This window comes from Schistocerca piceifrons, chromosome 2 (genome assembly GCF_021461385.2).
Source record: "Schistocerca piceifrons isolate TAMUIC-IGC-003096 chromosome 2, iqSchPice1.1, whole genome shotgun sequence".
Taxonomy (NCBI): domain Eukaryota; kingdom Metazoa; phylum Arthropoda; class Insecta; order Orthoptera; family Acrididae; genus Schistocerca; species Schistocerca piceifrons.
The window spans coordinates 881,335,907-881,480,085 of record NC_060139.1 but is presented as its reverse complement, the minus strand read 5'-3'; the positions used below and the strand labels follow the sequence as shown (position 1 = coordinate 881,480,085).

Genomic DNA, 144,179 nt, shown 5'->3' with positions numbered 1-144,179 from the left:
GCATATAGTATGTTCTCACATGGTATGTAATTCGAGAAGTCATTATCATAGGCAATCAACAGAAAAGGTCCAAGAACAGAGCCTTGGGGTATTCCTCTTTCTATAGGGAGTGTTTCTGACCTCTGCTTATTTGCATAGACAAGTTGTAACCTACTGCTTGGATAAGATTTGAATAGATGGAGTGTGTCATCTTCAATGCAACAGTATTTTAACTTTTTGACGAGTATGTCATGTGACACCGAGTCAAATGCTTTACTTAGGTCAATAAGTGTTCCAGACATTGATACCCTTTTTTCATACCCTTCATAAACATTGCTCACCAAAGCTTCTACTGCTTTTACAGTTGATAGGTGTGACCTGAAACCAAACTGTTGTTCATTTAAAATTTTGTTGGTTTCAAAATACCTGTATATCTGCCTATGCACACAATTTTCTACTAACTTGGATATGATTGGTACTATTGAAATGGGTCTGTAGTTATTTGAGAGGTTTCTTTCACCTTTTTTATACACAGGCAATGAAACTGTGAGCTTAAGACAGTTGGGGAATATTCCTTCATCAATTAGAACTGATGAATTCCATGGCATGCTCTATCATTAATGATATAAAAATACTTGCTATGACTGTCATTTCAGTTGTTCTGCCAGCTAATTCAGGCTGACCTTTATGAAACTTGACCTTTTTGGAGATGTTGAGATCTGGGTTTGTTTTTGGAATTCATCAGTTCTAATTGTATTCCACATGACATGCTAAAACAGTGTGGTTAGCTGTGTCTTACATATTCAACACGTTTGTATGCATCAAGCAGTGTAATAGAGAAGATGTGTATTTTGTTATTGAGATCTAACATTACACACTAATTACTGTAATCAATCTTTAGAATAAAATGCATGCAATATTAGCTCTTGCTCTTGCCCATACTCTTTTCAGGTGCTATAACTGGTGGTTGCCATCAGTGTTTTGTGTGTCAGATATCTTGAGGTTACAGCAATTGCCTGAATGTGCTACAGTAGTATGTAGTTTAATAAACAACTAACAGAGGGCAGTGCCAGTAATAAATAAGCTACAGTCATAGCGTAAGGTCTGACAATCCATTAAAATGGCATCCAAGCAACTATCACATCAGTATAGAGGACAATAGTGGAATTAACAACATTTACAAATGGCACTTCAAAATGTGTGGCACGAAAATTCAGTTAAACTTAGCTGTCTACACAGGCAGTCATCACTTCAGTCTAACATAACTCTTTATTTACAAGCCACAGAATATACATAACGAAATCATTTATACGTCATACCTTAGGAATCAGCATTAAGTGTGGCAACAGCATTTGGTTCCATGGTGTAATGGGTAGCACTCTGACTTTTGAATCCAGCAACCTGAGTTTGTCTCTCAGAGGGACCTTGCAATGAGTTTCACGAGGCTGTCTGTCTCATAACTATGTAAAACTCGCAGTGTCTGAGAAGCTGTAGTAAAACTGCTCAAAAAAGTTTTGCAGTATCTGTATATCTGCAAATGCATGTGAGGTTCAATTCAAGGGGAACAGGGAATGGAGGAATATGCCTTGGACTCTAAAAATGTTGCTGTAAAATAAAAACAAAACAATAACCAAAACTACAACAGTCCGTACAGCTGTAAATTCACAACGTTTGACAGGGTAATATCCAATACAATAGTGTTCCTCCAAGTCATGCATTGTAACACATTTATTTCCTCCTTGGCACACTGACAACGGGTTAGTTAAGATATTGCTATTCAAGCATGCCCCACTCTCCGAGAGTGGTCCTTCTGAGGAAGATTCCTGCAATGTTGCAATTCATGTTTCAACTTGTCCCAAGCATGCTTACTTAGATCCATGTCAGCAGATACCACAGGCTGTTTGATATGAGTGATTCCTTCTTCCTGGAAGAAGATGTTCATGAAGAGGGCACAGTGTGTTTATCCATGTCCCAGTACTTAATAGCCATTAAATTACTCTCAGAAACAATGATACCAGCCCTAAATATCACTGGACTGACCCCTCTCCCAGCTGCAACTATGTAACTAAATGCCAGAGACAGTCATTGGTACCTGTCCACCTGCATACTCTTCTACAATGATCGCAAGGTATCGGACAGATCTTGCACTTGTTGGTGAAGAGATCCTGATGTCCTGATCCAATTTGCATTCCAGGTCAGTCAAACTGGAGACAGTTGCAATATTGGCTGAATGAACACAGCTCTCCATTTTGCTTCAAAAAGAAGGCAGTGCCAAGTTTGGTTTTGAAGTATCCTGGACTTCAAACACTTCCACAAGAAACACTTGAGCATGTAGTTCATCTTCTATATTTGAGAAAACAATGAATTTGACACAAATGGTCTTCGCTGACTGTCACAAACAATTACAAATTCTGTAACTAGTTTCTAACAAGAAAAAATATCAACAACTAAATGCAAGTTCTTGGAACAACAGTCTTGGTTGAGGAAACAACACAAAGAAAGCTTCTATGGTCAAAGTTCATTCTCCGCTAGTTTGACTACCAAATGTTTAAACCCTCAACTTTTTGAACAGAGCTTGTTGGAACAGACTGACACGTAGTTATGATCTGTACAAGTTCACAGTTTCTACAGTCTTGCCAAATCAGTCTGACTGAATACCAACAGGCCCACAAGTACATTGCTGAGGTCCCTTGGCAGCAAACACAGCATACAGTCGAAGCAGTGCTGGATTTGAGGAGACTACTTCTCTTGGCTGGCTGCATCATGACTGCCATGATCAGTGTGGGTACGGTTGTAAATACCTGACTGGCTGCAACATGACATTGGTGGATGAAGCAAAAGGTATGCAGCAGGAGTGACCTCTCTCCCTGATTTACACTACCTGTGTGCTTTGGTCCAATGTAGGCAAAGGCCCTCTGCCAGTCACATTGCAAATGGCGGAGATGGAACATCTTGTAGTCACAGGGGCTGAGCTGGCAACCAACTTGACAACAGTGTGGTGTTGGCACCTGATGGCTTTTGTGACACGCCAGGTTTCATTCTCCTTGGGGTGCCTAAAAGCCATAATGTGTAGAGAGCATTTGTCAGCTGGAGAAGATACTGAATGTAGGTATACTGAATGTTATGTTTCTCATCACAGCAAATGAATGAAGTCACTGTGGTATATGCCAATTCATGGGCAACTTCCCATGATGCAACCATTCTTGCCATGAAGTGACAATTTGCACACCATCTAAGTTTGAAAAAAACCCTTCAAAACATATTCGCAGGCTACACCACATAACTGTCCCATTCATGATTGGAGAAACTGTGCTCTACTGAACTGCACTGAGAATACAGGTTTAATTTTACCCCCATTAAATAGGTATCTGTACATAGAAATTTCTTGTGGTAAAAAAGAGGACTAGAGGTTTCCAATAAAAGCATGAACTCTCAAAGTAATAAGGGTGATTGGTGTAGTAGCCACCGGAAAGATCGCGGGAGGCGCACATCGGCACGGCGCGTCACGGATGGTAGTTGCCGCAAGTAGAGTCCCGTCCACCAGAGGGCACGCGAGAATTCGGATGCGACCTCTGCCGGCGTAACAACAACAACAACAACAACAACAACAACTCAGGCAGCACAGGCCGTGCCCAGTCAGTTAACATCGGGCATGCATACGACACAGTCCCGGTCTACGCTAAGTGAAGTGCGACGTAAATGTGAACAGTGTTACTACAATGGGCATCTTCTTGAGCATTTTACATAGGGTGAACTCTTTAATATTATATGATTTTATTTTTCTTAAGTGGGTTACAGATTATAAGATAACAAAACGTAACCAATGAAAATGAAAGCCTAGCAATTACGTAACTTTACAATATTACGGAAAGGAGAGATTGCTAACCACTGAGCTGCAGACAGGCATAACAAAAAGGCTGTTGGACATCATAGATTTTGACCAAAGTCATCTTCAGCAAAGAAAACATACACATGCACACACACACATTCACACAAGCAAACATGCCTCATGCATACTTGATTGCTACTACTGGCAGCTCTGCCCACAAGGTTTTGGCTGAAAGCTATGATGTGTAACAGTATTTTCATTGAAGCTGTCTGCAACTCATTGAGTCATCTTTATGGTGAGTAGCAGCCAATCTTTTTCCTAATATTGTTGATTTTCAAACCAGAAGTTTCCATTGTTTAATTATGAAAGTTAGTTAGTTAGTTAGTTAGTTTTGTGTTCCATGGGTATTAGTTGCTAAATCTTACTGTTATGTGGAATAAGTCAGTTTCCAATTTTAATATACTTTCTGAGTGAAAAATTTGGCAACACACTGACTACTTAAAAGATTGTCTTAAGCTAAATTTAAATATTTTTTGTTTTTCAAATACTTTTTATAGCTGAATACCTCATGCTTTTATGTGACACTTGTTTTGAGTGATGGATAATGTAAGTCATTTATTCTTATAGTATTACATTTATGTATGTTACTGCTGTTTTTCCAATTTCAACTAAAAGGGAGGCTAAGTTCACTTGCATGGGTGATGGATCTGTCAGCACTAGTGTTTCCTCTGTTGACTACTACAGTTGGTCAAGGTTATCTGGCACCCACCTCATCTGGGGACAGGATGCTGAAAAGGTCCCATGGCTGGAACAAAAGTGGGCTCCAGGAGCAGACCTCACCAAGACTGTAATTGTTTATGGCAGTCAGTAGCACCTAGAATTTTACTTGCAATATGGAGTGGCCCAGCAGTCAGTAAATAGAGGGTGGAAACTGATGTTTATGGCCTTTGGAAAAAAATAATTGGCCAAACAGGATGAAGGACAGAAATCCTATGGTGAGCCAAATGCTGAGAGGACAACAGGTCTGAAGTAGGATGAAGAATGGAAAGCTGCAGCACATACAAGTGGCTGTGCAATTTTTCAGGCAAAGTTGACCCATCCTGAAGGGTGGAGCGGTATGATGTGAGAAACAACGTAAGAGCTTTCTCAAAGGGGGTACTGACTGCTGTGTTTGGAGAGTTGAGTTTTAAAAGCACAGACAAAACATTTGGCCAACCCATTAGAGGCTGAGTGGAAAGGGGCTGTGTGAATGATTTTGATACCACTAGATTCAGAGATGGTGGTATACTCTGAAGATGCACAGTGGGGGGTCACTGCTGGTGACGACCGTCTCTGGGAGCCACTCAATAGCAAAAAGGTGGGATAAGGTAACAATGGTTTGTCTGTTGAGTGTACTGGACCTTCAGGAAACACATATAAAACTGCTGCCTGCCTTGATGGAGGTCAGCTGAAAGTAGCCCAGGAAAGGCCCTTAAAGTCTACATGTAAATGAGAGCAAGGTGTGGACATATTTGGCCCATGAGAAGAAGCGACTTGGTGGAACATCTTGTTTACTTTGCCAGGTTGGATAAATCTCTACCATCATGATGATGGCACCATCCATTCTCCTCCAAGATACATTCTGGTGGGCAATTCACTTCATGAGAAGCATGCCCCAGTGCTCAATGTGAAGTAATGGCAAAGTATGCTGCTGGAGACTGGCTGGGATGATGACCTTGGTGTGACTATCATCTATTTGGATTAAGAGGACCCTGTTGAGTGTGGACAGCTCATAACAGTGATGCCAACACACCTGGACCTTGGGCTATTGAAGTTGTTGACAGTCATGAGGCCCACTGCAATGTCCTAGGTGGAGAATCTCGCTGAGTACTGGGTCCTTGGCAGTGTGACAAATGATGAATATGGGATCAAACAGCAGACTGGACACTGCTTCCTTGGTCATGGCTACTAGATGGTCACATGGCCACAACCGTGTGACTGGTCTAGGTGGACCCAGAGTGGCTGGTAATTTCTTCAGTTGCCGATGAGCGGGCTGTTTGGTGCGAGTCTAAAGAGACCACACAACTTATGTGACAGACAGGGAACTGAGGGCAGAAAAATATGGAAAAAAGAAATGGACAAAAAATGTACCAAAGCACTAGAGATGAAAAGGCACTGGGTGATAGCACTGAGGATGAAAATATATTGTGCAGAAGCACTGGGGATGGAAAAGTATCAAGCACAAGTGCTTGAGATAGAAGTGTGTTGTGCAAAAGCACTGGTGATATATTACTATGCTGAGTGCACTGAAAGGGAAATTGGAAGACATGTGCGAGGATGAGGCACCTAAAGGCGCAAAAAGTGTGTGTGTGATGTAGGAAGGGCCAGGGCCAGGTGGTGGTGAGGAGGTGCTGCACTGCATGTGGTATGGGAACTAGGAGAGGAATTATCACAATCTGGGTCAAAGTAAACGAAGATGTCGGTGCTGCTCCAGAGAAGGTACCCATGGTGGTGTAGGCTGGCGGCAGCAGATCTTGGAGTGACAGGAAGGGCAGCAGGAAGAGTCTGGTGTCATGATGCTGTTGACGGGGTCTGGTGTTGCACCAGCAGCAGGAAGTGACTCCACTGATGGCTGAAGGCAGTAGGCTCTGGCAGTGCACTGGGGGTGGTGATGAGATACTTATGGAGTCACCAAGATACTGGCCTTCTGTTCAGGTGGTGTGCCAAGGACAGGAATCTGGAGGAGAGCAACCTCCCAGGGTAGCTGACACCATGGGGACCATCACCAACAGTTCCAGATTCTGGAGGTTGCCCAATAAAGAGAAGATAGATGGTTACTCTACTGTTTAGACATACTGGAGCAAGCACAAAGTGCAAGACTGGTGACAAAAGCCAGTGTTCAACAAACAGGATGAAGATTGCACAACAAGAAGAAGCACAAAAGAAAATGTCCACTGTGTGCTAAGAAAGTGCAGAAAAGGTGAACTTTCACAAAGACCACATTGCCAACAGCTTTGAGAAGAAAATGAAAAAAAAGAAAAGAAGCACAAGAGCCACAAAAACATGCAAAAGCATTTCAACCTGGGATGGAAGCACACACATAAGCACTGATTCAGAAAAACAATAAACACCTTATCAGCTGAAATATCCACCTCAGGTGGTCCAAAAGTAAAGGTCCAGGTATAAAATGTTTTCAAGTTTATTTGAATTAAGAGAACACAAATTTCCTCCTTGAAAATGTGTTTTGAAACAGTGAACAAATTAAAGACTTTTGGTTTGAATACAAAATGCTACTTCCGGCAAAGGCCTGGTAACAGAGGAAACGAAGTTCTGAGTAAAATGTTCTTGGCACATGCAGTCAGAAAAAAACTGGAAGGGACCAAATTAGACAATTAGAAAAGTTTCTTAGTCCAGCAAAGCAGAATTCAAGACAATACTGAAATATTACAAGTCTGCTGGTTGGTAACTATGTCAGGGTTGAGTCATCTGGATGGCCACATGGCACGAGAAGCTTGGTTTGGATGGCAGTGGCAGCATAGCAACAACTCCAGAGTGAGCTCTTGACTGAAGAAATGCTTAAGTATTCAGTCCCACCTGGTCCAGGTAGCCCACTCAGAGTGAACTGCCTACTTAGGACCTGTGTGCAGGCCTAAGTAGGACCCTTGATACCAGGATACATACAGGCTTGCTTCCTGTAATATAGCCAACATAGGAAAGAGGTCCATGGGTTGAGCAACCTCTGTTGGCACTTTGGTCACTATCTGGTGGCCATGTGTCATGTGGCAGCCCTTAAGGACGATTGTAAGAAAGATAGCTGCCTGCGTAACTTGGATGTGATATGGATTGCAGACACTAAATGCTTAAGCCCATAATACTTCAACTGAACTGCACAACCAATTCAAATGCATTTGACAAGACCCAGAAAATATATATTGTCAGTATTTTATCACTTAATTTTTTTAATAATCTGAATTGTTTGAGAAATGGCGTGTTCTGTGAATATACCCTTTTTAAGTATCTGGATCAGATGTGTCACTTTTCTTGCTTACTCCGTTTTTCAATACCTTCGAAGAGGTATGCAATAATTTTGGTTTCTGTTGGTTTGGGTCTGACAATAAAACATTTCAGCCTGTCTGGAAATTCACCCTTCAATAGAGATGTGTTGTATATGTGACTGAAAACATTTCATACATAGGAAGAACAGAATATTAGCAACTTACTTGAGATACTACCAGCTTCAAGGGTGTTTTTGCTATTGAGGTAGTTAATGGAAGTGGGACTAAGGCATTCACCAGTTAAGCTGTAGTTGATAAAATTTATGCTACCTCTACCCATTCATTTCAAATCCAAGGCAGGAGCTCCTTCATATTGGACGACTTTAGGATAGAAAATCAGAAAGTGCTTTGGTTTAAAAATAATGTTGTAACAAAATTTATTCTCAATATTTTGTAGGAGAAGGAGAATGAAATATGTTTGAGCTATCTGTTAACTTACTTTTTCCCTATCATAGCACAGCTTCTTGTTCATTGACTACAGTGTTTAACAGGTACTGCTGCCACCTGTCAGCATCTAAGTGGGCATTCAGATTCTGCAGGCCTGGATACCAGATTTCTATTACACAAAAATAAGACTCAAAGTGCTGTAGGAATATGTTTAAGAAAGAGTTAAGTTTTCCATATAAGCTGTCTGATGTATAAATTTTCCTCCAGTGTTTTTCTTGCAATTTTTATCTAAAGACTGTGTTCAAGTCATTGTTTATGCTTCTGTGAATGAATACTATTCGTCTATGACACATACCAGAGAGGCTAGTAAATTTGATTGTTAACATTTGACCATCATGGTCAGATAAATCGTGAGCTACTTTTATTACAGATTAATCACTTCAGGTTGTTGGATCTGAAAACCAATTGGCAATGTCCTTCACTTGAAACAGGGGATTTTGCTCTAGCAAATAATCCAGTGTTGGACAACAACTCCTCCTATCTAACACAAAATCAACAAATATTCTCCAGTTAAACCTGCATAACCTTATCAAAACTCCTCTAGCTGTTTTATGAAACTTAAGACACTTCCTGCTGGTAATCTGTAAATTCTAACTACTGCAAGCTTTGTGTTTTCCAATGTACTATTGTGGAGCAGCATTCAAAGAGCTGTTCAAGGTGTTCATTAAATGGCAGGGCCTGAGACTGAACTCCACTTTTGGCATGTACAGCCCCATTTCTTGTTCCATGTCCTACAGTGGTATGACATTAGCTTGTATCAATTAAGATGAATCCATACAATTCAGTGGTTTTCATATAATATTCTGATATGCATATCAAATTGGACTTTACATCTATCCTTCAATTTTTTGAACACTGGGAAGAAAGATAAAAAATCTATTCACCAAGCAGCAGTAGCAGAAGAATACACATATAAAAATATTTAAATTTGAAAGCTTTCAGAGCATGTGGCTCCTTCTGGTATAAGAGTTTTAGAAAGAAACAGTTGTGAAGGAAAAGGACTGGTGAGGTTTGGAAAACAAGGAGAGTTCAGAAAAGTCATCCAAAGCCCCAGGTCAGGGGAGACTTACTGGATCGCATGAGATGGAAGTCTGGTAAGTCTCCTCTGACCTGGCATTCTTGGTGATTTTTCCAAACTCTCCCCATTTCTTAGATCTCACCAGCCCTTTTCCTTCACTCTCTTCCTTCCCCTTCAGTCTCCTGCCAGAAGATTTAAATACCTTTATATGTATATTCGTCTGCCAGATTTTTATCTTCCAATTACATTATATTCTCAAAAACTGATTCTTTTTGTTGAAATATTATGAAAGGATGGATTACTAGCTACTTGTCACACACAGGAGGTGCTGAGTTGCTGAAAGGCTTGATAAAAAGATTGCTAAACATTTAAGCTTTCAGACAAAAAGTTATTCTTCCAAAATATACTGAGTCAGGCCCCAGAACCCAGAGACAGTATACAGGGTGTAAAAAAGATGTACAGTGCAAATTGCAGGAGACATTCCTCACACATGGACAAAGAAATTAAGTTATACAAACATGGGTCTGTAAACAATTTGTTTCTGTGGTGAAGGTACTCATGACTCCAAAGTGTACCACACCACAATTGATAAGCCACATCTGAAACATCTTTAATGCAGCAGCTGTATGGGTTGGCAGTAGAAGCTATACTGAAGTCCGCCAGGAGCTGCAGCTGTCAACCCATGAGCATCATGCTCGTTAAAATACTGGAGCACTGAGCTATGGCAGACAGTTCTCTTCAGTGCATCGAGTAATATACAGTCTCCAGTTATCGCTGAGTCTACAAGCTACTGTGCTCTGTAGGCATTGTAGGCCAGCTCTGGACTCTACGTAGGCATCACTCAGAGGTACAGGGACAGGACTTTAATATTTTGGGGGATTTGTAATAATTTCAAACATCTAACTGTGCTGGACATTTTGCAAGAAGCAGTATCATAAGTTGCATATTTCTTCATATTCAATAAATATCATTTTATTACTAATTGTTGGGAATATTTTGGACTGTAGTTAACCTACAGGTACATCATCGTCCTGCATTCTCAACAGTTCCCATGTTAAAACTCATTTTCTCCAACTCATTAATCATGAGAAACACAAACAAAGAGAGCACACCAGCGTACCACATGCAACTCTTTCTCACAGGAAATGTTCAATATGCCCTCCGCGGGCATTGATATAAGCATCAACCTGTCATCGTACTGAATACCAGATGCGCTGATGTATCCCTGGAGTACTGCCTATAGTTTCACAGCCTACCATAATAATGGCACAGAGACTAACATCTTGTACTGGGGTTCCATACATAAGAGCTTTCAAATACCCCCACAAATAAAAGGCCAGTGGGTTTAGGTCCTGAGAGCATGGAGGGCAGGCAACTGGTCCATCTCTGTCTAGCCACCTGTTACCTAATTGTTATTTGTAGAAGCCAATGGATACGAACACTAAAATGAGGAGGTGGTCCATAATGCATTAGTACATTTTGTCAAACAGCTAAAGGCACATCTGCAAACTGGTAGAGCATTATACATGAAATTATGATTACTTTGTCCATTGAGCCTGGGTGGAATTCTGGCACAAACATTGACTGCTAATCTTTGTTGTTGACTTGCTTCAACAGTTGCTTGTGGATTGACATCTGCCCATACATCCCGTTTTTCGTTGAAATGATGCATCATCTGTGGACAGCACTGTTGCACTAAAATTAGGCTTGACACTTTGTTGAATAAACCATTCACAGAAGAGTACCTGTGTGGGAAAATCAGTTGCTGATAATGTCTGCTGGTGCTTTAAATGGTACAGATACAGTTGGTCCTTGTGTAACACTTGCCAGACAGTTATGTCATCAACATTCAGTGTTGCAGCTACATGTTTTGTACTGAAACTAGGCTCAATGTCAACTGCATGAAGAATTGCCACCTCCCCTTGACAGTGTCCTTGTCCTTCTAGACCTTCCATTGTTGTGAGTATCAGGCTTCAATGCTCCATGTTCCCGAAGGCTACGATCAGTGGCTTCAGATGTTTTACTCCCAGGGTACCTTCATCCTGGAAATCTCTCCTGGTGAAAATGTTGAGCATGAGCGCTACTGACGTCAGCTAATACCTACATCAGATGGCCACCTGCCATCTCTGTATTTGGGTACACTGCCACTGCACAAGCCATGTCTGTGATTGACTGTATGTAGTGACCCGTGTGCTTGCAACAGTCATACTAATCACTGTAGCAGTTGATGTTACCTGTAAATGTTCAATGATGTATATTGCATGGCAACAGGGACATGAAAAACAAAACACTGGCAGTGCACAATGTAAGCAGACTTCACCAAGAGTGCATGTTCCCCATGATTCTAACATTCTGTTCTTTTAAGTTTCCCATGATTAATGAGTTCACAAGGTGGAGAAAATGAGTTGTAACATGGAAACAAAATGTTTCGATGGTCAGACTGGACTCTTTGGCAATTAGTTGTGCAAATAGCTACTTATCAGAAGCATCCAGATGTTAACCCTTCTATATGCTGTGAAAAGAATGGTGATGCACAGGTCAACTCAATGTGTGAACATCTCTGTCCTCTCACTGATTTTTCAAGATCTGTAGCATTAACACAATCCATAGAACACTTTGTCCAGGACCTGTCATACAGCTCAAAGCATGACACAATTTATACATTAGTGTGAAGTGCATTCTCAGCAAGTGCCTGATGTCCTCCTCAATTTTGTAACCCAGGTAGGTCACCTTACTTGCCCTTCCTTCCCCCACTACTATTATTACATAATTTTCTTTTTGAAGATCCTTCACCATAGAGTTTAAATCACATGTGATTTGCTGAGACATGCACTAGACCTAAAAATAATAGTTACCTAGTAAGCACTTCTTAAAGAGCTCTATTCTAGGTGTCTGTCATTGTCCTCCTGTGTCTGCTGTGCAGCAATAGTATCTTTCTGGTCTTTTTAAAACTTTTCTTAGCAGACTTAACTTATGCCTTGTCCCTTGTGTTGTCACACTGCTTCTGAACTTCTTGAAGGATCTATAGTCTCCAAATAACTGAAGCTATTGGAGACAGCTAGACAGAAGCTGTAAGACTTGTATTATCTCCTGAATCTTTTCACTGTTCTGGACTGCATGACTGCAATCTAATCATCTGGTCTAGCCCTAGCATTTTAACTGCAAACTGCAGCTCTCAAAGCTGTCAATTCTTTTTGCATTACATCCAAATGAGATCAAAGTTTAAACATTAGCTGCCAGTACTGCATGTGGCATAGTCAACCACTGCATCTCCAGGCAACATATCACTGAACATAGTACCTTAGAGAGTGAGAGTGAGAGTGAAAGTGAAAGAGAGAGAGAGAGAGAGAGAGAGAGAGAGAGAGAGAGAGAGAGAGAGAGACCTCATATAATTCTGATCGAGGACACCTAGAGTTCCTGATGTCTAGCTTTGGTTTGGTTTGATCCCAGTAGTGATATTCCTAACTAGAATAGGATTACATGACGCAAAAGTGATTAATAATTTGTTTCTCAATCCAACTGTCTTTCATGAAATGATGTGGGCCCCATAATAAAAGACTTACCTGCCACTGATGGGGAATCGACAGCATTAAAGCATCACCACCATTAAGGATCAGCTAAGAAGAGAATAGACTAATTTAACAGAATTATAAATTCTAATTCAGTAACGCAATAAGGATAGAATTTACTAGATTAACAACTGGAAGAAGTTTACCAACAGCACACAGTAGATGACAAATTTATTTTCTTCCTTAAACCAGGTCACTAAAAAAAAAGTAGCTCTTCAGGTTATGATAATATTTCAATCAAGAACTAAAATCTTTTGATGACTTGTTAGCACATCCCTTGATTTATCTTAGCAATGAGTTCATGAGTCAAGATACATTTTCTGATAAGCTGAAGATTGCATTAGTAACACCTTTGTATAAAAGCAGAATCAAGAAAGTGACCTCTAATTATAGAGTAATTTTCCAATTTTCTAAGTTAAAAAATTTTTTCAAGTCAGTATTGTAGTTCACAAAAGAATACTGAACCACCTTTTTGAGAATTACCTTTTAACAACAGTTCTGTAAAGGCTTCCCTACTGAGAAACCAATTTACGATCTCATGATCACAGAGCTGGTAGAATTAAACAAGAAAAGTTACTGTATCTTGCCAAGCTTTTCAGCTGTAGATCAAAAAATTACACTAAGGAAACCAAAATGGTATGGCATTAAAGGTATCTTTTCACATAAATTGAGTCTTTTACCTAGGAACAGTGAACTAAGGGTCACTTTAACAAATGACCTCACAGGAATATGACTATATTTTGAAAAAGAAAAAATTAAATATGATGTACTGCATGGCTCAGTGTTTAGCCAATATCTATTTTTGACATACATAAATGACTTACCCAGGTCACTGGAGGCATCTACAAAAAGTGTGACATCTGTTGATGATGCAAGTTTACTGTTGTTGTTGTTGTTGTTGTTGTTGTTGTGGTCTTCAGTCCTGAGACTGTTTTGATGCAGCTCTCCATGCTACTCTATCCTGTGCAAGCTTCTTCATCTCCCAGAACCTACTGCAACCTACATCCTTCTGAATCTGTTTAGTGTATTCATCTCTTGGTCTCCCTCCATGATTTTTACCCTCCATGCTGCCCTCCAATATTAAATTGGTGATCCCTTGATGCCTTAGAACATGTCCTACCAACCAATTCCTTCTTCTAGTCAAGTTGTGCTACAAGTTCCTCTTCTTCTCAGTTCTATTCGGTACGTCCTCATTAGTTACATGATATACCCATATAATATTTAACATTCTTCTGTAGCACCACATTTCAAAAGCTTCCATTCTCTTTTTGTCTAAACTGTTTATCATGCGTGTTTCACTTCCATACATGGCTACACTCCATACAAGTACTTTCAGAAAAGACTTCCTGACACTTAAATCTATACTTGATGTTAACAGATTTCTCTTTTACTAAAATGATTTTTCTGCCATTTGCCTCAGAATATGCCCCACCAACCAATCCATTCTCCTAGTCAAGTTGTGCCACAAATTTCTCTTCTCTCCAATTCTATTCAATACCTCCTCATTAGTTATGTGATCTACCCATCTAATCTTCAGCATTCTTCTGTAGCACCATATTTTGAAAACTTCTAGTCTCTTCTTGTCTAAACTATTTATTGTTCACGTTTCACTTCCATACATAGCTACACTTCATACAAATACTTTCAGAAACGACTTCCAGACACTTAAATCTATACTCGATGTTAACAAATTTCTCTTCTTCAGAAACGCTTTCCTTGCCATTGACAGTCTACATTTTATATCCTCTCTACTTCGACCATCATCAGTTATTTTGCTCCCTAAACAGCAAAACTCATTTACTACTTTAAGCCTCTCATTTCCTAATCTAATTCCTGCAGTATCACCCGATTTAATTCGACTACATTCCATTATCCTCATTTTGCTTCTGTTGATGTTCATCTTGTATCCTCCTTTCAAGAGACTGTCCATTCCATTCAGCTGCTCTTCCAGGTCCTTTGCTGCCTCTGACAGAATTACAATGTCATAGGCGAACCTCAAAGTTTTTATTTCTTCTCCATGGATTTTAATTCCTGCTTCGAATTTTTCTTTTGTTTCCTTTACTGCTTGTTCAATACTGTTTACTGATAAGGGGCCCAAATAGATAATAATACATCATCATCATCATCATCATCATCGTCGTCGTCGTCATTGTTGTTGTTGTTGTTTGTCCATAATAAGTTTACAATCTTGGACATTGACAGATATTATGCTATAGATATTATGTTATAGATACAAAGATATTATGCTATAGATATAATTAGATACAAAGATATTATGCTATAGATATAATTAGTATATACAAGTAGCACATTATATACTGCTGTATAAATATTTACCACCATCAATGGTGTTGCAGAAGGTGTAATGAATATGGCCTAGACAAAGCACTACAGAAGAGCGACTGCTAAGTCAAAATTATTACTATGCTGTTAGAAGAGGTACACGCCTTGAAATACAAATATATCAATAACAATCAATGTGAGCATAAAACAAACAGTGATCTTGTAATTGATCGTGATACTAGAACCAGCGGTAACAAATATGTTACCAACTGTAAAAAATGTAGGAAAACCGCTAAAAGTGGTATAGCATGTGTAAAATGTGAAACAAAATTTCACTTTCGATGCGCAAAGGTGGACTGCTCATTGAAAGGAAATGAGAAATTTACAAAAACTTGGAAGTGTAATACATGTAGGCCTAACAATATACTAAGAAGGGTCACAAATAGCCCTCTAACAAATAGATTTGAAGTGCTCGATTTAGATAGTAATGATGATGCTCTTGAAGATCATACAGAACATTCTCAATCATCAAATGCTACAATAACTCTTCCTGAAAGCACTACCGCTTCTGAACTTCACCAAGGAGATCCAATTCCATGTGATACTGCTGTTCCTGTTCCGAAAACCATTAAACAAATTTCCCAAGAAGAGGTTAGCGTCCTGTACACAGAACCAAGCAATCAATGTAGGCCAGTAGACCACCTACAAAGGCAATGGCAGGCTGTTCCTGTCACAAAATGCGGTAGAGACTGTGTAAACTTTCCAGCTTTGGAAAACAGATTTAGTGTCCTTGAGCATGCTGATGCTACAGGAAAAAACATTAAAGTAGACTCAAAAGTCAAGATGCTTAACACAAGTAAGGTTAATAAAAGTGAAGTGAGTAATAGGTGTAGCAACAATATTACATCAACTGTCAAAAGAAGTAATAAAACCAAAAACCCCAAGAAGCAAGCCGCAATTGCAGACCTAGGCCTGTGAAAATACATTTATATGCAGACAGTCAAGGAAGGAAATTAAGATATATAGTTGAGAACAAGTCAAGCCACCATATCTCAGCCACAATAAAACCTAGTACAAAAATTTAAAGATGTTGTAGCAGGTTCTTCATCAGCAGAAGCTATGGAACTGGCAGTTTTTCTGGCTGGATCAAATGATGTAGTGAGAAATGAAGGAAAAGACTTCTTGTTATCATTAAAGAAGAAACTGCAGGAACTACAAAATACGAAAATCCTCATCTTTTCAATACCATGTCAGCATGATCTTCCATCCTGGTCTTGTGTGACTGTTGAAGTGAGAAGAGTAAATGAAGAAATGAAGAAAATTTGTAAATACTTTAAAAATGTCTGTTTTGTAAACATAACTAACTTAGGTACAAGATTCCACACAGCTCATGGTCTCCATCTGAATCAACTCAGAAAGAAGTATGTGAGTAATGAAATCATAAAAGTAGCCAATGAGTTATGCATAACAAAAATCGATAGTTCTGAGTCAATACCACTTAGATTAAGGGAAAACTCTTTTGTAGAGGTAGCAAAGAAGGGCTGAGACTAACAGGTTTGCCCAGATTCACACTGAATGGCCAGATTAAAGATAAGAATAATATAATAAATGTTGGCAACACTAGAGAGAAATATAGAAGTAATGACGATTGCCCCCATAAAAAAAAAATTACTCACCAACTTTGTCTCTCAAGATAGGTTACCTCAATATTGAAACTTTAAGTGGAAAACACATACTTTTAAACGAATTTGCTAATGAGAACTTATTTGATGCATTATGCTTAAGTGAGCACTGGTGTAAAGGAAATGAAAAATCTTTTCATGTACTAGAGGATTTCCACTTAGCAAACAGCTTTTGCAGAGAGCAGCATATTCATGGTTCAAAATGGCTCTGAGCACTATGGGAATCAACTGCTGAGGTCATTAGTCCCCTAGAACGTAGAACTAGTTAAACCTAACTAACCTAAGGACATCACAAACATCCATGCCCGAGGCAGGATTCGAACCTGCGACCATAGCGGTCTTGTGGTTCCAGACTGCAGCGCCTTTAACCGCACGGCCACTTCGACCGGCCAGCATATTCGTTGGGGTGTATCAATTTACATTAAGAAAGAATTAATAAATTGTAGTAACGAACTAGATCTAGGATTTCTGTGTAGTGAGATATATTTTGAAGCCACAGGTGTATATCTGTATCATTTAAAAATTGCTGTTGTATCTCTTTATAGATCACCAGACGGAAGTCCACTAATATTTTTAGAAAAACTTGAGACTTTACTATATTTCTTTCTTAGTCCTCAGTGGAAGAAATACAGTATAGTGATTGGTGGTGACATCAATGCCACATTTGATGTAAACAAAGATGTGCACACCGTAAATGAATTTAAAAACCTGTTAAAACAATTCAACTTCATTTTTACGAACTGCAAACCCACAAGACAGTCTGCTTGTCTCGACAACATACTTACAAATGTCAATAGTGTGTTACTGCCCTCAGATGTAGCTGTCTTCAATTTCTCAGACCATGACTCAATTTGGGTAAAGATAGGTACAGATAGGCCTAATATGGACTATAAGGAGTTTAAAGAACGTAAAATAGTCATCACAAGACCAATAACGCAAGAAAAATTGTGTGATTTCATGGTCTCACTCAGCAAATGTTTAACAATAATGCCCAGGGCTCTGCCAATACTTTGTCCGATAGATTTTTTTCATTCTTTCTTAAATATACTCGAGACCAACTGCCCTCAATACAAATATATAGTTAACCCTAAAAGTAACAGTAATAGACATAGGGATAAGAATCAATGGTATACCACTCAACTAGCCAATATGAAAAGGAGGAGGTTGTTGTATAGAGATTCTTACAGACTTCAGAAAACTGATGTGGCTAAACAAAGGTACTCAAGAGCACAAAGCCATGCAGGATTAGCCTAGCGGTCTAAGGCACTACAGTCACTGACTGTGTGGCTGGTCCCGGCGAAGGTTTGAGTCCTCCCTCAGGCATAGGTGTGTGTGTTAGTCCTAAGGATAATTTAGGTTAAGTAGTGTGTAAGCTTAGGGACTGATGACCTTATCAGTTAAGTCCCATAAGATTTCACACACACACAAGAGCACAAAAGGAATATAAGTATGCTTTAAATGAGGCCAAAAAACAACATAACCTAATCAGCATTGAGTCATCAAAAAATGAATGCAAAAAAGCATGGACTATAATAAATTCAGTGGCCAAAAGCAAGCAGAAAGCTGAGGTAGAAATTTCAGCAGATGAATTGAATAATTGCAGTATAAAATCTGTTAACCAAATTAGGGAAAGCATAGGGAGGCAGCAAGAAACTGTAGTTGATCTCATTAAATATCATAATGTAGACTATACCTTGAAAAATAAATTCCTTTTAACAGAGGTCACACCAGATGCTGTTTTAACTATTATAAATAATTTTAGGCCCTCTGATAGTGAAGATATATATGGTATTTCTTGTAAATGTTAAAAAAGATCATTGGGCACATAGTATATCCTTTTACTAAATGTATAAACAGATGTCTAATTGAAGGAGTATTCCCAGATGTATTAAAATTATCCAGAGCAGTGTCCATTTACAAGAAAGGAGAGAAAAATTGCCCACAGAGAAAAATTGCCCATCTAGCTATCGCCCAATATCTCTGACGCCTATTTTATCTAAAAATTTGAAATCCATCATTAACTTCCAGTTGTGTGATTATCTGACGTGTAATAACATTATTACTGCTGTACAATTTGGCTTTAGAAAGGGCAAATCCATAGCCCATACCATTGACTCCCTGATTAAAAAAGTGCTTAATGCTTATGAAGGAAAAAATTTTGCTCAGGCTACCTTTTGTGATCTTACAAGGCAACCTCCCCATCGCACCCCCCTCAGATTTAGTTACAAGTTGGCACAGTGGATAGGCCTTGAAAAACTGAACACAGATCAATCGAGAAAACAGGAAGAAATTGGATGGAACTATGAATAAAATAACTGAGTAGTCCATGCGAAAGATAGGCAACATGAAGGATATCTTGAGCTCAGAAGCGCCGTGGTCCCATAGTTAGCGTGAGCAGCTGCGAAACGAAAAGTCCTTGGTACAAGTAGTCCCTCGAATGAAAAATTTACTTTCTGTATTTTTGCAAAGTAATGATCTGTTCACTTTAATAAGTTCTGTGTCTGTGTTTTGCCACCGCACCGCAAAACCGTGCAATTAGCAGATGAAAGGACATGCCTCTCCAATGGGAACCAAAAACATTTGATCACAAGGTCATAGGTCAACCGATTCCTCCACAGGAAAACACGTCTGATATATTTTATACCACACTGGTGACGGCATGTGCGTCACATGACAAGAATATGTTGTCGAGCCACCTAACTTATACACTTGGCGAATGGGTAAAAATATTCTTCTACCTTGCCCGATGTAGGTTTTCTTGTGGATGTGACAATCACTCCCAAAAAAGTGATGAAAACATAATAGTTTGCCACATAAACTGAAAATAAAAAAATAAACTTTTCACTAGAGGGAAGACTTGAACTAAGGACCTCTCGTTCCGCAGCCGCTCATGCTAAACACAGGACCACAGTTCTCCTGGGCTCTCATAGTCCTTATTGTCGCATATGTTGCACATGGACTACTCAGTTTGTATACACTCCTGGAAATGGAAAAAGGAACACATTGACACCGGTGTGTCAGACCTACCATACTTGCTCCGGACACTGCGAGAGGGCTGTACAAGCAATGATCACACGCACGGCACAGCGGACACACCAGGAACCGCGGTGTTGGCCGTCGAATGGCGTTAGCTGCGCAGCATTTGTGCACCGCCGCCGTCAGTGTCAGCCAGTTTGCCGTGGCATACGGAGCTCCATCGCAGTCTTTAACACTGGTAGCATGCCGCGACAGCGTGGACGTGAACCGTATGTGCAGTTGACGGACTTTGAGCAAGGGCGTATAGTGGGCATGCGGGAGGCCGGGTGGACGTACCGCCGAATTGCTCAACACGTGGGGCGTGAGGTCTCCACAGTACATCGATGTTGTCGCCAGTGGTCGGCAGAAGGTGCACGTGCCCGTCGACCTGGGACTGGACCGCAGCGACGCACGGATGCACGCCAAGACTGTAGGATCCTACGCAGTGCCGTAGGGGACCCCACCGCCACTTCCCAGCAAATTAGGGACACTGTTGCTCCTGGGGTATCGGCGAGGACCATTCGCAACCGTCTCCATGAAGCTGGGCTACGGTCCCGCACACCGTTAGGCCGTCTTCCGCTCACGCCCCAACATCGTGCAGCCCGCCTCCAGTGGTGTTGCGACAGGCGTGAATGGAGGGACGAATGGAGACGTGTCGTCTTCAGCGATGAGAGTCGCTTCTGCCTTGGTGCCAATGATGGTCGCATGCATGTTTGGCGCCGTGCAGGTGAGCGCCACAATCAGGACTGCATACGACCGAGGCACACAGGGCCAACACCCGGCATCATGGTGTGGGGAGCGATCTCCTACACTGGCCGTACACCACTGGTGATCGTCGAGGGGACACTGAATAGTGCACGGTACATCCAAACCGTCATCGAACCCATCGTTCTACCATTCCTAGACCGGCAAGGGAACTTGCTGTTCCAACAGGACAATGCATGTCCGCATGTATCCCGTGCCACCCAACGTGCTCTAGAAGGTGTAAGTCAACTACCCTGGCCAGCAAGATCTCCGGATCTGTCCCCCATTGAGCATGTTTGGGACTGGATGAAGCGTCGTCTCACGCGGTCTGCACGTCCAGCACGAACGCTGGTCCAACTGAGGCGCCAGGTGGAAATGGCATGGCAAGCCGTTCCACAGGACTACATCCAGCATCTCTACGATCGTCTCCATGGGAGAATAGCAGCCTGCATTGCTGCGAAAGGTGGATACACACTGTACTAGTGCCGACATTGTGCATGCTCTGTTGCCTGTGTCTATGTGCCTGTGGTTCTGTCAGTGTGATCATGTGATGTACGAGGGTCAGTCAAAAAGTAATTCCTCCTATTTTTTTTTCTACGTTTAATTGTCAGAAAATTTAAATGCAATTACATAGGTTGAAAACCACAACATTGAGGATCATTTTGTCATTTTTCAATGTAATCTCCGCCCATCTCTACAGTTTTGGTCCATCTTTGAACAAGGGCATGTATCCCAGCACGGTAAAAATCACAGCTCTGCTTCCTAAGCCATTGACGCACGGATGTTTTGACGGCCTCCTCATCTTCAAAATGAATCCCACGATGAGCTTCTTTTAGTGGCCCGAACAGATGGAAGTCTGATGGTGCCAGGTCAGGGCTGTATGGGGGATGAGGCAAAACTTCCCATCCAATTTTGACAATCTCGTCAGAGGTGTGACGACTGGTGTGTGGTCTTGCATTGTCATGCAAAAGAAGAACATCTGCCATTGATTTTGTTGGGCGAACTCGCTGAAGACGTGCTTTAAGTTTTTTGAGGGTTGTGACGTATTGAACAGAATTTATTGTGCATCCCTGCTCCAAAAAATCAACCAGAATCACACCCTCTGTATCCCAGAAAACTGTTGCCATAACTTTCCCTGCCGATCGCACAGTTTTGAATTTTTTCTTCCTCGGCGAGCTTGTGTGATGCCACTCCATTGACTGCCTCTTTGATTCGGGTTCAAAAAAATGCACCCATGTTTCGTCCCCGGTCACAATTTTTTTCAGAAACTCATCTCCCTCCAAACGGAAGCGCTGCAAGTGTTGGGAGGCTATTGTTTTCCTTGCCTCTTTATTCTGATCGGTTAACATTCTTGGAACTCACCGTGCACAAACTTTTGAGTACCCCAATTGTTTAATAATCGTGATCACACTGCCTTTACTAAGAGAAATAATGCGACACACTTCATCTGCAGTCACCCGACGGTCACCACGAATGATGTCATCAACTTGCTGAATGTTGTGTGGAGTCACTGCACTCACCGGCCTGCCGCTCCGCTTTTCGTCAGTCAACGGTGTTTGCCCTTCAGCTTCCTTACAACGATGAACCCATCGTCTAACAGTGCTGACATCCACTGTCACAACACCATACACCTTCTTCAGTCTTTCATGAATGCGTATGGGCGTTTCACCTTCTGCATTCAAGAATTCAATCACACAACGCTGTCTCAAACGAACATCGATGTCGGCCATCTTACAAACTTCTGCTGTGCTGCCACCTGTTGACACAGAAAGTTACTACTGCAGTGGATTGCAGAAGAAGGTTTGAGGAATGGCGCCAAATTCAAATTTTTCACTTAACTTAATTTCTTTAAGTAGAAAAAAAATGGGAGGCATTACTTTTTGACCGACCCTCGTATCTGATTCCAGAAATGTGTCAATAAGGTTTCCCCTTCCTGGGACAATGAATTCATGGTGTTCTTATTTCAATTTCCAGGAGTGTATTTTGCTTATTTTTTCATAGTTCCATACAACTTGATCTGTGTTCAGTTTTTCAAGGCCTATCCACTGTGCCAACTTATAACTAAATCTGAGGGGGGTGCGATGGGGAGGTTCCCCTGTTAGCAAAGCCTTCGATTGTGTGGAGCATATTTCACTCCTCAACAAACTAGTTTATTATGGAATCACAAACAGTGAAGTTGACAACATTTTCGAATCTTTCCTCAGCAAAGTAAACAAATTATTTGTATTGGTAAACAGAGATCACAGCTAGCTGAAGTTAAGTGCAGTGTACCATAAGGCTCAGTATTAGGACCTCTGCTATCTATCCTAATGACAAACGATCTACCATCTTACATAAATGCTCGCTCTATTCTCTATGCAGATGATACCACTTTTTTCAATATCAGCTCAGTCATGGATATGCTCCAACCTGTGGCAGATGACACAATATCACAAGCATCAGTCTGGTTTCTTAATGAGAGTAAAACTCAAAAGATTGTATTTAGTTGAAGAGATCTGCCAGTAGCAGACTTCATGGATAGTGTTAAGTTCTTAGGTATTGTTATACATAGTAAATTGACTTGGGAGCCACATATTAAATACATTAGTGCAAGGCTGTCTAGAGAGGTGTATTTGTTAAGGAATTTAAAAAACCATGTACCTGTGGCCTATGTAAGATCGGCCTACTTTCCTTTTTTTTTTCAAATCATTATATCTTATGGCCTTTTAATATGGGGCAATAGCTCACACCTTCAGGACATTTTGGTACTTCAGAAGAAAGTAATTCAAATTATCACAAACAGTGATAAACTGCCCCACTGCAAACCACTGTTTATCAACTTAAAAATATTAACTATATCAATATAATGGAAGGAAACATTCCACGTGGGAAAAATTATATATAAAAACAAAGATGAGGTGACTTACCGAACAAAAGCGCTGGCAGGTCGATAGACACACAAACAAACACAAACATACACACAAAATTCAAGCTTTCGCAACAAACTGTTGCCTCATCAGGAAAGAGGGAAGGAGAGGGGAAGACGAAAGGAAGTGGGTTTTAAGGGAGAGGGTAAGGAGTCATTCCAATCCCGGGAACGGAAAGACTTACCTTAGGGGGAAAAAAGGACAGGTATATACTCGCACACACGCACATATCCATCCATCCTTCCCTCTTTCCTGATGAGGCAACAGTTTGTTGCGAAAGCTTGAATTTTGTGTGTATGTTTGTGTTTGTTTGTGTGTCTATCGACCTGCCAGCGCTTTTGTTCGGTAAGTCACCTCATCTTTGTTTTTATATATAAAAATATTAACTGTTATAAACATATATATTTACACTGTACTACTGCATATAAAGAGCAACTTATCAGAATGCCAGCGTAGAAGAGATGTACACTCTCATGGAACCAGAAATAGTAGCCACCTTGACACACCTTACTACAGATTATCCAAGTCACTGAACAGCCACGAAGTGGTGGGTATGAAGATGTTTATCAAACTGCCACTAGAATGGGTAGAAGCTCCATTTGATTTATTTAAAGACAAATTATTCAGTTGGTTAGCTGCAAATCCTTGCTACCCACTTCAGGAATTTTATGACTGTAAAATATCATAGTGGTATCGGTTTGGAGAGTACAGCATAATTTCTTTAACTGAGTAAACAAAAGACTGAGTTTTACTGGCAGAATGCTTTGAAGATGCAACAGATCTACTAAAGATACTGGCTACACTATGTTTGTCTGTCCTCTTTTGGAATACTGTGATGCAGTATGGGATGGTTACCAGATGGGATTAACAGAGTACATCAAGAAAGTGCAAAGAACAGCAGCACATTTTGTATTATCAAGAAATAGGGAAGAGATTGTCACTGCCACGATACAGGATTTGGAGTGCACATAATTAAAACAAGCATTTTTCACTGTGGCAGATTGTTCTCACCAAATTTCAATCACCAGCTTTCCCCTTTGAATCTGAAAACATTTTGTTGACACTAACCTACATAGGGAGAACTGATCATCATCATAAAATAAGGGAAATCAGAGCTCTGAAAGACATAGGTGTTAGTTTTTTCCGCAAACTGTTCGAGATTGGAATAATAGAGAATTATTGTGAAGGTGGTTCGATGAACCCTCTGCCAGGCACTTAGGTGTGATTTGCAGACTATCCATGTAGATGTATTGTAATTATGACTGCCTCATCATTATACTTAGTTCATCATTCTCTTTTACAAACATGAAAGTCTTTAAGGGCATACAGAGTACAGAGAGTCAGTAAATTATAATTTTTGAAGTAGTTCCTACAGGACTGGCATTTATTTATGTTGACAATTATCCTAACTGCTCTCTTCTGAAGCCTGAATATCCCATCCATGTAGACTATAGGGGGCTCATGCCAAACTTCAATCCCATTTTGCAAATGCATCTGAATTAACCCATAATAGACTTGTTTAAGAGTACGAGAATTTATTAAACCTGAGTGACTTTTCATTAAGTAAAGACTGCATCTAATCTTTTTACAGGTTTAGCTGATATGCTCTTTTCATGTAAGATGTTTGCCAATAACAATGCCTAAAAATTTATGTTTATCGGAGGTTTCAACTGCAGTCAGTCAGTCAGTATGAGACTGGTTAAAATTCGACAATAACTTCATTACAACAGCCTTGTCCTTATTCAGTGTAAGTTTATTCACTGTTAGATAATCTGTGATCAGTTCAGAGTTCTCTGTGTTGCTTTGTAATGTTAATTGGTCAGCATAGCGACAACTAATAAATGATGTATCATCAGCATAGTTCAGTAGCTTTATGTTTTGTGTCTGTGTTGTGTCATTAATATATTCAATAAATAAAAATGAACAAAGAACTCTAGGGTTGAGAGTTTTTTGCTGATCTTACTATAAACATTTTACTTTCATTCTTATAAAACACTTTAATACTCTGAACTCTATCTCAAATATAAGAACTCAAGATGTTAGTGCTTCTCCTCCAATTTGACTAACAGTACTGCACGATTCACATAATCAGAGGCATAATAAGTTCCAGTACTTTGTTTCCTTTATCCATTTCACTTATCAGTTCATGTATAGGAGTTATTACTGCTACAACTGTTGATCTCCCTTCTTGGAACATATGCTGTGAGTTGTTCAATAGGTTGTATTTACAGAGAAAGATTCCAGTTGGTCTAGGACTATTCTTTCAAGCAACTTGCCAAGTGTTGAAGTCAATCATATTAGCCCATAATTATTTACATCAGTGGTTACTCCCTTTTTATACAAAGGTCGTACATCAGTGATTTGTAAGAGTACAGGAGAGGTTGACTTAACAGGTACCACATGTAGAGATCAAAGGGCATATACTGGATGATACTCCTTAAATTCATGGTATCCAGATAGACATAACATTAAAGTTATGTACAAACATAAGAGAAATGTACATTAGGAATAATCAAATGAAGTTAAGACACTGACCGCAGATTCAGGAGGATGGAGGTGCATGCTCTGTCTAGCCCTGCCAATTTAGAAGAAGTAAAAGTAACTTCAACACAAATTACATACTCCTGTGTAGGTGTCAGAATGGAGTTTTATATTCTACTGCAAAAGCCTTTACCAGTTTACTGATAGCAATCAGGCAGCAAATTAAAGATCTTCAGATATTGAAAAGCAAAGTACAAGAGTATCTTACTAGCTAATGTTACAATTTATCAGAATATTTGGACTTGAGGAATGTAAATTAAGTGAATGTAAATTAAGTGACACATTAATGGTCATACATTGAAGAGCCAAAGAAACACTTACACCTGCCTAATATTGTGTAGGGCCCCCACGAGCATGCAGAAGTTCTGCAGCACAATGTGGCATATACTTGACTAATGTCTGAAGTAGTGCTGGAGCAAATTGACAACATGAATCCTGCAGGGCTGTTCATAAATCAGTAAGAGTATAAGGGGGTGGACATCCCTTCTGAATGGTACATTGCACGGCATCCCTGATATGATCAATATTGTTCATGTCTGGGGAGTTTGGTGGCCAGCAGAAGCCTTTAAACTCAGAAGAGTGTTCCTGGAGCCACCCTGAAGCAATTCTGGACATGTGGGGTGTCAGATTGTCTTGCTGAAATTGCCCAAGTCTGTCGGAATGCACAATGGACATGAATGAACGCAGGTGATCAGACATGATGCTTACTTACGTCACCTGTCAGAGTCTTATCTAGACGTCTCCGAGGTCCTGTATCAGTTCAACTGCACGCACCCCACACCATTACAGAGCCTCCACCAGCTTGAACAGCCCCCTGCTGGCATGCAGGGTCTATGGATTCATGAGGTTGTCTCCATACCCTTTACACATCCATCTGCTTGATACATTTCCGGTCATCAACAGTCCAATGTCAGTGTTGACAGGCTTGGGCGAGGTGTTATGCTTTGTGTTGTGTAGTCATCAAGTGTACACAAGTGTGTCTTCAGCTCTGAAAGCACATATCAATGATGTTTCATTGAATGATTCACACACTGACACTTGTTGGTGGCCTAGCATTGAAATCTGCAGCAATTTCCGGAAGGGTTGCACTTGTGTCTCTTGAACGATTCTCTCCAGTCATCATCAGTCTCATTCTTGCAGGATCTTTTTCCACCAACAGCGATGTTGGAGATTTGATGTTTTACTGGACTGCTGATATTCACAGTACACTCATGAAATGGTCATACAGGAAAATCCCCACTTCATCCCTATCTCGGAGGGGCTGTGTCTATTGCTCATGCACCAACTATAATACCACATTCAAATTCATTTAAATCTTGATAACCTGCCATTGTAGCAGCAGTAATTGATCTAACAACTCTGCCAGACATTTGCCTTATGTAAACGTTGCCAACCTCAGTGCCATATACTACTTGTTTACAAATCCCTGTATTTGAATGTGTGTGCCTGTACCACTTTCTTTGGCACTTCAGCGTGTTGCAAATATTTTTAACTTTTGACCACATATACAGTTGATTGAATTCTCTGAAATTAGCTAAGTTACGTAAATGCTAAGTATGAAGTACTATATATAAACAGCAGCTGAGTTGTCCAAGAGGAAGAGGTAGGTGCAGAGGACAATGGATGGTTGCAGTCCCCGTACTCAGCTGGTTAATGTTAATGTAATTTTAGTTTAGTGTGTACTTTCTGTTGGACAGGTTATAAGTGAGGTTTCTGTGTTACTTGCCATCTGAGAATTAGTCAAAGACATTTTAATGTCATGAGCATTTATTACAAATATCACAGTTGCAGTACGTATATTCTAGCAACTAATTTCAAACTGACTGACTCCATTCTCAAGCCTGACCTACTGAGGCTACACTAAAGTGCCTAATCTTAATGACAATCATCTAAAATTTGGAATATATGCACCACATAGTGTGGGTAGATAAATGTAACAATATACATGTGCTCACTATATAAGTCAGAAAAAAACTGATAGGGGTGGATGTTGGAAAGGGGGGAGAAGGTGAGTAGGCTGGGTAGGTGGTCACTTCCAATTGGATACAACACTTCTGCACTGACACATCCCAAGAGGTTAGGAGATGCTAGGATGATGTATGGGGCTGTATTACTTACATAATGAGTGTGTTATTGGTTGAGGTCTATATCACTTTGGGGGGGATTCCATCGAAGATCTACTGTGGACGTTTAGGTCAGCAAGAATCATGTAGGTAGAAAAGGCACTGTTTATGCGGATGAGGAAGTCATAGGGAATGGTGTGGGATATATATGGTGGCTCGGCTAACAGTTAAAGTTCTGAAGAAGAGGCAAGGCTAAGGTGTACAATGGAAGTATTGTACAAGGGCTGTACCTGAATGAGGATGTTCTTTTGGTGGCTGATTGTAACTCTGCATCTTGCCAGGTAAAGGGGAGTATCTTTACAGGGAGATTTGATGGTGTGATAGGGTTGGAGGAAGACTTCACTTCAAATGATGGTATGGACTTTGTTTTTGGCCTGGTTATGCATAAATAGAGGTTTATTTGTTTGGACAGAAAGTATGTCATGGAACAGGACGCTGTATTACTGTCATACCGTCGTAAGATTTTGGGAGTGGTCTGTGAGGGCAAGGACAAGAGAGGGTTTAAAGTAGTATGTCGAGGCAGTTAATGACAAAGTTGACTAGGTTGTGGGAATAGATGTGTTGGGTGCTTAAGTAGAATATGGAATGAACAGTGATGGGGATTTGTTTGCGGTAGCGTGGTCATTGGACCAGATGGGTGTTTTGGAGTACAAGTGTCATGAACCTTATAATATCTTGAACAATGGGAGGTGGAGAGAGTTCTTGGGATGAATAGGATTATTGATGGGTCAGATTGGTGCAATTACTTTTGATTTGGTAGGAGGGAGTTTGCCTTATCATTTAGGGACCTGCAGTGTTATCCACTGACTATACAGAAATGAGAAAGACAGTGTGGCCACCACTAAGGAAAACAAGCTTCCTGAGCACCACTCTCATGTTACGGCATAAATGATAAAAATAAAACTACATAGTTAAAAGTTGTTTGCGTATGTATGCATACATTTTTATTTTCATGTCAGTTTTTAATGTAAGTGCCTGTTTTCTTTTCTTTTTTTTTAAAAAAAAAAAAGAAAAGCATTGCTTGTTTTAAATGTGCATATTCAGTATAACAGCCATCAGGAAACACACCATTTATTTGTCGACTGATGACTTCAGGTGCTAAGTCCCATAGTGCTCAGAGCCATTTGAACCATTTATTTGTCTATATACAAATACATACATACTTACATACAAACATTAATCCTTGTTCCATAGATCATGAATACAACATTTCATAATGATTTTGAATGTGTCACTTTAACATAGGTTTCCTTTACACAAAAGAATTTTTTTTTTCAGTTACTACTTCATATCTAAGAATTCATCCATTGAGTAGAATGAGTTGTTATTCAGAGATTCTTTTAATTTGCTTTTAAATGTTGGTTGGCTGTCAGTGAGACTTTTCATACTATTTGGCAAATGACCAAACATTTTTGTGGCAGCATAATTCACCCCTATCTGTGCCAAAGTGAGATTTAATCCAGAATAGTGAATATCATCCTTTATTCTAGTGTTGTAGCTATGCAGTTCGCTGTTATTTTTGAATTGGAATGGGTTATTAATGACAAATTTCATAAGTGAATATATGTATTGCAGTGGTACTGTGAATATCCCAAGTTCCTTAAATAAATGTCTGCAAAGTGATCTTAGGTGGGCTCCAGCTATTATTCTGATTACACACTTTTTTGCAGTGAATACTTTCTCTCTTAATGACGAATTGCCCCAAAATATGGTGCCATATGAAAGCAGTGAATGAAAATAGGCATAGTAGGCTAATTTACTGATATGTTAATCACCAAAATTTGCAATAACCCTAATAGCATAAGTAGCTGAACCTAACCATTTCAGCAGATCATCGATGTGTTTCTTCCATTTCAGTTTCTCATCAATGTACACACCCAGAAATTTTGAGTATTCTACCTTAGCAACAGACTTCCATTCACAGTCTATATTTATCGACAGTGTTGTGCCATTTACTGTATAGAATTGTATAAACTGTGTTTTCTCAAAATTTAGTGAGAGTCCGTTTTCAGACAACCACTTAATAATTTTCTGAAAGACATTATTTGCAATTTCCTCAGCTGATGCTTGCTTCTTGGGTATGATTACTATACTTGTATCATCAGCAAAATGAACTAACTTTTCATCTTCATGAATACAGAGTGGCAAGTCATTAATATATATATTAAGAACAATAAGGGACCCAAGACTGAACCCTGTGGGACACCATTCTCGATGCCTCCCCAGTTAGAGGATTCTGCTGGTTTTTATAGACTATCTGTACTGTTAATTTCAACCTTTTGCATTCTTCCAGTTGAGTATGAATTAAACCATTTGTGCACTGTCCCACTCATGCCACAATACTTAAGCTTATCTAGAAGAATTTCATGATTCACACAATCCAAAGCCTTTGAGAGATCACAAAATATCCCAGTAGGTGATGTTTGGTTATTCATTGTATTTAATATTTGATCAGTAAAAGCACATATAGCATTTTCTGTTGAAAAGCCTTTCTGAAAACCAAAATGACATTTTGTTAGTACTTCATTTTTACAAATGTGATGCTACTCTTGAATATATTACTTTTTCAAGAATTTTGGATAATGCTGTCAGAAGTGAGGTTGGGCGATAGTTGTTAGCATCAGATCTACCCCCTTTTTTATGCAATGGTTTAGCAATAACATATTTCAGTCTATCTGGAAAAATTCCCTGTTTCAGTGAGCTACTACATATGTGGCTGAGAATCCTACTTATTTGTTGGGGACAAGTTTTTAGTACTCTGTTGGAAATGCCATCAATTCCATGTGAGCTTTTACTTTTGAGTGAATTTATTGTTTTCCTAATTTCAGTAGGAGAGATGGGTTGAAATTCAGTTTTATCAAATTGCGTAGGTACTGCCTCTTCCATATACAGCCTTACATTTTCTAATGAATAGCTGAAACCTATTTTCTCTACAACACTTAAAAAATGATTATTAAAAATGTTTTCTACTTATGACTTCTTGTTAACAAACTTTTCATTGTGTTTGATAGAAATACGGTCTTCCTGTGATCTTGGTTGCCCTGTTTCCTTTTTCACAATATTCCAAATTGTTTTAATTTTATTATCAGGTGTGCTAATCTCAGACATAATGCACTTCCTTCTGGACTTTTTAATAACTTTTCTTAACACAGTGGAGTAGTTTTTATAATGTTTCATTGTTTAGGGATCATTACTCCTCCTAGCTATAAGATACATTTCCCTTTTCTGTTTACAAGATATTTTTATCCCTTTAGTAAGCCATGGCTTTTTACATGGTTTCTTAGAATTATGTTTCGCTGTCTTCTTAGGGAAACTGTTTTCAAATATACTCACAAAGGTATCATGAAATAGGTTAAATTTTAAAATAGCATCATGTTCCCTGTGCACCTCATCCCAGTCTAACTGTTGCAAGCTTTCCCTAAAATTTTGAAGTGTTAAATCATTAATGGAATGCACTATTTTGGAGGACTGTTTTGCATTACTGTATGGAGCTATATCATATACTGTAACTTGCTGTGCATCATGATCAGACAGACCATTCTTAACAGGAAAAGTTTTTATTTGATTGAATTTATCTTGGTCTATGAAAATGTTATCTATCAGTGTGCTGCTTTCCTGTACCGCCCGAGTAGGAAAATCAATAACTGATGTCAATATAATAGAGGGAAACATTCCACGCAGGAAAAATATACCTAAAAACAAAGATGATGTGACTTACCATACGAAAGTGCTGGCAGGTCGATAGACACACAAACACACACAATCATACAATCATACACACAAAATTCAAGCTTTCACAACCCATGGTTGCTTCGTCAGGAAAGAGGGAAAGACGAAAGGGGTGTGTGTGTGTGTGTGTGTGTGTGTGTGTGTGTGTGTGTGTGTGTGTGTGTGTGTGTGTGTGTGTTGCGAAAGCTTGAATTTTGTGTGTATGATTGTGTTTGTTTGTGTGTCTATCGACCTGCCAGCGCTTTTGTATGGTAAGTCACATCATCTTTGTTTTTAGATATAATAACTGATGTCAAATTGAAAGAACCAAGTAATACTTCAAGGTCAAGCTTTCTATCTGACTGTTTCAGAAAATCTAAGTTGAAATCCCCACAAACAATAATTTGCTTTCATTTGTTAATTTGCTTTCCTTTGTCTAACAGGTAGCACAACAATGAATCCAAGTTTTTCAAAAATAGTTGAAAATTTCCCAATGGGGACCTGTACATGGCTACTATTATAAAAGTGCCTTTATTTAGTTTAAGCTCACATGCACATGCTTCTATGTGTTGCTCTACACAAAATTTTTTAGTTTCCAAATTTTTCACACTATGACTGATTTTAACATATATGGCAACTCCTCCTCTCTCCATAGAGTCTCTGCTTACATCTGCTGAAAGCTTATATCCACCTACATTTACCATTTTCACACATCTGCAGCACTTATAATTTGTGACATGGACATGTTGTACAGAAAAACTTACAGCAAGATACATTTTGTATCAAGTAATGTGAAGAATTAGCATGTTTACACATATTTCCTATGTTATATGTGGAGGCTACAGATATGCAAATTATTGTGTTTATTCAAGAGTGGCTGCTAACTGTAGTTTTTCTTTTCTATGTGCTGCAGCAGATCTGAAGATAGCTAGCTCTGAAACTTCATAGTGATACGGTGCATATCTAATCAATTACTGCAAATAATTGTAGTGAAAGTGCCACCATGACAGCAGCCTCTCAATGTGACTTTATCTCTGAAACAGTTTTTGTTTATGACAAAACACATTTCGCAAGGAGTGTTAACACCACATACCACATATATATAGGATGGCCATTTTAGCCCAAGGAAAATTCTGCTGGTACCATCAGAGTTGCCCAACACTGTAACACTGTAGCTCACACTTGTGGGAGTAGATATTGTACCCTACATAAGAAGTAGCAGTTTCCTACTAATGGTGGTCTTTAATTTTGTGTTAAGTACAACACATGGGATAGTTTGTTGCATATGTTATTTGTGCAAGTACTGTAGTTCAGATTGGTGACAAGGTGGAAATCAAATAATGTGTGACAGAGTCTTTGCTCTGATAGTAATTATCTACTGCTTTTAGGGTATTATACTTTCAGTAACATACCACTATTGCTGTTGTTTAATATTAACTCATTTCTCTGAAAAAGAGAAGATTCTTTCTCCATCGATTTCATTCTTTTGCTGCATAACCTCTGTCTCATTAAGGGAAGTAATAAATAATATACCAGTATGGTACTTTCAGAGTTACAAAAACGTTCAAAATATTATGTTTTCAAAGTGCAGAACAATACATAATTAACTGGGGGCCTATTTGAATCATCCACCACCACTACAATAAATACCAAACGCAATTTTAAACAGGCCGTACATTAAAAGGGAAGGGGGAAATAATTTTAAATTTATATTAGTAAATTTTCTGAACTTGAACGGAGCTCAAATGCTGTTAATTTCCTTGGAATCTCAATTGATTCAAAATTATCCTCCTAGGGTAGCCATATAGAAAAAGTGGGAAGCAGCATTAGCAAACGAATATTTGCTCTAAGGATGCTGAGTCTTTGTCTAAACGTGCCGTACTTAAAGTAGTTTATTTTGCTTTAATACACAGTCATATTTCCTATGGTACAATACTGTGAGGACATCAAAGTAAGGCAGCTAATGTCTTAAAACTACAAAAGAAGGGAATAAGACTGATATGTAGCTTGGCACCCAGAGCTCACTGTAGGCCAAGCTTTAAAAAATTACAGATTATGACCCTGCCGTCAATATTTATACTACAGTGTGTAATGCATATTAAGGAAAACTATCTGAGTTATCAACAGTATGACATGTGACATAATTATAACACAAGGAACAAGCAGGACCTAGTTTCTTTCATATGTAACTATAAAAAAACACAAAAGTGCTTCTCATACAAGTCCATAAATTTTTTTAATGCCATACCCCAACATATCAGGGATCTTCCAATTCAACAATTAAAAAAAAAGTAAAAGAATTTCTTCTTGAGCTCAGCATTTATGAAACTGATGAATTTTTAAGGGAGGCAAAGAATATGGTATGACTACACTTTGTGATCAGTTTTTATATGCTTCTATATATGAGTAAGTCTGTAAATGGCTAAATTTACTATGCAAAATCAATTTGTACCAGAAGTTTCTCTGTTTTGTTTTTGTGTGAAAGTACCATAATTATTTGTGTAATATTTTTCTACGGCTGAAAGCAAGGGGAAACTACAGCCATAATTTTTCCCGAGGGCATGCAGCTTTACTGTATAGTTAAGTAATGATGGCGTCCTCTTGGGTAAAATATTCCGGAGGTAAAACCCCCATTCGGATCTCCGGGCGGGGACTACTCAAGAGGGCGTCATTATCAGGAGAAAGAAAACTGGCGTTCTACGGATCGGAGCGTGGAATGTCAGATCCCTTAATCGGGCAGGTAGGTTAGAAAATTTAAAAAGGGAAATGGATAGATTAAAGTTGGATATAGTGGGAATTCGTGAAGTTCGTTGGCAGGAGGAACAAGACTTTTGGTCAGGTGAATACAAGGTTATAAATACAAAACCAAATAGGGGTAATGCAGGAGTAGGTTTAATAATGAATAAATAAATAGGAGTGTGGGTAAGCTACTACAAACAGCATAGTGAACGCATTATTGTGGCCAAGCCTACTACGGTAGTTCAAGTTTATATGCCAACTGGCTCTGCAGATGATGAAGAAACTGATGAAATGTATGATGAGATAAAAGAAATTATTCAGGTAATGAAGGGAGACGAAAATTTAATAGTCATGGGTGACTGGAATTTGAGAGTAGGAAAAGGGAGAGAAGGAAACGTAGTAGGTGAGTATGGATTGGGGGAAGAAATGAAAAAGGAAGCTGCCTGGTAGAATTTTACACAGAGCACAACTTAATCATAGCTAACACTTGGTTCAAGAATCATAAAAGAAGGTTGTATACATGGAAGAAGCCTGGAGATACTGACAGGTTTCAGATAGATTACATAATGGTAAGACAGAGATTTAGGAACCAGGTCTTAAATTGTAAGACATTTCCAGGGGCTGATGCAAACTCCGACCACAATTTATTGGTTATGAACTGTAGATTAACACTGAAGAAACTGCAAAAAGGTGGGAATTTAAGGGGATGGGACCTGGATAAACTGAAAGAACCAGAGATTGTACAGAGTTTCAAGGAGAGCATAAGGGAACAATTGACAGGAATGGGGGAAAGAAAAACAGTAGAAGAAGAATGGGTAGCTTTGGGGGATGAAGTAGTGAAGGCAGCAGAGGATAAAGTAGGTAAAAACACGAGGACTAGTAGAAATCCTTGGGTAACAGAAGAGATACTGAATTTAATTGATGAAAGGAGAAAATATAAAAACGCAGTAAATGAAGCAGGCAAAAAGAAAAACAAATGGCTAAGCAGGGATGGCTAGACGACAAATGTAAGGATGTAGAGGCTTGTCTCACCAGAGGTAAGACAGATACTGCTTACAGGAAAATTAAAGAGAACTTTGGAGAAAAGAGAACCACTTGTATGAATATCAAGAGCCCAGATGTGGAAATCCAGTTCTAAGCAAAGAAGGGAAAGCAGAAAGGGGGAAGCAGTATGTAGAGGGTCTATACAAGGGCAGTGTACTTGAGGACAATATTATGGAAATGGAAGAGGATGAAGATGAAATGGGAGATCTGATACTGTGTGAAGAGTTTGACAGAGCACTGAAAGACCTGAGCCGAAACAAGGCCTCGGGAGTAGACAACATTCCATTAGAACTACTGACGGCCTTGGGAGAGCCAGTCCTGACAAAACTCTACCATCTGGCGAGCAAGATGTATGAGACAGGCGAAATACCCTCAGACTTCAAGAAGAATATAAAAATTCCAATCCCAAAGAAAGCAGGTGTTGACAGATGTGAAAATTACCGAACTATCAGTTTAATAAGTCACGGATGCAAAATACTAACGTGAATTCTTTACAGACGAATGGAAAAACTGGTAGAAGCCGACCTCGGGGAAGATCAGTTTGGATTCCGCAGAAATGTTGGAACACGTGAGGCAACACTGACCCTACGACTTATCTTAGAAAATAGATTAAGGTAAGGCAAACCTACGTTTCTAGCATTTGTAGACTTAGAGAAAGCTTTTGAAAATGTTGACTGGAATACTCTCTTTCAAATTCTAAAGATGGCACGGGTAAAATACAGGGAGCGAAAGGCTATTTACAATTTGTACAGAAACCAGATGGCAGTTACAAGAGTTGAGGGGCATGAAAGAGAAGCAGCGGTTGGGAAGGGAGTGAGACAGGACTGTAGCCTATCCCCGATGTTATTCAAGCTGTATATTGAGCAAGCAGTAAAGGAAACAAAAGAAAAGTTTGGAGTAGGTATTAAAATCCATGGAGAAGAAATAAAAACGTTGAGGTTCACCGATGACATTGTAATTCTGTCAATGACAGCAAAGTACTTGGAAGAGCAGTGGAACAGAATGGACAGTGTCTTGAAAGGAGGATATAAGATGAACATCAACAAAAGCAAAACGAGGATAATGGAATGTAGTCGAATTAAGTCAGGTGATGCTGAGGGAATTAGATTAGGAAATGAGACACTTAAAGTAGTAAAGGAGTTTTGCTATTTGGGGAGCAAAATAACTGATGATGGTCGAAGTAGAGAGGATATAAAATGTAGACTAGCAATGGCAAGAAAAGCGTTTCTGAAGAAGAGAAATTTGTTAACATCGAGTATAGATTTAAGTGTCTGGAAGTCGTTTCTGAAAGTATTTGTATGGAGTGTAGCCATGTATGGAAGTGAGACATGGACGATAAATAGTTTAGACAAGAAGAGAATAGAAGCTTTCGAAATGTGGTGCTACAGAAGAATGCTGAAAATTAGATGGGTAGATCACATAACTAATGAGGAGGTATTGAATAGAATTGGGGAGAAGAGGAGTTTGTGGCGCAACTTGACAAGAAGAAGGGACCGGTTGGTATGACATGTTCTGAGGCATCAAGGGATCACCGATTTAGTATTGGAGGGCAGCGTGGAGGGTAAAAATCGTAGAGGGAGACCAAGAGATGATAAATACACCAAGCAGATTCAGAAGGATGTAGGTTGCAGTAGGAACTGGGAGATGAAGAAGCTTGCACATGATAGAGTAGAATGGAGAGCTGCATCAAACCAGTTTCAGGACTGAAAAAAACAACAACAACAACATTTTTCTTGTTTTTGTAATTATTTGTGTAACATTTATACTATGTAATATTGGCTTTTGTAATGCCTCAGATGGTCTCTGAGGTCTCTACAACAATAAAAATCAATCAATCAATCAATCTTTCACTTAAAGTACCGCAGCATCTGTCTTGTCTTCATAATTTTCTGTGCGTATTTAACCACCGGAAGGATGTACGTCACAGCAATGACAGAATGGCAACAGTATTTTAAATACAGGTTTGTAAATGTTTTGTGCTATGAAGAAGCCAAGCTGCCCTAAAAATTTATCCAATAGCGCAGAAGTGATTCTACTTGTGGGCATAACTTAATGCACATTTAAAATACCGATAATTCGTCCTGTGATTGGCGCAGTGACATCTTCCTAGGATGGGATATTTTAATTCAAATTTATTGCTTTACTTTTTTACTCGCATGTATCTGCTTTACTACGAATTACGAACATTGTTAGTTACCGTACTAGGCCCTATAAACGATACTGTACACCATACTTTATATCCCGATACCTCAGCCCACGTTTTTCTTCGCCATACGTCGAAAATAAATTGTACTAGCCTAATCACTTATTTGCTGGAAGATGTCACAAATGACGTTAAGCGCAAAGCACCTGCAGTTTATACAGCACATCCGCCGGTGCAGAAATGTTGGTGACCTCGTGTTACATTGTCATCCTCTAAAACTAATGCTACGTTACCGACAACTCCCCCTTCTCTCCTTAGCCTTTGTTCCTTTTGCAATGCCACAGCCAGCAATTGTTTCAGTTTATGCATCAGTTTCCATTACGTCTATTGAGGGCAGTGTTTAACATTATTACTGTGCGTGATTACATCTCTGAAGGTACGCTAGGCCGCATACGATTCTTAATGTACATCCTTTTCACACGAAATGCCGTTTTAAGTAAGTGCATAGGTAAACACGCTGGATGTTTTCCGTGACAGCAGGTGTGGAGATGCCACATGTGACTGTAATACCCGAATTAAATGGATGATTACAACTGTACTGATTGCCGACTGTTCGCTGTGCAGTACCTGTTCTCGATATATCCTTATCGTTAATTCATGTCATCCTACGAGTGTGGTGTATTAAATGCTTCCTACCTATAACACAACCACATTTACACCTTTCACGATTCTTGCTCTCGTCTTTTACGTAGGCTGCTTCGCTGTCAACATGTTCAGCTGGCTGGTAAGCGGGCATTGCTCCGTGGTATTACGTCACGTGACTGTCAAGGACATGCTCCTTAAGCACAAAGCAAGCACTGACGCACCGGTGTCGAGAGATTCGTCTGAGGGTACGAGAGGAAACACAGCGAGTTTAGTTCTGGGCTCGCTGTCATTTGAGACGGCACTGAGGACGAAGAGGTAAGGCGCGCAGCTTCTTAGTCATTACAAATAGGAAAAGAATTTTTCAGTTACTTGGCTTAGTGTTTTTCACCCAAGACGTGTAGAGTTTTGAATCCTTTTAAAGCGTACCTTGCGTGCTGTATCTTTGTTTAAATTTATTTGCAGCAAATTCTTCGGTTGTAGAATGCAGTTATCTACCAAAGGGACAAAATGCTTAGTGCAGTCTTCAGATGTGTGATTACTTCGAACTGAAGCCGTGTGAGAAATAATGTATTTGAAATGCTAACACCCATGTTATTCTCTTACGAAAAATAGAAATTAAGCAACGGGAAATACGTGAACAACAAGCCTTTCCCAAATTATGTCCTGTCTTAAAACTTTGCAGATGTTTTAGACTGTATGAATAGAAGGAAAGACTGTTAGACTCTTAACTTCTCGACGGGGTCGTTAAAGACTAAGTACAGTACTGGTCCATGAAAAGGATTATGATAAGGGATTAGTGTGGCGTTTGCAAAGATTTATTCTGGCATTTACCAGAAGTAATTTAAATTTGCACTGTATTTGATAGGATGTGTAGGGATATGACATCCCCTCCTCCCGAATATGAGTATGGCGTCCTGCTGACTCCAGAGGTGGAAATCTAAGCGGTGTCTTATTTTTCGTGTTTTTTTTTTTTTTTTTTTTTTTTCTCTTCCAACTGTTCTCTATACATAGCTTCAGTCTGCGGTCCTTCATGAGACAGCGAACGATGTTAGATCAAATCGCCATACGTTCGTGTCTATATCGTTTCTTGTGATTAGCCGAAATCGTATAAGGGATGCGTTTCATGTTGCAATCTGACTCGTGAGAGGCCGGAGGAGGTAAGATCTTCCCACAGTGAAAACTGTTTCAAGAAATTTCGTGAAAAATATCGCGTCATTCTTCGAATGCCTGCCAGCTCAGACTTTCGGCGTTTCAGTTAAGTTCTTCCGAACAGTCAAACAAGCATGTGACCATTCGCATTGTCCTTCTTCGTCTACGTTCGACGTTTACTGCTAACCCAGTCTGTTTCACATACCAGAGACGCATTACACTATTGGCCGCAAAGGTGTTGAGGAAGCTATCCCCTTCGTAACGAAACTCCCGATTTCCATTTTCTACCATCTTCTGTGCTCCAGAAGCCACCTTAGGGGTACGGTGCTTCAGGCACCATTGTCACTGTGCCGTCCCAGACGTGAATGGTGCACGGGTATGACAACCATTGGTAAGCCTCCATAAGATCTCAGCTGTGTCTGATTTGACCTTCATGGTCATTACGCAAGATGAATTTTGAAAGAAGCAATATTGTTTGATTCTTTTAGGAGTATTAGCTCTCGGAATTTTAACAGTAAATCACAACCTGATGAATAATGCGTCTGTATAAAATTTCTCTATATTAAAGGTTATTTACCTGTCTTTTAACCACACTGAAGTATATGAAAGTCCTCCAGAATGAGATTTTCACTCTGCGGCGGAGTGTGCGCTGATATGAAACTTCCTGGCAGATTAAAACTGTGCGCCGGACCGAAACTCGAACTCGAGACCTTTGCCTTTCGCGGGCAAGTGCTCTAGGAGGCGAGATACTGGCAGAAGTATTGCTGCGAGGATGGGGCGTGAGTCGTGCTTGGGTATCTCAGATGGTGCCGGCACGGTAGCTCAGCGTGTTCGGTCAGAGAGCTCTGGTTGGTCTCTGTAGTAAACAAACTGACTGCAAGGCTCAACAACGAACTTCAACGGATGTCATGTGATGTCCGCTACGACAAAATACAACGAACAAAACACAAAAAAAATGGTAGAGCGCGCGCAAGGCAAAGGTCCCGAGTTCGAGTCTCGGTCCGGCACACAGTTTTAATCTTCCAGGAAGTTTCATGAAAGTACTGTCATCAAAGTTATGTTAATAAGATTAATAGCAAATGGTAGTATCACAATCCCTTGGTACACAGCAGCTATTAGTTGTGTGTCTGTAGGTAGCTCTACGTATCATAACGTGCTCTGCACTCTTACTCTCAACAAATTTTCAGTTCGATAATAACCGCATTTCCTAGGCTTGATCGCGAAATAGAATAAGAAGGCAAGAAAAAGATCAAAGTGAACTGCAGTAGACATATTGACAATCTGGAAACGGGTTAGCTTCATATAAATGTAGGTAACTCTGACACACATACAGAAATTCCCTACAAACTGCTTCGAGGAAGAATAGCAGATCCTGAAAGAAACAAAATCTAGAACTAGGCATACCGGTATTTCATTGTTCGTGAAAGAACTTAAGGGATTCGATCAATTCTGTGGATTGTGGCGGATGGCAAATAGACTAAAAACCGCTGCCCAAGTGGAACAATCAGTTAGCACTGAAACATGAGTGGGAAACAAAGTCAAATGGTCACACCCAAGATTATCGCTACGAGGTAACCTATGTAAGTTTTAACTCACAAGTTTTACTATTGTTGTTGTAATGACTGCGATAGTGTCGGTCAGTGAAATGAACATTCGCCGCCAGCTACTCGCTTTTGGGCCACACTATGCTTTTAGCTTTAGTACAATTGTTATTAAACGTTCTTTTAACTGAAATCATCTGCAAATTGCCAGCGTGCAAACATATTTAAACACACATTATCAGTTATTAAATTGTCTTGTTCTTAATCATTGCGATGTATCGTGCAAATGACACATGGAACACGTGACTTAATAAACGAAACTAAAATATTCGTGACTTTCAGGCAATCGCGTGCATGATCTTGGCCTCGAACATAGAACAGGGTGTAGTGTTACCCCAAGGTGAGTAGCTAAATGCTGGCGGCGAATGTGTACTTACTGACGGAAACTACTGCAGTCATTACACCGGCAACAATAATACGCCTAATGGACTGAAACTATACAGAGCTTCTCCCGAGGCCAAAATCATGCACACGCAAGTCTACAGGTCAGGAATATTTTCTTACCTTTTAATAAGCTACATGCCCTTATTGCACGATACATCACAGTGATGGAGAAGGAGTCAGTTTACTTACTGGTTATTTCTGGTTGCATGCTGACCATTTGTAGAAGAGTCACGTAACAGAAAAGAAAGTTTAGCTTAATAACAAAATTGTCAAACAAGCTAGAAGTTCAGACAAATATTCTTCTGTGAAATAGGAGTTGCACAGAAGGAATTATTCTAACTTACTTTCAGTTTAGCTCTGCTATTTGTCAGGCATTTAATACCCTAGGATAAGTCATCAAAGATGTTGGCAGCACTATGATTCGCCCGTTTCTGAGCCGAAGTTAGTTTTCATAAAGCGTAATATAAATTTTTGTATTGTAGTTAAGCTCTTCCTTTTTCCTTCTGAACCCTACTATCTCATTTACAATAAATCTCACGGGAGAAAATATTTGCTTTGACGTTGTAACTGAAACACCTAAATCCTTAAACATTTCTCTACTAGACGATCTATAGTAAACACCACATACTATTCTTGTAGCACGCTTTTTTGCATTGAAATTCTTATTTCTAAAGCAAAGTTTGTACCAAAACACCATATCACATGGCATTACGGAATGACAATGAGCAAAGAATGTTAAACTGGTATATTTTTCTCCAACATTTGCAATGACAGCAAGCGTTACGACGTTGTAGCATTGTATGATTTACCTTCTCCCCGTGTATTTGTTGACCGGACAGTCTACACATGAACTCTTAGTGTTCAACAGGCACAATATTTCGGCTAGCAACCCTGTCGCCATCATCAGTCAGCGCTTCATTTCTCCAATTTTCTCATAACTGTGCTGTACTGTTGCGATCGTCACTTGGACCTGCTTATCACAACACACACAACTTTACTCCATATGTAACCTATGGACTATTCCTTCTTTTAGTCAAGTTGTGCAACAAAAATGCTTTTCTTTCTGCCCATTTAATCTTCAGCATTCTTCTGCAGTACGATATTTCAAAAGCTTATATTTTCTTGTCGATGCCACTGAGCATCCACATTTCATTTACATGATAGTATAAACTCAAGACACTTTCTGAAAAGACTTCCGAACACTTCCGTTTTATTTCGATGGTATTTCTCCCCCCCCCCCCCTTTTTTTTCGGAAACACATTTCTTGCTATTGCCAGTCTGACTATAATATCCTCTTTATATCTGTCATCGTCAGTTTCTTTTATGCACAAATAGCGAATCTCGTCTTTTATTTTTAGCGTGTCACTATCTGGTAAGGACTCGCTTCGAGTTGCGAAAAAAATGGTAGTCATCTCATTTGTGTAGCATCTAACTTACTCAAAGTATGTTGTTATAAAATACAATTGGTTTTCTCTTTCGGGTCCAAAGAGGAATAGTATTGAGGTTGACCCACACGCGAACATAGGCCGCCTACTACCTATAGTTTCTTGTACGAGGAACATGAATCTTTTAAATTCACTCTGCAGCATTGAAATGGTTTGCATTTTGATATATTGCTAATTACAGTGTACCTTAATCTTACTGGAAATTGCAGCCTTTTAAAGCTGAACAGTAAGTTACTTGAACTGAGTAGAATTCGTGCCATGAAGGCTCACTTGCCTTTTAATTTGACGGTTAATATTTCCGCTTTTATTATGTTTAGAAGCTCTCTTTCAAGATGACATACCGGGAACACTGAGCAAATTTAAGATCTGTTGAAGACTAAGTCATCTGTGCACCGTTCAATCTTTCGACCAACTTTGTTGTACGGGAGCGAAAGCTGGGTGGATTCAGGTTACCTTATCAACAAGGTTGAGGTTACGGATATGAAAGTAGCTAGGATGATTGCAGGTACTAGTAGATGGGAACAATGGTAGGAAGGTGTCCACAATGAGGAAATCAAAGAAAAACTGGGAATGAACTCTATAGATGTAGCAGTCAGGGCGAACAGGCTTAGATGGTGGGGTCATGTTACACGCATGGGAGAAGCAAGGTTACCCAAGAGACTCATGGATTCAGCAGTAGAGGGTAGGAGGAGTCGGGGCAGACCGAGGAGAAGGTACCTGGATTCGGTTAAGAATGATTTTGAAGTAATAGGTTTAACATCAGAAGAGGCACCAATGTTAGCACTGAATAGGGGATCATGGAGGAATTTTATAAGGGGGGCTATGCTCCAGACTGAACGCTGAAAGGCATAATCAGTCTTAAATGATGATGATGATGATGGCAAGTTTATGCATCCGTCTTGGTTCATAATAATGATAATGGATGTAAATATTTTTTTCTTGCTGTGGTATCGTATTCCGTATTAGCTAATAGGCTTGTCGAACTGTCATGTCTTCTCTTAAGTTGTTGGCAACGAAACGTCAGGAGGAAGAATTTCTACTGTTCGATCACGGCCTCGTGGACCCGAAGTTTTAATTAACGTCATGTTTTGTTGCTAAAATTTTTCGCACACGTAACAACTCTATTTATGCAGTCTCTCTCTATATCTACGTCTGTGGCTAGAATGTTCACTGAAAACTGCTCCCTTTCATGATCTAGTGGGGAATGACCTGTGGGAGGAACGATTATTAGTAAGCACCCCTGTGAGCTTGAATTTCTCTAATTTTACCTTCAGTGTGTTTTCTTGAGATTTAGCCTGCCTAAGAGGAAGCAATACATTTGTTGACTATTCTAAGAACTTACCCTCTCGGAATGTTAACAGTGAACCACACAGTGCCACAGAACGACTCTCTTGTAGCGTGTGCGACTGGAATTGGCTGATTGTCAGGGATGCTTTCGTTCTTAGTAAACGCACCTGCAACGAAACGCGCTACTCTTCTTTGGATTTTCTCTTCTTTCTCCATCAGTTCTCTCTGATACGGATCTCAGAACGACGAGCAAATTTTAAGTATCTATCGAACGGGGTTTTTGTAAGTTATCTCCGTCGTGGGTAGACTACACTTAACGAGAATTCTTCTAATGAATCTGTCTAGCGTCTGCCTTACCTACGATTAGTTTCATGTGGTTGCACGCATATTCATAGGTATTTTATGGATGTGGCTGCTTCCAGCGATTGTTTTGCAGTCTTGTAATCGTACAGTAATGGATCTTTCTTCCAGTTTAAGCGCAATACGTTATATTTGTTCATGCTGAAGCTCAGCTGCCGATCCCTGCACTAAGCGCAATTCTCTCCAGGTTTCCCTGCATTTCGTTACAGTTTGATAGCGCTGTGACTTCTCTGGTCACACCACCACCAGGCATTATCACCACCACGATCCCCACCATCTGCAGAAACATCGTGGTATATCTTAAGCTAACTACTAGGTTATTTATATGATTTGTGAAAGGTAATTCTCCTATAACATTTCCTTGAGGTAAACCCGAAGTTACTTTTACGTCTTCCCCCTGCGGGCTCGGGGTAAGAATAGGCCCGCGGTATTCCTGCCTGTCGTAAGAGGCGACTAAAAGGAGTCTCAACCGTTTTGCCTTCTGTGATGGTCCCCTCTTGGGTTTGACCTCCGTATTTTTTCCAAATTTCTGTTGTTAGTGCGTGCCATTTGGGGAAGGACACCTTACGTGGTGTTTTTTCTATTGGTCCATCATGCTCCACCACCTTGCATGTTACCTATTGTCGTGTGGGGGGGACTACGCCCAACATCTTCTGGGTTGTCTCCTTCTCGCCTTGTGCGCACTCTTCTTCTTAGCGCCTACGACAACTGTGGACCCTTTGAACACCTAAAATCCAGCACGGTAGCCAGTCCGTTGTGGTGGGGTCGTCATGTACCCTCTTGGTGGTAGCCCCCTGACCACGCAGGGATCGCCCTACAGATGCCAGAGCTGTTTCCTCCCCATGCATGCCAAGGAGTATGTGCCCATCTTGTCTGGGGCACGGGGACTCCGGGAAATGGGATATCGGCCAGGTACCCGTTGCTTTGGCTGGGTGGCGCCCTTGGGGAGAGCCCTCGTTCGGAGTAGGTGGCATCTGGGCGGATGTGGCGCAATGAAACGCAATAAATCACACCAAGCTGGTGGTCGCACGGCCACCAGCATCTCTAAGCGAGGTAGAGTCGACTTTGATGCTGCGCAATATGACCCTCAGACGTTCCCCTCGTTGGCTGCGCCATGGGAGGGTCGCCGATCTAGTGCCAAGCGGGAGCCTTACGTACCGCAATACCTTGTCTGCAGCAGGACTGATGGTGACTCCTTTCTTACGACAAAGCCTATGTTTTTTGTGGAACACCTGGAGGATAAGTTTGGGGAAGTGGCGGGGTTATCAAAAATGAGGAATGGGTCCATCCTCCTCAAGACGTCCTCCCCAGCCCAGTCTCGAGCGTTGCTCTTGTGTGATAAGCTGGGTGACGTCCCTGTTACTGTCACTCCCCACAGTAGCTTAAATATGGTCCAGGGGATTATTTACCATCGTGACCTCTTGTTGCAATCCGATGACGAGCTGAGAGCCGACTTGGAACGACGTGGTGTTCATTTTGTCCGTCGTGTACATAGAGGACCCAAGACAAACAGGGTGACCACCGGTGCCTTTATCTTGGCCTTCGAGGGTGACGTCTTGCCCGAGAAGGTCAAGGTGATGGTTTACCGTTGCGACGTCAAGCCATACGTGCCTCCCCCAATGCGGTGCTTCCAGTGATGGAAGTTTGGGCATATGTCCTCCCGTTGCCCATCCAGCGCTACATGTCGAGATTGCGGACGCCTCTCTCATCCTGATTCTCCATGTGCGCCTCCGCCTGTATGTGTCAACTGTGGGGAGCACCACTCTCCATGCTCGCCGGATTGCCCCGTTCTTCATAAGGAGCGGAAGATAATGGAATTTAAGACCCTGGACCGGCTTACTTATCGAGAGGCTAAACAGAAATATGAACGGTTGTATCATGCTTCCATTCGAACATCTTATACTGCAGCCACGTTATCGTCGCCCACGCGAGCGACGGTTGTCGCCTCATCTGTGCCGCCTTCAGTGGGCCCTCAGGGCCGTGTATCTCTGTCTGCCCCCCTTGTGCCTGGGGGCAAGCCTTCCTCTGTTGCCCCCTTAGCAGTTGGGGGCAAACCCTCTTCTGTCGCTCCCCCCACACTTACTTCGGGAGTGACATCTGCTCCACAACCAGGAGGCTCGATCCCTCCCCCTCCTTCTCCGCTGGCGTTGCCTCCGCCGGTTCCTCTCTCGCGGAAGGGGTCCCTCGGGGCTCTCCCTTCCTCCGTTTCTTCTCCTACCCAGCCGGATGTCAGCCAGTGGCTGAAGGTTCCGCCACCTGCTGGTCGTAGGGCTTCTGCGTCGTCGTCAGCCTCCGACGCTCCTTCAGAGAAGCTCTCCCAGCCCTCTCACCCTAAGGGCCGACATGAGAAGAAGGAACGGCATGTGTCCAAGAAGAAGGACGTTCCGGCGGTTTCAGCACCGCCTGCTGTACCTAGTCCTGGCTCCGGGGATGAGGTGGAGAGCCTCGCCTCTGCCGCGGATCTCGCCCTCACGGACCCCTTGGGGGCCTCTCCTATGGACTCAGCTGACTCTCCCCCGGTGGCGGCAGTTGGCTCTGAGGCGCTGTCTGCCTCTTAGTCGCATTCACGCCCTCCCAGTCCCTTCCTGCTTCCATTCTCCAATGGAACTGCGGTGGCTATTTCCGGCACCTGCCTGAGCTCCGGATGCTACTGAGTCCCCTGTTCTCTGCATTGCTCTGCAGGAAACTTGGTTTCCGGCACTGCGGACCCCCGCCCTTCGCGGTTATCGGGGATACTACAAGAACCACGCTGCCTGTCAACGAGCGTCAGGTGGGGTTTGTCTTTTTGTTCACCACTCTGTCTGTAGCTCGCCAGTACCCCTTCAGACGCCTTTAGAGGCAGTCGCTGTCAGGGTTGAGCTCTCGCCGGCTATTACTGTTTGCTCTGTTTACATTCCTCCGGATGGGGAGCTCCCCCGACATGTCTTGGCTGCACTGCTGGCTCAACTTCCACCACCTTTGCTGCTTCTAGGCGATTTCAATGCCCACAACCCTCTATGGGGTGGGACTGTCTCCGATGACCGCGGTCGGGCCGTGGAGCATGTGTTGGCTCAGCTCGACCTTAGCCTCTTGAATACCAGTGCTCCCACGCAGTTCAGTGTGGCCCCTGGCTCTTTCACGGCCATCGATCTCTCTCTTTGCAGCCCCAGACTTGTCCCATCCCTCCACTGGCGAGTGCATCCTGACCTCTGTGGTAGTGACCATTTTCCCATCTATTTGTCACTGCCCCAGTGTCATTCTTCTGGGCGCCTGCCCCGCTGGGCTCTCCACAGGGCTGACTGGCCGGCTTTTACTTCTGCGGCAACCATTGAGTCTCCCCCACAGGGTGACATTGACGAGGTGGTCCGTGTTTTAACCACGTCCATCATTTCAGCGGCCGAGGCTACCATCCCCCGTTCTTCTGGCCTCCCTCGGAGGAAGGCTGTCCCCTGGTGGTCGCTGGAGATTGCTGAGGCTATTCGCGACCGTAGGCGGGCTCTTCAGCGTCATAGGCGGCACCCGTCTCTGGAGACCCTCATCGCCTTTAAGAGGCTCCGTGCCTTCGCCCGTCATCTTATTGCACGGCGTAAGTAGGAGTGCTGGGAGAGGTATGTCTCATCCTTGGGCTCCCATGTCTCCCCCTCACTCGTGTGGTCCCGGATCCGGCGGATTTATGGATACCAGACCCCTATGGGTGTCCCTGGGCTCTCCTTGGACGGCGCTGTCTGCACGGACGCTGCCGCCATTGCTGAACGGCTTGCCGCGCACTTTGCTCAGAGCTCTGCGACTGCATCTTATCCCCCCGCCTTTCGCTCTCTCAAGGAGCGAGCCGAGCGGACGCCGTTCTCATTCCACACGTGTCGTTCTGAAACACACAATGCTCCTTTCAGCGAGAGGGAATTCCTCGCTGCCCTCGCCGATTGCCCTGATACAGCACCAGGCCCAGACTGCATCCACGCGCAGATGCTGAAGCATCTCTCCAGGGACAGCCAGAGACACATTCTCGCGATCTTTAATCGCATTTGGAGCGAAGGCGTGTTCCCGTCGCAATGGCGAGAGGGTGTTATTGTCCCCATCTTGAAGCCCAATGCGGACCCACTGGTGGTGGACAGCTATCGTCCCATTACCCTCACCAACGTTTTGTGCAAATTGCTCGAACGTATGGTGGGACGGTGTTTGTGTTGGGTCCTTGAGTCGTGCGGTCTCCTCGCTCCATCCCAGGGTGGCTTCCGTCGGGGCCGGTCTCCAGTGGACAATTTGGTGCGGCTGGAATCTGCTGTCCGTACGGCCTTTGCCCGACGTCAGCATCTCGTTGCTGTATTTTTCGATCTGCGGAAGGCATATGACACAACATGGAGGCATCACATCCTCGCCACGTTGCATGGGTGGGGTCTTCGTGGTCAGCTCCCGGCTTTTCTTCAAAGCTTTTTATTGCGCCGCTCTTTCTGGGTGCAAGTCGGTGGCACCTCTAGTTCATCTTATATACAGGAAAATGGGGTCCTGCAGGGCTCAGTGTTGAGCATCTCCTTATTTCTGGTGGCCATTAATGGTCTGGCTGCAGCAGTGGGGTCGTCGGTGTCTCCTTCTTTGTATGCCGACGACTTCTGCATCTCATTTAGCTCCACGACTACGGGAGTCGCCGACCGCAGGCTGCAAGTCGCCATTCGCAAGGCAGCATCATGGGCTCTGACTCACGGTTTTCAGTTCTCTGCACCCAAGACTCGAGTTATGCACTTCTGCAGGCGTCGGACGGTCCACCCTCATCCTGAACTTTACCTCGACAGCCACCTGCTTGAAGTGGTGGACACTTGCCGCTTCTTGGGACTCGTGTTTGATGCCCGACTCACATGGGTTCCTCATGTTACTCAGCTGAAGCAAAAATGCTGGCGGCACCTCAACGCCCTCCGCTGCCTTAGCCACACGTCTTGGGGTGCAGATCGCTGCACGCTGTTGCGGTTGTACAGGGCCCTTGTGCAGTCCCGGCTTGATTATGGGAGCCTGGCCTATGGGTCTGCGTCCCCCTCAGTGTTGAAGTTGTTAGACCCCATACACCATTGTGGGGTTCGGCTTGCAACTGGCGCTTTTCGCACCAGCCCCGTGGATAGTCTACTGGTGGAGGCCGGGGTTCCCCCGCTGCGGATTCGCCGCCATCGTCTGCTCGCCGACTATGCTGTCCACGTTCATTGCTCGCCAGACCATCCCAATCGTCGCCTGCTTTTCCCTGCTATGGTCCTCCATCTGCCCGAACGGCGACCTAGGTCTGGGCTTTCCGTAGCTGTCCGTGTCCAGTCCCTGCTGTCAGAACTGGGGTCATTCCCTCTTCTACCTCCCTTCCGGGTCCGTACACCTACGCGTCCCTGGAGTTTGTCCCGGCCGTCCGTCCGTCTGGATTTGGCACAGGGACCTAAGGACTCGGTTCCACCTGTGACCCTCCGTCGCCGTTTTCTTGCGCTCCTCGCCTCATTTCCGGGCTGTGAGCCTGTCTACACTGATGGTTCCCTGGTTGATGGTCGCACTGCCTACGCTTTTCCTCACGCTGCCCATGTTGAACAGCGCTCCTTGCCAGCTGGCTGTAGTGTTTTTACTGCAGAGCTGGTGGCCATCTTGCGCGCTCTTGAGCATATGCGTTCCTGCTCCGGTGCGTCCATCGTCATCTGCAGTGACTCCCTGAGCAGCCTCCAGGCCATCGACCGCTGCTATCCCTCTTCTCCTCTGGTGTCCTCTATTCGAGAGTCTGTTTCCACCATTACCCACTCTGGTCGTTCGGTGGTTTTTGTTTGGACGCCAGGTCACGTTGGCATCCCGGGGAATGAACGTGTTGACAGGCTGGCCAAAGGGGCGATAGACGCCCCAGCTTTGGAGATCGGCCATACGGCTCGCGACCAGCAGCTGGTGTTGCGCCATAAGGTGCTTGGGATGTGGGCTGCTGAGTGGCGTGGCATGACAGCCCCGAATAAACTGCGGGCTGTCAAGGAGACGACCGCTGTGTGGCGTTCCTCCCTGCGGGCTTCTCGCAGGGACTCGGTGGTCCTGTGTCGGCTGTGCATCGGCCATACGTACCTGACGCACGGCCATCTGTTGCGTCAGGAGGATCCCCCCCTGTGTCAGCGTGGGTCCCGGCTGACGGTCGGCCACATTTTGCTGGAGTGTCCTCGACTGCGCACACTCCGGCAATCTTTTAATCTCCCGGGCACTTTGGCTTTGGTTTTATCTGACGATGCCTCCATGGCTGATGACGTTTTAAATTTTATCCGTGGTAGTCCGTTTTATGGTTCGATTTAGGGAGATCCTGCACCTTTCCCTTTCTGTGTCTTTTGTCCTTGTGTCTGTTGCTGTTCTGGTGTGCCGTGAGATGGTTGACTCTTTCCCTTTTTTGTTCTCGTGGTCAGTCAACCAGTCCCCGGCCATCTTCCTTTCTTCTGTTTCTTTCTGTCTGGTGTTCCTCTGTCCTGTTCTTGTCTGTAGTGTTTGTTGCTGCATTTGTGTTCTTTTAGCGCCTGGGGGGACGTCTCGTCCCCCTTTGGTTTTTACCTGCTCCGTCGATTTTCGGCTCGCCTGATTTTGGAATGGGGGACTGATGACCTTCGCTGTTTAGTCCCCCTTAAACATCCCAACAACCACCACCACCACCACTTTTACGTCTGAAGATACCTCTCCGTTAAAAGTGACTTGCTGTTCTGTTCGTTAGGAATTCTTCAACCCAATCACACAGTTCGGTTAATAGGCGGCAGTGCGGAACTTGTATCGAACGCCGTGAAGAAACTTCTACGTCTACATCATACTTCGCAAGACACTTAATGGTACATGGTGGAGGTACACTGATACCCCTTACCCTGTTCCACTCGCGGATGGGACTCAGGAATGATGATTGTCGGTAAGCCTTTGTATTGGCTATAATTTCTCGTCGTGGCCAATGCGCGAGATGTATCTGGGAGGACGTAATGTATGGTCAGATTTGTTGGATTCCCGTGACGAAACGCGCTACTCTTCATTGGATCTTCTGTCAGTCCTACTAGACAAGGATCACGTACTGACGAACTATACTCAAGGATTGGTCGACCAAACGCCCTGTAAGCCACTTGTATCGTGGATGAGCTAAATTTCCTTAAGATTTTTCCTCTGAATCTGTCTGGGATCTGCTTTCGCCACTACTTTCAACTTAAGGTTGCTCTGGACATATTACGGTAGATACTGTTTACAACAGTTTCTCATCAACAGTGTAGAGGAAGCCGCCTGGTAGAATTTTGCGCAGAGCATAACTTAATCATAGCTAATATTGACTGGAATACTCTTTCAAATTCTGAAGGTGGCAGGGGTAAAATACAGGGAGCGAAAGGCTATTCACAATTTGTACAGAAACCACATGGCAGTTATGAGTCGAGGGGCATGAAAGGGGAGCAGTGGTTGGCAAGGGAGTTAGGCAGGGTTGTAGCCTCTCCCCGATGTTATTCAGTCTGTATATTGAGCAAGCAGTAAAGGAAACAAAAGAAAAATTCGGAGTAGGAATTAAAATCCATGGAGAAGAAATAAAAACTTTGAGGTTCGCCGATGACATTGTAATTCTGTCAGAGACAGCAAAGGACCTGGAAGAGCAGCTGAACGGAATGGACAGTGTCTTGAAAGGATGATATAAGATGAACATCAGCAAAAGCAAAACGAGGATAATGGAATGTAGTCGAATTAAATCGGGTGCTGCTGAGCGAATTAGATTAGGAAATGAGACACAAAGTAGTAAATGAGTTTTGCTATTTGGGGAGCAAAATAACTGATGATGGTCGAAGTAGAGAGGATATAAAATGTAGACTAGCAATGGCAAGGAAAGCGTTTCTGAAGAAGAGAAATTTGTTAACATCGAGTATTGATTTAAGTGTTAGGAAGTCGTTTCTGAAAGTATTTGTATGTAGTGTAGCCATGTATGGAAGTGAAACATGGACGATAAATAGTTTGGACAAGAAGAGAATAGAAGATTTCGAAATGTGGTGCTACAGAAGAATGCTGAAGATTAGATGAGTATATCACATAACTAATGAGGAGGTATTGAATAGAATTTGGGAGAAGAGAAATTTGTGGCACAACTTGACTAGAAGAAGGGATCGGTTGGTAGGACATGTTCTGAGGCATCAAGGGATCACCGATTTAGTATTGGAGGGCAGCGTGGAGGGTAAAAATCGTAGAAGGAGACCAAGAGATGATAAATACACCAAGCAGATTCAGAAGGATGTAGGTTGCAGTAGGAACTGGGAGATGAAGCAGCTTGCACAAGATAGAGTACCCAAATCGGTATTGTCTTCTAGCATTGCTACTGTGTTATAGACAACCGTATTATCTGTGAACAGTCTTTAAGAGCTTCCGACGCTCTCTACTAGATTACTTATATACATTTTAAACAGTAACGATCATATCACATTTCCTTGGGGTATTCCGCAAATTACCTTTACAACTGTTGATTTTGTTCCGTTAACGGCGACGTATTGAATTCTATCAGCAACGAAGTGTTGAATCCACTCGCAAATCTGTTCCGATAATCGATAAGCACATTTGTTTCACTAAACGGCAGTGCGGACAGTGTCAAATGCCTTCCTGAAGTCAAGGTGCACGGATGCTTGAGCGCCGTTTTCTGCAGCGCTATGGGTCTCATGGGGGAACAGAGCGAGCTGAGTTTCTCAAGATATCTGTTTGCGGAATCCATGTTCATTTTTATAGAGACGACATTCTTCCTCTAAAAACGTAATAACATCAACAATATCGGTCTAATCGTGTCCTGCGGTCCTTCTTGAAAAGGGGAATGACCTGCACATTTTTCCAGTAGCTAGGTACCCTTCGTTGCTCCAGCTGTCTACGATAAACTGCTGCTAGAAGGGGAGTAAGCTCTTTCGCTTAATCTTTGTAGAATCTGGTCTTGATACCTTTCCGCTACTAAGCGGTTATAGTTACTTTTCTGTTCTGCAATCGATTACCTCAGAATCTGCCATTTCCAAGTTCGTAGAGCTTGGGCCTCTGTATGATTCCCAGAGAGATTATTTTCAGTCTACTGTAGTGTCATTATACGCGAGCATAAAACGTGTTCCAAAATTCTAAAACATACTGATGTCAAGGTCTACAGTTTTGTGCGCCTGTTCGAAGATATTTCTCGACAACATGACTATCCTGCACTTTTTTCCACTCTTGGACCGCTTCGCTCCTCTATCGATTTACGGTACACTACTGCTAGAAGAGTGGAAAGTTCTTTCGCGTACTCAATGTAGAATAGTATGGGTGTCTCACTAGATCAAGTAGACTTTCCTCTGTGAAGTGATTCCAGTTGAATTTGTCCTTTGGACACTTGTTTCGTTATGTTATTTTGACGTTCGTGCGACGATTTAAGAGAGGAACAGCTGTAATATCTTCCTTAGAGAAACAAGTTTTAGAAACAGAACTTTCGTACTTCTGCCTTCTGTCGTCCTCCGTTTGGGTGCCATCATGAACAGAGACGGACAGATGGCTTTGATCCGTTAACTGATACAGCATAAAGAGTAGAACTTCTTAGGGTTTTTGTCAGATCGCATACAGAATTTTACTTTCTAATTAGTTGAACGCATCATGCGTGGTCTCCTTACGCGTAATTTGGCTTAGTTTTGTTTTTGTCTAGGAAGCTTTAGCTACACTGATACCTGTAGTGAAAATAGCTTTGCCTTCGGAACAGATTTCCAACCCAGCTCTCGAACGACGTCGCGCCTTCCCAATCCCTCACACAACTTGGCACGTACCTGTCTAAGGCGTATTTTACAATACTCATGAACTTGCGCATTTCCGCTCATCATTTTTCCCTGGAGACGAACGTTTCATGTTGACCGCACAGGTAATCTGTAATATATTTGTTTCAGTTCCTAACAAGAAATATCTACCTACCTTTCTTTACATGCCTATTTAAGCCGTATTCAACGATGCTGTAAAGGCCTTAAGATCACTGATTGGGTGCTATACGGTAACAGAGTCGAAAAGTTCGTGTCTGTCCGTGTGTAAGAGATCCAAGATGTTAGCTTTACGAAGTGGGTGTGTGATTAAGTGCTCAGGTAATTTTCAGAAAAGGCAATTGGAACACACACAGTTCCTTGTCCCTACTGCACGACCTATTCACTTGAGTTTCCCGACTACGTTAGTAGGTTCAAATTCTGCACTATAACATGACTGCAAAATTCACGCGCGACCTTCTCCAAGTTTTTCCTCTGAAATGGTGTGCTCCTTCTGGTCCCGAGGCGGGGGTTTCATAAAAAACATCAGATAAAACTGTTTGATCCACTTTTAATATTTATCCTCGCCCAAATTATTTCACATTCAGAATCCAGACAAACCTCACTTGATAACATCGTATTAGTTACGGCTATGAGTAAACTGTAAGTCGTTTTACTGGGTGACCGTTATTGAACTATATGAAATAAAATGGTCATACCTTCTGAACGGTTTGCGTTCGGACGTTCAGACTGCACGGTTGGCCGCGGGGCTTGATGGAAATTAGTATGCGCATGCGCGTTGTTGTCGGCCATTCGCATGTGAAAATGTTAACGGCACACTGTGCCTGAGCGTAAAGCGTTTGTGATGTCCTACTATGCGAGCAATAACAGCCCAACTGCGGCTCAAAGGAAGTTTGCGACTAAGTTCAAGCTGAAGACACCAGTCCAAGTGTGCTAACAATCAAGAATTTTATTCGTAAGTAGAATGGGTAGTGTTCGTGATGACATTGTTGGTAATGTCGGTCGTCCAAAAACGCCTGAAAACATCGAGAAGATACGTCGTGTGTTTAAAACTAGCCCAGGAAATTGAGCAGATGGGCTGCACAAGCAGTGGGAATCAGCTGGGAGACACTGTGACCAATTGTTGTTGAAGACCTGCACCTCTTCTCACAAAACCCAATAACTATTAAGCCCCAGTGCCATGGAACAGCCGTTGTTTCACTAACACTGTTGTCTCTAGAATTACGAACAGGGCTTTGATATAAATCGGTTTGGTTGCGCATTTGGGGGACTGAGAATCAGCTTTTCGCGATCGAGGAATCCCTTCGACCTCAACAGGCGACTGTGTACTGTGCAGTGTCCAGTAACGGAATAATCAGTGCGATGACTACTGAATGGTACATGAAGGTTTTGGAAGATTGATTCATCCCAGTTATCCAAAGTAACCCTGATTTCGACAGAATGTTGTTCATGCAAGACGGAGCTCGACCTCATCGAAATACGAGAGTATTTGTATTGGAGGAGCACTTTGAGGACAGCATTCCGGCTCTGGGGTACCCAGAGGCCAATAGCAGGGGCCTCGATTGGCCCCCATATTCTCTGTATCTGAACATAAGCGACTCCTTTTAGTGCACTATATTAAAGACAATGTGTATAGCAAAACCATTGCTCAGCTGGAAACAGCTATTCAGGAGGTCATCGACAGCATCGACGTTTCGACACTTCAGCGGGTCACGTAGTATTTCGCTAATCGTCTGCGCCACTTCGTCGCCAATGATGGCAGGCATACCGAACATGTCACAACCTAAATACGAATATCTGTAGTGACGTTTACATGTTGAATAAAGTGTGTGGACGCCGTAGAATGTAACTAATTTAGGTTTCTCTCGTATAGTTCAATAATTGTCGCGCTGTATATATGGCTTACTTTAATTCTGATTACTTTACGAATGAGATAATGGGCTAAATATTTGATGTTAAACATGTAAGCGAGAAAAGACTTAGAAAAGGTCAGACACTGGATCAGTATAGTCTGGGAATTTGCGCTCCGTTTTGTATTATCGCGAAATATGGGAGAAAGTGTCACAGAAATGATACAGGATTTCGGCTGGAAATCATTAAAAGAAAGGCGTTTTTCGTTGCGATGAAATCTTCTCACGAAATTCCAGTCACCAACTTCCTCCTCCGAAAAATATTTTATTGACACCGACCTACATAGGGAGGAACAATCACCACGATAAAGTAAGGGAAATCAGAGCTCGTACGGAAAGACACAGGTTTTCATTCTTTCCGCGCGCTATACGAGATTGGAATAATAGAGAATTGTGAAGGTGGTTCGATGAACCCTCTGCCATGCACTTGAATGTGATTTGCAGAGTATCCATGTAGGTGTAGAAGAAAAGCTAGTTTCCCATGCATGTCAATGTTTACAAAGTCATGTATCCTGAACTACATGCCGTACAATGATATAATTTTGCAGGTACATTCAATGGTGTAGAAGGATGCTATCTGCAAAATATGTTGCGAACAGGGTTTGTAGTAAAGACCTAACAAATTAAAATATAATGCTCGATGTGGCAGTTTTACTGAATGAAAAGCAGTCCTTGTATTTCTGGGCGGTGAATTACGCTGGCTCAAGACATCCACAGCTTCTGTCATGCTTATCCTGTTCTTTTAAACCTTTGACGTAGGATTATATCTCTTAATGGGCAGGTTATGAGAGCATTTTAAATTTTAGTTGCGCCAGTAATTATTTGAAATACTGAAAATAAAATTTCTGTTTGTCCTTTAAGCCGTTAGGCAGTTTGTAAATAGGATTGTGCACAGTGAATCTCGTTAACCGGTTAGAAATACAAATAAGCACATCTTCGCCACCCGCATTAAATGTATCTTTGCGATATACATTCCATTCGGATTGTGTAATTTCATTGCTGTCAATATTTGATTGCAGCCAGCTTTCCGGCCCTACTATGTGGGCATTATTACCTCTCAAGAGCGAGTCAAGCTCTGGGACCCTTCCATGGGTGTTCCTGCAGGTGTGTAATATATTAAAATATTCCATCTCCGCTCTGCCATGACGAATGCAGACTTTTTACGTATTTTGACGATCCTAGACTTGTCTAAATATTTTACGAAACATATTCGCTGAACTACGAATTTCTTCAGCATCAGCTGTATTGGGTACAGCTGTACTACCTATCACTGACATATGAAAATGTGTGCCAGACCGGGACTCGAAATCGAATTTCCCGCTTATCGTGAGCAAATTAGACTGTGACATAAAGATGTAGACAGTGTGACATATAATCGGCCCAGGGAGCGTGCTCGGATAGCCCAATGGCAAGGCGACCGCTCGCGATAAGCGGAAAATCTGCGTTAGAGTCCTGGACCGGCACAAATTTTCGTATCATTGATAGGTAGTACAGCTGTACACAATACAGCTGATGCAATTCAGCGAATATATTTCGAAAAAGCAAATGTTTTAATTAAAGGATCTGGCACTCATCCCTATCTGAAATCTGAACGCATTTTATTGGTCCTAATTTCTCTATCCTATACAGCACACGTACTCCGCTCCGCTAGTAGCCGATCCCTATGTCCAGTGCGCATGACCTTTTAAGAGTGTTCCTATAATTCTGTATCCGATATTGGAGGTCCAGAAATCCGTCACAAAATCGTCAGGATGTCTGGTTTAAGCCTTCCCCTCGTCTACGAAGTAGAGGACTGCAATGGGTTCTGGGAACAATGCTGTAAAACGCTAGCTCTGTTTCCACTCCCTGTGCGAGACTAGCTGTCTTCATCACAGTAAACAGCAACCTGCAGGAAACGAAGGTGGCCTCCGAACCCAAGGCGGCAGGCGTTACGCATGCCGAGATGAACCACGATTTGAAGCTGGGTGTACCTAGTGCTCTCATTTACTATCTGTGGAGCCTCCTTCACGTCTTTAATGTGATAGCCCTCCAAGTGGAGTGGACACGGGCCGTTTTTAGCGAACTGCCTGCTATTTCCCTAAGGAGCTCCATTACCTGCCCAGCTATGGAGCTCCAGATGACCAGTAATCTCACCATCTGCGCAAATTTGGAACTTTAGGGGTGATGTGCCGCAGCTGCTACGTTGCTTCTGGTTATTACTGACAAGGGAAACTCCCTAACACTCCCCCCCCCCCCCCCCCACCATAGATTTAGGGGTAAATTGGCCCAGTGGACAGCCTGTCAACAACTGAACACAGATCAAGAATGAAAACAGGAAGGTGTACTGAAATGTGAAAAAAGAAGTGACTGCGAGAATCACGGCGTCGTGGTTGTGTCGTCTCGGTGTTGGACTGAAAAGTGGTAGATCAGTGTTCAAATCTGCCTCGTGCCCATTTTCTTTTTCCACAAAGTTATGAACTTTCCGTCCGGTCATTGAGGTGCCCGTTCTCCTTCCGTTGTCTCGGAAATTGTCACACTATACATTGGTTACAGAATATGAAACATGTGGCAAGAATATATTAATGTCGCAAGTAAATGTGATGAACAGAGAGAGCAGGCGAGATGCCGCATAGACCTATCACAGAAATGAAAACAACAAAGAAACGGGTGAGAACTATGCATAAAAAGTTCTCGGTTTACTTGCCGCGTCAAATTTGGATACAATCCCAAGCTTTCGATGACTACCTCCGTCATCTTCGTCACGGGTAAAACTGACTGTCGTGGACCGGTGAGGCTTCCGCTTTTATAAGCAGTGGACGGCTTCTCATTGGCTGGATGACGTCACGGTAAAACAGGCGCGTACTGAGGTGGCGGCCTCTGTATCCATAGATTTTGTTTGCGCGCTTTATCCAGCGTTGCTTGCAGCGCCATGCATCGCAGCAGGCGGAGAACTGCGAGGAATGTTAAGACGTCTCCCTCTGCGCTCTTTCTTTATCAATTGCGCGCTTCCGTGCATTGCTGAGTGAAACTTCCTGGCAGATTAAAACTGTGTGCCGGACCGAGACTCGGGACCTTTGCCTATTCCCGAGTTCGAGTCTCGGTCCGGCACACAGTTTTAATCTGCCAGGAAGTTTCATATCAGCGCACACTCCGCTGCAGAGTGAAAATCTCATTCTGGCATTGCTGAGTGCATAACCAGAGTCTCTGTTGAAATTATTTTCACAGTGTCTAATTTCAACTTCTCCCCAATAGTTTGAAGCGTGAGCAAGTAGTCTTGTTTCATCGAATAAAATCTTACGTTTATTTAACAAACTGCGCTCAGCTACCGCTGATTTTTCTAGATACCTGTTTTTCAGGTCACGCTGATCTTCCACACAGCGATCGGCAACAGTTCTTATAGACTGACTGGCCCACATAATTTTTCCCACACTCGCAAGGAATGCTGTAAATTCCCGGTACTCTCAGGCCGAGACTATCTTTCACGGGTCGCAGCATTTCCTTAATCTTCCTGGGTGGCCGGAAGACTGGTCAAGGTCCCTGCCGGCTCAGGACTCTGCCGATCTCGCTGGTCGTTGCATCGCAGAATGGTAGCCGCGCGATGTGTTGGTCTTTTTGATCTGTTCGAACAGCGTCCTTCCTTGGTTTCTTCGCCAGAGTAGATCTGATATCACGATCGGAATATCCATTTTTTATGAATACCGTCGTCAGATGGTTAATCTCGGAACCGAGATGATCCTTGTCCGAAATAGTCCTTGCTCTGCGTACCGAGGTATTCAGCATAGCTCTCTTCTGAGCTGGGTGGTGAAAACTACGCGCGTTTAGATATAAATCTGTATGCGTCGGTTTTCTGTACACAGAATGTCCGATACGTCCATCTGATTTCCGCTCCATCAGCACATCTAAGAAGGGTAACTTTCCATCCTTCTCCACCTCCACTGTAAATCTTATGTTCTGATGTATACCATTCAAATGATTAACAAACTGCTGCAGTGCCTCATTGCCAAGTGGCCAGATAAAAAATGCATCGTCAACATACTGTGTTACAACAAATGAATTCAAGAGTCAAAACTTCCTTAACGGGACGCAAGTCATAACATGCGATACTTGCGTAGAAAGAATAGGAAGTCTGTACGTCTGGAGGTCACTTTCTTCAACATCGCTGTTGCAAACGAACACACGACACAGACATAAATTTCAATGTAGCGCACAGACACGTCAATGACCGGACGGATAGTTCATAATGTTGTGAAAAAAATATGGTCACGAGGCAGGTATGAGCATGGATCTCCCGCTTTGCAGTCAAACACTGTGACCATATAACCACGACACCGTGGCTATTTAAATTAGCTCGATGTTGCACATTTGAGCTTGGACTGCTTACGGTTTCGATTTTGCTTCTTTTTTCACAGTTCAGTATACCTTCTTCTGTTTCCATTGTTGAACTGTGTTCAGTTTTTGATTCAATTAAGTTAACCAGGTCGTTGTACAGCATTATGTAGTGTTCTTCTACCAGTAATTCGCTGTTTAATCCTTCGACGGTGCAGAATTTTTCTTGCGATTTTTTTCGCTCATCTATGATAAACATCGCTAACAATTAACGCAGTTATTTTATGCACACCCATGTTTGTAAAGAAACTAATTTGAGAGCCAAATAAAGCCGACCACGGCCGTTGGAGAGCGCTGGGAGCGCAAATCACATTACCCAGCTTGTCGGGCGTGCCATCGGCGCTTTCGTGAGTTCGGATGTCCCGTACGCGTCCATGTCAACGTTAGTTGCATCGTCCCGTTGAGGACGGCTTTACCACTGAGCACTTGCACGTTCAAGAATCCGCAATATCAGCCGAGAAAACAGGTACAATACGCAAATGCAGAAGTCCGCGAATCCTTCAGTACCACCGGAAACAACTCTGATTGTTGAAGATCACTCACTACCGACTTCATATACTCAACACCTAAAACATCACTTCGTCCCACCGAGCGTACTACTCACTTCTTACCCTTGCAAAGACTACCTTCCGACCCCTAGTTTCCTAAATTCCAAGCAGGTTCACAAAATAACGGTAATTTACATCCAGTATTTTCTGCCAGTTAATTTCAGGAGCTGAATGCAGGCGTTTACGCTGAAAGTTTCTTGCTCCCTATAATAGCACTAAACGTCGGAATCTTCTTTCCAGCGGGTGCTAAACATCACTGCTGTCACGGGGAAAGTCACAAGCACTTAGGACATCCTTGTAGGCCTCGGTCACAGTCCATTTAGAAGGATTACGGAAAGATCGGCTCGTATCTCCAGGCCGAACAAAAGCCCCCGTCCCATGGGACCGAAAACCGGCTATGGCATCCACATTAGCGAACAAGAAGAGTACAACGACATGGCTACAAATAATATGTTACAAGCGTATTTACTTAATCTTGCTTTAGTTTCAATCGGCACCTATAAATACGCTGAATAAACTGGGGAAATAATGACTGGATGTTTGCTTTTGCAGCTCTGCAGCCGGCTACCTGAACGGTGGAGTTAAGTCATGCCGCAGCTGAGCCTGTACCACGCCGAGGCGAGCCCGCCGTGTCGGACCGTCCGTATGCTGGCACACACTATCGGTCTTGATCTGCAATTGGTTGATGTGGACATGCTGCAGGAAGAGCACCGTAAGCCAAAATTCGTCAAGGTACAGTTACCCTGCCGTAACATTCGCTTGCTGGTGTTTATAGAGGGCCTCTAATTTTAAATGTAGTCATCATTCCTTGAGTTAGTTTGTAGCTCTGCAACACTGTCTTCATATTTACATACCCAGAAAATCTAACTTCTTCAGTAATCTCTACTCTTAACAGTGCTCATTTGACTGATGTGGATGTCTTGAAAGATAATTAGGAATCATCCCGTAGCTGGGAGTTGATCACTACTAATTTGTTACAGGATTCAAGATTAGGTACGTTACATTAACAACAGATAGAGATGAAATACCGAAGTTAACAAAGATAAAACACAGGCAGCAAAAAGTTGTCTACTACTTTTACATAAGCGAGACTGTAGTTAAAAGTCGAAGTACGTGAAAGGGAGGTAGCAGTAGAGGAAGGAGTCGACTGGGTGGCTGCCTATGCTCCAAATTTTTCAGTTTCTACAATGAGCGAGCAATAAACAAAAGAAAAAGGAAACGATTTCAAGTCCAAGGCGGGATGATACAGCAACCAGTGACTAATGTTTTGAAGGGATAGTCTTTTCCGCAAAACAGGCTATTATTTTATATTTTGGCAATAACGTATTTTGCCTTTAAGTCCTCTTCAAATTGAATGGCACAACTGGTGTTGAGAACACAGGCTGCCGACCTACAAATGTCTTAGCAAGTAAACACCGTTGTCAATATTTTAAGAACATTGCGTGGTGTCTTAATACAAAACAGTGTTGAGTACACGACAAGTCATGTTTAAAATACATAAAGGACCTTAGCAGGTAGTTGTCCTTGAGGAGTTTCAAGAGACTTTGCACAATGCCCTTTGCGCAGTCCAAAGGACACCAAAGCCCGGATGAGGCCTACAGAAACGCATCACAAAATGTAAACATGTAAGAAATGCCGTTGTACAAGTTCCGACCTCGCAAATAATAGCGTATAATAAAATAATAGCCTTATTTGCGCAACCGTAACATGTACAACGGAATTTCTTAAATGTTTACTTTTGTGATGCATTTCTATAGGCTTGATACCGTTTTTGGTGTCCTTTGGACTGCGCTATATAGGTTACTCTACAAGGGCACAGCGCGATCTCTTGAAACTCGACTAGGTCAGCTACCTACTGAGGTGGTCTCTTACGTATTTTAAATGTGACTTCCCCTGAACTCAACACTACTTTGTATCAGGGTGTCATGCAATGTTCTTAAAATATTGACGATGATGTGTGCCTGCTAAGATGCTTCCATGAACGGCAGCCTACGATTTTAACACCTATTGGGCGAGCCAATCTGAAGATGGCTTCAATAAGGCGAAACGAGTTATTGGGAGAATGTAAACCAATAAAGCCTGTTTTGCAGTCAACGGCTGTTTCTTTCTTCATAAAAGAAACGGAACTTAGTTCAAGGAAAAGAAAAAAAATGGCTGTTAACACTTTTATTCTATCTTGGACTATCAACTGAAGGAATGAAACATCACGAAATGTAAGAGAAGAATGAAGGAATGGAAACGAATTAAATTGGTTGATGCTAAAGAAATTAGATTGCTCAGTGGCAATGTTAGAGTTTTGATACTTGGTCAAATAAATGATACGTTATGGCAAAAGTAAGGATAAATATGAAAACGAAACGTGAACGATAATCAGTACAAACAAAAGGAGAAAAGAAACTTTTGAAATGCGAAGTTATGAAAGAATATTGAAGATTAGATGAGCAAAAAGAGTATCTAACGAAGAGGTACTAAATCTAATTGGGGAGGAAAGATCAAAATGGTATTATTCGACTAGAAGAAATGGCAGACTGATAGGACACAACCTGAAACATCAAATATTTAAATTGGTAATGGACGGAACTGTTTGGAGTAAAAACTGTAGAGGCAGACCAAAGCTTGACTCCAGTAAGTAGATTCAAATATGTAGGTTGTAGATTCCTATAGGATGCTCAGTGGAGAACTTTATCAAATGTCTTTGGACTGAAGACGGCTATAATAAGACGACGACTTACTACTACTACTACTATTACTACTACTACTACTACTACTACTACTACTACCATTACCACTACTACTACTTCTACTAGTACCACCACCACCGCTACCATCTTACACAGATGAAAACGACGTAAATCCGCCAGAGAGAGACCAATATAGATTAAATTAAGCTACTTTTTCATTAAGGAACTTATTTTTTCTCACTATCTGCATCTGGCGACGTTTTGCTGTGGCTCAATCCGCTTCAATGGAAAAGGAAGATAGAAAGCTCAAGTTTCCAATATGTACGGCAACTGGATATACCTCCTATCTCCTTCTCTCCCCTGTCTCTGTCCATCTACCGCTTCCACTTTCTTTGTCGATCTCCTTTTCCGTCCCCCTCTCTCTGTCCATCACCTCCTTTCTGTCCATCTTCTACTCCCTCCCTCCCTCCCTCCCTCCCTGCCGCCGCTGCCTCCCCCCCTCTCTGTTCATCTCCTCTCCCCCCCCCCCCCCGTCTGACCTTGAGAATTGTTTATTGTTACTAGAAATTGAGAATCTGTAGTAGTGGTATTCTAATCAAAAACCAATAAACCATAAATTTAACTTCCCTGTTGGCTAACAAAGTTTCACTATTACATAATTTATAACGTTTTGCTATTATTAAATTTATATATTACATATATTTTAAAAAGTAGGTAAATAAAAACTTGCACGCGTTCATAGGGAACGTTGTCAAATTTCAAAGCAATCGATGAACTTAGAGAGATCGAGTGATTTTGAAGAAACGAGCATCTATATCTGTACTTATATAGAAAATGTCGATTTGCTAATCGCAAATCTCCGAAAGTTTTTGACCAAAAGCTTTGAAATTTTCACACAAAGTTGCACTGAAATACGCATGTGTTTTGTGTAGTATGTACCTGTCTTTTAATTTTTGTAATATATAATTTTTACAAACTTAATAATATTGAAACGTTTCCTATCGTTATTTACAAGTGGGTTAAAACTTCGGCAGTAACAGTCGAATTCCTGACAAAGGTAATAAATATAAAACATAACATCTTCGTGAATAAGAAATTGAATTGGTAATTACTTTTTACAGATTATCTTACCCGATAAAATTCGGCAACATATGTTCTGTGTTTGATGGTTGATTTTAGAGGTAGTTCATTTGCTTTCACATATTTCCGCTAATAGTCCGCCTGCGCAGCTGAGTGATTTGCGCGTCTGACTCCCATGTGGAAATCTTGGGTTCAATTCTGGGTAGTTCCAGGAAATTTTCCCAGCAGGGAGGATTGGAACGGGGCAAATGAACCTTGTGACGCAACTTCAGGAGTTGCTCAACAAGACGCAGCGGCTCCAAGTTCTGGAAAGCTGACGGTGGCTGACGTAGCAGTGTGCCGACTCATTGCTTCCTCCGCACGTTCTCAAGTGACGCCGTAAGGTGGAGGAGGATGACAGGCGGTCTGTAGGCATCGCATCGTTCTCAGGGCATGATTGTCGAGTTACTTTACTGTCACATTTCCACTCATTAATACTGTTTAGCGTAATATTATGAGCGACGCAAAAAACATGAAGAAAGCTACGTGCACTGGCAAGCCTTTCAGCATTTTTTCGAAAACTCCGTATATTAACAACAGATTGACAATATTCTCTCTCCTCTGTGAATCATTTCATTAGTAATTCTTCTGAACTGGAAAACAAAAGTAGTTTTTACAAATGTAACAAGCAATGAAAGTGACCTCAACTGTTCAGGTCTTAACCTGACTTACATAGAAAAGGCCAAATTTTTATATACTCTGAGAAAAAAAGACTCACCACGAAGGAATTATCCACATGGGACGGAAATCGGTAGATGCGATGTACATGCAGACAAATGATTACAGTTTCAGAAAAACTGGAAGACTTATTCAAGAGAAAGAGCTTCACAGACTGAGCAAGTCAATAACGCGTTGGTCCACTCTAGCCCTTACGCAAGCAGTTATTCGGCTTGGCACTGATAGTTGTTGGACGTCCTGAGAGATATTGTGCCAATTTATTTCCAATTGGCGTGTCATATTGTCGAAATAAAAGGCTGGTTGGAGGGTCTTGCCCACAACGCTCCAAACTTTCTCAATGGAGACCTTGCTGGCCAAGATAGAGTTTGGCAAGTACGAAGACAAGCGTTACACACTCTCGCTGTCTGCAGGCGAGTATTGTCTTGCTGAAATGTAAGCCAGGACGGCTTGCCATAAAGACGAACGAATTGGACCGTAGAATATCATCAGTGTGTCACTATAGCGTAAGGGTGTCGCGGATGACAGCTAAAGGGAACCTGCTATGAAAAGAAAGGGCACACCACACCATCACTCCTGGTTGTCAAATCATAAGGTGGACGACAGCCAAGTTGGTATTCCATTGCTGTTAGGGGCATCTCCAGAACGTCATTCCTAGTCATTGGAACTCAGAAGCGGGGCTAATGGCCGAAAATCCTACTCCAGTCAACGAGATTCCAGGCCGAAGACATGTCTGGAGAAGCCCTGAACAGTGCTAGGATTTTAACCTGCCTGTCGCCCGCCATACGACCCGACAACCAGAATTGGTGGTCTGGGGTGCTATTTCTTTGCATCTTCGGTGGTCATCCGCGGCAACCTTCCAGCACATCAGTACGTAGACAAAACTCTACGGCCCCCTCTGTTGCCCTTCAATTTCAGCAAGATAATGCCCGCCCTCACACGAAGAGTGTTTCTCCTGCTTGTCCTCGTGCTTGTCTGACCCTGCCTTGGCCAACAATGTCGCCGGATCTCTCCCCAGTTGAGAACGTGTGGAGCATTATGTGTAGGACCCGTCAATTATCTCGAGATTTTGACGATCTACCACCATATCCCCCAGGAAGACATACAACTGTCAGTACCAAGCCTAATAACTGCTTGTGTAAGGGCCAGAGGTGGACCAATGCATTATTGACTTGCTCAGTTTGTAAAGCTTTTTCTCTTGAATAAATCGTCCAGTTTTTCTGAAACGGTAATCATTTGTCTGTACATGTAAATCACATCTATAGATTTCCGTCCCATTTGGATAATTCCTTCGTGGTGCGACTTTTATTGTGTTAAAGTGTGTATTACCAGTTCACTAGCGAATTAAGTTTCCATTAAGACCTTCTCCCTCATTCTAGCTAAATATTTGATTCTAGCAAATATGTTTGCATACATTGCAAAGCTCTTTAACTAAATACACCATAACTTGTAGGAACCATTTACTATGAAGTTTTACCTTATCACTTACTAGTTTATCTTACAGCAGTATATTTGTGTTACATCAAAATACAATATAAACGATTTGTGTTCAGTAAACTGTATGACGCTCTTGTTCTGTGATGTAATAGCTGCATCACATATAGAAACGTCTCACTATACTTCGCTTGCTTTCTTTTATAATCACATGCCGCTTTTCAGCTTTAGCAATACGCACAGCTATTTCAAGGCTCGCAATGTATGGATAAACTGAAGGAGCCAGATGGTGATGAAAGTTTGAGGGAACGTTAGACAAACTGGGGAAATGAACATCATAGATGACGTACACATAGCTGTAAGAGACTAAATAGTGAAGGCAGCAGGGGATCACAAATGTAAAACTACACGGCCGAGTACAAATCCGTCGATGAAACAGGAGGAAATAACCGAACAGACGAAAGAAGAAAATATAAAAACGAGGAAAATAAAGCAGACGGGAGGGATTGTAGACGTCCAAAAAATGACAGAAAATTCAAAATGGCTAAGCGGGAATGCTGTAGAAGTAGGGATCGCTAGGGGAAAAATGTGGCGCACAGGAGGAGTTGAAGCTGCCTTTGGAGAAAGGACTCAGATGCACAGATCGCAAGTTAGTAAGAACAATGGGCACGGAGGGAAAGCTGCAAGATGAAAGGAACATACTGTATAACAGAACTATACAACTGAAATGAACTTGGAGGCAATGCTATAAAAAGAGGAAAGGAGGTAGGTGAAGATGAGATGGAGAATATGAGAGTGCGAGAATAATTCGAAAAAGCACTGAAACATCTACATCTACATTTATACTCCGCAAGCCACCCAACGGTGTGTGGCGGAGGGCACTTTACGTGCCACTGTCATTACCTCCCTTTTCTGTTCCAGTCGCGTATGGTTCGCGGGAAGAACGACTGTCTGAAAGCCTCCGTGCGCGCTCGAATCTCTCTAATTTTGCATTCGTGATATCCTCGGGAGGTATAAGTAGGGGGAAGCAATATATTCGATACCTCATCCAGAAACGCACCCTCTCGAAACCTGGCGAGCAAGCTACACCGCGATGCAGAGCGCCTCTCTTGCAGAGTCTGCCACTTGATTTTGCTAAACATCTCCGTAACGCTATCACGCTTACCAAATAACTCTGTGACGAAACGCGCCGCTCTCCTTTGGATCTTCTCTATCTCCTCCGTCAACCCGATCTGGTACGGATCCCACACTGACGAGCAATACTCAAGTATAGGTCGAACGAGTGTTTTGTAAGCCACCTCCTTTGTTGATGGACGTGAGCCTAAACAAAGCGCCCGGAGTAGACGAAATTCCCTCAGAATTATTAAGATCATTGGGAGAGCCAGCCATGACAAAATTGTTGCACCTGGTGTGAAAGACATGAGACAGACGAAATACCCTCAGACTTAAATAATATTGTTACATCAATTCCAAAAAAAAGGGTACTGACAGGATGTGTACTAGGGAACTATCAGTTTAACAAGTCGCGGTTGAAAAATACTGACACGAATTATTTACAGAAGAATGGAAAACTGGTGGAAGTCGACCTCGGGGAAGATCAGTTGGGGTTCCAGAAAAATGTAAGAACAAGCGAGGCAATATAAACCTGAGACTTAGCAGAAGATAGGTTGAAGTAAGGCAAGTTTACATTTATAGTATTTGTAAATTTATGAGAAAGCTTTTTACAGTGTTGACGGGACTACACTCTTTGAGAACTGGAAAGTAGCTCTTTGAGAACTGGAAAGTAGCAGGGATAAAGTACAACCTGTACTGAAACCAGATAGCACTTATGAGTCACGTACATGAAAGGTAAGCATTGGTTGAGGAGGGAGTGAGACAGGGTATCTCCAGAGTTATTCAGTCTGTACACTGAGCAAGCAGTAAAGGAAATGATGGGAAAATCCGGAAAGGGAACTAAAGTTCACAGAGAAGAATAAAAAACTGAGGTTTGCTGACATTGTCAGTCTATCAGGGGTAGTAGAGAGTTCGGAGCAGCAATTGAAGGGAATGAATCGTGTGTTGAAAAGAGGTGGTGGATTACTTATTGAGACACTAATAGTAGTAGATGTATTTTGCCATGTGGGCAGTTTATGGCCCGTGTAAAGAGGATGTAAAATGAAGAATGGCAATAGCAAGAAACCCATTTCTGGTACACAGGAATTTATTAGCATCTGATATAAGAGTTAGGAAGTCTTTTCTGCAGGTATTTGTCCTTGCGCGATGTGAAACGTGGTTGATCAGTAGTTCACATCAGAAATGAGCAACAGCTTTTGAAACTTAGTGTTGCAGACGGATGCTGCATATTATATGGGCGGGTGTCCGCCCCCTGTAGCTGAGTGGTCAGCGTGACAGACTGTCAATCCTAAGGGCCCGGGTTCGAATCCCAGCTGGGTCGGAGATTTTCTCTGCTCAGGGACTAGGTGTTGTGTTGTCCTAATCATCATAATTTCATCCCCATGGACGCGCAAGTCGCCGAAGTGGCGTCAAATCGAAAGACTTGCACCAGGCGACGGGAGGCCCTCGTCACACGCCATTATTATTATTATTATTATTATTATTATTATATCGGCGGGTAGAATACTGGAGGTACTGAATCGAATTGAGGGGAAAAAATTTATGGCACTCCTCGACTAAAAGGAGGTCACTTCCTATGACATCAAGGAATAATAAATTTGGCAGTGGAGGGAAGTGTAAGGAATAAAGGAGATGCAGGCATGAGTAAGCAGGTTCAAATGGGTGTAGGTTGCAGTAGTTACGTAAATACCAAAGGCCTGCACAGAACAGACTACAGTCGAGATTACGTAAGGAAATCCATGACAGCTCGCAGCACTACTGCCAGCTTTCAAATGCGAAGCGCTAACGGCTTAGACGGAAACAATAGTCATCTACAGAGCTGTGACAACATTGAGGCGTTGCCACGGAGACCTTTACAAACACTGTCTTTACATGGCGTCTCCAAAACCGAGTTTCATAAACAGATTTCCCAATACCTTTTCTGGTTGGTCCTATAAGTACTCTAAAATAGATTATGGAAATATTTTTCTAGCTGCCGATCTTCCACTTCCGCAGTCGGCTTTCGCTGTCATGTAAACCCATAACCGCTTTTGAATTGTGCATGGGCTGTCAAGTTAGGTCTTGTTTTTTTTAAAAAAAAGACAGCTAATAAGGACGGAGTGACATTTTGCACAGTGAAGAAGTGGAAATATTAGACTGAGCATGAAGCTGTCTACTTCTAATATTTAAATGAAGAGAGATACCGATTGTACTGACTAAATCATATACCGGAACAGCTGCTTTCCTGACGCCATTCTTGACTGGGCTCGCAAATCCACTTCAGGCCTTAAAATGTAAACATGACAGCGGAAAACGGGTTCCGAAATCCAGTTTTCGTCTTCCGAAAGATGTGTCGCACGTAAACGTAGAAAAGTAGCGTTACGTTGTTGGTTGAGTTAGACACGCGAAGAAGTCGCGCGCATCCCACTGCAACTGTCGGGGATCAACTTCAGCCGAGCCAACTACAGCGTGGAGAGCTGCATCAAACCATTCTACCATTCTTCGGCCTGGAAACCACAACAAGATCAACAACAACCATCGAAACTGTGGCACAATTTTTTCTTTGTTGAGGTAAATTGTGATTTGAGGGGTATTAAAGCTTTCACCATGGTGTAACCCCTCTCAATATTTCCAGTCTTTCATTACAGATTCGGTACTCATATTCTGTTTGCATCTTTATTTTCCCTGCCCTCTGTTTGGTTATAATATATGCAAGCAAAGTAAACTATAAGCTCAAGCGTAATACGACAAGTTAAAAAAACTCTGTAAATCCAGTTACGGAGTCCCCCAAGTAATTCACGTCCTTTGCTGGTTGGTGGTGGAAATTTCGACGAGAACTGTGACCTCCTGGTTAATGAAACACAGTTGTACACTCTCTCATGATCGACAAAATTTTATAGTCACTAACATTGTCAAAGTAATGATGTAACAACGAAGTAATACAGTTTCTATAACCCACTGATATATTCGGTAGCCATCAGTACATTATCACGTATGGTGATGCTGTCAGAAAGTTCCAGCACACCACAAAAGCAGGCGAGTCGCCAGCTATTGTTACTTTTCTGTTCTGCGACATAAAACCAACTGCTGAATTTTCGTAGTGTATGTACAACTTCCGCAGTTACATACTGCCATAACTAAACTAATTCCACAGAACTAGTAATTATTACACACTACCAATAATCATTACTTTTAAGTTTCCGCTAGGCTTTGTCACTCCTTCGTATTTATGGCACTGTTTTGTTGTCCAGAATTTTTTATGCTCGTCATGACTTTATGTTTTAGATTTTTGCCCACTCAGACAGATAAGGGATTGTCTTTGCAGTCTCTGCAAGAACAAAAAGAAATAATTTAAAAGAATAAATCTCAAACTGATATTCCATTCAACTCTTCAGCTGTACGTAATTCAGCCAGTGAATAGCTTAGTAGGGTTGACGAAAAAAGTATAAGCTGAGATGCATAGTGAACATTCAGACTCTAAGATATGTATGGTTATTTTAAGAGGCTGAGGCAGCTTGCAACATTGTAGGGTTACAATAAGTGGAAAAAAGGAGACAACACCGGCTACAAGCAAGATAGTGAAGTAGTTAATATCTGAGTTCGTAAGTAAATGTTGGAGTAACAGTCCGTACATTTTTGATGACACCTCTGCGACAACTGCACTGAAGAGCCAAAGAAACTAGTACACCTGCCTAACATCGTGTAGGGCCGCCGCGAGCACACGTAAGTTCCGCAACACGACGTGGCATGGACTCGATTAATGTCTGAAGTAGTGCTGGAGGGAACGGACACTATGAGTCCGGCAGGGCTGTCCATAAATCCGCAAGAGTACGAGGGGATGGAGATCTCTTCTAAATAGCACGTTGCTCAATAATGTTAATGTTTCGGGAGTTTGGTGGCCAGCGGAAGTGCTTAAACTGAAGAAAGTGTTCCTGGAGCCACTCTGTAGCAATTCTGGACGTGTGAAGTGTCGCTTTGTCCTGCAGGAATTGCTAAAGTCCGTCGGAATGCACAATGGACATCAATGTATACAGGTAATCAGGTAGGATGCTTACGTACTTGTCACCTGTTAGACGTGCCTAGACGTATCACGGTTCCCATATCACTCCAACTGCACACGCCCCACACCATTAGAGTCTCCACCAGCTCGAACAGCTTCCTGCTGATATGCAGGGTCCATGGATTCATGAGATTGTCTCCATAGCCGTACACGCCCCTGCGCTCGATACAATTTGAAACGAGACTCGTCCGACCAGGCAACATGTTTCCAGTCATCAACAGTCCAATGTCGGTGTTGACGGGCCCAGGCGAGGCGAAAAGCTTTGTGCCACGCAGTCATCAACGGTACACGAGTGGGCTTCGGCTCCGAAAGCCCATATAGATGTTTCGTTGAATGGTTCGCACGCTGACAGTTGATGGCCCAGCACTGAAATCTGCAGGAATTTGCGGAAGGGTTGCACTTCTGTCACGTTGAACGATTGTCTTCAGTTATCGTTGGCCTCGTTCTTTCAGGATTTTTTTTTTTTTCTGGTGCAGCGATGTCGGAGATTTGATGATTTACGGCATTCCTAATATTCACGTTACGTTCGCGAAATGGTCGTACGGGAAAATCCTCACTCCATCGCTACCTTGGAGACGCTGTGTCCCATCGCTCGCGCGCCGACTACAATACCACGTTCAAACTCACTTAAATCTTGATAACCCGCCATTGTAGCAGCAGTAACCGATCTAACAACTGCGCCAGACACTTGTCTTATATAAGCGTTGCCGACCGCAGCGCCGTATTCTGCGTCTTTACATCTCTCTGTATTTGAATATGTATGCTGATACCAGTTTCTTTGGCGCTTCCGCGTAAAGTGTGCTTAGGAGCAGATATTTTGTTTTACCACATGGTAAGATTTTTTGTAGCTAGTTCCACATTGGAGCGTAGGAATGAATGATTTCCTCTGAGTGATCTGTATTTCGTCACTCCTATCTTCTCAAATGCTTCGCGGACTGTGCACAGGCCATTCGACTTTCATAGCTATAAACCGTTTAGAGAAAATTTTTTTTGGTGGTTTCCATCGGCCATCTGCCTGGCTAGTTTTCCAGTGCGGTAATTCCTGTAAGTCAGGCGACTGCATATACTAACGCATACGATGTAACTTGGCTCGTTTCTGGGAGCGAAGAAAACGATTATAGATGACTCCGTATCGGTAGGGAATGTTTCCACCCGTTGCCAGTCGTGGCTACAAAACAATACGAAACGCCGTAGTGATGTAGTAGGGACTGCAATGTCGAGTTCAGTACGCTGCCTGCTACCTGAGAAAAGAAGCGAGATAGTTTCTCGTACACCTCTCCCCTCCCCCCTCCACAGCATCACCAAGCTATTTATTGTGCATATAGTAATATGGTACCGCATTATTCTTAATATCAGTAACGTTTAATGCCAATGGGCAATCACGAATATACAATCTCGGTTTAGGAAGAATTATAAAAGAATGTAGACTATCACTAAAATAAGAAAATTTGCACCAGATAACGCAAGGAAGGTTGGAACCAGAGAGTAAGATGCCTTGCTGGAGTGGAATACGGCAACTCTGACTTCAACACCCTCGGGACTGAAATCTACACCCTCGGGAATGAAAGCGTTGGCTAACAAGCTCATGGCGTTTCTCAAGGCTGAATAACGAGATTTTAATGGTATTTTAGAATCTTCCTGGATTGTAGCTGATGGTGAAAAACATCAAGAAATTAAAGGACGTTAAAAATCAGATTCCTAAAAAGATCTGTCAGTTTCAAAATTCACAAGAAATAGCTACACCCATATAACAGCGAAGGAATCTTTCTCCGTAGAAGATACTAGACAATACTCCGACCTTCCACAGACGCAAACACACACGACCGTCATCGAGGAGTGACAGAAGAAAGCCAGGGACGTACCGAAAGGAATCATAGAAATGGAAGCGATGAATAAAGACGCTGCGAAGGACCGAACTTCAAAGTCCGCCACCTGTTCACAGGTTTTGCCACCCTTGCTTTCCCCGGGAAACTTGCCAGAAGGGATCACATCACGAGCCTAAGGAGGACTGCATCTGTGAACTACGGAACAAACCATGCTCCAAATATCATTTAGTGAGGTGTGTAAACAGAATTCAACCACTAAGCACATTAACAAAAGACTGGTGAACGAGAAAATATTGCTTTTTCTGCATTCGTGTCCGTTAGCCTCATCGAGAAAGAAAATAAAGGAAAAGTTCGTGTAGACGCAAACTTTTGTAGCATGGTAGTGGGGGTAGGGGAGGTGGGGGTTGTAATGAATAACATACTAAAAATACTGATCGATTGGGCGTTACCTTGGGGTGGGTGGGGGCATTTAAAGGTCACTTTTTAATGTTTACTTTGACTATCTCGAAAACTTCGGCTTCCAGCGAAAATGTTCTCCAGTACAAAATTAATCAGCATTAAATTTTGTACAAAAGTAGGTCTTGCTCATTTTTTCCTTTAGGACTAATTGTTTCCGTGTTGCATTGGATGGAAAACCGAGAGATTATTAAAAGTAGTGTTTAATGGAATAAAACTGATGTTCTTTGTTAAATTTTGTTAAGACCGAAAATATATGTACCACAAATAAGTGCACTCAAGCCATATTAAGAGAGAAATTATGTTCCGGCTGTGTAACAGGGTGGAAAGGTTAGTCGCTGAACTGAGGTCATAAGCTTCCCTCCTCCATAGGTCTGCATGATAAGTGAGCAGGCAATTTTCCATTCTCTTTACCGGAATACGACACATAGCAACCACAGGTTGTTTCAGAAAGTTTTACCGACGCTCGTGCAGCTCGCCTTGTGAAAAACTGAAGACACTTCCTGGGATCCGTAGGGTGCTTATTTTCCATGAAGTGTGTGACCTGAGTTTCTCCAGCGTAGAGGCCTATACAGTGTTAAAATAACTTACAGGAATGCAGATGGGTGACGTAGACAGCCGCCGATAATTCGGAGGTGCACACCCCGTCATGTAAAAGGCAAAACTGCTGCACGTAAGCGCAGTGTAAAGGAATTTAAAACCCCGATTTGCAGAGCACGCGCGCGCTGTGAACACTAGTGCTGCCACACAACCAAAGATAATAGAAATGATAATTAAATCAAGACCCTAAGCTGTCGACAGGCGTTGATGTACATCAACGGGGACAGTTGAAAGTGTGTGCCCCGACCGGGACTCGAACCCGGGACACATCGCTGACGCTCTATCCATCTGAGCCACAGAGGGCACAGAGGATAGTCCGACCGCAGGGATTTATCCCTTGAACGCTCCCTGTTAGACCCACATTCCCAACTTAATGTCCACATACTACATTACTCGCGGCAGACAAGTAAGATTGTTCCGTAAGAGTTCGGGCAATGCGTGTGCATGTCCGAAAGAACAGATACCATCTTCATACAGAGACGACTGACGTCTGAAGTTATCGATTGTGAAAATTAGTAGGCTACAGTTGAGGCAGCATTACACCGTCGCTTTGGTTTTTGACCATGGAGAGAATTTAAGCAACCCCCCCACCTCCATCTCTATTGATAAGGTTACTTGCTAATTTAATTTCAACTGCTTCCTTAATAACACCACTCAACTACTGGAAGTGCATGCGAAAACGCCTTTGTTTTGTTATATTCCATGGGATGAGCGGTGCACAAGAATGTTCTGCAATAGCAGATTTGCTCGGTTGTTGTTAGCGTGTGTGCCGCGTATGCTCAACACACCGGTCCTCTACAGTCCTGACAGTCTGACAACTAAGAGTATATGACACACCACTACTGCAAGGAATACGATAGACAAACGCCTTAAACAAAGATCATCCTTTACGGGATCCAAAAGAACCCTTATCTTAGATGGTGGTCGAAAAAAGCATTTAACATCATATTTCCGCAAAATACGACCAATCATGTTGGAAATGCTTCCACTGTAAAACAAGAAGGCCGTATATTTTCGTGCCACCTCGGTATTAATATTACTCAAAGCACATTTGGTCGGTAGTGCAACCCGCATCTGATCTACGTTTCACTATAACCATTCGGCCGAAAGCTGACCTCAGGAAGGGCTAACACAGCTGATAAACTCTCAGGTTCTGAGAATATGTGAACCCTGTGAACCAGGGTATTAAGTACGCTCCTCACACTGAGCCGGATGACAACTACCAGCCAGTAGGTAAGTCAGCGTGAGAAGGCTTTCCATATACGGCGTGTCCCAACATACCATCAAACTTCCTCCTGACCAACACAAGAAGCGAAGGCAGCCATCCTTTTCCACCTCCGTCGTTAAACGGATATTAGAGTGGACTGAATCCAGGCGTCTAAATAATCTTTCAAATTCTCACTGCCACGAGGCTAAACAACAATAGCATCTACATAGCTGAAAAACACACAGGTTTCAAAGGCGCTGCCTCCAAGGTTCGTTACTTGATGTCTTCCACAGACAAATTTTCGAAAACAAGTGACAATGCGCTTCCCATCACAACTGCATATGTCTGCTCACAAGATTGATGACTGAATAAAAAGTGAGTGGAAGTCAGCACATGTCGAAAAAGGTTCGTAAACTCGACACCAAACCTAACCTCAATTGCCTTAGCATTACACAGAACTCAGATACGAGTATTTAATAACGCAAAGGCAAGAAAAGCATATGGGCAGATGCTACGCAAACCTCTACACTCAGTTCTACGCTACTGCAGGTGAAATTGATTATTAGCCATTCTGTACGGCCGTTGTAGCGTTCTTCCGGGAAAGGCGACTTCTTCCATTATGGGCGCGACACGCTCATACACATCATTTTTTCCTGTCCAGTTCTCTCGTGTGAATAGACAAAATAACTTTAACGATATCGTATTTACATAATGGAGTTTCTTCTAGTTTGAGTATTTATTTGCAGTTGTTAAATGAGTTACTACGTAAAAAAGCTAAGTAGCTGGAGCTGTCAACTGTCTGTGACGCTCAACAGCCTTCCTCCAAGTATAACAGACATGTATTCGACAATGTCGATTCCATTGTCTCCACTATCAATAGCTGGAATATCTTCTCCAACTTTAGAGTATCAAATGCATTACCTCAGCATTAGCTACCCCAGTATCTGAAGAGACCCAGGGGCTTAAAATTGCCCTCTCTCTACACAAGTAGATGACTTAGCGTTATGGAACTTCACATATTTCAACACTAGTCGGCAGTTCGCGAATGGAAGAGACTCGCGAATGGAAGAGATTTATGCAGTCTACCGGCAACACAGTTAATGCCGGGAATGTTAACGACAGACAGAAGCAAGATACCACATTTACCAGTCCAATCCTTTCTCCATGAACATTCCATAGGTCACTAGCAACGTCACCACACACAAGTCGAGCCCTCCTCAGCTATGTATATAGGGACATATTTTATATGAAAACTCACTTAAAAACTGCAAATAAGTATTCAGTACACGGAAAATAGCTCCACTATGTGGACGACGTCAGTTAAGTAATTTTGTCTACTTCCATAAGAAAACTGGACAGGAAATGCTGGGGAGACATTGTCTGTAAACTGAAAAGAAAGCAGCGCTCGTGGTGGGAAGTCACCTTTACCAGATGAACGCAGCAACTGTCGCACAGGATGACTAAGAATCAATTTCTCCTCTAGTTGTGTAGAAAAGTGTGCAGAGATTTACATAGTATCTGTCCATATGCTTTCCTTCCGTTTGTATTATTAGCAACTCGTACCAGGATTCAACATAGCGTTTTGTGTAAGAGTCGTTACAGCTTTGTGAAATACCATGTAGCTGCTTTTTGTGACGTAGTACGTTAGAGAGTACGGGGAATTATCTGCTTGTTCTTCATTTTGCAGATTTACGAAAAAGGGGAAGTGCATGACAACAAACGACCTATGTTCCATCACGCTTCTAACCTGCACCACCGCTTTTCCAACCTGTTACACCCCAAGAACGCAATTAATTCTTTAATGCGGTTATTTTGCGCTTAGATGTGGTGCACACCTCCTGTTGTTAACCAATTTAATAATGAACATCTATTTGATACCTCTAAAACAATATAATTTGCAATTTTCTACGTCCCCTCTAACGTGGAAATTATTAGTCATATAGAAAAAGAATGAATCGGAACTTTTTGTAAGAAATTTAATATTGTTTAATTTTCAGCGAGAAACATTTTCGCTAGATGCCGCGGGCTTGAGACATTAAAGAAAAAACTAAAAAAGTGACCTTTAAACGCCACCCCAACACCCCCGCTCACACCCTCACGGTCAAGATTTTTGGTATGTTGTTCACGACACTCCTCCCTCCCTCCCTCCCTGGTCCAACACTGTACAAAAAATTGCAACTATATGAATTTTTCCCCCAGTCTACATTTTTTGGCCTTCGCTGACTGTGCTACGTGACAGAGACCGACCTTGCTGTTTTCATATGAGAAGTGGAGTGACATTGCTTAGCACCTGAAGCTACTGAACAGTTGTAGGTAGATATGTATAAATTATGCAGATTTTTGACTGAAATCTGTATATTTGCTGTTCGTATAGAATGCTGCTTGTTGTGCCTCAGTGGGCTTGGTTTCAGCTTCCACCGTTTGTAATACTTGTCCAACACATGCAGGCTCTCTGTCAGAATTTCTTCTATCTTAGCAGGCGCCATTCGCAGAAGTGACTGGGAAAGGGCGAAATGGTAGTGGTACGAGAAGTGTCCTACGCAACATACTGTAAGGTGACACGCGTTATGTAGATGTAGAGTTTCGAATGTTGAGCCTCTACAAAGACCTCATCGATATATACAAATCTGCGAGACAATGTCTGGTAGATCGTGAGCCAAATGGTTGAACACAGGAGAAAGAACAGATGCAGGCCACCATCCTGTCCGTAAAACTATGAATGTGGTCGGAGTGAACATTGAGCAGGCAGTTATTAGAAACATTGTCCAGCAAGGTAATGATCTTTATCCAGGTAACACCCGTGATAAAGTTTATTAAGTCCCTGTTACCAGATTTGGTTGTATGGTGTTCACAGATCTAGGAACACAGCAGTACTTTTTTTCTTTTCAAACGCAGTTTCCAAAAGGATGGTTAAGGTGCGTATTTAATCCACCTCGTTTCCCCAGGAATAGGGCTTCAATGGCCGGCGATATTTTATTTAGGATTATTCACTCAAGGAATGCAAGAGGGAGAAGTGCAGCTGGTCTGAAGATTCGTTGAAAGCGTGGTTGTTTTTCCAGTTCCCCGAGTGCAGTTATACTAGTCTTCTTAAAGACTGTTGTTAGTCAAGCTGACTCCAATATGAAACTGAAAAAGGAAGTAACTCAGCATTTAATGGTAGATCCGCAGTATCTGAGTAGTTACTGGTCAATCCATCGAAGACGGCAGCCTTTACGTTTCGGACATTGTTTAAGCCGTTTTGTACTTTTAAAGATAATTGGTTCGGATTATAGGTGGTGGTGATTCGCTCGTTTCGCCTTTGTAGTTGATCTTTGTACTGTATTTCTTGTTCGCTGTTCTGAAAATTGAGATTCTGCCTTAACTGTTGCACCTTTCCTCGTCGGTGTTGAGGCCGCCACACTATGAAACAGAGGCCAGGCTTTCTTGCTGGGATGGATGAAATTCTTACTCAAGAAATTTTTCATCAAATTACCTTTCCAGCTATGATTCAGAAACTTCAGAAGTTCTGAAGCAGTTTTGTGGGAGTTATTTTCTTCAAATTCACAAACAGGTTTGTTTATATCCTCATTCCATGCTTTGTATAATGTTTAGGCGCTCTTCATGACATGATTCTCGTGGCCGCTGTTTCATTTAGACCACACAATCTTCAGTCTCTGGAACTGGATTAATCCATCTTATAGGTGCATCACTGCATTTGGAATAGGTCAATCAATCGGATTTGTTGAAATTATGTCAAGGCTTAGGAACAGAATATACTTCAATTATGTGGACTCCAAATCTGTAAATTGTGGGTCTGCTCGGCCTTTCAGAAATATAATTTTTTATAACGAATATACAGCCGATGTAATTCGTTCCAGAAGGAGAATAACCATGAGCAACTTCGCTGGAAAGTTCTTCTGTCTCACTGACATCAAAAAATGGTTCAAATGGCTCTGAGCACTATGGGACTTAACATCTGTGGTCATCAGTCCCCTAGAACTTAGAACTACTTAAACCTAACTAACCTAAGGACATCACACACATCCATGCCAGAGGCAGGATTCGAACCTGCGACCGTAGCAGTCGCGCAGTTCCGGACTGAGCGCCTTAACCGCGAGACCACCGCGGCCGGCTCACTGACATCATCCTGTACAACACCTACCTTAAAACATATGAACAACTGTATTTAGAGGCAGCAAAGTTGAGGAGAGTAGACGTCATGAAGTGGCGCCACATTGGTTAGCATGCACACCACGAGACTATGAAAGCTTTATAAAGCTCCCATGATCCACAGTAAAACGCCGCCCACAGCTTATGGATACCAACATCCACACAGTCTACTTCTGGTACCACTGTCTGTTCCCCCTTCCCTGTTCCAGTCGCAAATGTATGTTTGATTTTGGTTATTATTATTTTATGTTCTTACGATTGTAGCATTTTTAGTTAAGATACCAAATTTTTTGGGTCACGTTTGAATTCTTGATGCTCTTGTAGAGACTCCAATTTTTGGTAGAACGATTCCTGCTGGTGGTTTCGTACAGTTAGGTGTATGTGGCATTTTTCGGATAATGAAGAGGTTTCTTGTTTAGGTTTAAAGCTTAATTATTTTTCATTACTTTTAAGTTTATGAGGTGGTTTTCTTGTTAGATTGGTTGTCATCAAGTTGATGTAAAGTCTTCAGTTCCATCTGTTACTCATATAACAATGGTTATTTGTGCTTTAATAACAAAAAATTGGTGGTGTAGTGAAGCTTCACTTCCTTTAACACCTGGTCATTGTTAGGGCTCTTGCAGTTTATTTTGTTTATCAAATAGTGTTAACTAACATTCAGGTGGACAATACCCACTGTCACTTTGAGTCCTTTCCAAGATCATCAGAAATTTCAAATTTAGTGGGTAGTGGGTGCACTATGTTTATTAAAAAGAATTATGTCTTCATTTTCTTTTACATTTTTAGTGTAATTTTTTTTTTTAGAGCTGTTCATACATGTGTTCTTATTCTCAAAATGGCTCTTAATATACCGGTGTACATACAACCCATCTTGGTTATTTCTATGAATATCATCTTTCATTTTTACACTGATCACCTTTAAATGTAACTAATTTATTTGATAGGCAAATGTTTCTTCAGTTTTACTTAAGCATTTTGATAAAAATGTTGTTTTGTGGGATTATTTTAATAAGAAATTTTTAATGTTAAAACATTTATTTCCTATTTGTTGATTAATTTTTCTTTACTTTTCTCAAGAACTTTAATCTTCATTTAGATATTTACTATTTCCTGGTGGTTATAGTCTTTTTGCTGTGTAAGAACTATCGAATTTAAAAGGTTTCATAGTGGTAATAACTTTGAGCTTGAATATCTTTTATTATACAGCTTTCGTTATTTATTCTTTAGTTATTTATTATAGAGATGATTATGTACCTGGTGAAAAGTATAAAATATCTTAGTTTAGTGTTTCAAGGGTTTTTTATAAGGCCAAACTGAATTAGATTTTTATTAGGTGTAAATGGTTTAGTATTAGTTTCTTATTGTTTAGTTACTTATGTAAAGGCTTAATGGGCAAATGTATTAACTGCTTTGAGATTACATTGGTAATGTTTCCCATTTTAATTTCTGTTACTTCGGTATTAAATTTTTGTGGGTTAAATTATATTACTAAGATTGTGCTTCTAATTCTTCTGAAAAAAAGCATATTAGTGTAGTCATTGTTTGGGAGGTGTAACTAAGAGTGCACAGGTTCCATTTTCTCTTGACTTCCTGCAGCTATGACTGTTCTACTCCTGCATCTGCTTCAGTTCATTCACTCTTCTTGTTACTGTTTGTGTTTATTTGTTCTCATCTAGTACTTGATACTTACAACTGTGGTTGGTTTTTATTATTAATTAGTTGTTTATATTCATAAGTTGTCTTGGGGCAATTACGAATCTGACTTGAAGATTGTTGCTGTTTCTACTTTGTCAGCTTCAGTTAATAAGTATTTAGGCAATAGGTTATCCAAAATATGCCTCTTCTCATTTAATGGCTCACTCATTATTTATGGCACTATTATTTACATGTGCAGTTTAAATAACTAATAATTGAAACGATTCTCAAGATATATGTTTCGTGATTTCCATTATGAATTTTATACTGTTAACATCTGTTTGTTTTGACGTCTCTAGATTGTCTTTATGTGGGATGCATTTGTTTGGTTGTATTTTATGCAGGGGATTTAATTAATTAGATTGTTTAAAGTGAATTAATTGTTTAAACTGTTTTCCATATTTCTTATCTACTGGTTTAATGGCTTCTTATTTTTTAGTTTATTTTATTACTTAATGTTGAGTGATGATAATTTCTATTCAAGTTTCCTTTGGATGATAAGGGTTATTACATTTTGTATGGTGTAAATGCTTTATTCTTTGTGGCTCTTTCTGGTTGTAGACTTCCATCTTTATTAATTTTTTGTATTCCACATATAATTGCTGCACATCATTATTTAAAACTTTTAACGACTGCTGTGATTATTTTACGTTATAACTTGGATTATCTAAATTTTTCTCATAATTTTTTTGGTTTTAATAATACTGTTTGTTTGGTTTGCTGGTTCTTTATTTTTTATACCTTTTCTTTCAACTAAGTTCATTAGATACTAGGTTAGCATCCACTGCTTTGCTTGTGTACAGTGTACAGTTTGCACTGATTTTTTCTTTAATGGAATTTTTATGTTGTTCACGAATTGCAACGTCTTCTAAACTTTTCCAACTAATTAAGACCAAGGTCTTTTCCAAATGTGGGACTGATGTAAAGGTGATTATTGTAATGAGAGTCAATGGTTTTGCATTGTTGTGGTGATACTTCCTCAGAAACATGCATCCTCTAACAAATATTTCTTTATCTGAGTGTTAAAATAGAAAATTTCATAGATGGAGCTTCAAAAATTTGTAGTACGACGAAATATTTTCTTAGAAATTTTCATCCCTTATTTCACTGTCTTAGAAGGTTCAATTTCCAAAAACACTGAGGTACATTCTTTTATTGCCAACCAAAAGTCAAATACCAATTTTCTTAAATGTTTTAGTAGTTCTTCAATAATGATTTTTCAAAAATTTTAATGCACTGTTTTTCTCCTTAATGGATGAATTTCACAACTGCTGAAACACATTTATTTCTGACTGAGAAACCAAATATCAGGTTGTTTAGGTCTCCTTAATAGCGACATATTTTCACAAAGCTTTCAGACTCCTGTCTCACACCCTTAGGGATGGAAGATAGGAAAATCCCTTCTTAAGCATTGCCTAAGCAGAAGATCAACACTCTCTGCAAATTTCAAGTTTCCGTCCTTAGTTGCTAGGGCTGGGTGAGGGTGGTTGGGTGGTTGGGTAGTGGAGGTGCCAGTGATAAGCCAGTCAGGCAGGGTTATTATACATCAGAGTCTTCTGATCATGGCTGAGGTGAAGTATTAAGTAGTTGATGTATATAACTTCTTTCTTTATATGATCTGTTATGGTCAAGAATGACACAACTCAAATTTTAAGGTTTTTGTTGTTTATTTTTAATACCTTTTTGTTAAACAATTTTTCTTGTAATACTTTAACAGCTTATGATTAATGTGTTAAACTGAAAATATTAAGGCGATATTTTTATTTTGAGATATGTTTATAAACATACACAATATTTTTACAGTTAAAATGTAAAATCTTATTTAAACTATGTAGATGTTACAAATGTTAATGGAATTAATTGCTATTATAAAAGGTTAGCAGTTTTATACTGACTACACTTTTCCTTAATTTGGCTTCAATTAATACAGAATAAAGCGATATTTACTGAACCTCTAGGTTGAAACTAACTGCAATAAATCATATATTTTACCCATGAACAGCTCCTTGAAATCATTCATGATATTTCCTCTTAAGAGAGCTAGAATAAAAAGTAATACTGATACAGACAGTAGCATTTGATTGTATAATAACTGCAAATTGTGAAATTAATGACATCTGCACACCAAAACTGAATAATTAAAAAGAACTGAAGGGGTCTGGTATTTGGACTGAACATTTTGAATCAAATCAGCATTATAAAAGTGAATTTTTTCCTCAGTCAGTCTTTTTGACAGAATGTTTACTAGTAGTATAACAATAAATGGTACACTAATATAATAAAAATTCTTGTAGACATAATTAGAACTGTTTTGATTGATAAGTAATTCATATTTTTGAATTGAAGTCAAATGTACTGCTTACACTAAAAGTGATTACACATATTATCAGTAAATTAAACACATAGGCATAATCACACCATATCTACTAAAATGTCAATATAATGCAGCAGCTTCAAATCCAGAGAGATGTCTCGGGGAGAGCTGATAACCAAGTGTTGAAATAAACGTGTTGATAGGCAGTGTTCTGATAATACTGTGGCAACAAAAAATGTTAATCCACACATTGTGTCAGCAGTTATAAAAGGTGATACTCCATATTCATATACTTGCAATGTAGTGAAATGTAAACCTATTAACACTGTGAAAAATGGACCTTGTAAGGCCTGTGAATTAGTCTGTGGTGTATTATAAGAAACTTCCTGGCAGATGATAACTGTGTGCTAGACCGAGACTCGAATTCGGGACCTTTGCCTTTCGTGGGCAAGTGCTCTACCATCTGAGCTACCCAAGCACGACTAATGTCCTGTCCTCACAGCTTTACTTCTGCCAGTACCTTGTCTCCTACCTTCCAAACTTTACAGAAGCTCTCCTGTGGACCAGTAGAGCTTCTGTAAAAAATAATACTCTATTATTTTTCTTGTGTTTCTAATTTGAAAATTTCTATAGCTGTCGGAGCGATTTTTCTTTATTTAACATACATATGTTCTTTTTCTTATGGTCTTTCATTTTTGAAGTTTTACTAGATTCAGCATTTACGTTGTAATAATTGTTGGTTGTTTATCAAATTCAAATTATACTTCATTAGATTATTTACATTCTGATGGTCAAACTGTTTCATATGAAGTTAGATTGGCATTGATTTTATTACCCCCAAATGTTTTAATTGGTATTTTTAATAATTTGCTTTTATAAAATGAAGAACTTCAGTGCTGATTTATTGTTATTTCTTTCCCTTCTGCTTTTGTTAGCTTCTCTTCATGTATAGCTGAGACAAATCAAAGTCCTTTTGATTTTGCAGGAGCGGATTTTGAATTTTTTCAGCATTTTATATTGAACATGTTTCAGGGGGCTTTACTTTCAATTTCTTTATAAGAATATACTAGAATTTTGTTAAGTGTGATTTTGACTTTAAATTATTAAGAGGTTGTTTTGTGTTACTTTCTAGTAAATCTGCTATTACATCTTTTAATTTTATTTCAGCTCAAGGAACCTTGCCTCTAATCTGTTAATTAATCTCGCTTGAAAGAGATTTGGAGAAGTAGCACTATGCCGAGTTAGTGTATCTGATGTAGCGGTAATAAATTATATACAAAAACCTTCCTCATGGATCAGTCTGTTAGTGAAAACAGTATCAAAATAATTGCAGTAGTTCTTGAGATTAGCTTTCACATAGAGGCAGGAAAAAATGCAGTGTTGGGCTTTAATGGGTAGATGAGATCACTGATATAGTTTCCAAGCTAGATTATGCCCTTAAATATTTATGGACAGCCTAAAATCACAAGACGTACTATTGCTTTATTCTTTCGAACTTTTTCTTTGCATTAAAGGTTAAAAGATGTTTTAAATAAATTGCAAAATAAAGTGAAACTAATGACAAAAATTTCAAATTTGCTTGAAAAATAGCTGATCTTCCATGAATTTAACATATTACAGAAGTGCAAAGGGAATTAAATGCACTGAAGTAACAATGAATTCCATGAAGATACAATCACGTTGTCGGTTAAGCATGCATTAACTGCTTGTATTGATATCATTTAATATCGTTGCATCTGCATTTATTTCATCCCCAATGATCCAGTCATTTATTTCACGTCGGTGTACATTTCATCTACATCCCTTGTGGTGAGATGAACTGCAGTTATCCACTGTCTTGTTTTCCAACGGATGCTAATACCCGCCGGCCGGAGTGGCCGAGCGGTTCTAGGCGCTACAGTCTGGAACCGCGCGACCGCTACAGTTGCAGGTTCGAATCCTGCCTCAGGCATGGATGTGTGTGATGTCCTTAGGTTAGTTAGGTTTAAGTAGTTCTAAGTTCTAGGGGACTGATGACCTCAGCAGTTAAGTCCCATAGTGCTCAGAGCCATTTGAACCATTTTTTTTCTAATACCCCACATATATATATAATCACACACACACACACACACACACACACACACACACACACACACACACACACACACAGAGGGAGAGAGAGAACCTCTTGGTCGCTGGAAACTAAAAACAAGACAACATTTGAGTCACGGCAGGAGTGTGCTCAAATTGTCTAATAGTAAACCCAGTTGCTCACAGCAAGTGGGGAGTTTGGTTTTGATTCCTAGTCTGGCAAAAATTCTCGACTCTCTCTACATGCATACTACAGAGCTGTGACATATGAAAGCCTCCTGTTTGTGTACCATAAAAGTTTACTGCAATTATGTTTCTGATTGGTAATAAGAGAAATAAAGCTCACATGCATTGTTGCAGATGAATCCACAGCATCAGGTGCCAGTTCTCGATGACAATGGATTTTACTTATCAGAGAGGTTAGTACTTAAGTATTGCCTGTGCTTCTTCCCGTGTGTGTGTGTGTGGGGGGGGGGGTGTTATGTGTGTCTGTTCAGAAGCTGAAAATGGTATTATGAGGATAGATATATAAATGGAGAGGTAGAGTTTATTTTTTTATATTTACATGTCAAGTTCCGTAGGACCAAATTGAGGAGCATATCTCCACGGTCATGGAACGTGTCAGTACATGAACTTACAACATAAAATTGATAACAGATAAAAATAAATGTTCATGAACCTGAAAGAAAATCAGTCCATAAGTTTAAGCAAACGCTATCAGCAATACAATGAGAATCAGCTTAATTTTTCAAGGAACTCCTCGACAGAATAGAAGGAGTGACCCATGAGGAAACTCTTCAGTTTCGATTTGAAAGCGTGTGAATTACTGCTAAGATTTTTGAAAATTTATGCATCAGTATACTGCACACCTTTTTGCACAAGAGTTAAGGAAGTCCGATCCAAATGGGGGTTTGATTTCTGTCGAGTATTAACCGAGTGAAAGCTGCTTGTTGTTGGAAATAACCTAATATTGGTCACAAGAAACGACAATAAGGAATATAAATATTGAGAGGCCAGTGTCAAAATACCCAGACTCGTGAACAGAGGTCGACAAGAGGTTCGTGAACTCACACCACTTATTGCCCGAACCGCCCGTTTCTGAGCCAAAAATATCCTTCTAGAATGGGAAGAGTTACCCCAAAACATAATACCATACGACATAAGTAAATGAAAATAAGCAAAGTAGACTAATTCACTGGTCGAAGTATCACTCACTTTCAATACCGTTCGAATAGTGAAAATGGCAGTATTAAGTCTTTGAACAAGATCCTGAACGTGGGCTTTCCACGACAGCTTACTATCTATCTGAACACCTAGGAATTTGAACTGTTCAGTTTCACTAATCATATGCCCGTTCTGTGAGATTAAAACTTCAGGTTTTGTTGAATTGTGTGTTAGAAACTGTAAAAACTGAGTCTTACTGTGATTTAACGTTAGTTCATTTTCTACAAGCCATGAACTGAGGTGTAAGGAGTAAGGTGGATTACTGATGTCAGATTGGCATCAAATTTCACCATAACTCTGCCCAACGCCACCTTGGACGTGTCATACAATGGGAAGATAGTCGCAGCCCCTCTTGCCAGCAAACAACCCTTTTCTTGACGCCTCCGCGATGGAGGTTAGAATTGCGATGCCCAGCGTTGAAATCGTGCGATTTTCTTATGTGTGGCCGAGGAAAACATTTAAGAAAAACGCCACTTACAACCAACACTAGAAGGCCACAGGGTGTGAATGAAACCATCCCTTGCCTTGATGATGTGTTGACTGCCACATGTAATGCAGTCGGAAATGAAAGTTCAAAGTGCGATGAGCAAAAGGACAACGTTCTTGACAAACTTCGATACTGCTGACATCCCACAGATGCTTCAAACGATCTCTACAGACATCGTGGACCTATAACAACCCTTTGGAGTGCAGTGTGACAGCGAGTTTTTCTCTGGTGTACCATACAGAACTACAAGGGTCCGTTCAAAGTCGTTCGACGAAATGTTAACACTATTTGAAGCAGCAAAGGGTGTTTTTTTTAACCGTCCTGCTTTGCACCCTCCTGTGGCGTGGTTATGGGGTATGTAACATCGACACATATTTGAATAAAACGGCAGAGGGGTCTCTCTATAACCCCTCAGTTCGGCAACATCCTCAATGCCACCCTCGCGTTTGTTGAGCACTAAAAATGTACCATTACAGAGAGAACGCGTGACGAAGGTCATAGGTGCCTACAGGTATGCAACCACTTGACACTTCTATGTTCCGCGATGCCCAGTAGCAGGCTTCCTCTTCTCCTGATGGCAAGGCGATGGTTTACAAGGCTGTTTTCTTGATACTATTTGATCCCACACATGTTATGTTGATCAAATTGTCTTAGAAGCTTCTTTCATGTGACACAAAAAAGTAGATAGATTAGAAAAAGAGTCGGTGTCGTAAATCGGCGACAATAAACGATAAAAATTCCTTGCGAACGTCAGAAAATATACTTCATTATTCACTATAACTTGGCGAAAACCGCACCTTGATATATTTATCCATTCTGGGTACGTATATCTGGGGTTATCTGCTTTAGCTGCTTCACCCTGGACAGCCGGCCAGAGTATCCCAGCGGTTCTAATACACTCCTGGAAATGGAAAAAAGAACACATTGACACCGGTGTGTCAGACCCAACATACTTGCTCCGGACACTGCGAGAGGGCTGTACAAGCAATGATCACACGCACGGCACAGCGGACACACCAGGAACGGCGGTGTTGGCCGTCGAATGGCGCTAGCTGCGCAGCATTTGTGCACCGCCACCGTCAGTGTCAGCCAGTTTGCCGTGGCATACGGAGCTCCATCGCAGTCTTTAACACTGGTAGCATGCCGCGACAGCGTGGACGTGAACCGTATGTGCAGTTGACGGACTTTGAGCGAGGGAGTATAGTGGGAATGCGGGAGGCCGGGTGGACGTACCGCCGAATTGCTCAACACGTGGGGCGTGAGGTCTCCACAGTACATCGATGTTGTCGCCAGTGGTCGGCGGAAGGTGTACGTGCCCGTCGACCTCGGACCGGACCGCAGCGACGCACAGATGCACGCCAAGACCGTAGGATCCTACGCAGTGCCGTAGGGGACCGCACCGCCACTTCCCAGCAAATTAGGGACACTGTTGCTCCTGGGGTATCGGCAAGGACCATTCGCAACCGTCTCCATGAAGCTGGGCTACGGTCCCGCACACCGTTAGGCCGTCTTCCGCTCACGCCCCAACATCGTGCAGCCCGCCTCCAGTGGTGTCGCGACAGGCGTGAATGGAGGGACGAATGGAGACGTGTCGTCTTCAGCGATGAGAGTCGCTTCTGCCTTGGTGCCAATGATGGTCGTATGCGTGTTTGGCGCCGTTCAGGTGAGCGCCACAATCAGGACTGCATACGACCGAGGCACACAGGGCCAACACCCGGCATCATGGTGTGGGGAGCGATCTCCTACACTGGCCGTACACCACTGCTGATCGTCGAGGGGACACTGAATAGTGCACGGTACATCCAAACCGTCATCGAACCCATCGTTCTACCATTTCTAGACCGGCAAGGGAACTTGCTGTTCCAACAGGACAATGCACGTCCGCATGTATCCCGTGCCACCCAACGTGCTCTGGAAGGTGTAAGTCAACTACCCTGGCCAGCAAGATCTCCGGATCTGTCCCCCATTGAGCATGTTTCGGACTGGATGAAGCGTCGTCTCACGCGGTCTGCACGTCCAGCACGAACGCTGGTCCAACTGAGGCGCCAGGTGGAAATAGCATGGCAAGCTGTTCCACAGGACTACATCCAGCATCTCTACGATCGTCTCCATGGGAGAATAGCAGCCTGCATTGCTGCGAAAGGTGGATATACACTGTACTAGTGCCGACATTGTGCATGCTCTGTTGCCTGTGTCTATGTGCCTGTGGTTCTGTCAGTGTGATCATGTGATGTATCTGACCCCAGGAATGTGTCAATAAAGTTTCCCCTTCCTGGGACAATGAATTCACGGTGTTCTTATTTCAATTTCCAGGAGTGTAGCTACAGTCTGGAACCGCGCGACTGCTACGCTCGCAGGTTCGACTCCTGCCTCGGGCATTGATGTGTGTGATGTCCTTAGGATGGATAGGTTTAAGTAGTTCTAAGTTCTAGGGAACTGATGACCTCAGAAGTTAAGTCCCATAGTGCTCAGAGCCATTTCACCCTGGACATATAAGGATGAGACATTGTATAGCTTTTAGTTTCTTTGTGGCCTACCGAAAGTAGGAAGCTGGAATTGAGGGTTTGCAGCAAATTCTGTTGTTGGGATGATTTGTCTTGGCCAAAAATAGGTAACCCCAGCGTGTGAACATTTATTGTATGTGTGTGAAGATTTCCAAGAAGAACGAGCTGACATCTACATCGCGAACCTAAATAGAGATTTGGCTATCTGTAACGAGTGAATATATCGTGTGCAATAATGAATTAATGTAGTCCGAGATCAACTAAATTTTACTGTATTAAATTTTGATGTCACATTTGCAATCTACAATATTTAATTGCAATAGCAGCATGCATGGCGTAAATCATCTCCTCTGTAAATACTTTAATTTCATGTTGAATACCTGTTAATTATGCTAAAAATTGCGTGTAATAAAGATTTTTATCATTCTATTTGCAGTCGAGCGATTATAGGGTATCTCGTGGACAATTATGCCGAGGATGATTCATTATACCCACGGGATCCTAAGCGAAGGGCAACTGTCAACAGGATGTTGTTTTTCGATGCTGGAACACTCTGGATGAGCTACAGTGATTATCAGGTAAAGTGTAGCTTAGACTCTGCTAGGTGAACTGTGGGCCGTTAAATGTGGTTTTATTGTTAGTTACTAATTTTTTTCAAAATGCTTGTTTGCGGTTAAAGTATGTCTGATACTTGATAACAGAAGCAATTGCAGTAAGTACTGAACAAAGCCACTGCGAAAGTTGTGTGACAAAAAGGTAGGTCCAACGCCTGCTGTTGCTTTTGGATATAAGTAACATTTCGTGGATTCCGTCCTGCAAATGTAATTCCAGTGATGTCAACCATTACATAAGCGCCAAACTAAAGATATCAACACTCCCATCGTCCAGATGAATGAAGACTTTATTCTTTTTATGGGTGCAAAATGTGTGCCTAAAACGAAATGTGGAGAAATCCCAATTTATTATAACATCAGAAGTTTCTTAGTCCTCCATTCCATGAAAACATGCTCTCCATTCTTCTTGAAATTGAAGAACGTGGGTGTAACTCTAGATGAGCACTGTAAATGAGTAGGTATGTCATTTCAAATAGGCAGATACACTGTCACTAACTGCAGGAAGTCTTGTGCTTGAATCTGTTCTCTCCAATAGCTGCTGAACATGGACGGGTTAGACAAAAACTTCGAAATACCGCGTGAAATGAATGCTTGAACATAAATGTAGAAGTGAGCCAAACGTGCAGGTTACGCTGTTGTATTTGACAACAAACGGCACATACGCAATGTCCTCAATACGTTGCAAGTGTCAGTCATGGTCAGAACAAATTTCTGTGTTGTAAGTGCATTACGTCGGATCTCAGTGCATTCGAACATGGCAAATTGTTGGTGTTCGTATGGTGGGTTCTTCCTTGGTCAAGTTTGCCAAAGTGTTTAATGTTTCAAAAGGCACTGTATAGAAGATTTATACCACATACAAGGAAAGCGGAAAAATATCATCCGCTGTCACAATGTGGACGAAAGTTTGAGTGATCATAACGGACGGTCGTGGAAGAGGATTGTGATCAAAAGTAAGATGGCGACTACGACAGTTGCAAAAGTGACGAAAGAACTGAATGTTGTACTCCCGAGCAATACGAAGCACCATAGCAATACGAAGGGAACTTCATAAGCAGCGGATTGCAAGGCGACCTGGAATTCCAAAACATCTCCTGTGATGTAAATGCCCATAACAGGAAAACGTTGTGCCACAGTCATAAAACCTGGGCTGTGGGGAAATGGTAGAAAGTCACTTGGTCGGATGAGTCTTGGTGCACACTTACCAAATTCTGGCAGAGCTTATGCCCCAAGAGCTAGACATGATAGAGGTTGGGTGATTATTTTGGGCAGCTCTATAGTAGTATGCCATGGACACCATGGTTTCTCTGTAAGGTCACATTATTGCCAAGGATTTGTGACCATTTTGGCTGATCAGGTACATCCCATTGTGCGATGCTATTTTCAAAGACTGTAGGGCTCTGTTTACGCAGCTCACATCGTCCAGGACTGGTTTTGTGTGTGTAGGGGGGGGGGGGGGCGGGGGAGGGAGGGAGGGAGAGAGTGAATTGTAGCATCTCCTCGGCCACCAAAGCCACAACATCTCAAACATGACTGATTCTTTGTGATCAGCTTCGAAGAGAAGGGTGCCTGATCGCTATCCACATTCCAACATTGTTACCTGACCTTACCACTGTTTTGCAGGAAGAATGTTAGTAGATTCCCTCGAAGACGAGGTAAGATTTGTATTTATGCATTCCAAGACGACTGGAAGCTATTCAGAACGCTAACTGTTTTCCTACATCATATTCGGGGTGGTAAAGTGTTGGGTTTTTGGTGTTTTCCATATTTTTGAGCGCACCCGGTCTTTCGATAGGATGTGACAAGTAAAACTGTGGAGTCACTCGTTCGTTTTGCGGAACCTCCACGATTTAACGCGCCATGAGTAGTGGAAACTTTAAGTGATTAGAACTGAATACAAATTTTTGTGCACATTACGTCTGCAACATCTTCCTGTTCAGACATGTTAGTGTTTCATTTACCTGTTTAGGCTGGTTGCAGAAGTACAAAATACATGAGTATAACCACTCTTCCTACTTCATTGGCTCCTTGGTGTGTATGGCGCCGAGTAATGCGAATCACAGATAAAGTATCTGTCATTTAGTCACAACCCCAGCACAAGGTGTTACGTATCAAGCATTCATGCGCTCTCTCTCTCTCTCTCTCTCTCTCTCTTTCTCTCTGTCGTGCGCGCGTGCACGATGCATATAGTGTCAATGCACGTGCAGTCCGTGAGTAGAATGGGCAAGGTGCGTGGTCTATCTGAATTTGACTGAGTTTAGATGGAGATGGCCCACAGGCTTGGCACGAGCATTTTGAAAACTGCGCGACTTGTCGGGTCTTCAACATGTGGCAAAACCACGCCCAGACATCACGGGGTTGGGCAGCCACACATCATGACAGATGTCTGACGTCGTAGGCTGGGCAGACTGGTAAACCAGCACAGGCGGAAAACTGTGGCGGAACTGACATCGGACTTCAATGCTGGGCAGAGTAGAAGTGTGTGTGAACACGCAGTGCAACCGGTGGCGGATTTAAAAATTTTGCGCCCCTAGGCACACCATATTATACCCCCCTCCCCCCACAGAGCATGTTTTAAGTAATAACTATTACCCGATAACTTCACAATTGCCGTTTTGGGTGGGAGCGCTGTGAACTGTTACCGTATTCTGCCATACGTTGTTCTGAAGGACGCATCAGTGGTCTAGTCGCGGTCAATCAAAATGCAATGTAGTTCCTGAACTGTACTTGTACGGCAGCAGATAAAACAAACTTAAAACTCCATTGTGTTAACACATTCTTCTGTCGAAAGACAACAGAAACGAACACAAGGAAAATAACTTTTCTTTTATGGCCTACAAATTCAGCAGAGCGTGTAGGAGACAACGGATTTTTTATACATTCACTTTTAATATGTTCTTTTACACGAAACCGTTGATAATGAAAATAAAAAAATTGTTACACGATCTAAAAATTGAAGCGAATGTGCCGTACATTAGAAAGTAATATGAACTTAAAATTAAACTGTCGCTTTACGATCTAATAACTTGAATGTGTAGCAGATAAAAAAACACGTTCGGTATTAATACGTGAGTCTACAGGAAAGTGTAAGAAATGAAATAGAGATTTCGATGCACGAACTAATAACTAAATACAGACGAACAAACACAGAACTGGACTTGCTATTACATAATTTTACAGACTAGTGTGGAAAATTCAAATTTGTTTTATAATCTAATAGTTAACGTGTAAAGCATTAGGATCTGTGTAACTAGATGCTGCATAATAAGTGTACACAATACGTTTAACCACGTAAGGGCTGACCAGTTTTGTACTGCAGCTACTGCTCTCACCATGCTTTTTCTAACGGTATTAGCAAAACTTTTACGTAATTATCGACAGACTACGTTATTAACACTTTTTCATCTGAGCGGCGTACTCTCCGATAACGTATATTTCCGCGAAACTATAAATTTCAGCAGACGCCAAGAGTACGCATGAGTTGTAATATACTACAGTATCAATATGACTTGACTGTACAGCGCCGAGCGGCCTGGGTCATTCCAGTATTGTTTAGCATTGTCGGGCGCCTTCGGTCACGTCTGCACGTACACAAGGTTTAGTTCCGCGTTCTGCCATCGGCAATTGTAAAATAAACAGGGAATACTTAGTTTGTAAATCCAATGAATGTGCTCAAAGTTATAGTAAAAATCACATTGTAATCTTAAATATTTTAAACTAATATGAATAAATATACAAACTCACCAGTCAGGAAAGTTTGCGTCTGGCGTTTTCGGCAGAAAACTCGTTGATCATATCTTCATAGTTCAGGCGGTTGTCAATTGGGAGGTCGGCTTCGATGTGAAGAATAGACAAGGCATTCAATCTCTCCTCAGACAACGTAGAACGTAGGTGCGACTCAGTCTCTTAAGAGGCGAAAACGAGCGTACTGCGGAACAATTTTAAGTGCCATACATAGAAATATTCTAAAGGCGACGTCAACATTCGGAAACACGGGCTGTAACCTCTTTTCTAAAAAATTTGCTATTGCGACTGGTATATCCCTAATCTCAGAAGATTTCGAAAGTTCCGGAAATGTACACATTCACTAGGGAAGGAAGGCTCTAAATCGGTATCACATGACGCTTGGAGTTTTGCTGCACGTTCAGCAATATTGTCAGGTGAACAAACTGTTCTTACGGTTCCTGAAAACCGAAGGAGTCCAACAGTGTTCTATAGCTTTCCTTCCTCCTCACTAATTCGGGGTACAAGTTGTCCTACTGGGAGAAATGTTTCGACTTTAAATTTTTCTCTTCCAGTGAGTCCTTCTTCGTCGTCATTAAGTTAGCGTTTTCGTGATCTTTTGTAGGTACATTCACAGTCTATATCAGTCACAATCTACATGGATTTATTTTCATAATAGTCGAACATGCCACGAATAGCTGTAATAAGTCCTGCAAGTGATTCCTATAATTCATGCACTATTTTGGTATCAATATTTACAGATTGCAATTTCAGATTTACACTATTAAGTCTCCGGAGTATGTACTTCCAAACTGTCATCATGTATACTGTTTCTAGTCTGCTGAGTTGATTCAATAAAGCTGAAGCTTCATTTCGCACAAGTGTTTTTTTTTTCAAACGTATTGTTGGCAATATGTGTGAAGAGCATTGATAACGCCCTCCCAGTTTCCATATAGACTTACACACCCTTCCTCTCATGCTGACCAACGTGTTTTTGGTAAACTTTTTACCGTTTTACTTCCTGGTTTCGCGAAAGATAGTAATTTATCCCAGCGCTGTGTAGAAGCAGAGAAAAAATTATAAAGGTTTTGCACTACACTGAAAAATGAACTTGCTTCCTGACAACAGCTTGCTGCACTAGTTCCGACTACATTCAAAGAAAGTGCTGCACAAGGCACATAGTGCACTTTCGGATTTCATTCTCTAATGCGTGCCTGCAAACCAGTGTAGGTTCCTGACATTTGCTTGCGTTGTCATATGACTGGCCTCCACAGTGACTAATATCAATAGAATTTGTAGACGGAATTTTTAGTACGGCCTCAGCAAAGTTTTCGGGCTTGGGTCCCAGGTTTGTTAAAAACAGAAGGAAACGTTCAACAGGTTCACCATTCTCGTTCACATATCTTAATATGAAAGATAATTGATCAGTAAGTGAAATGTCCATACTAGAATCTACTATTACAGAGAAATATTTGGCCTGTTTTATTTAACTTACGGTAATTCTTTCTATTCATTCATAAAGAAGCGCTCTTATTTCGTCACAGATGGTTGAAGAAAGATAACTTCTATGTCCCTGCCCTGGATTTCCATATCGTTCAATATGCTCTGCGAGAAAAGGATCAGTCTCGGCTATAAGTTGAAGTGACATCATAAATTGGCGATTACATAATGAATGGAATCTTTCAACGTATCCACGTAGGGAAGTCCACGACTTTTTAGCTACTTCACTACTGCAAACACCCTTTTCGGCACACTGAACCAGAGACAGAAAATGGCTCAACATATGACTCGAAATGGTTATCTGTTGTTCCAAGTGACTTTTTTCTTGTTAAGAGTGATAACACAGAATTTTGGTGTTAAAGTGAAGTCTCATGATGAGATTAATATTAGAAATATTTTCCCAATTTGTAATACCATTAGTAACAATCACGGCCTTACCTCTGAGCAATTTACATGGTGCACAAAAAACAGCACAGGTGCCATAAGAGTATACTAGAAAATAACACAGTTGATTCCCCACGATTTATAAGTTTACGGTAAAATAAATTTTTGTTCAAATATCTGGTTTTATCACCTATTGATCTTCTTGAATTATAAAAATCACCGTTACAATTTTGATTAATGCCACGTTGTAAGAGAAGGTCGATTGTTGATTCATTGACACACCATTCTGCAGAATCATCACTTTCTTTTTGTAATGTGTTACTCGACACTTAGTTTTTCGTGAAACTCGAAATCAGGAACAATCTGCTTTTCTTCATTTTTAACTTTTGTTTCGTCTATATTTACTTCTTTTGCAACAGCTGCAGTGCCAGAAATATCATCCGTACTCTTGAATTCGAGGTAGAACCAGCAACATCCTTTGGGAAAAATTTATCTACTCTACAAAGCGTTTTTAGAACATTGGCTGCGCGTTGTCGCCTTTCCATCGATAATTTTCGAAATGCCACCCCACTTAATTTTACACGTTTGCTTTTTTCACTGTTATTCATGTTAAGTCACAAAATTGTCAACCAACAGCCGAAACAAAAAAAAATTGTAAAAGGAAAGGAAGTATCCAGTTCCAATCGTACTACACCACACGTGAGCACAAATATTTTTACTTTAAAGACGGCACACGAGCTCAAAGATTTTTCCTTTAGACACGGAGCGATGAACTGACCAAATCGAATTACTCGACGTAACTGTGCTATGAAAGAACGACAATGCAGAAAAATTTCATTGTCGCCTGTTTCTCTGTCAGTGAACAGTAGAAGCACACCTGCCGGCTGGAATTCGTCTCGTAAAGAAAACGTGTCAATCCCTTATTTGGCTTCTGTTTCCCGAGTCGCCGGAATTTTAGCTGGGACGCAAATATGTTCTGAATATTCTTCACACTGTCTATCTAATTTAAGAAGCAAATAATTTTTGCAATTTCTTGGAGTGAGGTGTGCTGGATCGACTCTTACCCCACTTATTCTTCCAACATTTTAGCGGTTTCTGTGGGCAGAGAAGGCAGACTACAAAGTTAAAGTAGTCTTGTTGGCAGTTGATGTGGTGTGTTGTCATTTGTCTGAACACTGCTGTTATGTCTACAAGAAAATGCACCTTTTGTACCAACATAAAACAATTATTACCTTTCCTCGAAGAAAAAAAAGCTTAGTTAAGAAATTTAATATAAAATTTGCAATGCCACGTACTATTTGATTGCACTGAGTGGGAACTTTGATATCGTGCAGGCTGAAGCACAATAAATGAGGCAAACGAAAGTTGGTTTTTCTTCTGTTTTCGGCAAAAAGTAATTAAGTAAATAAATAAATAAATAAATAAATAAATAAATAAATTTTTTAAGCTGTTGCGAAGTGTATTTCACACATTGTTAGATATTCTGCTTATTTTCTTTTCGTACAAACATGTGTTTAAAAATGTAAAACATTCCCAGTATCAAAATGTTTTGTTAAATGGGTGTCATTAAATCAAAGCTCAGATATTGAAGACCAAGCAGCTTCCACATTAATTGCGGTAATCGAGGGTTGACTTGATACTTCCCCTTAATTTCTACAAGAAGTTTAAGTAGAATCGGGTTTTACATACTGAGGCCCACACATGTTACAGCATTTAAGAAACTGTTGATTAGTTTATGACAGCTTTTCAGGGTCCCGGTATTTTCACAGGGAAAATATGGTAGGGTTAAGTAGAAGCCGACAACATTCTCGGAATAATAACGTTCAAATATTGTATTGTAGACTGCCTCCTGACAGCTTACTTCAAAATATTTTGAACAGTCATGAAGATAATACCAGACAGAAACCCAATGTTAAATTTCCATTCAGTCGCCAAGTAAACTATGTATAGTTCCAAGCTTGTATTATCAAATTTCGTTCTTAAAGCTTATTTAAACTAGCAAGTTGTTTAACAATATTAAAACATTTTGTCGTTTGTAAGAGCAGTTATTTTAGAATCTACAAGATTAAAATGAGTACAGAGCAAAACATGTCGCCCCCCGTAAGGGGCCGCCCCAGGCCCGTGCCAAGTCGGCCTATATGTAAATCCGCCACTGAGTGCAACAAACACTCGTAACAATGGGTCTCCGCAGCCAGCAATCCATGCATATGCCAATGTTAAAACCATGCCATGGGCACGTGACTATAGGCACTTGACACTGGGGCAGTGGCAGTGTTGCAGTGTCTTATGGATCCTGATACCTTATTCATCATGCCGATGGGTGGGCATGAATCCGTTGTCTTCCAGCAAAACAGTTCCCTCACACCTCTACTACGGGATGGAGACAAACTGGCTTTGGGGAACACTCATATGGGCATCCATGGGTCCAGTGGAACTCGTGCATGGTACAGTGACAGTAAACGAGTATTGTGCACTGGTTGCAGACCATGTACACTCCTTCATGACGATCATGTTTCCTGACGGCAGTGGCATTTTTTCAAGATGATGCGCCATGTCACAAGGACAGGAGTGAGATGTTGTTCGAGGAACACAGTGGTGAGTTCCAATTGATGTGCTGTCTTGCTAACTCGCTGTATCTGAATCCAATCAAAAACAACTGGCATGTAATTGAACATGGTATAAGAGCTCATGCCCCCCCTCCCCAGAACTTACGTGAATTACTTGACTTGCGTCTTCAGATACGGTACCACTCCCTCCAGCGACCTACCAGCGCCTCACTGCTCCTATGCCATGACGTGTCGCCGCTGTTATCCGCGCCGGTGATGGACATACCAGATATTAGGTAGGTGGTCATAATATTCTGGATCATCAGTGTAAACCATCTCGCTACTGCTCTTACCTCTAGTGGCTGTTACTATAAGTACATGGTGACATTATTGTAAACAAGAACCACATCTGCCACACTTGCTAGATGGTAGCCTTTAAATCGGCCGCGGTCCGTTAGTATACGTCGGACCCGCGTGTCGGCACTATCAGTGATTGCAGACCGAGCGCCGCCACACGGAAGGTCTAGTCTAGAGACTCCCTAGCACTCGCCCCAGTTGGAGAGCCGACTTTGTTAGCGATGGTTAACCGTCTACATACGCTCTCATTTGCCGAGACGACAGTTTAGCATAGCCTTCAGCGACGTCATTTGCTACGACCTAGCAAGGCGCCATGTTCAGTTACCAGGTCTTCTGAACCGATAATATTGTGAATCATGTACCGTCAAAAGCGACGTTTATCATTAATGGATTAAAGTTAAGTATCAAACTAATTACGTCCGCTTTCGGAATTCTAATTCCTTGTCATGTTCCAGACCTCACGTCAGTATAGTTCATCCCTCCTCACGCCAGCCTGCATGAGCTAAAACGCGTGCATTTCTGCCTCCTCTAGTAACACGGTGTTGGCTCTTCTGCCAACACTACCACATCAGTTACCTAGACGGTCACATACACTGTGGAAGTGAAAATAGCTTCAAGGACACATTGTCTGGCTGTTAAAGCAGCAGAGCACATTCTGATCAGCTTCAAGCACGCAGGTAAACACACAAGTCAACCGAAGCGTCCTCACTCCTAAGTGCGATAATATTGTGGTCGACTAATATTCTACATACACTGAGGCGATAAGTCATGGGATACTTCCTAATATCGTGCCGGACCTCCATTTGCCCGGCATAGTGCAGCGGCTTGACGTGGCATGGACTCAAGTTGTTCCAAGTCCACTCGATGAATATTGAGCCCCGCTTTCTCAATAGCCACCATAATTGTGAAAGTGTGGCTGGTGGAGGATTGTGTGAACGAACTGACTTCTCGATTATGCCCCGCGAATGTTGGATAGAAGTCATGTTAGGCGATCTGGATGGCCAAATCACTTGCTCGAATCATACAGAATGTTCTTCAAACCAATCGTGAATGATTGTAGCCTGGTGACATGGCGCATCATCATCCATAAAAATTCCGTCATTGTTCAGGAACATGAAGTCCATGAATGGCTGCAAATGGTATCCAAGTAGCCGAACATTTCCATTTTCAGTCAATGATCCATGTGAACGCAACCCACACCATGATGGAGTCACCACCAGCTCGCACAGTGCCTTGTTCACAACTTTATTCCATATCTTCGTGGGGTCTGCGCCACACTCGATCCCTGTTGCCAGCTCTTACCAACTGAAATCGGGACTCATCTGACCACAGTTTTCCAGTCGCCTACGATCCATCCAACACTGTCACGAGCCCAGATGAGGGGCTGCAGGCGATATCGTTCCTGCTAGCAAAGGCACTCGCGTCGGTTGTCTGCTGTCATAGCATATTAACTCCACATTTCGCCGCACTGAATAGAATGATGCTCAGGGAATTAGATTAGGAAATGAGATACTTAAAGTAGTAAAAGAGTTTTGCTATTTGGGGAGCAAAATAACTGATGCTGGTCGTTAGTAGAGAGGATATAAAATGTAGACTAGCAATGGCAAGAAAAGCGTTTCTGAAGAAGAGAAATTTGTTAACATCGAGTATAGATTTAAGTGTCTGGAAGTCGTTTCTGCAAGTATTTGTATGGAGTGTAGCCATGTATGGAAGTGACATATGGACGATAAATAGTTTGGACAAGAAGAGAATAGAAGCTTTCGAAATGTGGTGCTACAGAATGATGCTGAAGATTAGATGGGTAGATCGCATAACTAATGAGGAGGTATTGAATAGGATTGGGGAGAAGAGAAGTTTGTGGCACAACTTGATTAGAAGAAGGGATCGGTTGGTAGGCCACGTTCTGAGGCATCAATGGATCACCAATTTAGTATTGGAGGGCAGCGTGGAGGGTAAAAATCGCAGAGGGAGAGCAAGAGATGAATACACTAAGAATATTCAGAAGGATGTAGGCTGTAGTACGTACTGGGAGATGAAGCAGCTTGCACAGGATAGAGTAGCATGGAGAGCTGCATCAAACCAGTCTCAGGACTGAAGACAACAACAACAACAACTGCTTGTCTGTTAGCACTGCACTGCACTCTGTGCAAATACCGTTGCTCCCATTCATTAGTGAAGGCCTTCGGCCACTGCGTTGTCCCTGGTGAGAGATGATGATTGAAAGTTGGTATACTCGCACACTTTTGACACTGTGGATCTCGGAGTATCGAATTCCCTAACGATTTCCGAAATGGAATGTTCCGTGCGTCTAGGTCAAACAGCATTCTGTACATACCGAGCGTTGTTTTTTGTGCCCTCCAGAAATACCAAAGGCGAAAGAGTTGTAGCTTATCGTACCCCCAGACAATAAGGCATGTGTTGCGGTCAGTGTGCCTTGGACGAAAGCATTCTAAGACAACATTCACCAGCTGTATGTCGTATGTGCAGACGACCTTCACCTGCGAGCAGGCATAATCTGCTTCATTACTGAGGGCCACGGCGCGCTATCCCACGTTCCCAGTGATCCTCTGACGACAACAGTTGAGCTGTGCTTGTCGATATTGTGGTGTGAGTGGAAGACATGCTAGAGGTGTGCGTGCCCGTAATCCCTCTGCTAATAACCGGTCCGCAACATTTCGTGTTTACGCCTCCTGCCTGTACTGTGGTTCCGGCCGATGTGGCCGAGCGGTTCTAGGCGCTTCAGTCTGGAACCGCGCGACCGCTACGTCGCAGGTTCGATTCCTGCCTCGGGCATGGATGTGTGTGATGTCCTTAGGTTAGTTAGGTTTAAGTAGTTCTAAGTTGTAGGGGACTGACCACCTCAGATGTTAAGTCCCACAGTGCTCAGAGCCATTTGAACCATTTGTACTGTGGTAGCTGTAAGATTTGCCACTGCTGCCCTTGCAGTACGACGATCCAGGAGGGCGTCAGTGCTGCGTGGACGTCCAGAATCTCGGCTATCGGTGTGAGAATGTTAGTGACCACTGGCAGCAGCATTGTTCCACAACTGACGCAGCACGTCCAACTTTGGTGGCAATTCTCTGAAAGGACCATCCCGCCATTGGGAGGCGACAATATGACCCCTTTCAAACTCGCTCAATTCACTACTGGAATCATGAGTGCATCTCCATGGCATAGGTGCCTGCTTGCTTCATGGCACCACACCGAGCCTTCTGGCTGTGAGCATTACCTATTGAAGGGAAGACACAGATGACGCTCTGGTAATTTCCCACTACGCTGTTACCGGACGACGTTGACACTATCATCAGTAGTCTACTAGCCCCGCACGTGACATATGCCGCAATCGGATAAAAATCGACGTCGTCTTTCCAGGTGCACTATTTTTTTTCTGGCACTGTATTTGCGTGGATCTGTGAGCCACACAGGATTTATTATTTATATATGAAGATGATGATGAACAATGTTAGTATACATGCAGGATGGATCGCAATGAATAGCAAAAATTTTGACACTTAAAATTCTACGATGATAGAAACAGAATCAGTCCAAAAAATATGGCCTTGAAACGAGTCGTTAGAGGGGTAACTGCAAATTGATGGTTACAAGCTGCTTCAGATTTCAGTATGAAATGGTGTCCTAGTAAGTACATTTGTATTTGAAATGTAAACGCGCCAGTTTGGTCCATTACGGATAAATCGAGCACAACCAGTACCTCGGTCTCCGTGGTTACGTAACCTCCAATTCTGGGTTTTTCTGTTTTGGGCAATTCAAAAGCGAAGCGTACTGCACTGCAGTTGATACGGTTCAAGAACTGGAGCAGTGAATTGTATGGTTTTGTCAAGTTTTACGAGATGATCCCTGAGCGTTGCAAAGAATTCGTAAGTCAGTGCAGAGACGAGTATAGTATTGCATCAAAATCGGAAGACATGTGGAAAATTTCTTTCTAACAGTACGTGTACAGTACTTTGTAACGTGTAACGTGCTGTAGTAGTACTTAACGAGTATTTCTTGTTAAGGTAGACCTCAGGTGAAAATTGAGCGCATTAGATGGAGACTTAATTGAAAAATTTACGTGCTGAATACAACAGAACAATACACTAAGGTGACAAGTCGTCAGATAGCGTTATGCACGTAAAAGATTGTCGGCAGTATCGCGTGCGTAAGGTGTAAAAGAGCAGTGCATTGGCGGAACTGCCATTGGTAATTAGCACGACATGTGAAACGATTGCCAACGTGATTATGGTTGCACGACGGGAATTAACAGACGAGGAACGTTGAATGGTAATTGGGGTTACATGCATGGGATATTCCATTTCTGGAATCTTTAGGGAATTCCATGTTCTACGGCGTCAAGAGTGTCCCGAGAACACGAAATTTCAGGTGTTACCTCTCACCACGGACAACGCAGTGGCCAACGGCCTTTACTTCATGACCGAGGGCAAATGGACTATGGCAGCAGGCGGCCGACGTGAGTGCCTTTGCTTACAGCACGACATCGCCTGCAGCGCCTCACCTGGGCTTGTGAAAATATCGGTTGACCCTGGACGACTGGAGAACTGTGTTCCGGTTAGATGAGTCCAGATAAGAGTTGATGGTGGGTTTAAAGTGTGGCGCAGACACCACGAAGTCATGGAATCAAGCTGTCTACAAGGCATTGTGCAAACTGGCGATGGCTCCGTAATGGCATGAGTTGTGTTTACATGGAATGGACTGCGTCCTCTGGTTACGTTCGGCTACTTGGATACCATTCGCAGCCATTCATGGACTTTATGTTCCAAGCTACAATGGAATTTTTATGGAGGGCAATGCGCCATGTGACTGGACCACAGTTGTCTGCGACTGGTTTGAAGAACATTCTGGACAATTAGAGTCAATGATTTGGCCACCCAGGTCGCCGGCCATGAATCCCAGCGAACATTTATGGGACGTGATCGAGAGGTCAGTTCGTGCACAAAATCCTGCACCGGCAACACTTTCGTAGTTATGGTAGGCTGTAGAGGCAGCAAGGCTCAATATTTCTACAGGGACTTCTAACGACTTGCTGAATCCTTGCCACGTTGAGTTGCTGCACTATGACGGGCAAAAGGATGTCCGACACGATATTAAGAGGTATCCTATGGCTAGTCACCCCAGTGTATTTGATACTAAAGGCACTGAAGTCAGTGACTGCTCACAACCATACATTCTCAAATGGCTCCTTTGGGAGCCGATGTGTACTAGAACATTTTTGTTTCTGTTATTGTATACTTTCACTCCAGTCATTTTTCTCTCTAATTACGAGACACTCCGTACAAAAATTGTTTTTGGGTCAGTCGTCTTTATCAGTCGAATTACACAAAAGAATAAAATTAATCTTTGCCGCCACATCAGCTACACTATGTGATAAAAAGTGTCTGGACACCTGGATGAAAATGACTTAAAAGTTCGTGGCACCCTCCATCGGTAATGCTGGAATTCAGTATGGTGTTGGCCTACACTTAGCCTTGATGACTGCTTCCACTCACGCAGGCATACGTTCTGTCAGGCGCTGGAAGGTTCCTTGGGAAATGGCAGCCCATTCTTCACTAAGTGCTGCACTGAGGAGAGGTATCGATGTCGGTCGGTGCGGCCTAGCACGAAGTCGGCGTTCCAAAACATCCCAAAGGTGTTCTATAGGATTCAGGACAGGACTCTGTGCAGGCCAGTCCATTACAGGGATGTTATTGTGGGGTAACCACTCCGCCACAGGCCGTGCATTATGAACAGGTGCTCGATCGTGTTAAAAGATGCAGTCGCCATCCCCGATTTGCTCTTCAACAGTAGGAAGCAAGAAGGTGCTTAAAACATCAATGAAGGCCTGTGCTGTGATAGTGCCACGCAAAACAACAAAGGGTGCCCTCTCCATGAAAAACACAACCACACCATAACACCACCGCCTCCGAATTTTACTGTTGGCACTACGCACGCTGGCAGATGACGTTCAGCGGGCATTCGCCATACCCATACGCTGCCATCGGATCGCCGCATTGTGTACCGTGATTCGTGACTCAAGACAATGTTTTTCCCCTTTCAAAGCGTTCAATGTTTACACTCTTTACGCCAAGCGAGGCGTCGTTTGGCATTTACCGGCGTGATGTGTGGCTTATGAGCAGCCGCTCGACCGTGAAATCCATGTTTTCTCACCTACCGCCTAACTGTCATAGTACTTGCAGTGGATCTTGATGCAGTTTGGAATTCCTGTGTGATGGTCTGGATAAATTTCTGCCTATTACACATTACGACCCTCTTCAACTGTTGGCGGTCTCTGTCAGTCAATAGACGAGGTCGGCCTGTACGCTTTTGTGCTGTACGTGTCTCTTCACGTTTCCACTTCACTATCACATCGGAAGCAGTGGCCCTAGGGATGTTTAGGAGTGTGGAATTCCCACGTACAGACATGTGACACAAGTGGCACCCAATCACCTGACCACGTTCGAAGTCCGTGAGTTCCGCGGAGCGCCCCATTCTGCTCTCTCACGACGTCTCACGACGTCTAACGACTACTGAGGTCGCTGATATGGAGTACCTGGCAGTAAGTGGCAGCACAATGCACCTATATGGAAAACGTATATTTTTTGGGGTGTCCGGATACTTCTGATCACATACTGTACATGAAAGTTTTGCACCCAGTGAATGGCTCCACTTAATGTAAACCAAACTGTCTGATAAGTCTTTAACGGCTATGTCAGTTACATGAATATTTTTAGTCTGCGGTTTTGAGTGATTTCACTTAAGAACTTTTTCAGTCTGTTCGTCTATACAAGGACCATGTCTAGGGTCACTAGCTTCTTTGGAGAGAAATAACGAATTATTTTCAAAGAGAGGTGAATAAAAAGTATAGACACTCGCTAATCCCGGCGTTCCTGGCACACATGGGTGCCGGATTAGTGGAAGTGCCGGATTACTGAGTGTCTGAAATTTCTTACATTCACTTATTTTGTTTTTTATTTATTTTGAAAACATAAGGGATATAGTGTACTGCACTTTATTAAACCGAAGGATATAATTTTAAAAAATTGAGGATATACTTTATTAAAACCAAAATACATTAATTTTCAAAGAAAACTTAGTCCTTGAGTGTATAATCTGCATAATTATACAGTCGTATCACTCACTACGAAACATGGTCGCAATGATACGCGACGGTGGCATGCTTTATTGCGCAACCGCTTTACAAGCATTAATCGGTTCTGCATGTATCTGGTTGTTGCATAATGTACTCCAGGAAGCTTCAGCGCCAGCATTGTAAGAAATCTTCATACTCTCTCCTCCTGTGTCCTCTTCACTTTCATCATTACTTTCCTGCACGCTTTTGACTATTTCTTCATCTGTTAAACTTTGGTCCGTATCACCGTTTTCCTCATTCAGCCACTTAGTAACATCTTCATCGATTTCTCCTCCTAGAGGGTTGTGGAACAAGTCAGTGTACAAAGTAATTAACAATTCGGAATTGACTGGCTCATCGCTGTCACTCACTACTGGACCAAACTCGGCATCAATGGATGGCCACAATTTTCTCCAACTCTTCATTATGGTAGCGCTCTCCACTTTAACCCTTGCTTCGGCTGCTTGGAAAACATCATCACGTATGTTAATTGCTTTCCACGCCTTCAGCATAGTCTCGATAGAGTCGTTTTCACTTTCGTTCAGCAAGGAGACGAGAAGTGAATGTCGATAATGACGTTTAATTGATTCCAAAATTCCCTGGTCCATAGGCTGAATTAGGGCCGTCACATTGGGTGGGAGAGAGAGTGCTTGTATACCATCGGACTTCAGGGAAACATCTGGAGGATGACTGAGAGAATTGTCAGCTATATGAATAGCTTTCAGTGGAAGGATTTTTTTTTCTTTGGCTCTTTTCTCACTGCTGGTACAAACGTTTAATGGAACCACCGAGAGAATACTTGTCTGTCCATCCACGATTTCTTCTGAGCGCAATACTGCATTGGTAGAGTATTCGTCAGTGTGCTGAAAACAGCGTGGATGTTGGGTTTTCCAGTCACCATAAGCGGTAGTTTATGACTCCCATTTGCATTACAGCACGCCATTGTTACGAGCTGTTTCTGTTGCTTGTAACCACGAGCTTCTTTCTCGTTCTTGGCAGCTAATGTTTTTGAAGGAAGCATCTTGTAAAAGAGTCCTGTTTCATCAGCATTATACAAGACATCAGTAGTTAAATCTTCTTCCTCTATTATCTTCCATTTATTGTTTACAAACTCAACAGCATCCTTATCGTTAGATGAGCGACTTTCCATGGTGACTATCAGCTGCCGAATACCATGTCGTTTTTTTACAGTTTGACAGCCAACCTCCGCTTGCTGCAAACAAGTTACTACCGCAAGTTGTTTGTTGAATGCAGCTGTTTTTTTCCTTTATAATCGGGTCACTGACTGGAATTCCTTTACTGCGTTGTTGTATCTATAAACAACTACGTCCAGTTCTTGATTCTCATTCATTCGCAAAACCTTCTGTTTTCTCAACTCACTGTCCATTTGTCTTGAGTATTGTCGAATAAAATCTTCTTTCTTTCTGATGTTATAAAGAGTTGCTCGTCCAGCATTGAACTCAGCAACAATGGCTTTCTGCGAAGAACTTCGATTTAACTTATCTAACATTTCGAGTTTCTGCTTGAGGTCCAGCGTGAAGTGTTTTCTTTCAGAAGACATGATGCCAAAATGTAAAGAGCTACAATTTCAAATAAGCATTGTTACGCACGATAATTTGTGCCCGTGTTTTTGGATGTGGGCTGGATTACTGAGAGGCCAGACTACTGAGGGCTGGATTAGCTACAGTCTAGCGTATTTCTAAAATTGAAGTACAAAGCAAAATAAAGGATGGAATCTACATCGAAGTGTGATTACTCTAAAATTCACAGTTAAGTGCCTGGATGTGTGCTTATCGAACCACATTCAAGCTATTTCTTCACCGTTCCATTCTCGAAAACCAAGCGGGAAAAACGAACACTTAAATCTTTCTGTGCGAGCTCTGATTTCTCATTATTCTATTATGACAATTCCTCCCTATGGAGGTGGACACCAAAAAAATATTTTCTCACTCTGCGTAAAAAGAAGTTAGTGATGGAAATTTCATGTAGATCCTGCTGTAAAGGAAAACGCTTTTGTTTTATGACTGCCACCCCAATTCACGTACCATTTCCGTGGCACTCTTTTCCCTGTTTTGCGGTAGTACGAAACGACGTATCCTTCTTTGAACTTTTTGAACAATCACAATATTATGGAAATGTCAGATTGCTACTCACCATACAGAGACGATGAGTCGCAGACAGGCTTGTATTGGCTTTAGGCAAATAGTGTCACTTGTGGGAACTATTGTCTTTCCCACAATAAATATTTGTCATTATTTGTTAATTTTCCTTTAATTTCTTTAATTAACATAGTTGCAGAATACGAATCACCATTGAAGATACTGTATATCATTGAATTTATCTTGATCATTTTTTAATTCAGTCGTAAGATTTCTCCCATTTCTGCGCCACTGAGCGCTGTGATCCAGACTTAAAGTTCCAATATTAAGTAAACACTATTCATAAACATGGACGAAAAACGGAACTGAAAGCTATTTATTGGCATTCGATAAAAAGCAGATGTGGTAACGACCATAACAATGACGACGGGCAATAACAGGGTGCAGTCAACAACATCGTTTTAACAATGCCAGAACGATCGAATGTTTCCGCTCAGAACTGAATGTGCTGGGGATCAGGGGCCCTATTCTGTATCTTTTCGCCATTTTGCGGATCGGTTCGTTACGTGAGCGCAACGAACGGTCTTGCTTTCGAAGGAGAGCCCCAACATTATTCTGTAAGCATTTCGGAAACGATGCCGAACAGTCCTGGCGAACCGAAACGCTGTTGTCAGTTCTTGCGCCAACCAATCAAAAGCAGTATGCCTCGGATCCGCGCATGCACACTGCAGCGCCACAGCGGCACGAACCCATAGCGGCTAGCTGCCGACACAGGCACATTATTCCGTAAAGTGTGGTTAGAGTACGTAATACTGTTCAAATTTCGCTGACCACCTGCTTCCATGAATGCATGATAACGATAGAATATTGACTGTGTTTGGGAAACTGTCATAAATGTCACATTGTCATTTTATTCTCATTAACATCGACGCCTTGTTTCGGATTTCACTTTTCGGAATATGAGTTAGGAGTGGAGTGTAGTACCACATTGTACAAATGCATGTATAGAATAACCTGAAACATTCGTCATTTTTTTCTGTTTTCCGTCGTTCCTTAGTCACTTCAAAATTCATGGAGGTACGTTCCGTCCATGAAACTAATTGGAGGCAGTTTGTTTATTGCCATACACGTTTCACTTCTTTTATTCGTGAAGATGATTCACAAATAAAAGAAACGAAACGCGTATGGCAATAAACAAACTGCCTTCAATTAGGTGGATAGACAGAACACATCACCATGAACTCGAAAAATTGTTTGAGTCTGTCAAGGAATAGGACGATGCATAGAATATGATTGTAACTCACTCCTGTAGATACAAATGATGAAGTAGCCTACTTCCCTATATGATACGTCAATGATTTGATTCATAAAAACAAAATTAAACAAAAAACTTTTCGAGAGCTTGTGGCGAGTGCACCTATAGAAGTTCGTTGTAGTTTATAAGATGGATCTGATGAATCAAAATGTTTCATATATGGTGGTGTAGTCTAAAAATATTGTGGCAGGAATCTTTCATCTCTGTCTACTGTTAAGGATTCGATCGCAGATAAATACTTGCGACAAACTATAGTATACAGATCACTGTTGCTAGTTTCATTCGCAGTAATTTGTACTCCGATTCCTGACTGACCACAATTCCTGACTGACCACACACTCGGAAATCGCTATGTATTCAGAAAAAAATGGTGAATTATTTGTGACAAGAGAAACTATAAATGTCACTGTCAGTTGTTTCACGCACAACAATTGCCTCTTTCATTTCTTAAACATATGGAAGTCACGAAATCGAAGATACTCATTAGTGAGAAAGCTCACGCTTACATGGAGACATGTTACTGAACGACACTGAGAATGGACATTCATCAGGAGTTCAAAGGTGGTTGTACTTAGTCTTACCACTGGCTAAGGAAGCATTGAGAAAATAATTTTCGATCACAAAACACAAATTACGCAAGCCGTGAGGCTAACGCAACATTTTATTTTCAGCAACATATTTAATGTTGTTCTGTCAATGCTCAGTACTATTAATATTAGATCAACAATTTTTTAGATTAGGTCCGTCTGTATGCAACAAAGGCTATATTTTTTGTTTGAACAGACGGACTTCACCTAAGTTTATCAAGGCATTATATATATATATATATATATATATATATATATATATATATATATATATATATATATATCGTGTGTATGTGTTTTTGCTGCACATGTGGTCTTGTTGTAATGTTAGTAAAGCTGTTCGTCTGACTGTGGTACTAAAAACAATTTTCATCACACAAACTACGTGCACACTATGCTACTAAAAACGGGTACCATAGTGGAAAATAGTGCGTGCAGTTTGTGCCCTGTGCTGAAAACTGTTTTTAGGTCTGTTGATAGAACAACGGCTTCACTGGCAGTACATCGCCTCGATGACTCGTGCCGCTTTTTCTTTCAATGCTTCAACGGACTGATATCTTGTTCCAATTGATACAGTTTTGGCATTGGAGAAAAGGTAAGACACATGGCGCTAGTTCATGCGAATAAGGCGCGTTGTCTAACACTGCGGTGCTATACTTCGCTATAAATCTCTTCACAGACATACTGTATGAGCCGGTGCGTTGTCTTGATGCAGAACCCACGACTTGTTGCTTCACAATTCGGGTCTCTTTTTCTTTTTTTTTTTTTCTTATCGAATTCAGCTAGGGCCTCAAGATAGTAACGCTGATTAATAAATTGACCTTCGTGAACACAGTGAAGATATAAAATCCCATAAACATAAAAAAATCATCGCTTTGCATTTTGATCTGCTCGTTCGAGCTTTTTTCGCTCTCGGTGAAGTTGGGCCCTTCCGGTGCATTGATGGGCGCTTGGGTTCTGGATCGTATCTGAAAATAAAGATTCGTCCACATCACTCTTTCAAGGAAATAGAGATAATTTTCAGCTGTATTCAAAGTGCCAGTACGAACATTTACAAGCGCTTCTTATTCTTCGATGGTGAGAATTTCGGCACAAGTTTCGCACATTTTTCTCATGTTAAACCGGTTATTGTAAAATTTGCCGTAGGCATTCTTAGTCAATTCGTAGTTTCGGCCATCGATCGAATACTCATCCGACGGTTAGATCGAATCAGATTGCCTACTTTTTCGATATTTTCATCAGTTTTTGATTTTGGTGGGCGTTCCGAGCATGACTTATCTTTAACATGCTCTCGGCCTCCCGGAAACGCAGGAAAGAGAAAGGGGAACTCCTCTGAGTGGAGCATTGATTCAGGAGAAGGCTGTTTACCTGAACAACTTAATGAATGGTGAAGAGTATTTTAGTGCGAGTACGGGTTGTTTGGACATATTCAAAAAAGTCAAGGAATCCGTCAGTTAACTACTGGAGAGAAGCTTTCTTCCGAACGTGATGCAGCAAAAGAATACTTTGGTGAGTTTGAAAAAATTATAAGAGAGGGGAAGTGTTTTCCCCAACAAATTCATAATGCTGACGAGACTGGGCTTAATTTCAAGGCATTGCCATCAAAAAGCCTGGCATCAAAAGCAGACCACCATGCTCCTGGTTTTAAAATGTGCAAAGATCGTGTGACTTTATTAGTGTGCAGCAACGCTGCTGGTAATCACAAGCGGCTTTAATGCTGTTCAGCAGATCTGCTAGACCCAGAGCTTTTAAAAACTACAGCATGAAGTCCCTGCCCACATATTATTGCAACCAGAAAAAGCATGGATGGATGGTTAAGCTGTTCAAAAAATGGTTTCACGGCCAGTTTGTACCCTCTGTTGGACGGTTATCTCAGGAAAATCGTTTGTCTCCCCGTGCAAACCTTTTGATTGATAACGCGCCATCTCACCCCAGCACTGGCGAATTATGTGATGGAGAAATTGTGGCGAAGTTTTTGCCGCCGAACGTTACACCACTTCTACAGCCGATGGACCAGGGCGTACTGCAAACATTAAAACTTATTTACAGAAAATAATTAAGAATGCTGATCCGAGATGATAGCATTCCTTTAATGGACAAAATAAAAAGGACCAATGTGAAGGATGTTGTTTACTGGGCCGCTGAGGCATGGCAGAATATTTCAGAAAATACTCTGAGAAAATCGTGGAGAAAACTGTGGACATCTCTTGAATTTCGGGACAACCTAGTTGAAAGTGAAGAGGAAAATCTACAAATGGTACAATCCCTGGATGTGAAGAAGCTAGTGAAGGAGACGTAGATGAGTGGATGGCAGCGGATGAGGAAGGTGTGGAGATCATTACTGACGCTGATTTAGTTGCTGCTGTGACTCAAGACCAGAAAGAAGTGGACTGCTGTGACGGAAGTGAAAATGAGCCTGAAAGCGACAAACGAGAGCTGGTGCCACGCAGTGACGCAGCACAAGCTCGTAACCTCGCGCTACGTTATTTGGAGCAACAGCCCGCTGCTACACCTGCTGATTTGATGTTTGAGACAATGGCGCTACTATGCGTCATGTAACAGACTATCTTCATTACGCCAAAAAACGACTGAGTTTTTGTCATCTAAAAAGTAGGGATATAATGTCCGCTGTATTTTAACAATTTTACAGCTTTTCTTTCATTGTTATGCATTGAATGAATGAATGAATGATCGTATGGCATTGTTGGCCGGGAGGCCCCATGCGGGGAAGTTCGGCCGCCGTATTGCAAGTCCTTTTTACTTGACGCCACTTCGGCGACTGGCGAGTCAATGATGATGAAATGAAGATGAAAGACACACAACACCCAGTCATCACGAGGTAGAGAAAATCCCTGACCCCGCCGGGAATCGAACCCGGGACCCCGTGCGCGGGAAGCGAGAACGCTATCTAAAGACCACGGACTGCAGACATTGTTATGTATTGTTTAAACCTAATGTTTTCTTGCCAATTTTTCTAATACACGTTTACTGTATTGTGTAAATTAAAAAAGTGTGTATGTACGGCAGTTTACCGCACAGTTTTCCGTACTTACACTAACATTTTCCATGTACGGATTAACCGAACGTTCGGATTACCGGGGCTCTGCTGTACCGTCTACAAGGAGGATTCTGTAGAAATACAATCAAGGGTGATTCATGGTTACGGACGTAACATCTGTAGAATTCGCACTGAAGTTTTAATATGCAGTCTTCAATACGATCGCTGGCTTTGGCGAATGACGTAAAAAACATGCGACAAACGTCATAAAATGACCAATGTGACGTCATATCAATGTGGATTTCTTTATTGTGACAGAAACAGCGAGTAAAAAAAATTAACAAGGTCGCAAAACAACGGATTACGAATATAGTAATGAAAGATATAGTTTTTAGAACGAAAAAGGCATCTAGTAGCAGTGGCGATGAGTCCTTTAGGACTGAACCTACACAAAAAAACTCCAAATAATTCGTCAAAACGGAAATTAATTGGATCTGATCACGTATCCTCGTAAATGTTTTCAAATATTTTACGTTTGAACTTCGTACATGCACCCGCCACTATTATAATGCATAACTCCTCTTGCTTTTCAACCAATAGCAGCTAGGAATTCCGTGCTTCTTGCGAACATGCGCAGTAAGTCTGTTCTTTCACGTGGCGGACTGGGGCTTCTGCAGCGTGGATAAGGTATTTCAAAACTGGCGTTCGATTTGTTTCCACTTCTCGCCAGCAGGCGGATACACGCCTTGGAATAAAGTCATTCAGCAGTTCCCTAACAGAGAGCCCTACTTAGCATCTTCTAGCACGCTAGTGGCAAGACGGGCAGAATGAGAAAGCATTAACTTTCGATTTAAATCTGTACTTCAAAAATAAAGACCAAGAAGGCATTCATAATTCATAGAAAATAAATGTGAATGCATCATTGAGTGTTGTTACAAGATTATATGAAAGAGCCTATGTATTTTCATTGTTCCTCAGAGTAAAATATAGCAGCCTTACTTATTTCAAATGTTGGTAGTTCCGTAACGTATCTGTAGGTTTTCTTATCAATACTGGACGTGCTTATGATGAAACCTGGAACATGAATTCTGTAGTTAAAAAGTAGTGGTAGTGATTAACTGATTGTGAACTGTATTTCGGTGTGCCCTGTCACGTGTTAGCTGTCACAGACAATTTGTCTTGCCGTTGTGTTATCAAGACGAAAACTGTTAAGTCCTGTAATATTTAAATAATCATCTTGTCAAGCATGGTATTGCTGACTACCTCAAACTGCCATGGACGTGTTTATTTCATCACAAGATCCACTGAATTTTTTATATAGAAAATCCTGCATTCTTGTCTCGTCTTTCGTTGGAAAATAAACTCCTGGTGAAAGAACTAAAACCGACGCAAAGTCTGTTGAAAAAATCACGTTTCCATACACAGTGGTACAATTCAAAGCCGTGGTTAAGTGGCAACGTTGTAGGGAACAAACTTTTTCCTCATTACTGTGCTATTTGGAATGGGTAATGACTGTTTTGAATGGCCGTAAGCGGGAAGTAAGCGAAGAGTGTCTTCACTTTTTCTTTCGAAGGCTAAAAAGAATGACTGTACCAATTCACATATCACAGCAGCTGTTAAATACAATTAGCTTGGTGCAGAAAGACTTGACCATGCTCTTTGGAAAGCAACACTCCTGGAGGCTTTGAAATAAACTCAGAAGGTTAATCGAAACGGAAATACTATGAAGAGACTTATTTCGACTATCTGCTTTTCATCACGGCAAGAGTTAGCTCTGAAGTCTTGAGGAATCTGAGGTGTCAATAAATAAAGGAAATTATTTAGAACTTTTTCGATTTCTTAGCAGAAGAAGAACCGCACATGAAAGATCATTTAACATCTGATGGAGTGTTTAAAGACTCTTCCTCTGACACACAGACTGAGTTAATAGCTTGTATTACGGATGTTGTTAAAGAACAAATTTCAAGTGAAATTAAAAATAGTCGTTTTAAATCAGCACAAGCCGACGAAACAATGGTTGTCTGAACTAGAAGTCAAGTGAGTGTAATTTTTCGTTTCGCAAATAACGAATCAGGAGAAATAAGAGATTCATAGGATTTTATGACGTATCCAAAGACTAGAGTGCACAAGGCATAGCCACTGTTTGGTTGCAAGTGCTAAGCAATTGGAATACTGATAAAAACAAATTAGTATCGGAAACATACGACGGCTACAGTGCAATGCCAGGGAAAAATCATGGTGTCCATCCTGTTCTGAAACAAGCATATCCTCATGCTCTCTATATTCACTGCTACGCACATGAGTTGAACATGGTCCCCCTCTATGCTTGTAAAAGAAATTACGCACATAAATATTTTTGTGCCAAATCAGGATTTCACGGATTTTTAGCCGTTACAAAAAAGTGAACGTCTTAGGGAAAGAGCATTTAAACTATGAAGTCCTTGTGAAACAAAGTGGAATTTTCATTCACGCGCTGTACAAGCAATTATTCTTCAATATATAGACCTGAGAGCAGCATTTAATTATCTGATAAACAATGAAGGGTGAGATAATAATTCTTTACATCAAGCAATTGGGCTAAATAGTATACTGGATAATCAAACTTTTCTTTTTCTACTGCAGCTGTACAATTCGATTTTCCAGCATACAAGTACCTAATTTGACATCCTGAAAATTAAAATTGTGGACATACGACGCTGTAAGCTCGAAACGGAAAACTGCATTAAAGCTGTTGAAAGACGAAGATATGAGGAAATTATTCCGAAATGCATAGTGGGAGATAAAATCCTCATAAATTCAGCAGGAGTATCTGAAATTAATCTTAACGCAACAGAAGCAAGTATTCAGAAACTGGAAAGCTAGCATTCGAAATAATTGACACAGTATTAGTAAACGTAGAAAACATTCCAGGGCTTTAGTGAAACAGGTTTTAGAGAACTTGTATATAAGATAAAGTTCTCTGGTTATAGCAAATCGTACAATTTTTCGATACGTAAAGTTGAGAAACTACTTAAAATATATCCTTTCTTTGACAGTGAAAAACGGAAAGGAGAGCTTAAGTTTATTTACAGCAAACGTCTACAGCCTCAGGACCTTCTTAAATCCATTATAAACAATGGATCAAAAAATCATCTCTGAATGTATGAAATTACTGTCGTCGGTACTTGCAGTGTAAGCAACCACGGCGTCTTGCTAAAGAAGTATGAGTAAATTAAAACGGGAGAAAACCTACCTTCGCAACACAATGACAAATGATGGTCCAACTTGGCGATTTGGGCTATGGAGAAGAGAACTGTGAAATCTTCAACCAAACGACAGGTCTTCAATATCTAATGTTATCGTTGTTTACGCCTAGAAAAAGGGCAAGACGATAGAACTAATTTATAAAAATGTGTAGCGGTGAGTTACTTGGTGTTATATTTTTATTAATATGCAACTGTTTAATGTTTTATATTTTTATTTATAACAATTTCTGTAATAGTTTCAGTCCTAGTAAAAATATGGAAGTTCCTTTAGCAGTGTTTCTATTTTACAAGTTTTTGTTTTAAGATTTTTTTCTCTTTTCGAAAGTCATAATTCTCAGCGTACCCTACAAAAAATGCCACGCTTCGCCACTGTCGGGAAGGCCCTATCGTAAAGACGCACTCTACAGTTATAATGGACGCCAGAACGTAAAATATTTGAAAACACAAATACACATACATTACACGTGAGTCTCTTAACACATGTAGTTTTCTTGACATTAACGGGAAAACTGTGAAATCATAACCTAGCCTAGACCGCAGGTTACGCTACTCATCTGTCCGTCACCACAGAAAGATTTTTCCATTGTCGGATTCATTGCTAACTCACAACCAAACTGTCGTATTCCAGCCTAACCTAGACCTCGGGTTACGCTAGAAATCAATGTGTCAACACAGAACCTTTCCCACTGTAAGACTGGTTGGCTTTGCCAACTCACATCCAAATCGTGACGTGACGTTCCATAATAACCTAGACCTCCGGCTAAACCAATCTATTATCGTGACATTAAGCCGTTGTGCTGGCTCACGAGATAACCGCTCTTTAGGAAACCTGGAACTCCAATAATTCCAAGAAGTACATCTCTCTCTTCACACCACCTCCGCCTCCTCGACATGTACTCAATTGCTATCTACAAGTTCGCTAACACCAACTTCAATCAACTGCCAACATCAGCACACAATGCAAGAACAAGTCACTGTTAGACAAAACTTGTACAGAAATGGAAAATTACGGTAATAGGGTACGCACCAGTACTTATCAACAGCAGATCATTATCCCCAATAGGTTAACATCAAGAAATCAAGGCTACCTAGGAAATATTTAAAAAAATCCCAATAGTTCAAAAGCAAACATGAAAAAATTAACGAAGTAAAAGTAATTGTTGTAATTAAAATAAAAACGGAAGATGAACCTCCATTCCAAAATAGAAACGTAACTCTTTCTTTGATACATACACCTTCCAAAAATATATTTTGTGGAACATTCTTCCTCCAGACGTGATCATCTAAATGACTCTGTAGTACTGAAATTTTCTTTTTCTCTCGCTCAATAATACTTTTTATTGTTCCCTAATACCATTGCGTTACTTGTACATGCCCCTACTTTCTTGTCCCTAAATCCGACGGAATGATTCACAGCCACATGCATGCACCGAATTTCATCTAATCACTTATAACTAGCCCACCCATCCGACACTGATTGCCCCAGGTGATTCACCGATCCGTTGTATAACTTTTTACTAACTGAAACATCGTACAAGCTGTGCTATGTTTAATTACCTTAAAATCATATCTGAAGAAGACTGATTCCCTGAATCAACTGCCCATCACACCCATGGTCCAACAACATCATGTCTCACTTTTTAGTTTTTTTATCAAACTACGATTCGTCAATTTCTACAATAACCACCAGCCCACTAGTTTTGCCCCTTCTCATAACAAAATTGGAACAAACTTCCTGGTAAAACGAATACCAGTCTACAACAGTTTTACGGTCTCTCTCTCACATAAACAGCAAGCCAAATAGGAGATCTTAAAAAAAAAGTAACAAAATACTTGTCGTAGGAAGCCTTGATTTCTCAACCCAAGTTCCTCTACGAGTAGACTGCCACACTCGATCTTTCGCACAGTGGCTCATAGACAAATCACTCGTGCGTTTCTTTGAAACCTTGCACAATGTCATCTCGTTGCCACAAACACAACACTTAAAATAGCAAGCAATTAAATTGTACTGTCTGGCAAAACTGATGACATTCATTGATTCCCTCAATTCATGAGAAAATTTCATAATTGTAAAACGAACGTGAGGAATATGTTGTTGCTCGCCATTCCCACTACTTTCCACATCTTCAAAATCAGGAGCAGAACTTGGGCCCGCCCTTCCCTACATATTTCGTGGCGCCAATAATACTTGAAAAGGAACAGGAAGTGTTACAGATGCAACAAAATCTCCACTTTTTATGGAATGACCTTCAACTGTTGCTTTTACGGTAGCTCAAAACATCCACAAATTTAAGGTGAAAACGTGGTTGACTCACACAGTAGATCGAAATATATTATTATTTATCTGCACCTAATACTTACAAAATGGAATTTTCCCTTTCTCGACATTTACAAAGTAAGCAGGTTTACTTGTGAATCTTTGAAGTCAGAAATCAGGCACCGCTATTTTTGTATTTGCAGGGCGCTGTGTAATCTTGTTTTGAATTAATTTCACAATGTTTCCGAACTGATCTTTACCCGTATTTGCAACATCGAATACCCTGATCTTATTTTCGCTTCCATATCACTAGCGTCAAATAAAATTTCATATAAAAAATGAGAGATTGGTACGCACAACGGCAAACAATATTCTAAATCCTCTTCACTTGTTTCCACAGTGTCTGTTAACAGTCTTTGGCACAGCTCCTGAGTCATTATTATGGAGATCATATTGCTAGATCAAATAAACTTTTAAGACAGGGAAAACTTTTGAAAATGTCTTCATGCCAATGTTATTAGCGAAAGATTTGTAATATTTACTATTTAAAACAACTGTTGCGTGCACACTACAAAAATTACAATGACAACCGTAAACAACCTCCACGTAAACAGTTGGTTTGGGACATTTAACATGTCGGCGTTTGCTTCAAAACCATATTCAAAACAACGTATAGCGCAAAGTCTGTAGCGCTGTCTCCCCTGAGTCTTACCTCCAGGCTCATTATACGCAGCTGTAATTATTCAGAGACAATTTCATGGTGCATTTTAACAAAACTGCTTAGCACGTAATCAACATTTACACAGCGATATGACAATGAAAATCTACTAACTAAACACAAATTTGAAATTCTACGTACGCTGTGAAATTCCGTTATAGCTCTACCAATATTTGTGACAGGTGTGTGTAGCGAAGAGCTCCTTCATGTATTTCTAAGGTACTTACTCAAACTTCTATAAGGTATCCTGGAGTATGTAATAGAAACGGAGCAGTCAGAGGACCACAAATGCAGCTTCGTTGATATATTAATCCGACAAAGCAAACATGGTACCGTACCGCCAGTCCTAGGATGTAACCTCTGTCAGGCCGCATTGTATAGCTGCGTTCAAAACAGTGCGTTGATTCAGCACTTAAAGACTTCACAGAAAAAAACCTTGCGGACAGAACAAACGACTTGTTAACATCATGAAGATCATTGAATACTAGGTGAAAGCAACAAAATTCCAAGAAAAAGTGACCGAAACAGTTTTAAAAATGGGATGTTTCATATGACGACTGATAGTCAACGTAGGGAAGGAAGCAGAGTGGGAAAATGAAAGCGGGTGTATGTTCTAGACTCAAGAACAAAGGAAGAAAAGTCTTAATAGTTCTACTGAAAATCTTCGTAGATGTATTATGAGGCAATATTCTCTGTTACTGTGAAGAATGGAACGAAAAATGTCAGTAATCACTTGGTACATTAGCGAGCCTTGAGGGTAGCAAAGAGTATGTCACAGCTTAATTGCTGTGTATTCGTATGATGGCAATGATATCATTACCAGTTTATTTCTGATACAGGGCTCTGAAAGGAAAAAATGTCGGATTAGACTTAGAAATGGAAAACAAACGCTTTAGATAATAGGTGAGGATCAGTTTATCCCAGGATTGCTATATGAAAGCATTTTCGTCGCCTATAAATCGAGCTACAAGAAGGAATTAAAGTTATCTTTTCGTGTATATTACGTGAGCCTTCTTACTAGACCCACATTATACAATTACCAGAAATGGAACTTACAGAAGTTAACGATCAATGCTCTTGCTGTTGTTAAGTTAGATGTGAGGAAACTGGAAGATCATGTTACAAATGTGTAGAATTATTACTCAACAGCGAACGCTTTAATGGACAATGGTATTAAAACTGTCAGACTATGCAGGTACACTCATTACTGTCATTCGCCGCTGTATCGGCGTGAGAGAGATACTGCGATCAAAACGCTCATGTCCTGCTTGCACCCCTGCCGCAAATTAGATGGCGTTTCAAAGCTGGTTATCGAATATAATGCATGACAATGTTTCACTGTAAAACCACAGCGTTTTCTCTCTCTCTCTCTCTCTCTCTCTCTCTCTCTCTCTCTCTCTCTCTCTCTCTCTCCCTCCCTCCCCCCCCCCTCCCCCTCACAATCAAATAATTTGCTATTCTGCTGCATAGTTTTCAAATGCCATTTGATATTCAGATTTTCAGAATAAAATATTCATTTTGCAGCGAAATGTGAGCTGACACGAAACTTCTCGCCAGATTAAAACTGCGTGCCAGACCGGGACTCGAACCCAGTGCTCTACCGACTTATCCTAGAACAAAGGAACCAGGGTACGTGACCCAGTGTGGCACATAGTGTCAACTCGACATAAAAGTTTTGTGAGTATGGTGCCAAGTCGTATTGTATAAAACTACTGCTGGAGAAAACCAACGTTTCGGCCACGCTTGCAGCGGCCTCCTCCTGGGTCTACTGTTGGATTCTAGCTATGCAATGTCCCTGATATTCTGTTATTGCTGTTCACAGCGCATGCCATTACGTCATAATTTTGGAAGACAGCTCATTTCATTGGTCACTTACGGAAGAAGTAGAGGGAACCTTCATTTTAATAAGTTACTGCCGTGGAGGGCGAGCGCAACCTCTGTTGTCCTATTGGCTCTTGTATTGTGTGCCATGATTGGTGGTCACCGGAGAATGAGGAGTTGGCTCCTGTTTACCAAATGCTGGATGTCGGCCGCGCAGTGGCAGTTACTCACCGGTAGTGCTCGCGCCTCGTAGTAGCAGTGCGGTCTGTTGGGCTCTGATTGCTGGCAGGCAAGACGGGGCAAGCCTGATTCCGTCCTCTGTTTACCACAGAGGCCAGCGAAATACTTAAAAACCATAAGAACATGAATAGAGAGAATGGACTCAGGCTTTCCCTGACTTGGCTGCCAGCAATCAGACCCCCAACCGACCGAATTGTCACCTCGAGGCGCGAGCACTACCGGCGAGTAACTGCCGCCGCGCGGCTGACGTCCAGCATTTGGTAAACAGGAGCCAACTTCTCATTTACCGGTGACCACTAATCATGGCACATAATACAAGAGCCAATAGACAAGAGGATACGCTCAGCCTCCACCGCAGTAACCTATTAAAATGAAGGTACTCTCTCCTTCTTCTTCAAGTGACCAAAGTAATGAGCTATCTTTCAAAATCATGACGTAATGGCATGCGCTGTGAACAGTAATAAAATATAAGGGACACTGCATAACAAGAACGCAACAGTAGACGCAGAAGGAAGCCGCTGCAACCGTGGTCGAAACGTTGGTTTTGTCCAGCAGCAGTTTTATACAATATGACGCGGCACCATACCCACAAAACTTTTATGTCGAGCTGACTCTGGCCGCGTAAACCTACGCAATTATAATAGTTCCAATTCTTCCGATATACGTCAATTCAGCTCAGAAGGAGACAAAAACTTGTCGCAAGATGCATGGGAGACATTCACCGCTTCGCACACGGTAAGTCTCACAACAGGGTCCGTCCACGGGACCAAACGAAAGAATAAAGGGCCCACCGCGGACAAGTTTCGTCGTTTCTGGGCAGCCGCTTAGTTGATAGCTCCTCCGGCTCTTCACCATCAACAAGTAAAACCAACAAACAAGAAAACCAGAACGACAGAACTAATATCGATATACCAGGAATTGGATAGCGTTGTGACTTACCGGATGATGGTTTCCCGCATTCACTGGATATGGTAGAAAACTCCGAAATGGTGTCTCTTGTAACAGCAAACACTTCGGCTCCCTTGGTTACGGAAGCACGCAGTATACGAGCATTGACAGTTTGCCCACGTTCGGATTCACGTAGTTCCGACATAACGCACTCACAACTGCGCAGGACACTGTTACGATACTTGCAAGGTAGTGAGAACATGCCACAGGTGCCATTGGTGGTCAACTACAACGGCGCAATCTGCAGGCTTGACTAGAACCTACATTTATGTTCTTGCATACATTTCTCGCAGAGTTTGCATATTTTTGTCGAATCCCTGTTTACGTAATGCCTCAGAAAGCTCGAATGTTATAATGAATTTTTTGACCAGAGGGTGTGTAGACCGAAAATACTAGAGACTTGAATTTTTGGCAGCAGTTAATACGGCTTTCATGAAAGAAGTAATATTTTATTGCATTTTCCAGCCTCGGAATGCACAAATCGTGTCACACCTGGTTTCTACTTCCAGAAACGTCGTCGTTTAGAATTTAGATCTGGTTAAAAATGAAAGGCGGGGATAGCAAAACACTACGCAGCTAAATTACATGTAGGTAGTTTAAGTTTGATTGTAATTTAGTTTCTTAGCATTTTACTACTTCTTACTTTGTTTTTAAACTTCAGTTGATGACTTTCTAAGAAGTTTAAACTGGTTATGTTACAATTTGTGTGGTCCGAGGTTGTAAAAAGATACCATGAAATTATGTTATTTACAGGACATTCACAGACTTACCGATCCCCTTAGGTATTACGCCTAGCCTTTGTAAGCCGTAATCTTCGGAAGTTTCGACAAAGAGTTGCTAGGATGTGCGCGCATAATGTTCCCTTGTTCTATTATTCTTTCCCTCTCGGTACCGTATTTGGACATTCTACGGAGGTTACTGGTCTGCGCTCGTGACCGAACTGTGTATGTACTCCTGGATTGGCTCTACGGACCCCATTTGTTAGTGTGGGATTGTACATGTGTAATGGCGTACTGCCGACGCGATTGGTCCCAGTAGTTGTTTTGCGAATAGGAATCAAAGTTTCGTCGTCAGTGTTTACGTACTACCTGAGTCTCTATCCTTAGCATAGCATTGTTGTTGTTGTTGTTGTGGTCTTCAGTCCTGAGACTGGTTTGATGCAGCTCTCCATGCTACTCTATCCTGTGCAAGCTTCATCATCTCCCAGTACCTACTGCAACCTACATCCTTCTGAATCTGCTTAGTGTATTCATCTCTTGGTCTCCCTCTACGATTTTTACCCTCCACGCAGCCCTCCAATGCTAAATTTGTGATCCCTTGATGCCTCAAAACATGCCCTACCTATGCTATGCATAGCATAGCATTGCTGAAATGTCTTTCTGCGCCCATAAATCTCTTTACCATTCGCATGCAAATCTACGAAGCCGCCGCTTCGCGTGATTTGACTGTACTTTAGATGAGCTGTAGCAATTCCTTCAATAACTATACGAGGTGCGGCTAGAAAAAAACCGGACTGATGCTGGAAAAAACATTTATTTACAATTATTTACAATTTCATGTTATCTCCTTCAATGTACTCTCCTCCTCGGTCTCTACACCGCTCCATACGAATTTTCCACTGTTCATAGCAATGCTGCAGATCATTTTGGGTAAGTCCATACATTACTTCCGTCGCTTTTTCTTTTACTGCTTCAACAGTCTCAAATCTAGTTCCTTTCAAAGCTGACTTGACTTTAGGGAAAAGAAAAAAGTCACAGGGGGCCAAATCAGGTGAGTAGGGTGGATGATCTAAGATGGGAATGTTGTGTTTTGCCCAAAACGTCTTCACTGACAACGCACTGTGAGCTGGGGCATTGTCTTGGTGAAGGATCCATGACTTTTTTCTCCACAAATCGTTCCGTTTTCTCCGTACTCGCTCACGTAGGGTAGCCAGGACACTAATGTAGTAATGCTGATTCACTGTTTGTCCCTCTGGTACCCAATCAATGTGCACAATCCCTTTGATGTCAATAAAAACAATCATCATTGCCTTGAATTTCGATTTTGACATTTGTGCTTTTTTTTGTCGTGGAGAACCAGGAGTTTTCCAATGCATCGATTGGCGTTTAGTTTCGGGATCGTAAGTAAAAAACCACGATTCATCGCAAGTAATAACATTTTGTAAGAAGGTGGGATCACTTTCAATGTTTTCCAGGATGTCAGAACAAATCATTCTTCGGCGTTCCTTCTGTTCAATTGTGACGCACTTCGGAATCATTTTTGAACACACTTTGTTCATGTTGAAACCTTCATGAAGAATCTGCCTAACACTTTCCTTGTCAACTCCTGTTAACTCAGACACTGCTCTGATTGTTAAACGGCGATCTTTTCGAACAAGTTTACCGATTTTTTTCAATGTTTGCATCAGTTTTTGCTGACAATGGTCTGCCAGTGCGAGTGTCATCACTGGTGTCTTCGCGGCCATCTTTAAATCGTTTAAACCACTCAAACACTTGCGTTCGCGATAAACAATCATCGCCGTACACTTGTTGTAACATTACAAACGTTTCACTTGCAGATTTCCCTAGTTTGAAACAAAATTTGATGTTAACACGCTGTTCTTTCTGTACACTCAACATTTTCCGACGCACAGACAAAATGTCAACTACTTAAAACAGACGCCACGGGCAGACTGAGTGCAGGAGGCAGATGAAACTCGAGCAGTAGGCGGAGCGAAAGTCACGTGACAAGCCACGCGACTTTCAGCCTTATTGCATTCGTTTTATTGTTTCACCAGTACTAGTCTGGTTTTTTTCTAGCCACACCTCGTATGCGAAAAAATATGCAGTTTTTTCACTGACGTCAGTAACAGTCATAAATAGATTATTTGTAACGACAAAGGGTCTTCATGTTCTTCCTTCATGCTTTCTACCTCCACGATCTCAAATTTTCCCGCCATCCCGAACTGAGGACTCACGAATAACACCTTCGCAGATGCTTTTAATACATTCTATTTTGTCATATGTAATTGACATACAGCTCACATTTTAAGTGGCAGTGCTTTCAGTTATCTTCAACACTTTCATTTCCCATTGAACTTAATCAGCCTCTGAAAGCGGAACATAACCTAGCATTGTGATAACTTATGGAGGTCGAGCTGACTCCCAACAGCAGCTAACCAAGCAACCATACTCCTTATGCGGCACGACTATCTACTAGTCCCTAGAAAGGCTACATAGCTTGGAACATTAAATGCTCTATACTTTGTGAATCAAGTAGAAACGGCGTCTTTGGCAGGAATATCATTCACAGTTTGTGCTGTGCTGTACTGTGCGTAGCAATAAGCACATTGGACAAAAAAAAAAAAAAAAATAACTCTGTTCCAGGAGATACCACGCTAATATGCTGTGAACACCTTCTGCATCCTTGGTATGAGGGGCATTCAATAAATAACGCAACCCATTTTTTGGCCAATTTCGGTTGGAAAAAATGCTGAATTTGTTGAGGGACATGTGGAATATTCTCGCTTTAGTTCCTATAGTTTCATAAGTTTAGATAGGTGGTGGCACTATACGTAGCCTTCAAAATTCCGTGTGTAACGGGCGAGCGTTCCAAAGAGAGCTGTCATTGAGTCTCTTTTGGCTGAAAACCAGAGCATCGCAGATATTCGTAGGCGTTCGCAGAACCTTTAGGTAGCCCGCGTGCCGGCAGGCCGCGCACAGCCGTGAGTTCTGCATTGTTGGAAGGTTCGGACACACTCATTCGAGGTGATCGACAGATCACAATCAGACACCTCGCTAAAAAAAAAAGACGTCATTTTTTTTTGTAGTGCTGGCACATTCATCCATCCAGTTGGGGTACCCAGATGTGAGTTGAGACATGGGACGCACGCTCAAGAATACTTCAACTCAATAAACACAAGGCAATAATTACCAACTAAACACAAACTCAGGCTTGTAATTTCCAACAGATTTTATTTACCAATACCCCAGAATAATATATATAATTCCTCTAGAATCTGAAACATTACTAAACAGACAAAATGTCTACGAGCGTCAAAACCCACCCCAAGCAACGATGTTAAAAGCCTCTTTACATAAATCTTAAGAACCCTACAAACAATAAATTCTTTACCGAGAGAACTCCCATAGAAGCAGAACACCTTTTGAGACATAACAGCAGAAACAACTCACGATTTCTCTCTCAAAATCAAATATTAAAAGCCCAATACAATGAAAGGCCTCTTTCAGGTATTACAAAATTGCAGTGATAAGTTATCGCACATCAGAGATGCGCGGGAACAACTCGGAGCGTGTCTGAATGAAAGCTGAAAGGGAGTCGCTGAAGAAGGAAAGACGAACGCCTCGACGTCACCAGGAACAAATAATAAAATACTCAAATTCGCCGGAGGACTGGAGTCCACTGGTGATGAATACAGCGACCGCGCTATCGGTTACAATTCAAACTGGCAGCCGCCAAGACGTCGTCCCCCAGTTAAAACGACCAGCTACAACGGTTGACGCGCACCGCTGATTACACCACTGAAACAAAAAAAAAAAACTACAGAGCAACTGTGTAGTATCCAGAGTAATAATCCTTAAAACATTTGAAAAATTTCAAAAACAGGAATACAGACACAAGGGACCCACAAGCTTTCTTATTTTTCTACTTAACCCACACTGAAAGAATATATCAGACGCAAAATATTATCACACAATGAGCCTTTTGAAGGAGTAGACAATCTGTTTCTCACAAACAGCTTATATTAATCCTCAATGGAAAGAACTTCACATGCTCCAAATTTGATGTCGGCGTGGCTTCTTCTTCTTCCGTGTCCGGATGCACCAATTATATCTTCCCTTCCCAGAAATTAGCAACGTAGATTGCTTTGTCATTGACTTTCAAAATATCATCTTTAGTGCATGTCATAGACATATCTGGGCAGATCAGTAGGTGGTCCAAGTCCTGTATTGCTCCGCATTCACACCTGTCGCCATCACTGTAACCCCATTTAAATAGGTTTGATTTGCACCCAGTTACTCCAGTGCGCAGCCGGTTTAATGACCTCCAAGTTGTAAAAGGTAGTTGAAATCCTGCAGATCCCTCCTCAAGTAGATCCATTGTGGAGTGTGGCACCATTTCTTCCCAAAGAGATAGCCGCCTTGCGGCGGGTTTGGTGACGAGCTCTTCAGTAGTTTCAATGAAACTCCTGCGGGATTTCAGCCGGACACGTTGTTTTCGGTGCATATGCAACGGGTGTCGAGGATCATTCTTTTGTTTTGATCTTTCGATCTCGGCGGCTACTTGTCTGCGGATAGTGGGTGGTGCTATGCCTATGATGGGGTAAATGATGTCTGTGGGAGTTGGTTTGAGGCACCCTGTGGCAATACGTACAGTTTCGTTTACGGCGACGTCAACTTGCTTAGTGTGAGCAGAGTTCCTCCAAACTGGCGCCGCATATTCCGCTGCTGAAATACTCAGCACCAGACCCGTGGTGCGCAAAACATGTGGTTGAGCTCCCCACGATGAACCTGTTAGCTTCCGCAGTATGTTGTTCCTGGCACAGACCTTTTTTTTAGTGTTGTGACAGTGCTGCTTAAAAGTAAGTGCTCTGTCCAATGTTACTCCCAGGTATTTTGGGCTGTTTGAATGTTTCAGCTCTTCCCCTTGCCACATGACTCGGAGTTTCCGTTTGGCTTGTTTGTTCCTAAGATGGAAGGCGGATACTTGAGATTTACTAGGGTTTGGTTTGAGATTATTGCCGTCGTAATAGGTAGCAAGTTCTGTTAAGGCTCCTGTGAGATTCTCCTCCACTTGTTCAAAGGTTTTATCCTGTGTGGCCACTGCTGCATCATCAGCATATATGAACATTCGTGTCCGGCGGCTGATGGGAAGATCATTGGTATAGATGTTAAATAATATTGGAGCCAAGACACTACCCTGTGCAAGTCCATTTTTCTGTGTCCTCCAACGGCTGTTTTTAGATTGTAAGGTTACATAGTAGCGTCTGTTTTGTAGCAGACATTGCACGAACATAGAAAGGGTGTAGTCCTTAGTGACATTATACACTTTCTGGGTAAGCAACTTATGGTTAACTGTGTCATATGCAGCACTGAGATCCAGGAATGCGACCCCAGTTACTTCTCCTCTCTGATAGCCGTCTTCGATGTATTGTGTGAGATTAAGAATTTGGCCACAGCATGATTTTCCTGGTCGGAATCCAGCTTGTTCGTTAATGAGGGCTTTGTCCACATAATCAGCTATGCGTTTGAGGACCATTCGCTCCAGCGCTTTAAATAAATGACAAAGCAGTGATACAGGCCGGAAATTTTTAGCTTCAGCTGGGTCTTTCCCTGGTTTTAGTAATGCAATAACCCGAGCTTTCCTCCACAGTTTAGGAATTTGCATTGTTGTAATACAGTTATTCATTAGCTCTAGGATCCATGCTTGTACTCCCGGTCCAAAATGTTTAATTTGCTCAGATCTCAGATCGTCGAGGCCAGCGGCCTTATTGTTTTTCAAATCATTGATGGCATCTTGTAGCTCCTGAATGAAGAACGGGCGAGCTAGGAAGCTAATCTCCTCGTTCAATTTTCTTTTAATTTTGCCATTCCTGATCTTCCTTTTAGTTTTTCCGTTCATGAGTAGTTGGTGAGCTATCTGATCGGGTGTAACTTCACTGTAATTTGGTTGTGGTTCTGTTGGGTCGTTGTTGAGACTTTTGACCAGTTTCCATGCCTTCCTACTGCTGTGCTTCATGTCCGTCTCTTGTAGGAGGTTGCACCACTTTTCCTTTCTCGCTTCGGAGATACCAGACATCAGTGCCTCACCTGCCTGGATCGTTTCCTCTGAGAAGGGGTCCTTATTGTATAGTTCTTCATACTTTTTCAGAGCTTCCTTGCTGCTACCATTTAGTCCAGCGATATACTGGGTGCGGCACCCTCTAGGTATGCGCCGTCGAGAGATTTTCTTGACGAGGTCTATGAAAGTTTCATATGATTGTATCTCTGGTTTAATTTCCAAGATCTGCTTATCAAGGTCCTCTGTAAAAAGTTCCCAATGAGCTTTTTTGAAATTGAAGCGTCTCTTAAAGGGCATTACATCTGATTTGATTACTGCAGTAATGCAGCAAGTTATTGCTCTGTGTTGCGATCTTGGAATTGGGTCCTCGATTTGCTTTACAGTTTGCAGGGATACCTTTTCGGAGACAAAGATGTTATCTGGATTAAATCCTCGTTTCCATCTTCCGCTGTTAAATGATGCAGGCAACTTTGGGTCATGTATCAATTTCAGTTTAGCCTGGTCTGCCCAGGTCTCCAGCATTTCGCCATCGTCATTTGTCTCTTTATAACCCCATGCAAGACCGTGACAGTTAAAATCTCCTAGTACAACTTTAATGTTTTTTGAATGGAAATTTCCAGGCTCCGTAAATTTAAACCTCGCACTGGGTGGTTTGTACACGGATGTTACAGTACATGAATGTAGCTCAATAGTTAAAATTTCTATATTTTTTTCGCAGGTCAGAGCACAGGAGCGTACGTCTAAGTTCGGTTTCAGAAATATAGCACTTCCGTACCTTTCGTGTGGTCTCTCGAGAACTAATTTCATGCCCTGTATTTTTGGTCTATGGCTAGTTGGTGCTCTGTGTGTTTCTTGTAACACTAAAACGTCACAGTTATTTCGTTTGCACATGTCAGATAATAAAATTTCTTTATTTACAGATAAGCCTTCAATATTGCAGGAAGTTGTCACTAGTGATGGTCTTGATAAAGGCCTTTTTTGAGTCTCTTCGGAGAGTTTTGTCATCTTTGGTTTTGGTGCTCCGGTGTTTGCAGGATTGGCCGACTAGGTCGTTTCCAGGGGACGCCCGATTGCTTGTTGTTCGAGTGGTGAACGCAATCTTCGTGGAGGCTCCTGCAGTGTCCCCCAGTCGGCGTGGCACAAGTAGCCAATAGTGATGGGGAGCTCGTGAATGAGTCGTTCAAATGAACGCTTCACTTCCGTGAAGTGTGAACTAACCACTCAATTTCAATTAACTGGTACTTCAAACTCTTCACAGATAGCACACTCCACACTTTTTCTAGTTCACTCACTCTCTTCCCCTCTCCCTCTCCCACTACATCGGCGCTACGTCACTCATCCTCCCTTCAGTCCTCCCTCCGCTGCCTGTCTACGAATCGCGCGGGGTTTGTGGGGAACGATAGGTTTACGAGTGGTTGGTGAGGTGAGGGGCGAGGGGAAGGCAGCGTCAGCTGCTACGTGCAGTGCTGACATTACTTGTGACTATTTGTGCAGTTATACTTCGCATCTACGGGTAGCCTACCGTTGGCAGCGCTTGCAGACAAATGAATATTAAAGATATAAACGAAGGGGCTGGCTGTGTGAGCACGCATAGCCAACATGAAAATAAAAGGTTTGTTAATAACACTGAAGGAGGGATTTTACCTGAAATCGTACCAATGACTACAGGTGACAGTTTACGTTTTGAATCTGGAGGGTTATTATTCTCAACAAAAATAAAATCTACAGGAAAACTTCTGAATAATTACTTAACGTAGGTATATAGACTGTGACAGTGGTAAACATACTCATCCTATTTTGGATTAAATTTTACAAGGAACATAAAATTGGACTGCATTTCGTTGTTAGCCCTATTTTTCAGTTCATGAATACAACAAATAATATTTCATTTGGCAGATAAAGACTTTTTTGGACGCTTCATGAGAAAATGTCGAGCAAGATTAAATGTAATACCTTCTTTATATGTGACAGGCTTCTCTGTTTATCTTTCCTTTGTCCCTCCGACCATGCTCTATTTAAGTTAACTCAGACGCTGTAAGAGCGTAAAACGTTGCGTGCACGTTACTACATAGTTCGGCCATCTGTTGGTAAAATTATGAAGTATTAAGAAGCTTCATTGTACGAGCGAGGCGAAGCGAGCGTAGCAGCGGCTGAGCGGCGAACTGGGCAACTTCGACAGGCTTCCGTACTTCACGAATGAACTACTTCATTTGAACGCTTCACGGCAAAGAGTGAAATGAATGAAGTAGTTCACTGGAATGAACGAGTTCGACCCATCTCTAGTAGCCAACTGCACGCGCGTCTTCGCCCGCTGCCCACGTGACAGAAAGAGGCAGAGCATGCGCAAAAGCGCGACCGCCGACAACCAGCTATCTCCCCACAGCAAAGTGCGCTTAAATAGCCGAAAAGCGACCAAAGAGGAAAACAGCGGCCACGCGATGCAGAGTCGATCGCTGGGATCTTACAATCTTACATCATTACAGAAAAGCGTTTGGCGCCAACGGAGCCCCACGTATCACTATCAGTTTGGCTTTAGGAAAGGTAAAGGTGCGAGAGGCAATTCTGACGTTGCGGTCGATAATGGAGGAAAGACTAAAAAAAAAATAGACACGTTCATAGTATTTGTCCACCTGGAAAAAGCGTTCGACAATGTAAAATGGTGCAAGATGTTCGAAATTTGAGAAAAGTAGGGGTAATCTATAGGGAGAGACGGGTCATATGCAATATGTACAACAGCCAAAAGGGAATAATGAGAGTGGACTCCCAAGAACAAAGTGCTCGGATTAAAAAGGGTGTAAGGCAGGGATGCAGTCTTTCGACCCTACTGTTCAATCTGTACATCGAAGATGCAATAATGGAAGTAAAAGAATGATTCGGGAGTGGAATTAAAATTGAAGGTGAAAGGCTATCAATGACACGATTCGCTGATGCCATTGCTACTCTGAGTGAAAGTGAAGAACAATTACAGATGAACTAAACGGAATGAACCGTCTAATGCCGTGTGGCTAGGGCCTCCCGTCGGGTAGACCGTTCGCCTGGTGCAAGTCTTTCGAGTTGACGCCACTTCGGCGACTTGCGTGTCGATGGGGATGAAATGATGATGATGATGATGATGATGATGATGATAACACGATACCCAGTCCCTGAGCGGAGAAAATCCTCGACCCAGCCGGGAATCGAACCCGGGCCGTTAGGTACGACATTCCGTCGCGCTGACCACTCAGCTACCAGGGGCGGTACAGAATATAGATTGAGAGTAAATCGAAGAAAGACGAAAGTAACAAGAAGTAGCAGAAATGAAAACAGCGAGAAACTTAACATAAGGGTTGATGGTCACGAAGTTAAGGAGCTCTGCTTCCTAGACAGCAAAACAACCAATGACGTACAGAGCAAGGAGGACATGAAAAGCAGACTAGCACTGGCAAAAAGTGCATCTCTGGCCAAGAGAAGTCTACTAGTATCAAAGATAGGCCTTAATTTGAGGAAGGAATGAGGAGGATGTGTGCAGAATCGGAGAGGAAAGGAATATGTGGAAAACTGAGAAGGTGAAGGGATAGGATGATAGGACATCTATTAAGACTTCGGGGAACGATTGCCATTGTACCAGAGGGAGCTGTAGAGGGCAAAAACTACAGAGAAAGACAGATATTGGAATAGATAAAGCAAATAGAGTACGCAGGGTGAAAGTGCTACTCTGAGATGAAGTGACTGGCACAGGAGAGGAATTCGTGGCGGGCCGGATCAAACCCATCAGAAGACTGATTACTCGAAAAAAGGTATATCATGGGACGATAACTCCAGCGTCATTCACAAACAGCGTTAACCATTCGTACATTGCCTGACCAAGTGCGACAGGCACGGAATTCCATCCCCGAAACTGACATCTGGCTCCTATACGACAAAGTGCATGCACGTCTACATGATTGAATTGAATGTTGTGTCGGTTACACTAGTTATTGATGTACCAGCATTTCATATTTGCAGTGGCTTTTCTCGCGCTTTGTGCCCCCCCCCCCCCCCCGCCCCACTGATTCTGCAGATATCAAGTCATTAAGAGTTGTTCCCACGTTCGGCCCAGTATGTCCCTAAGCATTGTTATATCAGCTCGCAGTTCTGGTAACTTTCTTGATAGAAGGGGCGCAAACACTTAATGTTTCACATAACACACGAGAACCTCGCATGGGGTTAGGTCGAGAGAATGAGGAGGCCATGATACGAATTCCTGAAAATTCCCACTAGGACCCATCCAACGGTTTCTCAATTTTCTGTGCAAGAATTCACGATAGATTAAAGCGAGATGGAGCACCATTCTTTTTGTAGATGAAGGCCACACTATAGGTCTCCAGTTGTGGGACGAGCCAGTTTTCTAGCATGTCTAGATAGACGCGGCCTCTGATGGTCTTTTCACAGAAGAAAAACGGACTGTAAACTTTAAACCGTGAGACTGCACGGAATACATTAACTTTCGGCGAATATCGAATGTGCAGAACGATAGCGCAGTGATTATCTGTCCCCAAGATCCACACATTGTGTCTGTTCACTGTGCCAGTCATAAAAAAAAGTTGCTTAAATGTTGAAGATGAGTTTCTCACAAAACCCTTTCTCCTTCATAAGCTGTTGCAACTGTACCGAAAATTCGAAGCTCCTGACTTTTTTCATCGGGAGTCAGGGCTTGTAGCAACTGCAAGCGGTAAGGCTTCAGCATCAGTTGTTTTCTTAAGGTCTTCCAAATGGTTGGTTATAGTATGTCCAGCGCTCTGCTCGCTCTGTGCGTCGATTTCTGCGGGCTACTCCCGAACCGCGCCCGCACGCTGTCTGTGGTTTCTTCACTCACTGCAGGCCGATCTGTTGATTTCCCCTTGCAGAGGCATCCTGAAGCTGTAAAATGTCCGTATCTTGGCTAAATGGAGTTGGTGGATCTCTGCTGAACTGCAGAACGAAATGCCGTTGCCATGTTACGGTAAACTGGTGTGAATGCATTTCACGCACAATATACACTTCCTCGGCGCCTGACGCCATGTGCCAAACTGCTCACCGCTGTGCTCTCGTGGGAGAACTTTGAGTTTTCAATGTGAATGTTGAGTTTTATGACAATATATCAACTAATGTTACTACACCGAATTCATTAAAATCTCATCAGTCATTTATAACAACATTGTATTTGTCTGGTGGTCTTATTTTCTACGTGCACAACTACACATGATTCGGTGTTTGTCTGCAGCGTTCTTTTTCCAGATGCCCATCTTTTACGGTCAGCCTGGTGATCCAGAGAAAGAGAAGAAAATGATGGCAGCTTTCGAGGCGTTCGACAAGCTCCTGGACGGTAAAGAGTGGGCTACGGGCAGCCACGTCACCATTGCTGATTACGCCCTCGCTGTCACCACCAGCAGTGCTGAGGTAATTGTGTGCGTGTTCTCCAGAAAATCAGACTAAGCAGAGCAATTTCCAGATAAAGGAATTTTAAAAACTGCCTTGTTGAATTTTAAAAATTGCCTTGCTAGCCTCTGCGATTAGTGACGAGAATCTGTTTAATCACACTGAATACAGCTTAGGTGTTTGCGGCTTAAAAGACTCCATTCAGAACAAGAAAGTAGCACAAATATACAGACGAGATGGACGAATCTGACGTATTCGTAATGACAGTCATGTAGAAAATACAGTAACGTATTCGTTTCATTTTAATCGTATTACTAACGCATGGATGGGTTCTGGACATTGGAGGACACCTAGCTTTCTCACAAACCTGTACACTGATCAGTCAGTGCAACAGGGAAAATATTTGGTCCACCAGTGTGACTTCATGTACCAAGATGGCAGCATGTTTGTTTCAAAGTTTTGGTCACGCAGTAAGTATGCACTGCGCAGGCTTGAGAGCTTGTCTACAGATTTTCATTTGTTCCTCAACCTGAAATAGTATGCAGGACCTAAGCACTTCAGTGATAATACTGAGCAGGATAAAACTGTCAAAAAATTGTTTACAAAGGAAGTGCAGTTAAATACAATTAAGTTAACAGTTTCGAATTTTTTGTGTAACAGAAAATTTAGTCTCTGGAAGTCATCGTACAAAAGAGAAAGGGTGGACTTTCTAAGCTTCGCCCTATCCTATTGACTTGGCTCATCATTAATGAGTATTAAGTATCTAATTTTCTTTTATCAACAACTGAGGAATCTTTTGTTTTGTAGCGTGTATCAGAATACCTTTCAGAATTGCCTGCATACCGGAATCATCAATAGCTAATTAATCAGTAATAATTTTGTGTTGCAGTGGTCAGGAGTGGATCTCAAGGCGTACAGCAACGTTTGCAGATGGCTAGATCGTGTGAAGAAAGCTATTCCCTGCTTCGACGAGATAAACAATTCATCGTTTGCTGCTTTAAAGGAACTGTTACAGAAGCTGACAGAGAAACTCGCACAGATGTCGGTCAACAAACAATAAATGGATTATATATTAAATATTTAGGTTGCTCTAAGAGCAGTAATTACATCATCAGTAGCTGATAAGAATGCTTCAATAAAAAAAAGATATTTTTGTATGACGAGATCTCGTACAATGTGTACTAGTTACGGATGACAACAAAAAGTAATATTGATCGGGCACTATATCATGGCAGTTTTAGGTGGCGGTGTTTTGATATTTGGTTGCTGAAGTTAACGGTAGGCCTATCCCACAGCTTTTACAACTGTGCCAACCATTATAGAATACCTCGTGTGTTCTCAGATTTGTTTTGCTTTGTGTTGTGCGTAGTTTGTCGCTCGTTTCGTATTGTGAAATGAGTGAAGACACTGCCACAGGTTTATCACGGGGTCCGAGTACGACTCCCGCGACCCCTAAAAGGAAAGGGAGATTCGTAATACGAAGTGGTGCTCGCAAAATGATTCATGATGTACTGGAGTGCTGCGGGATGGAAAAGGAAAGCATAAAGCTGCTACACCGTATCACTCAAGCCTCTAAGAGAGCTGACACTTACCCAAACTGACAAAGGTATACCAAACGTAGATAGGATTAGAAAGTTTGCAAGCTCTCATCCACTCGAATCGCCTGGTACTCCAGAAAAGAAATGGTCAGTTTTAGTCCTAATTTGTACTGCACACGTGTAAAGCTTCCAACTAGGCAGCTGCTAGGTTCAAATTACTTTATTTTTACTTTATTTCACTTAGAAAGAGACCCTGTGAGGTCCAGTCGAAGACTTCAGTAAATTAGTTGTAAGGAATACGAACGCGGAGTTCTATACACAACAGACAGGACTTGCAAGCGTGGCAAAACTACTTCTAGTGCTGCATGAGAAGGTAAAATTGGAGATGGGGCAGCACCTCATTAAAAGCTTTGCTTAAGTCGATGTTATTCGAAACTTCCTGGCAGATTAAAACTGTGTGCCGGACCGAGACTCGAACTCGGTACCTTTGCCTTTCGCGGGCAAGTTCTCTACCATCTGAGCTACACAAGCACGACTCACGCCCCGTCCTCACAGCTTTACTTCAGCTAGTACCTCATCTCCTATGAGCCGTCTTTACTTGAATACAGAGGGTAACGATGCAAAAATTTCCCATTCTTGACTTACAGAAGACATCTTAACGTGCCAGAGGTAGGTATCGGCTGCTAGCCGTGTTCCACTCATTGGTCGATCCGTTCGCGCTGAGGCACAGTGGCGGGTAGGAGACATTTAGTTGAATAACAAAAGTCTGGAGGGAAAGGTAAATAATTTTCTCACTGTCCAAGCAGAGTTGCGGCGGCCTGTTCTTAGATGTGCATGTAGGAAGGTGAATTCGTGACGCTCAGTAATACACTCGGGGCTTGCAGTGGCTTAGCGGGATACTGCCTTCAAAGGAGAAAACCGCATTTGCCAACAAAGCGCGGAGCAGGGGTTTAGCGCAGCCAACCTTCGCAGACTCCAGTGCCCTGGGAAACCATGCACCTTCTTTAAGGCCTCTGTGACTAACCAGTGGTCTCAACACACCGTAGAACAAACAATGGACCCTCTCGTTTATAACGAAATTATTCGAGCCCTCTTCCTAAGATAGCAAGTCTTGTATTCTTCTCTAAAAAGCCAAGAAATGAGCAGAAAAATAATCTAATGTCGCACAGCGATATGTGACTGTCATGTCCGTTATATTAATTTCCAAAATTAAGGAGTATTATTGTAAAATAGACAAATATGGTTGACATTTGGATTTCACATAGGGTCAGGAACAAATTGCTGTGAATTTGATAACTCTCCTTCAAGACGGAAAGATCTCAAAGGGTGGGATTTATTATTAGTATTCGTAACCTACATAAAATTATACACGTGGTATGTGCTCTTTCAGACACGTCGGAAAGAACGGACACCACATATATAATTAAGGCGAGGACAGCTAATGACCACTTCAATGCGGGTGTACACCACGTTCGAACTCATACGGAATCGGCGAATTGCTGTGAGCAATGAGGATCAAGGGCAAGGGACACTACATCAGTAGTTTGTGAATGAGTTGCGAATTTGAGTCTGTTTGGAGACGTGCTATGTTGGTCAGTGCAGTTGAGATGGCCACTGTGCCTAGATGGCGCAGTGGTCAGTGCATCTGCCTAATCAGCAGGAGAGAGAGGTTTGAATCACTGTCTGACACATTTTCAGCTTTCCTTATTGATTTAAATCATTGTCAATTGGCAGCTTATGTCATTCATTCCTTTGTGTCTTGATACCTAAAATAGGCTAGCGATAGTAAGGATGCAATAAGTTGCCGCAGGATCCTAAGTGCCGATCATTAAAAGTTGGTCACAGGGAACGCTTCACGTGAACTATTCTGTTTCAGAGACCTCAAAGTTGTGACGCTGTAATTGCCTGACGAAGTGGTGTTGTTGTTGTCTGTGTGGGTGAATGATAAATTGGGTAACACAGTAGCACTATATTTAAATGCATGATGTAATAGGAGACATGATCACAAATGTTTACTAAACCTTTCAGATGTCGTTTTTTGTATTGCGTTGTGTTACAGCAGCCTTAATTTAATTTCATATTCATTGCTACAAAAATGCACAGGAAAATGATTTTCTTTGTAATGAAAATTCACGAATCCATCTTATTTCCATGTCAAAATTTATACCGTAGGAGCTGATCGCTATGAGGCGTTCACGTCCATGAGTTGACAGTACTGGAAGACAAACAGTAAAACATTCCCTCTCTCACATATGCTCTCACCTCAATGGCTGCACTACTCACACCTCTGCCCCTGAGATACGCGGCCAACTTTACTTACTGAACAGGAAAACTACACTCTTAAGAAACTCTCAATGTAAGTTGACGTTTTTGGATTAGCTTTTTGATTGCAGGTTGCGTATTATTGTGAAATACGGCTGAGAACCGCGAGTCATACGAATACTTGGTTCAGTTCGACGACCACTGCACTAGAGCCATAGAAATAATACCAGATTTTGATATGGTACTGTAGGCTAGCAAATAAGATGTTACGCTGGTACGCTGAATTGTGGGTTGGATTCCTGGTGGCTTCCATCCATTTTTATCTTTATCAAACTAATTAACTAATTAATTAATTAATTAGTTTAAATGTAATTCATTTCTGTCTTTTTACCGCACCACTTTAACAGTTGTATTAACTTTTCTTTTAGTTTTTCATCCTTTTTTAACTATTACATCAGTATTTTTTTAAGATTTAAATATTACGATGGATAAATGAACAATACTTGAAAGTACATGGAGAATGATTCCAAATGGAAAAAAGAAGAAAAAGAAGTAAACAAATAAGAACAAACAAAAAAGTTAATATGGTAAATATAACACTGAGAAAACTTATAAGATATATTGAAGCTAATTAACAACTATTTTTGTGAAGATGAAACCATCATGATTCGAACCTACAACTTTCAGCTTATATACCAGACTAATATCGTATACTCTAGACTGCATTGCTATTTCAACAGCTGATTTTACGTTCTAACTGTAAGAAACAACAACAAAAAAGACGTACCACGAAGGAATTATACGAATGGGACGGAAATCGGTAGATGAGATGTTCATTTACAAACAAGTGATTACAATTTCGGAAAAATTGGATGATCCATTAAAGAGAAAGAGCTTCACAAATTGAACAAGTCATCAGCGCGTTCATACACCTCTGGCCCTTAAGTAAGCAGTTTCCTGCGAGGCATTGATTGATAGAGTTGCGGTATATCACCGGAGGGTATCGTGCCAAATTTGATCCAATTCGTTATATCTTCAAAATCCCGAGCTGGTTAAGAGTTGTTACCCATAATACTCCAAGTTTCGGCGACTGATGGCTAAGATAGTGTTCGGCAAGCACACAGACAGGCAGTAGAAACTCCGGGCATTATTGTAAGCCCAGGATGGGTTGTCATGAAAGGCAGCAAAACGGCCCGTAGAATATCGTCGGCGAAGCGCTGTGCTGTAAGGTAGCGGCAGATGACAACCAAAGGGGTCCTGCTACGAAATGGAATCAGGGCTCAGACTGTCACTGCTGGTTGTCGGGTCATATAGCGGGCAACAAGCAGATTGGTATCCCACTACTGTCTGCAGCGTCTTCACTGGTCATCGGGGCTCATTTCGAAGCCGGACTCGCGACTGAAGACAACTGACTGTCTCCCGCTGTACGGCCCGACAACCCGGAGCGATGGTGTGGGTTGCCATTTCTTTCCACTGCAGGACCTCCTGTAGTTGTCACCCACGGCACCCATGTAGCACAGTGGTACTTCGACTGTATTCTACTCCCAGTTTTGTTGTTCTTCACGGGAAGCCACCCAGGGTTTACATTTCGGCAAGAGAACGCCCACCCTTGTGCGGCGAGGGTTTCTACTGTTTGTCTTCGTGCTTGCCAAACCCTCCCCAATTTTTAGCTACGTGGGCAGAGCTTTCCAACCATTTCGGGATTTTGACAATGTGACAGACGAGCTAACGGAAAAGAATTTAGCACGATATCCTTCAGGAGATCATCCATCAACTTTCTCAATCAGTGTCAAGCCGAATAAAGATTTGCCAGGGCCAGAGGTGGAACAACGCTTTTATTGACTCGCTGAATATGTGGAGCTGTTTCTCTTGAAAAATTCATCAAATTTTTCTGAAGTTGGATCGTTTGACTGTCTGTACGTCTAAATCACATCTACCGATCTCCACCGAGCGAGGTGGCGCAGGGGTTAACACACTGGACTAGCATTAGAGAGGACGACGGTTCACTCCCGCGTCCGGCCATCCTGATTTAGGTTTTCCGTGATTTCCCTGAATTGCTCCAGGCAAATGCCGGGTTGGTTCCTTTGAAACGCCACGGTCGACTTCCTTTCCTAATCTGATGAGACCGATAACCTCGCTGTCTGGTCTCCTCCCCCAAGACAACTCAACCCAACCGATTTCCATCCCATTCGAATACTTCCTTCGTGGTGCGTTGTTTCTTCTGTCTCAGACTTTATTTCCAGTGGTCTAGAGGATCTCCAGGAATGCGGTGAATGGCAGTGTATGAACCCTGACACCCTAACCTACACGACTGTACATGTGGTTTCGAAAAGCTAATTCCATTCCTGGGGACCTATCCTTATAATATTCAAATACTATGTGAAATAGATCAGGCTACTGGATCTTCTATAACCTCTTTAGAAAACAGATGTGGTATGTTATAAAATAGGTCTGTTTTTCTCTTCCATAACATTTATCCTGTCTAGTAAAAGGTCCACTATCCAAGATTTGGTGAAATTTATTCACAGAAAGGATACCCTTTCTGTTGGCACTGTCGTCTGTTTTATCATATTTTAACTGTTTAAGTATTGTATTCTTTGAGGCAGAATTTGGGGAGCCGCCCAACATTTACCTAAACGAGGTTGGGAAACAGCCTGAACACCACAAACGGGCTTGCAGACAAACCAGCCGCGTGGATTCACCCCCAGGTCTGACTCGCCTTCATATCTCGCAAGCTAGCATATTGCGCCGTATGCTATGGGAGCAGGTCATGCACTAGGTCTTTCTACTCTTACTAAATTTTGGTTGCAGTTAAGATGTCTCTGCACAGTATATTTCAGTGATAGTAATGAGTGGAAGACTAATATTGTTTCTAATTTTATTTTCGAGTTTTCCATTTTCTTCTTCCTAATGAATCCAGTTAAACCCGTTTTATGTTTCTAAAGTTCATGACGCACATGACAATCACACAAGCTACTTCGAATGACTGACTTCCGACTGACTTTGGGTTAGCATTGGGAAGCAGTATAATGTCGAAAATCTCGATGGAAACAGGAGCCATTGTGAGATAAGGTATGGGCCACAAGTTGCAGAAATGCTGGAAAAAAGAAAGAAGCAAGTTTAAAGTGTCTCATTGAGTTGTTTGGAATTTAAAACAGATTAATTTGACAAAGATGGCGAGGGAAACGTCTACAGTGTTTTTTTTAAAGACTGTTGCATTAACTTGAAGTGATTTAGGTAAAAAGTGGAATATTAGCTCGATATCTGGACATTTGCACTGCCTGGTCTCGCGTCCGTCAGCCGTCGTAATTTAATTACAGGAATTGATTGGTAATGTTGATTGTTGCCGACTTACGTGGTGGGTCTTAATCAAAATGATATTTCATTCAATTTTGATTTACGATTACATGCTTTTGTGAAATTTTCTTTTTTAAACAATATTAAACTTGAGTGGAAATTATTTTTTACGTTAATGAACGTTAGACTCACTGAATCTTAAAGCATGAACATATAAGTTGAACAATGGAATAAACTTTTCATATTAATTTCCTCGGCTAGTCAGTTCACTTTAAAGCAAAAAAATCTTTAGTTATTAATTACAATTGCGGCCCACACACACGCGAGAGTATTTCTTCTTACCTCCGTTAACCATTGCATTGTAGTCGGCTCTCGGCTATGGTACTGAAAATAAGAATCTTAACGCTACGTATTTTCTGCAACGTCGGGCGGCTGCGGATAAAAATGTATATTATGTTAATAGCGGGCGAGTCTTTCGCTTCCGCTAATTTTTATAAGTTAATATCTACACGTAATGGCGTCGTTGGCTGCATCGGCCGCTGCGATTGTTGCACTGTAAATCACTCGAATGCAGGTTAATTCAAGGAAGGCAGACATGAAATCGGGATCACCTCTTACAAATTAAAAGCGCACAATAATATTAAATCAATATATTTACTTAATTAGTACAAATATGCTTACATTTGCCAGCACTCGCAAGATGTCCGTCTACACGCAACCAAGACAAGAGAAGAAGTGAAGACGACCAAAAAATTAACAAAAGAGCGTATCTTGTCGTCTCTTTAAATCATTTTGTTATATTTCTTTGCCCTCTAAACTTACACAGAGAAAGTATTATAATGATACTCGAGAAAAATGTATATTATTCAATTTTTAAATGTCTCTTCTTTATAAATACTGTTTTTTTAAGTCTCTTCTTATTATTTAACTGGGGACGCTATACTGGCTCAGTGAAACTTTAAGAATTGCGCCCAATCAGGAGAATAGCAGAGACCGAATCGCCTGACGTTAGTCTGACAGTCTCGAAGAAGTTCCACTAGTACGGTATGTGACAGACACTACAGAACTTGTGATGATCCCACAACTATCTTACTCTCAAGAACCTCAAGATTACAAGTGAGATAAGCGTTTCACAAGAGTAGCAATTAATACTAGCGGTGGTGGCAAGCAGTGGCGTCTCTACAGGGCAGACCATTTGTCCAAAGTGATGAGCAGAAACAGTCGCGGGACTTCAGCAGGCCTATTACACCGCCGCCTGTGGCTCTTGTCATAATTAATAAGGAAGAGCCGAAGAAGTAGTGAAGGTGAGATGTCAGGTCAATGATTTAAGGACATGAGGCTATGGGAGTAGATTCCAAGCGTTCTGCTGACAAGCATGCCGTCCTGGTGACGTCTCCTTTAGGCAGAAGCCCACGACAGAGGTAAGTCTGGGCCTTTATTGAGTTTAAGTGCCACTATTTAAAAAGGAAGTCTTTCCCAGACTTTGTCCTTAAAATTAAGCTTGTTGCTAAAAGTCAGGTTATGGCTTGACAATCCATGTCAGTGCCAAAATTACCAGCAGTGGCATAAGGATTTCAAGAGGAGCCTCGTCTGCTTGGATGCGAAGATTGGCATGCCAAAGAAATGTGCATTGATGGTCAAGGGCGGCAATAA

At 41.8% G+C, this 144,179-nt stretch overlaps 1 protein-coding gene across 1 annotated transcript; it reads left to right on the top strand.

Annotated features, from left to right (window-relative positions):
- Positions 1-38,621: 38,621 nt before the first annotated feature.
- On the top strand, positions 38,622-136,592 carry LOC124776703 (glutathione S-transferase 1-1-like). The gene is made up of 6 exons (XM_047251813.1): positions 38,622-38,764; positions 61,761-61,940; positions 86,947-87,005; positions 91,238-91,379; positions 135,289-135,450; positions 136,319-136,592. The coding sequence occupies exons 2-6, from the start codon at positions 61,797-61,799 to the stop codon at positions 136,487-136,489; spliced, it is 678 nt and encodes a 225-aa protein (XP_047107769.1). The 5' UTR covers positions 38,622-38,764; positions 61,761-61,796; the 3' UTR covers positions 136,490-136,592.
- Positions 136,593-144,179: the final 7,587 nt, after the last annotated feature.

Excerpts from the sequence above, each read along its gene's own strand:
- LOC124776703 (XM_047251813.1), top strand. The coding sequence starts at position 61,797 with ATGCCGCAGCTGAGCCTGTACCACGCCGAGGCGAGCCCGCCGTGTCGG. Across the intron at positions 91,380-135,288 it reads TGAGCTACAGTGATTATCAG|ATGCCCATCTTTTACGGTCA; the intron begins GTAAAGTGTAGC and ends TTCTTTTTCCAG. Across the intron at positions 135,451-136,318 it reads TCACCACCAGCAGTGCTGAG|TGGTCAGGAGTGGATCTCAA; the intron begins GTAATTGTGTGC and ends TTTGTGTTGCAG.